Source organism: Tyto alba, unplaced genomic scaffold (genome assembly GCF_018691265.1).
Source record: "Tyto alba isolate M040663 unplaced genomic scaffold, T.alba_DEE_v4.0 Super-Scaffold_5, whole genome shotgun sequence".
In the NCBI taxonomy this organism is placed as follows: Eukaryota; Metazoa; Chordata; class Aves; order Strigiformes; family Tytonidae; genus Tyto; species Tyto alba.
The window spans coordinates 12,259,280-12,397,643 of NW_024881326.1; the positions used below are offsets into that span (position 1 = coordinate 12,259,280).

General features: G+C 53.7%; 5 protein-coding genes across 14 annotated transcripts; 4 read left to right on the forward strand and 1 right to left on the reverse strand.

Moving 5' to 3' along the window:
* The first annotated feature begins 4,275 nt into the window (after positions 1-4,275).
* FRMPD3 (FERM and PDZ domain containing 3) lies at positions 4,276-68,513 on the forward strand. Of its 4 annotated transcripts, none has more exons than XM_042807315.1 (17): positions 4,276-4,386; positions 29,498-29,616; positions 30,328-30,492; positions 36,299-36,461; positions 36,703-36,805; positions 37,187-37,232; positions 38,510-38,614; positions 39,692-39,799; positions 40,333-40,464; positions 41,008-41,127; positions 41,276-41,412; positions 42,242-42,365; positions 43,073-43,162; positions 44,706-44,885; positions 56,095-56,239; positions 62,650-63,471; positions 64,269-68,513. In XM_042807315.1, the coding sequence occupies exons 4-17, from the start codon at positions 36,311-36,313 to the stop codon at positions 67,130-67,132; spliced, it is 5,127 nt and encodes a 1,708-aa protein (XP_042663249.1). In that variant the 5' UTR covers positions 4,276-4,386; positions 29,498-29,616; positions 30,328-30,492; positions 36,299-36,310; the 3' UTR covers positions 67,133-68,513. The 4 variants fall into 4 exon arrangements, with proteins under 4 accessions (XP_042663249.1, XP_042663250.1, XP_042663251.1 ...); XM_042807316.1 differs by having other exon boundaries at positions 36,304-36,461; XM_042807317.1 differs by lacking the exons at positions 4,276-4,386; positions 29,498-29,616; positions 30,328-30,492; positions 36,299-36,461 and having other exon boundaries at positions 36,781-36,805; positions 38,533-38,614.
* An 11,025-nt stretch (positions 68,514-79,538) lies between these two features.
* On the forward strand, positions 79,539-91,930 carry PRPS1 (phosphoribosyl pyrophosphate synthetase 1). The gene is made up of 7 exons (XM_042807144.1): positions 79,539-79,829; positions 82,517-82,700; positions 83,041-83,139; positions 84,938-85,062; positions 86,795-86,968; positions 87,643-87,802; positions 89,855-91,930. Exons 1-7 carry the CDS (start codon positions 79,708-79,710, stop codon positions 89,945-89,947), a joined length of 957 nt encoding a protein of 318 aa, XP_042663078.1. The 5' UTR covers positions 79,539-79,707; the 3' UTR covers positions 89,948-91,930.
* A 4,490-nt stretch (positions 91,931-96,420) lies between these two features.
* On the forward strand, positions 96,421-97,980 carry TMSB15B (thymosin beta 15B). Its single transcript, XM_042807145.1, has 3 exons — positions 96,421-96,521; positions 96,932-97,045; positions 97,482-97,980. Exons 2-3 carry the CDS (start codon positions 96,946-96,948, stop codon positions 97,517-97,519), a joined length of 138 nt encoding a protein of 45 aa, XP_042663079.1. The 5' UTR covers positions 96,421-96,521; positions 96,932-96,945; the 3' UTR covers positions 97,520-97,980.
* A 14,938-nt stretch (positions 97,981-112,918) lies between these two features.
* Positions 112,919-118,906, forward strand: RAB9B (RAB9B, member RAS oncogene family). 6 transcript variants are annotated; one of them, XM_042807057.1, is made up of 4 exons: positions 112,919-112,982; positions 113,742-113,835; positions 114,595-114,664; positions 115,519-118,906. In XM_042807057.1, the coding sequence occupies exon 4, from the start codon at positions 115,559-115,561 to the stop codon at positions 116,162-116,164; it is 606 nt and encodes a 201-aa protein (XP_042662991.1). In that variant the 5' UTR covers positions 112,919-112,982; positions 113,742-113,835; positions 114,595-114,664; positions 115,519-115,558; the 3' UTR covers positions 116,165-118,906. The 6 variants fall into 6 exon arrangements, with proteins under 6 accessions (XP_042662991.1, XP_042662993.1, XP_042662992.1 ...); XM_042807059.1 differs by lacking the exon at positions 113,742-113,835 and having other exon boundaries at positions 112,921-112,982; XM_042807058.1 differs by lacking the exon at positions 112,919-112,982 and having other exon boundaries at positions 113,299-113,835; positions 114,595-114,966.
* A 4,407-nt stretch (positions 118,907-123,313) lies between these two features.
* On the reverse strand, positions 123,314-130,705 carry PLP1 (proteolipid protein 1). Of its 2 annotated transcripts, none has more exons than XM_032996090.2 (7): positions 130,557-130,705; positions 128,020-128,206; positions 127,373-127,529; positions 126,274-126,442; positions 125,983-126,056; positions 125,800-125,865; positions 123,314-125,343 (listed from the first exon to the last, which is right to left on the reverse strand). In XM_032996090.2, exons 1-7 carry the CDS (start codon positions 130,558-130,560, stop codon positions 125,272-125,274), a joined length of 729 nt encoding a protein of 242 aa, XP_032851981.1. In that variant the 5' UTR covers positions 130,561-130,705; the 3' UTR covers positions 123,314-125,271. The 2 variants fall into 2 exon arrangements, with proteins under 2 accessions (XP_032851981.1, XP_032851980.1); XM_032996089.2 differs by having other exon boundaries at positions 127,268-127,529.
* Between the last annotated feature and the right edge of the window lie 7,659 nt (positions 130,706-138,364).

Sequence of the window (138,364 nt, forward strand, 5' to 3'; positions counted from 1 at the left end):
CAGATGCTGATACCAAACATCCCCGTGACTCTGCAGGAGTCACTATGTCGCCCTGGGGACTCATCCCCAGCTGGTGCAGGGTGCCTGTGCCCACCTTGCAGGTCCCTTCATCCTGGCTCTGTGCGTGCCCCAGGTTCCCTGGCTGGGAAAGCTGTGGAGCCTGTGGATTGAAAGCTTCACACCCTCACTGCCTGCCTGGGCAAAGGGAAGGAGATGGGAGAAGCCTCCTCACAGCTGCAGCTTTGAAATTGCCAGTACTGGGCTGCCTGGGGCTTGCTGCTCTCCCATGCAAAAGAGCATCTCCATAGTTCCCTGAAATAATTGCAGGTGCTGGTGTGCCCTGCCCGCTGGTGACAAACCCTTTGGAGAAGGCAATGGTGTTCCCCTGTTACTAGCTCTGTTCCCTTGTGCTGCTGCTCTCCTCTCAGCTGGTAAGCCTGTTGCTTATATAAACTGCTCACTCTCAAGCACTGATAGAGCTGTTTGCTTCCCACCCCACTGGGCTCTGCAAGCTCATTTTATTTTTTCTTGGCTTAATGGGATGTTTACTCCACAGCAGCCTTCCCTCAACACCCAGCAGGAGGGACTCTGAACCATCACCCCAACAACACTCTGACTTTCCTACTGAGACAGGAGCAGACGTGAAATCCCTCCCTGCTGCAGGTCCCAGTGCTGCTGGAGTTGAATGCCGGTCGCCAAATCTCACCAAGAGGGCTTGTGCCTAGCTGACCTTATTTTTACCTGGGGACGAAGCCCGTCACTTGGTTTGGAGTCTGAGGACTCTTCAGCCTTTACCAGGTAGGGCAGGAGCTGGGACATGCACCAGAGTCTTGCCATGTCGTGACAGTGCAGCTATAACCAGGCGACAAGGATCTGGCTTGACAACTGTCACACTTGTTTCACGACAACTGCCAAACAGCCATCAGGTAGTCGTGATTTCTCCTACTCGCTCTGGCTTGGAGCGAGGGACAGAGTAGGAGGGGGCTGCTCTGCTTTTCTCATAGAAGAGAGAAAACCCAGGTATGCACAGATCCCTTTTTCATCTGTCCCCCTCACACGAGTGTGACACTTGCTGTGCTCCCCAGCTGCCGCCCTCCTCTGATCCCCGCTGTGTGCTGCTCCCGGGGCAGTGAGCATTGTACCAGGGCAAGTGTTCTTACCAGAGCAATCAGTACGACCAGCATCACCGGTCTGGTCAGTGGCTGTGCACATTGGCTCTGTGATACCTCTGCCACATGCTAGTGTCATCTCCCTTTACCCAAGCCTCCACCACTGGGGTAGCCCTGCCTGCCCGTATGCAGTTTCTTTGGAGAACAAGACCCCCTTGAAGTCTGCTTCTTGCTTTCCATGAGCTGTGGTGTACATTTGTTGTCTTGGTCTCACCTCCATTCTGCTGTTCTTTCTGAGCATCAAAACTGGCACCAGTCTCATCTGAGGTTCCTCCAATATTGACCTAGGTGGTGAAACCCCCCATCTTGTCACCACAAACAGTGAGAGTCCCGGGACGGGAGGGACACACATGACATTAAAGCAGCTAATTAACAAGAGGCTAATCCAGCACCAAGCAGATTCATGGAAGAGTGGTAAGTGTTGCAGTGCGAATCCAGCAGTCTTTGTCTCATCCTGCAGCAAGGAGCTGGGGATATGCAGGACGGGGTGCTGTGCCAGCATTGCCAGCAAGCCCACAGCACCCATGGGATGACGGGCTAAGAAATGGGTAATGTGCGTAGTGGTCACGTTGCGAGATTACGAGATGCTAGAGGAGGGTCTCTCAATTAAATGTACCTGGCGATGAGCCTGAAAACATCTGAAGAAGGCAGAGAATACCCCTGGGGCAACTATTCAGGCACCCAAGGAAGAGAAATAACTCTGTTTCACTACCAGGCGGTACGCAGGACAGGGAGTAAGTTGCATGTGTTATAGTTCCGCACCGCTTCCCAGCTCTCACCTAATACCAACGGCAGAACAGCCTTCTGGAAAATAAGCTGTGCAGAAATAAGGAAACTTGGCCAAAGAAGCAGCTGAAAGGGTAAAATTCTCACACATGATACTGCTTCTCTGAGACACTTTGCTCCTGTTTTTAGGCAGGCTCTATAGCAGCATCCAAACTGAAAGAAATAAAAAGTGGCATGTCTATATAAGCAGGTGGGTGCGAACAAACAAATCCTGATACTCTGCAATGAACAGCTTATGTTTTTTCATTGTTGTCTCCATGTACAGGCAGGCACAGAGAGGGCCATGGTTTTTAATGAAATAAATTTTGATATTAAAATCTAGAAAACCATTTGAGCTTTGTCATATCTTCTTCTCAATTTTTATTCTGGAAATATTTTTTTAAGTATATAATTGTGTAAATAAAAATACATAGCCATGTAAAGGATGCAATTAGATGTCAACAGCCAGACTTCAAAAGGTGCATGTTGTGTTCAAAGAAGGAAAACAGGAGAGGACATAATTTTGCGTGAGGTAAATGTAAACCTCTAGGATGAGACAAGTTTTAAGGTGGGACATGCTGAAAGTATAAAAATGTGTAATGAAGACTATGCCAACGTCATTAGAAGGAAGGCAATCAGTGATGTGCTGGCTTGTTGCATTTCTGGGGCTGCAAAATGCTCTGAGATAAGGGCATCACATAAAACAAAAATTAATTTCTTTACATCAGTATCTGCCATGGAGGATGTTGGAAAATTCACATACTGTGCCCTTTCCTATGGCAGATAAATCTGAAGAACTCACTCAAGCAGAAATGTCAAAAGAGGTTTTTGGAAAATACTGATGAAATGGAGAGCAGGGGATTGCCAGGATCAGGCAGGATTTCCCTAAGGACTCTGGAGGAAGAGCAGCACAGAGCTACTGAGCTACCAACGGGGCCGGGTACCCTGCTGCTGTGGTGAGCACTGGAATCATACAAACGAGAGACAGCAAGTGTGACTGCAATTTTTGTAAAAGCTTAGAGCCAGGAAACTATAGACAAGTCCAACTTCTGTACAGAGCAAATTAGTTGCTCGAAGCTCTGATAAAGAATAGAATGGGGAGATTTGGTAAATGATATCATGAAAGTCAGATTTTCAAAGGAGGAATGAATGTCTTGCAAATCTATTAACATTCTTTCCTGAGGACGTTAGCCAGCTAATAGTATACTTGAATTCCCCAAATCCATGGTAACCTCCCTTCCAGCCCTCTTTTCCCAGTCTTTTCATAAGAAATGCACACAGACCTCCTTTTATCTTTTATGCATTGATAACGTAGTTTCCTTATGAGCTTTTGTTATATTTTTTTATTTCCCCCCCCGCCCCCCTCCCCCCCCCCCAGATTGGGCGGGAGGTTGCTATGGAGTTACCTATGGATAGGCAAACAGACAATCCCATGCATTTGGAGAAGAGGATGAAGAGTAAGGTGTCAATGTATCAACAATTCAAAAAAAAAAAAAAAAAAAAAGCTAATGGAGCACTACAGAAGGGTTTCACGATATTGAGCGAGCAGATGACAGCACGGCAAGCGGCGTTCAAGGAAAAGTGCCACAGGCAGAGAGGCTTGGAGATGGAGCAGGGCAGGCACAGCGGTTGCCCTGGAACGGGCTGGTGCTCGGGGAAGGAGTCTCCGCCGCTGCAGACGGGTGCCGGGCCGGGCTGGCTCAGCACCGGGGCTGCTCGGAGGGGGAGCGGGAGCGGGAGCGGAGCGGAGGGCGGCGGTGCCTGTGCCAGGCCTGCCCGGGCTGTCTCGGGGAGACCCCGCAGGCGGGACCGGGGCGATGCTTCGGCTGGGGATGGAGCGCTCGCCGCGGGGGGCGTGAGGAGGTGGGCGAGGGGCTCCCCCCGGTGACCGCTGACGGAGCCCCGCTCCTCCGGGCCCCACCGAAGGCGACCGTCCAAGCGCGCTCGGAAAGGAGAGGAGGGGGGGCAATGCCCTGCCGGCTCCCCGGACGGGGCGAGCGGACCCCGCAGCCCCCCTTTTAGGGGTGCGGGGGGGGGGGGTCCGCCCGCCTCCGCCCGCCCCGCGCCCCGCCCCGCCCCGTGCCGCCGCCGCCGCCGCCGCCGCCCTCGTCCCGCAGAGCCGCGCACGGCGCCCGCCGCCGCCGGCCGGCCGGGGGGGAGGGGGGGGGGCGGCACGGGGAGCACCGGGCCGGGCCGGCATGGCGGGGGCGGGCGCTGCGGGGCGGGGGCAGCAGCAGCAGCAGCAGCAGCATCGGCGGCGGCGGGCGGGCCCCGGCTGAGCGCGGAGCGCGGCAGCGGCGGCGGCGGCGGCGGCGGCGGCGGCGGGCCATGGGGGCGGCGGCGGCGGGGGGCTGCGGGAGCCCTGCCCTGCCCGCCCGCCGCGCCGCGCCGCCCGCCGCGCCGCCCGCCTGAGGCACCGCGGGGCTACGGAGGGAGCGGCGGCGGAATCCAGGTGAGCCCTTCTCCCGGGGGGGGGGGGCGGGTGGCGGCCGGGGTGCCGCCGGAGCACGGGCGGCGGGGGGGACCCGTCGGGCCGGGGGGGCTGCCGTTTCGCGGGAGTTAGCTGGCTTCCCCCCGGGGATGCGCGGGCTGGAGCGAGGGGATTGCGAGGAGGCAGGAGGCCTGCCGTCCCCTCCCCAGCACCTTCTAGCGCCCCGGTGCCGGGCGGCTCTGTGCTTCCCACCCGGTGTTGGGAGGGATGCCCAGCGCCCCGGGTGCCCAGAAGCCATCGGTGGGGTGGAGAAGCTGGAGCAGGGCTCTGGCTCACCCTCCTGCGAGAGCCTGGGCCACGGGGTCAGCTAGAGACGTGCATGTGGCCTTCTGCAGGTGCCAGGATGGTTATGGGGTATCCCCCTTCCCGGCCATCCCGCTGCCCCATCTCCCTGTCACAGCCTCGGTGGCCCCTGGCCGGTGTATCTGCGGGGGGTACCCACCGTGATGCGTGGGAGGAGGAATCTGAGGGGTTTGCACGGTGTGAATCAGTCAGCGCTGCTGAGCACCGCTCTCACCTGAGATGGCTTTCCCCATCTCAGGGCCCCTGGGCAGGGCAAGGCTGCACTGAGAAAGTGGGGTGCAGGGCAGGGAGCTCCGCCGCTGCTCCCCCAGGTCACCTTGGCATGCTCCCGGGTGGCGACGTCCTCGGCATTAGGTATCGTGGCGGTTGCCGTCACAGATTGTGACTGAGCTGAAAGAACAGAGACAAATGCACTTGGCTCATGGCTTGGGGCTCATTTGGGGTTTTTTCCTCATTTCCCTGTCTAGAGCAATTTGGATGGGATAAATTTTCCTCCTTGGCAGGACTGGTAGAGAGATGTGGCTTGCTTTTGGGGAAGAGCAATTTGAAAACATTCGCATCTTTCTCTTCCCTCATGACAACCAGTGACCTGTGTGCTGCCTTCCACTTTTGCATGCCTCAGTTTCCCCATGTCTACAAGGGGAAGGGCGGAGGAAAGAAAAGCTGGTTTACACCAGAGTGGGCTGGGATGCGTGCTCTCACGCCTGGCATGAGTCTGTCTCAGGAGCAAGAACAGCTCAGGATCAGACCCGGGGGAGGCTGAGCCTGTGGCCTGTCTCTGGGTGGAGGCAGGTGCTGAGGGCAGGGGAGGGCTGGCACTGCCTCCGTTCTGGGCAGAGCCCTGGGCAGGGTGCTTCCCTCCGTTTAGCAGCCCTCCATACTCATCCCTGCCTCTGCATGAGCTGCTGGCATCCATGTCGTCCTGCAGTGAGGAGTTCATGCCGCACCTGAGCAGCAAACAGAAAAAATATTTTTTTTTATCATTTTAAGAAGGGGGTGCTCCGACCTCCCCTCTGATCATCACCTACCCAGACAGTGCCCTCTCCCTCTGCCTTTGAGCACCAACGTGCGGCTGAGCCTGCAGCTTCCCGCTCTCTGACAGCTTGCTCGCTGGGGACCTGCTGCCGTGCTCATCCCCCCCCCCCACCCCCCCGCCCCGCTGAACTTTCCTTTGCCTTTACTGACACACCGTCTTCCTCCTTCCAGAGCCGCTCTCACCAAGCAGCGGGGATGAGCTGGTGCTCCTGGCTGTAAACAGCTGCTGCCAGGAGCTGGGCTGCGACGGCGCAGGGCTGCGGCGGGGTGGGGAGCGGGCTCCAGGGGCTGCGTGCACCAAGGAGCACCCGGTGCTTGGTGAGGGCATCGGCCGAGAGCGGTTGAGCTCCTCCTCGGGCTGTGCGGTGCTGTTGCAGGAGCCCGTGGCGGGGAAAGCAGCCCCCCTCGGGGCACCCTGGCACGGCTGCTGCCCTGGTTTGGCAGTTCAGTGTGTCAACTGCCGAGCTGACTGGTGTGGCAAGAGCGACCGCTGTGCTGCAGCACCGCTTCAAAGCCCTGACTTCAGCATCGCTGCGGGCAGTCGTTGCAGGACCCACGCATGAAGGGGGCACGGGGTGCTGCTGGCTGGGTGCTCCAGTTTGGGTCGCACCAAACTGCTGGCGCCCCATGGTCGGAGGGTGCCGACCTCTTCCCCGGGCTTTGGCACCGCTGACACCAAGGGCTGTCCCTGCAGCAGCACTGGCTGTCGTGGCCCGTCCCGGTGTGAAGTCCCCGATCCCGTCCCAGGAGCCAGTGCCACTGGCTGCCAGCAGCTGACTCAGCTTCCTGGGAGGGTATCCCAGTGCGGGGGAATTGGGATTGCTTGTTAAGGAGCACACTGGGGATGCAACTGAAACGGGCTCAGGCTTGGTCCCTCTCGCTGTAAGCCGAGGAGCAGGGTGCTGGAGATAAGGCTGGCAAAGGGAAGAGGTGCCACCCGATGAGTTAGCATGGACAGGGACCAGTCAGCCTCAAGCTTCCTGAGTCAGGAGGGCAGCCTCGTGCTTGCAATGAAAAACGGTGTGCTTCTAGCAAGCTCTGGAAAGCTTGAAGTAATCTAGTTCAGGCTTTGAACTGAAGCCTAAAAGCATAAAGCCCAGTCTAGCACAGAAGTCCCCGAGCAGGAAGCAGTCAGGAGATAAGGCGTTGTTTGCACCAGCCGCCTTCGTGTTTTGCTTCACCGCCTGAGCTCGTGGGAGCTGACCTGCACGCCAGGGGTGAGTGGGAAGCAGGGCTCTGGGACATGCCCGTGGGTCTGCAGAGCTAGGATTTTGCCTCCAATCACAGCCCAGTGATACCGGGAAGATGCTTTTATGGTTTGCTTGGCAGCTGCTCCCTGGCACTGAAGAACAAAGGCTCAAGTCCTCCGTTCTGCCTTAGCGCCGGTCCTTCCCCTCTACTGCTGAAATCAGCAGCAAGCATCTCTCCTGATTCGTACCTGTGAGTTCAGTGTCATTCGCCAGGGCAGCTCCAGCCCACAAGCACTGCATTTCTGTAGTGAAAAAGGTGTTTATATAATGATCAAGTTGGCTGCTGCCTCGAGGAGTCTCCAGTCTGGCTGCAACAAGGCTCAGGTCATCCGGGGGTCTTCCACCAAATGAGCCCCCCACCATCTCTGGAGGTGGGGCAGCAGGACTGCTCCCATCTCTCCTGCCGTGAGGGCAGAAAGCAGCCTGAATCTCCCAGGGCTGAGATGCTTTTCAATGCTGCCTTCTCCTCCCAGGGCTCAGCTGTGGCATCACCAGGTGATGTCTTGGAGCCTGTGACAGGGGTGGGGGGATGAGCTGATACAAAGGGGCCTTTTGCTCCCTGGCAGAGCAGGGCTTGTTCTGACATGCTTCCTCCCATCCAGCACCCATCTGCAGCACCGGTGCTTGTGGGGTTGCTCGGCCTTTGAAATTAGGGGACGGAGACATGGATCCACATCAGCTGGGGAGAAATGCTTGGGAACATGGAAGGAAATGTGGTACCATGAATCTTCAAATTGTGCAGCTCGGGGAAGTGGTGGCCTTGGACACTACAGGCTGTAAGATGCCCCTGAGTTGTTGAAGGATACATCTTTTTCCAGTTGATCCAGCCTACCTAAACCAGAGTCTTTCTTCTTCTGTGGCTCCTGCTGGGAGTGTGTTCAGATCCTTGCAGCTTGGAGGGCTGGAAATCTCTGATCTGTCTGAATATTATCTCTGGGCAGTGCAATGGCGGTCTGTTGGCAGGGCAGTACTGTCCTTAGGGTTCAGCAGTGCTTTCCATTCTGTCGTTCTTCCTCAAATGGTTGTAAGGGGATGGTTCCTTCACAGCCTTCTGGGATGGGCTGGGTGAGCTCCACTCATTCCCTGCTCTGACCTGTTCTGGTGGGAGTTGCCCTCTCCTGAAATGGAGGGCTGGAGGTGGGTTGGGGAAAGCCCTACATGCACCAACAGCAGAGACTTCTGCAGTCAGGACAGACATGGTGTCCAGGAGCCACCTTTGAGGGCTTGGCAGCCAACAAGCCCTTCAACCCTCTCCAAGTGATGATCAAAACACCAAGGCTGGGTGTGGGGTGGGAGAGAAGCCTCAAATCTGGCACAGCCACAGTTGGACTCAGGGAACACAATGTCCGGTTTTATTTTGTGCACGGCACAGCGAGTGCTCGCACGCGTTCACAGATGGGTCTTTTCTTCCCCAAGGGTGCACAGTTCCTCAGCTGTGTAAAAATCAGCCTAGCCATACCCTGTGGTCCCTGCTGGGTTTAAAGAGACTCGAGGCTCTGGTCTCAGGTCACGGGGGTGTTTGGCGGTGGTGTTGCATCCCCCTCAGAAGATGGGTCCCAGCACAGCCTTGTCTTGTTGTAACCTGGAAATAGATGGCCCAATCCATCCCCATGTGCACAGCCTGAGCACGCAGGACTGATGCCCAGTGATGTTAGGAACATTTCTGAGCTCCCTTGCTGTTCATTCTCTCTCTTTTAAATTAATCAGGAGCTGGCCTCAGCAGCCAGTCAATAGTGAGATTTATCTCTTAAATAGCATTATTGATTGCCTAGGAAGCCTGGTTTTGTATTGATAGATACGTACACATGCAGACAAGCCCTGTGCCAGGTCTCAGTGGTGAAAGGCACAGTGTAAAGTGTGGAGATGGCTTGTCAGAGGTGGGGACATGCGTGTGTGTCCACGCCACGGAGATGCAGCTCCCTGTCAGAGAGCAAGGTGAGGCACCCCAGGGTCTTTGTGTATGAACCCTTTCGCAACTGTCCAGCGTTATTGTGCTGCCTCAAACATTCCTGAGCTTCTACTCCTTTCTCCCTAATATATGCCGTTGCAATGCAAACACCTCTGTCAGCTTGCACTGGCTCTTCATTTGCAGGTGGGATGCTGTATCCTTCCTTAGGAGAAGACATGCAGGTGTCTGCCCACAGATTGTGTGGTCTCCTCAAAGGTCACCGACCGCGCAGGGATTCTTCATGTGGAAGACTTGGGATAGATGTGCAAAACGAAGTCTGCTGTAGCATTGCACAGAGGGGCTGGTTGGAGAGGAGGATGGAGGAGACAGGCTGGACCTGTCCTGCCAGGGAGGTTTTTTCTGCGTGCCGCTCCCCGGGCTGGCGGTGTGGGCTGCGAGCCGACGCATGCGGGAATCGCGGTGGGACCTGGCTCAGCTCCGAGCAGGTGGAGCCGTGGGAGTGTGACGGGAGACGGCTCACTGCCGTGTCTGCTTGAGGAAAGGCAAAGTGTGCTGCCACTCTCGAGCTGTCTCCCTGCAGGTAACGGGGAGTGGGGTGGAGGAGGGCTCCCGTGGGCTGTGGGGGCTTTGCCGGCTCTGTCTCATCGGGGGTCAGAGTGGCTCTTGTCCCTCAAAGGGGGCAGAGTGCTTCAGCAGCAGCTGGAGCCGTGGCACTCTGCTCAAGGCCCCCGTTGCCTAGCTGCCTGCACTGCCTGCGCCGTGGCAGCACAGGGAAGCACGGTGTGGAGGCAGCCCCAAAGGCGGGGGGGAGCAGGTGTGGGTAGCACCGTAGGAGAGGGAGCAGGCGCCGGAGCGGGGTGTGAACCAAGCTGTTGTCCTTTTAGTTTTGGGCAGTGCCGCTCGACTCTCCCTGAAGCAGCACCGCGTGCTGGGGAGCCTGGCTGCTCTGTCCTCCAGGGTCGTGGAGCGTGGCCAAGGTGCGGTGATGCTCGTGAGAGGAATTGCAAAACCTCTGGCCAGGTTTGCCATAGCAAAGTTCAGGCTGTGGCTATTTTGCACTGATGCTGCGGAGCCTTGCCCGGGGCTGGGAGCCTTACGGCTGCCACAGCAGCGAGCCTTGCCTCGCCACGTGCACTCACGCTCGCGCTGCGCTGCACAGCAGAGCGCGGCCCCACGTCCCATACCTTGCGTCCAGCCTTGCTTCAGACCATGCTGTCTGGTGCTCCGCTCTCTCCCAGGATTAGCTGAGGCTGAGAAGAGGGTCAGCTGCGTTGGCACAGGCGGCTGACGTGGCACAGATGAGCCATAGGGTCGGAGATCGCTGAAGCCCGGCAGATAAGGGCTTGGAAGACCTGCGTGAGTGTGTCACTGTTTAGCGAATCAACGGGCATGGGAAGTTCTTAGGTGCTGTCATGCCTATGTGTACGTGCATATATATGTGTGTGTGTGTGTATACATATATGTAGCACTACAGCATCCTGCTACTGTTTGGACCCCATAAGCGTTTTTCTAGACAACGCCTGCCCGCAGTGAGCACCCGGTCGCCTGATCTTAGCAAGCCAATCTATGCAGGGATCTCAAGAAAGAACAGTTGGGGTTTTATGAAGCTGGCATAATTTACAGCTAAAATAGCACACCAGAAATATGTCCAATCCAATCTCCTTTGTAATCTTGTTTTCATTTAAGCCTCCAGGGTGGTGATGGGAGGAGTAAGGAAAGCAAGCTGTGAAGGGAGTTTATTACCCGTGCCACGGAGATTTGCGTGATGCCCTGTGCTGAATGACCTCAATTTGCAGAGGTTAAAGCTGGCTGTGGTGCTCCCCGGCTTGAAGGAGTATCTCCTGCCTGTGCTGGGGGCCTTGGCTGCAAATCCTTTTGCAGATGGCTGTGTGATGTGCTCAGGACCATCCACACCGTGGAGCCGTCCCAATGCCTGCTCCCGCGACCGGGCAGAAAGAGCGATGGTGATGCATCAGTGACCATCGTATTTGTGTCGGCCTGGCTTGCTCACCAGGAAAAGGAATGAAATTATCTCTGCCTCTGCCATTGCGGGTTGTGTTTCTCTTTAGTTTTCAAACCACATATTGTCCCAGATCTCCTGCCAATAGCAGGGAGTGAACTGATAATGCAGCTGCTATTAATAAAGCAGCGTTGTTACATATTCATATCAATCAGACTTCTGATTCCACAATATTTAAAAAAAAAAAAAAAAAAAAAAAGCAGTGCTTCACTGGGGCGATGGTGGAAGGTGTCAGGTGGGATGGTGTTGGAGATGCATTTCACCAGCGTTGGCAGAATCTGCTCCCCTCACATTTCTTCTCTTGGGGATTCCCGTGCTGAGCTGGCCCTGGGGTCCTCACCCACCTTCCCCCTGGCCTTCCTTCTCCCTGGCAGCACTGAGCTAAAAAGTGGGATCCCAAAGGCACTTGTGGGATCCCAGAACACTGGCACTGTGGGGAAACGGGACCGGTGCGAGACGAGGGAGCACTGAATTCAGGCGGGTGGGTTGGCAGGAACGGCTCAGTGCTCTTCTCCATTTTATATAGAAATTTTCACATATTATGTAAATTAAAAAGCAAAGTATGGAAAATCTGGTTATAAATCTGGGATGTATATATGTTTATACAGCCATTAAAGAGGAAAGTATACCACAAAATCCTGGCCAATGGATAAATATACTTACACTGCCATTCCTGCAATAAAATACGCTTTTTGTCATTGCTACAGTATGAAAAAAAGTACTGTCTCCAAAACTGTAGCAGAATTTTATGGCAAGTCATAAATTGGAAGAGATACCTAATTATTCATAGAGTATTACAGAGGTATTGGTAAATGACTTCACCATTAAGGCTGCACCGAGACTTGCCCATAAAGCAAACCCCTCTCTCTTCTTGATGATCGAATTCAATGTCCAGATTTGGCCAAATAAATCTTGTGAAGCCGAGCACATTTTCTGTGAACACTGGCCTGGAAGCTCGCCCTTACCCTCTGGCCAGGAACATTTTGAAAAGCAGCCGTGGGATCTCCGAGTCCTCTGAGAGGCCCTGCGGTCCCTGAGCCTTTCCTGGCTCTCTCATCCCCAGTACGTGTCCGAGCGGCTCCCATCTCATCCCTGCTTCCTCTGGCTCCCGGTGCAGGGAGGCCGGTGGTTCTGCTGGGTCCCAGTGCTGGCAGCCCCAGGAATCGGGCTGGCGTCGAGCCCTCCCGACAGTGGCTTTCGGTTGCTGCAGCAAACAGTTTCCAAGCAACTCGGAGGCTGCTGGTCTAAAAGGACTCTTGATAGAGGCATGTAATATTAACTGGAGTTATTAAAAGGAGCAATGCTAAAAAGGATGCGAGGAGGGCAGCCGATGTGGTGTAGCCAATATCCTTCTGCCATCGCTCATAAGTGGTTTAACAAATCTGGAGGCATGTCTTGGCTGAAATGCCTATAGAGGCCCAGAAAGACCGCGGGCGGCTCTGGTTCCCAGCCTGCTCCTACCAGTGCTGCGGGCGGGCTGGGTACCGGCTGGCCTGCCAGCTCTTCAGCTGGGCTCTGGGACAGATGCAGAGGATGCGAACGACGTGGTCCCTGCCTCAAAGAACTTGTGTCTTGGGCCTTCATCCGGATTTGGGACCTTTTTTGAGCGGATCGGTTGCCTGGCTGTGGCACAGCCCACAGCGAGTGCTCTGCTCATCTGGGAACAGGCGGGAGAAGGCCACTGGGGGATCAGGGGTGCCCATCTCCCTGTGCGGATATCCAGCCTCTGTCCCTGCCCTGTCATGCGTTTCCCCTCTGGAGTCTTAAGTACTCCTTTCCAGTCACATTTCCTTGCTCTGCTTCTCTTTATTTCCACTGTTTTGATGCTTCCTTGTATGCTGTGCCCACTTCAATCACTGTCCGCAGCCACCTTTGAGCATCCATCCCACTCTCTTCATCTTTGTTGTTGCTTCCTCCCATTGGCTTTGGGCTGCAGTGGGGGGTCTTGCCCGTGCAAAGACCGTGGACTGGTCAGCAGTGAGAATTACCACGCAGTGCTGCGTTCGGGTGGAGAGAGCAGCAGGAAGGCACTGCCAGCAGGCACCTTAAGCAATCTGTCCCTCCACGGGGAGCAGTTTGAAGGTTGCTCCCTCCATTCCTTTACCAGCACAAGCTGGAAATAAATGCTCCTTCTGCTGCTGCCTGTGGTCCCGGGAGGCTGACGTGGTGCTGGTGGGAGGTGGGCCAGGAGGTCAGCAGGAGCGTGCAGCCCTCAGTGTGTGCAACCAGCTCGCCCTGGCTGTCACATCCCTCCTCCCAGCTGCTGGGGCTGGACCCAGGTCTCTCTGGGGAAGACTTGAGATGGTGTCTGGGTGGTATCTACCAGGTCTGGCTGCTTTCCAGCCCCGTGCAAGCCTCCCCTATCCCAGGGGCAAACAGAGATCCCAGTGTTGTGCTCTGGCTGGGGACCGGGAGTGATTTTTAGCAGCTCTTTGTCATATGAGTCTGGATATCCACACAGGGAGACAGACATGCTTGATCCACCCAGCGGCCTTCTCCCTCCTGTTCCCAGATGAGCAGGTGGGTGTCTCTAAGTGGGTTGGCAGCAAAAATCCCCAGACATTTCCAGAGGACCATGATGGTGCCTGGAGAAGTTCAGATACAGCCCAGGGGGATCTTACTGCCTGGATCCCTGAGCTGTTTTTCTTGAGGACAGCAAAAACACAGGCTGCAGCTTGTTGACCTGGGAGACGGGTGGTATGTGGGCAGCTGAGGGGTTTTGGTGTCTTCAGAAAGCCCCTGGAACATTGCTATATGCTCATAGGAGGAGGCACAGCAGGATTTCTGCCTTCATCTCCATCAGCATGGGGAGGAGTGCCAGTATGCTTCCCTGTGGCCAGCTGGTGTCAGTGGGAGAGGCCGGCAGCATCAGCAGGACTCCTTCCAGGTCTTCTGAGTTCCCAAGAGCCTGAGCCCAAGGGAGCAGAGATCTCATGTCAGTGCTTACTAAGATACAAGCTCTGATCCCTAAAGCTAAGCCCTTTCTTTGGCAGAGTGAGTGAATGTGACTGAGAGGTGACAGGCAGCCGGGAACACATTCACCTTGTCCACACTGGAGGCTGGAGCTCCAGTCCCACCAGACAGACCTCCACACTCCTCCATAAGCCATCTCTGGTGTGAAGCCACGCAGTGCCAGCATGCTGGAGCAGCGTCCTGCTCTCACAGCACCAGCAATGCTGCGAGTGGATCTGCCACCCTCCCTCCCTCCAGCCGCCCACAGTTGATGTGTAAATGCTCTGTTTTAAGATAGAGGCTCAGCAAGTCCTCAAACCCATCCCTTGGTTTGGATGCAGAGATACCACATCAGTGGGGCTGAGGTGGCCTAGCAGGGTTGCTGGGGGGAGGAAGATGGTAGAGCAGCCTGTGGGATGCTGAAGCAGGCAGGAGCGAGGTGCTGGATTGGAGGGAGGAGAGATGAGGTGCTGTGACTCTGTCACTTGGTCCCCAGAATTCTGTAGCAGTTGAGGCCAGGCTTGTTCCACCTGAAACGGGTAGAAACCGAGGTTAGTCCTGCTGGGCAGACTGGCACCTCCAGCAAGTCCTTTGCTCCCCCAGAAGAGCACAGGATGCTTGGTTTTGGGAAAGAGTAAGAAACTTAGAGCTAATTGAGAGAAGTCAGGAGCTGAATCAGTAGCAGGTGGGATTACTGGTGTCACAGGGGATCTGCACAAGTGCCTGCACTGTTTGCTGTGGTTATGCATAGCAGGAGGCATCTGGCTTTTCTCACCTTGTCCATGAATTTAACTTTCTGTCTCTCTTGTGGTGATGCAAGCTCAGGATGGGGGGTAATAAGGAGGAGGGTTTTTTTGCTGATCAAAAGCAAATCCAACACACATGTTCTTGTGAGCAAACACTGGCATTGCAGGAGTGCTGAGAGGCCAAACAGGGCTTTCTGTGGTGGAGACCTGTCTGAGGACAAGGCAGGGTTGGGAAGGGGCTCGGCAGCCAGAGAGGGGCTTTCAGAGCAGCTGAGCATGAGATCCATCCCTCCCTGGTGCGTGGGAAGAAACTCCTGGATTCTGGAAATACCGTTTGGACACTCAAATCTAGAGATGGATTTGAAGAGGCAGCTGCTGTCATGGTCCAAGTGGGCAAAGTCCATGTCCTCGGGCAGGCATTTCACCATGGAAATAGAAAAGGCTCATCTGACTTTGCAGCTCTTCCCGATGCTGGCTTGGGCTGGGCTCTGTGCTGCTGCCTGAGCCCCTGGGGCAGCCACCTGCACCCGGCCAGCAGCCGGAGGAGCCATACACCTCCTGGGCGAGCGATGCCACTGGTCTGCATGTGGCATCACCTACATGTGCGATAGCTGCACCGGGCTGCTTGCAAACAGGCTGTGCTGGAAAGGTGCCCAAAGAGGCCTGTGACAAGAGGAGGGAGGGCAGGGTCTTCCCACGGGACTGGAAGCATGAAGGGCCGTCTTGTAGCACGGGGTCCCACGTGCTGGGGACAACCAGGCTACTGGGAGCAGCTGGGGGGGGGGCTGGCTGGCTGGTTGCTGCTGTCCAGCATCTCCTCCAGTGTTCCAGGGTGGGTGGGGACCCAGACTTTGCAAAGTCCACTACATGGCAGTGGGCTGGCAGCGGGAGGGCGTCACCAGTGGTGCCCACGGAGACACTGGCACCGAGGACTTGCTCCTGCACCTGGCTGCAGGAAGGGATGCTGGGCTGCAGGACCAGCACAGCAGTGCCTGCGCTGCTACCATAAATCTGCCTGGCATTGGTGCATGGGGATGATGCAAAGAGCGTTCCAGCTGATTTATGGCTTCTCTGCTCCATGGGGTAGGAAATAGCATCACACAGCTACCTCTGCTGGCATTTACTGCGTCATGAGTTGTCCTTCCTCCTCATGCAACATCGGTGGGACTCAGCAAGTGACTACTGCCAGACAGGCGAGTGTGCACAGGGCAGGGACTGGTGTGCCAGGAGCCCAGACCTGTGTGAGGGTCTGGTGGCTCCAGTGATGTTGCAAGAAGCAGTTGTTCCCACTCAGGGATGCTGTGTGGTTACGCCACAGCAATATCATATCAGCTGTCCTTGTTAGACTCACCTTGCACCAGGGGAAATGTGGTGGCCAAGTGTGAAATGGGCTTGGGGTTGCAAATCTGACCCACTGTGGTGGTGGACGAGGCTGGAAGAAACCTGGAGCAGAGGAGCACGGCCAGGCCTGTGCAGCGGTGGGTGGCACGCTGAGCCCCACTCCTCCTGAGCCAGTAATGTCAGGCCTCGGGAACACCATTGCCTCCGTGCCAGGAGCATGTGCCACGGCAGGGCAGTCCCTGCCTGTTGAATCAAGACTCACAGGTCCCCCCTTCACCCTCCCCTAACCAGCCTCCTGCCTGCCATGGGGACTGCTGCCATCCCAACCCATCCCGAGTAGCCCATGTTTTTTTTGCCCCCCATTCCCATGCTCTCGTTGCCTCTCTCAACACCTCCACTCCACGCGAAGCCGATTCCAGCAAGTCCAACCCATCACACCACGGCAGCAAACGCCGGCTGCCCGGGAGTGCTCCCAGGGGAATGGGAAGCAGCAGGGTGCCCCTCTCCGTGCCCATCTTGGGGCATCCCAGCAGCAGCACCTTAACCTCTTCTCTGTCTCCACACACAGGGTCTCAATGGCCAAGTGCCTTCTCCTTCTATGCCTCAGTTTCCTCATTCTTCCAAGGGGAGCAATAGCAACAGCTCTGAAGTGCTTTGGGAGGAAAGGGAAACAGCAAGTGCCACCTGTCCCTGGTGTGACAGTCAGTGGGCTGTGGTGGCTTCCTAAAGCCCCTCTGACCAAGGAGGCCCCTCTATACCTCTTGGTGATTTGAAGAGACTTGATGCAGCTCTTGGCTAAACAAATTTTCATTCTCCACGGCTTTTTTCTTTCCTACTCAGCATTCAGGGAGCATCATTTTGGTAACCAAGGTATTTGCATAATCTCTATTCTGTGGTAATTGCTCCCTTTCAGAAGAGGTTCTTATCATCCCATCTGTTTTTGGGGAGCTTCTGCTGTCTTTGAGGCCAGGTAAGGAGATGGTCCCCAAAGCGAGGTAGCTAGGCTGCTGCCCTATGTCTTGGGGGATGCCTCCCCTGGGGCGAAGAGGCTGAGGGGAGCCTTTTGCTTATGGGCTTCTGCACGATCAGTGCTCTCCTGCTGCAAGTCCCGTCCTTGCCCCGTGCCTCAGTTTCCCCTTAGCCCCAGAGCCTTTTGAGCTGGGCAGGGAAGGATTTTCTCATGCTGCATGCCTCCGTGCAGTGGGACACGGGTTCTCTGTCTCTGCAGGAGCTGCCTTCCCAGGGTTGCTCCCTCTTTCCCTGATGCTGTGGCATGGAAAAGCAGCCGCTGGGAAATGCTTCATGGTGCTTTAGCAGCTACCGGAGCAGCAGAGCTGGGTGGGAGGTTTGGAGCTGTCACCCAGCCACGGGAGATGCTGCTTCATGGGGATACCCTGGCTTTCTGCCCCGTGCCATTGTGACACGGCACCCAGGGGAGCAGGGGGTCCCGGGGGGCGAGCAGTGGCCAGTGCCTGGCATGCCCGCGTGCCACCCTCGCCCGCCCAGCAGCGTGACTCACTCCCTGAGCAGCAGCTCCCACGCAGCAGCGTTTCCAAGAGACCGAGGAGATGTCTCTGAATGGCGATGGCTGGAAGGGGAGCCCTGGTCCTTGTCCCCAGGGCCTGGGCAGGGGCTGTGTGCTCCCCCCCCCAGCCCCGCCAAGGAGAGCCGGGAAGCGGCCAGCTGTGGGGCAGGACCCTTGCGCCTGGGGTGTCAAACCGGGCAGCCTGCATTGGAGCAGAAAGCAGCAATGCCTGGTCTTGCCCAGTGTTGGCAAAGGTTGGAAGGGCCGTGAGGAGGTGGCTGCTTGCCGGATGGGATGTGGTGGTGAGCAAGGGAAATGCCCAGCTTCGAGGGCCCCACCACCCACAGCCCCAGAGAAGGAGAGGCAGGCAGCCAGCTCTCGGCAGGCTTGCAAACTGGCTCTCGGATTTGCTGCCCATTAAGCATGGGGAAGCAGAGCCTGTTCTGGTCTTGAATTATTTCTGTGCCTTGCTCGCGCAAAGCTCACGTGTGCTGTCCACAGGTCCTGGGATGCCTCTGGGTCTGGGACAGGCAGCAATGCAGAAACCAGCCTGACCCACGGTGCAGAGGTTAAACCATCCCTGTGCTCTCTGACTGCAAGAGAAAAAACAGCGCGTCCTCTTCCAGGCGCCCGGGTGGCGTTGGTGCTGCCTGACCTGACTGCTAAGCAGGGGCTGAGGTTTCTCACAGCACAGATCTCGGTGCATGCAGAGCCGCGCCATCCCCCCATCCTTCTCTGGGCGGGAGCAGGGCACTGCGTCTGTCCCTGCTCGCCTGTGCCGGCATCGCTCCCAGTGTGGCTCTGCCATGCAAACTCAGCTCCTCTTTATTGCCCGCTCTACCCTCCAGGCCTTGCTTCTGTGCTGCCATCAGCCAGATAGCAGAGGCTGCTCCTGCTCCGGCACCAATCATCTCCTTGGCTGTATTAAGTCTTGGTTTAGCTGTATAAAATCTCATGTCATTTATCTTCCTAAAGGCTGGCAGGTAATTCTGTAATCACCATCCCTCCTACGGTGCTGGCCTCTTCTCTCTCCCTGCTAGTTTGATATCCTCTTCAGGTTTAATCCCCCAGGAGTTTACATTGTCTTTGCAATACCCAAGGAATGATGCTGCCAAATCTGGATCCCAGTGTCATTCTCCCTGAGAAGCCCTTTAATTCCCTTTCCCATTAGCAGGATGCCCAGTTCACAACCCCTCGTGGCTCCTCTCCTGGTCCTTCTCCCTGCAGAAGTGCTCTGGCTGCATGGGGTGCAGGGGCTTGGCTGTGGTGGGGTCCCTGCCCTCTCCTCCCAGCAGCTCTCACCTGGCCCCAGTGCCTGGCTCTGACAAAGACCCCCCCACCACGGCCAGGCAGCCAAACCCAGGGTTTGGCAGTGTTTGTCCCACACCCTGCAAACCCCCCCATACTTTGATTCCTCCCGGGGGGAGGCAGGGGATACTTCCCCCGTGAGGTAGGACTTCAGAGCACTTTGCACCCAACGCCTTGCCTCAGAGACCCCATGGAGGTTTTTCTCTGCAACCCCCCTGGGAGACAGCTCGATACCATCTCACGAGCAGGGTAGGTGGTGGGACGCAGGGTGGGGGAGCATCTCCCAGGCTGTGGGCTCTTGCTGGCAGAGGATCCTTTCTTCAGGTTAGACAGAGGACACTTTGAAGTGGTTCAGTGCTCAGTTGGTTTTTGTGCTTTGCCTTTTTTTTTTTCCCCCCCTCCCTTTAATCGGAATTGTATTCTGTGCGTGGAGCAGCTGGTAATTCTCCTCCTGACTGCTGCCGCGTCACCTCCAAGCAGCTCTTGTGAGACTTCTCTTTTTACTGGCTGTACAGAGAACTTGAGCAGAAGAGCCTTGGGTCTGCTTCTGCTGTATCCCTGCTGATGAGAGACATTTCTGAGAAGGTGTTAGATACCTGGTCCTGCCTGGGGTGGGGTCACAGAGAAGAGACCTTGAGAGCAGCATCCCCAGCCTGTTAGCTGTGGTCATCAACCTGGGGGCCTGTGCGATTACAGACAACACAGCACAGCGTGTGCCTCACTGATGCTTAATGGCGATAAAATGCTGATTTTTTTCTTGAAAAAAAGTGCTTTCCTCAGTCATAATCCTCTGGTCCCAGAGGGAACCCAGGCCTGAGCTGAGCAAGGGAAGGGACTGTTCCCTTGGAGAGTTGGGGCCCTCCTGGAGCTGTGGGTTCCTGCACAGAGGGAGAAAGACCCTGTGACTGTGGGAGAGAAGCTGGATGCTCTGGTCTTAGCCCCCCATCCCTTGGCTCTGTAAGAGGAGGATGCCAGGGCTTGCTTTGTCTGAGCTCTTCAGCAGAGATCTCTTTATGACAGTGCCTGCCTTTGCTACCTGTTCATGCAGGATGAGATCCAAGTTAGATAGTCTCTGCTAACCTGATACTAATAACTTGCCTGTGTTTACCTGCCCCCAGCAATATTCTTGCAAATGAGGTGTCAGCAGGGATGCTGGCATGCGCGAGCTGCTGTGTGTGGGTTTTACAGGACCAATAAAGCAAGGCTGGGGCGTGCGGTCAGGAGGAATCGCACTGGCATCCAGCTGGAGAGGCAGTGGAGTGTGGCAAGGTCCGTCTCCCAGGTCAGTTTGAGATGACAGCATCTCATGACTTGCTCCTTCACCTGGCGCTTGTTCAACAGAGGGTCCTTGTGGAAACGTCTTGAATTAACGTGTGCTAGCCACAGCTCCTGCAGGCTCCTCTGCTGAGAAGGTGGCGGTTTGTTATCCAAACTTCATTGCAGGCTGCTTCCTCGGGCATCGCTCTGCTTGGCATGAAGAGCAGAGGCCAGGTATAACACCTGTGGGTCTTCCAGCCCCTGTGTGATCTGGCTGCAGAGCCCTGCTCCAGCCTGTCTGTGAAGGAGCTGGGCCAAAAAAGTCCACAGTCTCCCAGTCCCACACAGGGTGTAAGCGGTGTCCCCAGCCACAGCTCCGAGGAGACTGGGAAGCACGTCTCAGTCAACAACATTGCGTTTCTGCCTCGGTGGCCCTTAACGTTATTTGGAAACTGCCCCTAGACCTTGAGCCTCTTACTGTGTGTAACCTCCGATATACCTCAACCACCACATGTGCAGCTGCAGGACTGGTGAGGCTGTAAGAAGGTGACCAAAGACTCGGGAGCATCTCATCTCTGTCCTACAAATTTGTGGTACCACTTGTCATTACCAAAAGCGCTGCTGCATAATCCATCCCCAGTGTGTGAACGGGCTGGCAGGGAGCCATGCTTCTGGGAGATTTGCTCCTCCTCTCTCTGCCCTGGCCGCTGGCTCCAGGATTTGCAGATGCTCAGGGGCAGAGGGTTTTGTTTCTCCTCCTTTTTAATTGCAAAGAAGATAATTGGTTTTGTGGTTGAGCTGAAGCACAGGAAGCCCATGAGCTCTCCTTCCTCCCCGGCACCCATACAGCTCTCTGCCAGCAGTCAGGCGTGACTGGAGGCTCCTATCCCCCCCGTGCCTCGGGGGAGCTGGCTAGCTGAGTGCCAAGAGTGTGCCAGAGCATCCCAGAATGTTCAGTGAGGGGTCTGTGCTAGCCGCCTTCCCCTGGAGCCAAGCAGGCTGCCTGCTCTCCTCCAGCTTCACTGCAGCCCCTTCCCATGCTTGCAGAGCCTATTATCATGCCTAGTTAACAGGCAGGGGGAGAGGCTGGATTGCATGGATTTAGCACCAGGATGGTGGGCCTCGAGCCCAGCTCCTCTTTCCTGAAGTCTTTCACACACCTCCCTTGCAGGGTGCCTCTGCCCATTGGGTGGCTTTATGAGTCAGAAGAGTTTGGGGGGCTGAGGCTGACCTTCTCACAGCGTGCTCTTTGGAGTGGTGGCCTTCCTTCCACTCATCCTGGTGGCCTTCCATCCTTCATTCTTCACTGCATAAGGCTATTATGAAAAACATTTCCTTCCCAGGAGGGCTAGGCTACTGCTGCAGTCATCACTGAACCCCAGGGCTCGAGCTGAACAGGCCAACCTGTCTTTTCCCACTCCTTGCGCTGGGAGCCCCTCAGCTTTCCCAGATGGATGTCTGTCCTAGCACCAGGGCAGAGCTCATAGCTCCCATCTCCTGTGACAACGAGCTGCTGGCAGCCAGGAGGTATTAAGAACCAACTGGTTCATCTGCTGAGAGTGTTTGATTGTTGTTGTTATCATTTTGATTACCTTTTTTATAGGCTAGCAGAAGGATTTTAATCTGGACAGTGAAGTAGGAAATGGGAGAAGCTGTGCCCAGATCTCACCAGTGAGGCAGTGAGGGCTGCTGGCTCCTTGTCCCTATCTCTTGGAGGTGATTTTGACGCTCTCGGCCAAACTGGGAGTGTCAGGGAGAGGCGTTCCTGGCCCAGCCTTGCGGGACTGCAGCTGCCCCTTGTGTTCTCCACGGCACAGCAGGTGCCCAAACAGCCAGTGATGCTTAACCCTGGCCTCACAGCTGCCTGGAGCCGGTCACTGCCTCAAAGCATCGATCCGAGCAGGCAGAGGAAGGGGTGGCAAGCTCTCAAGGCCAAGCTTCAGCTCTCCCTCCCGCTTCTTGTGGTTCAGGACAGACGAAGTCATCTGATGTGTTCCCGCCAGCGGGTGTGAATTGTCATTCACCAAAAGCGCCAAGGTGACAGCTGTGAAGACCACGGGCAGTGGTTTCACTTGCAGATGAGGAGGAGCGTAGATGCAGGCTCTGTGATGCTCCCCTGTCACTAACGTGGCCAGTGTGAATGGATGTGGTGGTTTAGGGAGCTGCTGCTGCTGTGCCGAGCTGTGCCACCTCCCCTCTGAGGCTCAGCCACTGCCCGGCAGCGGGTTCGACCTGCTGCAAAATGTGTTTCTTTCAGTCCCCCCTTGGTGAAAGCAAAGTAACAGTGCTGTAGGTGGCCCGGGGCTGTCACACAGGACCTCCATCACTCCCCCTGCCATACCCATAACCTCAGCCCCCTGTGCCAGCTCCAGGCGCTCCAGTGGAAGGCAGTTGGTTGTTTCAGCCTGATCCCATCGGTCCGTCATGGTCTGTAAAGCCCATGGGCAGCAGACAGTGGGCATCCTGCTGCAGGAGAAGAGATGCAAGGAGCCAGGTGACAAAAACAGTGGCCAGCATCCCTTGGCTTGGGGGTTGCCCAGAGAGGTAACGGAGGGGAGGCAGCGCTCCCACACCCTGGCTGCTGTGGCATAGCAGGGGTGCCACAGCCCCGTGGCGGTGTGGGTTGCAGGGCGCCGTGCAGTCGTGTGTTGCAGTTAATGCTGTGTGACAGTTTGACAAGTCCTCCTGGGACAGCCGGAGCTGACATGCCATCTTCAGAGCTGTCACTCTTTCGCTTCCGCACTATGGTGTTTATCGTAAACAGGCAGCGTGGGTAAATATTTCCCCCAGTGTTTAAGGAGTGAGAAGCGCCGTGGTTTTATTTGCATGTCCTCAGGAAGATGCTCAGCCCCATGTTAACCGGCACTGGGCTGTATCCTCCAGACCATAGAGCTGGCTTGGAGGGGGGGTGTGAGGAAGGGGGGGATCTAGCGTCCCTCTGGTCTGAAGGGCCTGATCCTTAGAAGATTCAGGGCTCTGGCAGGAACCGAGCATCGCTCTGCCCTGCTCCGGGGCTCGCCTCCTTCCAGCCCCAGGGAGGGGTTTTGCACCCACTTGGGCAAACTGTGGCTGCCGCAGCATACGGTACCCCCAGTGCCCTGGCTGGGGAGCGGGTGCGGATGGCATCGGCTCCTTGGGGCCGGGGTAGCCACTGACCCCTTCCAGGCTCAAGGAGCCATTTTAGGAAGGAAGGGGCTAGAGATGCTCATGTGGCCCTCACCCAGAGAAGGTTCTTGAGGCAGCTCCTGCCCAACCCCACAGTTAACCCCGGAGCTGGATGTGAAGTTTCACATGTAAAATTCAGGAGCAGAAGCTGCTTTCCCCAGACCCCTGAACTCGACCCAAGATGAGAGCAGTGTCCCGTACAGACCACCACCTCCCTGGCAGGAGCTCTGGGGCATGAGGTGACATCATGGGCCATCCCGGGGTAATGCTTGCAGTCCTGTGCTCTCCGTTTCTCTGCTCCGCCCAGTGCTCTCCAAGAGCAGTGAGGCTCGGGGTGCTCAAACCCTTTCACTTGCATAGAGAAACAAACCAGTAACATGCACGGCGAAGCAGAATTACCAGCGTGTCTGGAGAGGCAGGGAGGTGGAACTAGACAGGCTCTGACAGCTCCTTTCAGGAGGGCTGTGAGAGACCAAGCAACATGTCAGCCACGCACAGCTCGGCCTGCAGAGCATCAACCCCCTTTTTGCCTGGCTGCCTTTTGGCATGCACAGCCTGTCCACATCTCGGGAGCTGCCTGGCTCTACCTGTCCTGGCCATGAAATGCATTTGGGGTGGGCACTGGGGCGGCAGCCATGGGCTGCTCCCTCGTGGGACAGTTGGCTGAGGGATGGGGATGCACTGGTCCTGACGGTGGGGCTGGGAAGCAGCACGTGTTTCCAGGCTGAGTCATGCTAAGGATTGTGTCTTGTTCCTTGTTAAGAGTCCAGATACAATATTCGCTCAGCAGAAATCAGCTCATTATCCACCCATCCCCACCTGTCTGTCTGTCTGTCCATCCCTCCCAGATCTTTCATGTAGCATTAGAGTAGCATTTGTAGGGAAAAAAAAAAAAAAAAAAAACACCCAAACCTCTGCCTGGAAGATTTGGGTTGCTCTGCTGGGCTGTAAGGTCAGGAAAGCAAAAGCTGGTGCTTGCTATGCAGAGCACGGAGCCGCCGTGCTGGGCAAGCAGGGACTTACTTAGCTGCTGCTGCGAGGGTCAGCTTTGCACTGGGGTTGGGGCTTGCGTCCATGGTGGGGGGAAATGATGCTACCAGCGCCAGAAGGGGATGGCAGGCGAGCAGGGAAGAACAAGAAAACAAGACACACTGAGCCCCTGGGTGATACTCACTGTCCCCCATGCCAGCCAGCCAGGCAATTGGAGCTGCAGAGGGGGACAGGGCACCTGTGCTGCTCTGTCCACCCTTGCTGAGTTGTCTTTGCTCAGCTGGTCTGTGCCTAGGTTATTTTAGCTTTGATTCAGCTCTGAAATTGCCTTGGCTGAAACTCTGTCTCTATTGTTTTCAGTCTGTAGAAGCATCATCGAATGTGTCAAAAAGATAAATTGGAGAAAAAGAGAGGGGGAAAAAAAAAAGAGATAAAAGAGAGCAGTGCGATTGGTGGGGAGGAGAGCTGTGCTGGTTGTGGTCTCCCAGGGCAGTTGGCTGCTTCAAGCAGACGTTCCCTTCCCAGAAGCAGCTCCTTGCCTTGCTGCCCAGCTCCCTCCCCGCAGCCCTACCCCCTTCTCTGCAGGGCTGAGACACCCTTCCAGACATGCCGCTTCCCTTCTGCTGAAGGGGTTTTTCCCGTCAGCAGAGCTCATTTAGGCTTAACATCTGCCATGCACAACCCTGGTCTGGGAGCACTGGGAGCACAGCTTCTAAGACCCGTTCTCTGTACCTACCCTGGCTGGGGTTGAGGCACCGAGTCCAGCCTGGTAAATGGTGAGCTAAAGCCCCTGCAGATCAGCCAGGAGCACCATAGCAGGGCCCTGGAGACGAACAGAAAAGAGGTAGGAGGGACTGAGACAAACCCAAGCAGGACAGAAGCAAGAGGGGTCCTCGGCGGGATTGGAGCAGACCTGTGTGCATCCCCAGGGGTTTCACTGCCTGGTGGGTTTGTGCACATCTTGGGGTACAGCACACCCAAATGCCTGGTCCATGAAGCTGGGGAAGGTCTGTGCAGCGTAGACCCAGTCTGCATGGGTTGGCTTGGGCTCCAGCCCAGGCTCTCAGGGGGCCTCCGTCCTAATGGTTCAAAGAGGGTTCAGGCTTCTGCATCCCTGGAAAAATCAGGCCTGAGGGATGAGGTTTGGGGGTTATCTGTCCATTTGGGGCTATCAGTCGGTGCTGGAAGACATGGCTCTGTCCAAGGGCTCCTGGCAGCAGTGCTGGGGATGCAGCATAGAACAGCTCAGGGCAGGTTGCTGTTGTAACACCTTCACCAGTGCTGCTAAAATCAGCCTCCTCCAGGACACAGTGTTGTGGTTTAACCCCAGCCAGCAACTCAGCACCATGCAGCCACTCACTCACTCCCCCCACCCAGTGGGATGGGGGATAGAATTGAAAAAAAAAGTAAAACTCATGGGTTGAGGTAAAGACAGTTTAATAAATAAAGCAAAAGCCATGCATGCTAGCAAAGCAAAACAAAGAATTCATTCACCCCTTCCCATCGGCAGGCAGGAGCTCAGCCAACTCCAGGAAAGCCGGGCTCCATCACGCATAACAGTGACTTGGGAAGACAAATGACATCACTCTGAATATCTCCACCACCTCCTTCTTCTTTCTCCAGCTTCATATGCTGAGCGTGATGCCATATGGTATGGATATCCCTTTGATTAGTTGGGCTCAGCTGTCCCAGCTGTGTCCCCTCCCAACAAGTTCTGCACCCCCAGCCCACTCACTGGTGGGGTGGGGTGAGCAGCAGAAGAGGCCCTGGCGCTGTGTAAGCACTGCTCAGCAACAACAGCAACATCCCAGTGTTTCAGCACAAATCTAAAACACAACCCCATGGTAGTTATTATGAATAAAATTAACTCCACTCCAGCCAAAACCAGCACACAGGGGAGCCCTCCCATGTGGGCTCATTAACTGCCAGGCAGAGAATAAGCATGCTCCCGGGGGGATTGAGAGGGTTAAATCCTCTGAGGTGCCCAGACTCCTGGTTTGGCTCCCGGGTAAGGTGCTCATGGTGAGTTATGGGAGGTTGAAGAGGCGGTTGTTACTGCTGCTGGGGATGCTGGGTCAAATGAATAGCCTATTAAATAAAATGTCAGCCAGAAATGGATGAGAACTGGCATTGCTTTTTCAGCTTGCACTTTACAAAATGAATCTCCTTGTGTGTAGTTGATTTGCATATTCAAAATACGCCACTATGGAGGGGCTCTCCTTCTGAACCCACTGACACCAAGGGTTAGAGTGTGTAAATTCAGTTGTCCAAATGCTTCTCTAAATGAACAGAACGATCTAATGACATAATCCATTGCCAGAGGAGATGGGTTTTCCAAGCCTAAGCCCCTTTGTTTCTGGAAACGACGTCAACTTGCATGGGAGAAATGAAGCCAAGAAATTGCCGGCAAGCACCAAGTGCCAGGCTGGGTGCCATGCTGGGGCAGGTGAAAAGCATTCCCTGGCCCAGTTGCTTTTCACACCTGAAATGGGGAAGACTGATCTGTGTGAAAACTTCAGGAGGCAAATACTGAGCGGATCCCATTAGATAAGGCTGGTTTCAAATAGAAACTGATTTGCATGGGCTGATCAAGCTAATTACTACAGCAGGAACTTGTAAAATCATCAGATTGTTCTGCAGCAGGAGTGCTGAGGTCTGCTGCTATGAAGCTGGGTGTGTAGATGCCTGTCAGCGTTACCGTGTCGGGAGCCGAGCGCGGGATGCGGCCGGCGTGCCAGCTCCCTGTGAGGTGGTCGTTGCTCGCCTGCCAGCAGCAGCCTGAGCTGCTGCTCCCCCCTCACCTGGCAGCGGGAGGCGAACTCATGACATCCAGAATTTATGAATCATTTTGTCCGGTTTAGAAACCTGTCAGGGTGTTTCTCTGCGTGACCGATGCTTTCCGAACACCGTGGTGTGTGTGGAGCACGATGGCCCCGCGGAGCAGCGCTTGCTGGGAGCCGGGCTGCCGGTGGCGGGGGGCACCCACACAGCACGTGGGCAATGAGCTCCTCGCTCTTGCTGGTAATTTGGTCCCATCTGGGACACCAGGGACCAAAAGGCTGCGCTGGCATCTGTGCTCCTTCTTTTGCCGCAGCTGGGTGAGTGTGAACTCGGGTGCTGCCTGGAGCCCTGGCAGAGCGTGCGGGGGCCCCGTGTCAGTGGGCAAGCAGCCTGGTGGGTCGCTGGCAGGGATTTGTGCCTTGGGCAGGCGGTAGCTCTCGGGTGGTATTTGGCCTTGTGGAAGGGAGGCCGCTTGGGCGTTCCCAGCACCCCTGCCTGTGTCCCCCAGGGACCCCAGATGCCTTCATCCCACGGGGAACCGTGTGTGCCTGCATCCCACGGGGACCCCAGGTTCCTGCATCCCACAAAGAAGCATGCTTGCATGCATCCCCCGGGGACCCTGAGGCATGCGTGTGAGGCCATGCCACTGCAGGAGCAGCCCCGGGTCCCCGTGCCCGCGCCGTTTCCCCAGGCGAGTGCCTGCAGGTGATTTGTGGGCGAGGAGGCAGGCAGCTGGTGAGACGCGTGAGTCTCCAGTCGACAAACAGACGCCGTCTCCCAAGGCTGCTGGTTCAGTGCAACATTTGTACACACATGTGTAGAAAACAGAGTACGCGTGGGCAGGTGTGCCTCTAAATATAGGCCTGGCTACCTGGGAAGCACGCTCCAGCTTGCAGAGTCCCCCTCCTTGCCCTGCGCCCCCAGGAGCACACTGGCACAGGCAGCAGAGCTCAGAGCAGGATATAAAGAGATTATAAAGAAGTATAAATTAAGTCTCTCTGCTAGAAATGCCAGCAGCCCCAGGCTCCCCCTACTCCTTTGCTTTTTTTCTCTTTTTAATGGTTTTGCCTTTATCTGGCATCAGCTCAAGAGCTTTATTGAGCCTTAGAGCATGAAAAGGGGTCCCAGAAAAGGCAGGGGTAGAGGGGGACCCAGTGTTTCTGTGTTTGTCACCTCGCATTAGTGGGTTCCTGCGTAGCTCTGTTCAAGGCTGGTGACAGTATCAGGGGCTTGGTGGGACAATCCCCACTGCCACCCACGCAAGCTCATGGGCCAGCTCTGGTGTGGCCTGTGGAACCTTCTCACCAGTGTTGTGCTGCCAGAAATGCTCCAGGGTTTGCCACCTCTATGTCAAGGCGAGCTTTTGCCCTAGATGGACTGGCAAAGCTGAGCTGTGAGTTGCTGGACCACACTGGGAGGTGCTGGGTGAGTTCACTGGGTCCAAATCACACTCCCCCTGCACCCAGGGGCTGTCACGCAGCCGTCTGGGCTGGAGCTGTTGCTGTCTCTTCTGTCTCCTGCCTCCTCCGTTGGCATCCTTTCCCCCCAGGTCCCTTCCCTGCTCTGCTCTGTGCTGTGCTGAGTGGAGATAGCAGTCCCGAAAACCTCCAGCAAGTCATCAGCTGAGCAAATTGCTCTCTGTAAATCCAGAGTGAAAGTTCTGGGATCATGAGGGCCCAAAGGGAAAGCACTTGATTGGATTTTCAAACCTCTTTCTGTGGCGCTGGGAGAGAGGGGCTGACAGCCTCCCTGAATCTTCCTCACTGCCACCTGGGAGTGAATGCAGGCTGTGCCCTCTCGCTAATGGGAAGTAAAGAATCCATAACTCTCCCCGCTTTATTTAACTCCCCTCTGGACTTCGTACGCAGCAATAACTTTCCCCTCCTGCAAATCCGTTGGAGCAAGGTGGGCAGCTACAGCGTCCCTCACCTGATACCTGGGCGGGCATGGACAGAGCCGTGCTCCTGCTGCCTCGCTGCCAGAGAGGAGCTGCCATGCCATGCCACAGCCAGAGCCTGTCCCCGAGGAGCGCGAGGCTCAGGGGACACGCGGTGTGCATTTGGGGTCTCTTGCAGGAAAGGCTCAGTTTGGGTTCAAGCTGCCTGTGCCAGCACAAGAGGGGCAGGAGTGCCTGGGGCTGGCACCCATCGCTCGCTGTAAGCCCCCTCCTCCCCATGGGGCCGAGGGTGTTTGTCTCCAGTGCTGCCAGAAAGAAAAGTTAACGCAACACGAAGGTCTCCAGGGTTAAAATCAGGGAATGCAGGGGCTGAGTGGTTCAATCAGCAGCAGTAACTGAGCAGCAGAGAATGGCCAGGCTGCAGTGGGGAATTAGCATCACTCCAAGGCCCCATCATGCAGCTGAAGTGTCATGCAAATAAGGGAGGAAGTGCTGCAAATTTTATTCCATCGCTCCTTATCTCTGATTAATCCTCTTATGTGTTCATTTCATTTTAGCCCAGTGTTGACTGTCTGTTTACTGTATTCCTATAGTCCTTGCAGAGATAATAATCCTTCCGAGTCTGTAACGTCTTCCCCACCCCTGCCCTGGCTGGACGAGGGGGGCTCCTGCCCACTGACACCGGTGGAGCACCGCAGAGGAGAGGACCAAGGTAATGTGCCCAGGGTCACTGCGGCAGACAATAGCAGAGGAGGGGCTGGAAACCAGTTTCTCCCAGGCCCTAGATTAGCTCCCAGTCACTTGGGCATCCCCAAAGGGAAAGAAAAATACCTTAAATAATGTCCCATGGGGTGGCTTTGCAGCCCGTGCTCAGGGCATGTGCTCAGTGCACTAGAGAGGAGACAGGCTTTCCTCTCACCATCCCTCTCTCATTGCAGGCAGATTTGTTAGACCCCTGAAAGGGAAGCTCTGCCTGTCCCAAGTTCCTCTCCTCCAGCCCAGGCTCTCCAGCTCAGTTTTTCCAGAAGCCCTGGGGTAGTGGGTCCCCTGCCTGCTGCTGTGTGAGGCAGGAACACGAATCTTCTGGGCCTGACACTGTTGCTAAAGGATTTTGCTTTGATCGTGATCTCAGCAAGGTGCTTCTCCAGCTGGGGAGAACAAAAGTCCCTTAAACTGCCAAAAATTGTAGGGAAAATTGGAGGAGAAAATGATGGGAGCCCCCAGATAAGAACAACTCGCATTTATAGGAGAACAGTGTCTGTAACAGCATGGAAACCTGCACAGATGAGGCAACCTGCTGTCTCTGGGGGTCTCTGCACAGCACCCCAGCTTGTCCCCAGTTTGTGCGTGCACGGCCAGACCGTGTGTGCGGACACCCTGGATGTCTGCATCGTCTCACGCTCAGCATCCTTCACTCCCCCAGGTACCCGATGTCCCACGGCCTGGCTGCTGAGCACCTGCCCTGGAGCCCCGCTGCCTCCTGAAGGCACCCAGCAGCACGCCCAGGCGTGTGCAAGCAGATCTGTCCCACCTCTGCCACACTCACACACGCCTCGGGGAGCCCGTGCCAGTGGCCTGACACACACAGGTGGGTACGCACCCCATCAGTGTGCCAGAGAGGTGGGCTCAGGTCCTCTCTCCTGCTGCGTATTGGGGGAGAGGGCTCATCCCAATCAGACTCATCCTGGTGTAAGTTCTCCCAGGATTTGGCAAGCTCTAACATGGGAATCTTGGAGGCCGCTTGCTTCAGTAGCTGGAAATTGCTTTTCAAAGCTGGATGAATTTACAGCCTCCCCAGCGTTCTGTGGCAGCAAGGTCCAGGGATTAATTGGCTCTTGGATGGAAAAGTTCTGCCTTTTCCATGTGTTAAACCTCCTTCCACAGGTGCCCTCCACTTCTCATGCAGTGCTGGCTCCCTGCCCCATATCAGGCTGGTTTTAGGGGCCCCACCACGGTACCTCTTCCTCTTCTTTCCAGGCTGGAGAGCCCAAGTCTTAGATGGGGAAGACTATGTTTGTGAGTGTTTGCCTGTGGAAGGTGTGGTCCAGGCTGGGCTTTAGATTCTTAGTGATAATTCTGGCTGTGTCTCGCAGGGCTTGTTTCAGGACAGTCTCTCCCTGCACAAAAACTGTTTCTTCTGCTGATCTGAGTGTGTCTGAAGGTTGTGGCGCAGGATCTTTGTTAGCCACGCTCACACTGTATTTTCTTTAATAAGCAGCATTACTTTGGGAATGGCCCCTCTCATCCTCCAAGTTGCAGCTCTGAGCACCGGGTCAGTCTGGTCCCATGCCCTGCTGTCAGGGCTGAGCCCCCCCTCCATCCCCCTCTGCCACCCCCGGGGTGTCACAGGTACTGGGATTTCCACCTGGCCCCCATCCTTCCCTGCCCCTCTGCCTGTGTTTATGTCTAGCTGAGACGGCAGGACTGTTTAAAAAGCTGCAGGCTGAGCAACAGAGAGCTGCGGCTGCTGCCTGGAGCCAGGCTGCGGCTGCTGCTTCATTATTTACAGCTGCCTTTGGCTGCTTGCTGGCTTCTCCAGCAGCTCAGCACTGGCTGTGCTGGGGGACGCTGCTCGCCGTCTGCTTCTTCCTGCGCTGAAAGCCTGGAGTATTTTTGCCCTTGAACGGTTGCCAGCTGGCACTCAGACTCTGTACCGGCAGCGTACCTGGCATACCTGCCAGCTCAGGACAGACCCAGCACCAGCAGTAAACCTAAACCTTGCTAACACTTTTGGAGAGCTCTACTGATTTTAAATTGCTTCCTAATATTGACAGCAAATCTGAGCTGAATCACAGGGGATAAAGTCCTGGGCCATATGGCAGAGCCATACACAGGCTGCAATTGTCCAGGCTGGGTCCATGAAGAACTTCAGCCACGAAGGCCTGAGTCATTCTTCTGCCTTTAACATTGGTCTCAGCCAGGCTAGCACCCTTCGGTCCAGGCCTCCTTGCTTCATCCAGCCGTTAGCTGCTGCAGAAGCAAGGCCAGGCGTTACCGGGCCATCGAACGACGCCTCCATAAGCACTGTGTGTCTGAGCAGCTTCACGATGGTCTGGAAGTACAGCATCTGTTTGCCCTTGCTGGGAATGACTGACATGTTAATGTGGTCCAAATAGCATCTTCCAAGGTGACCAAATGCTTGCTGGGTGCAGATGTGCAGGGATGATGGAGCAGAGATGCATGTCACGGAGCAAGCATCCCGTGCTGGCCAGCTCTGTCCGCTCTGCTCTTGTCGCCATCATCGGTCCCCACGTGCCCTGGCAGCCCTGCGGGCTCCATCTGAGATATAGACCAGCGTGTGAGGCTGGAGCTGCCATATGCTCCCCATAAAAACATTTCTTGGCCCGTTCCCCGGCATTTCCTGCCGCTGCCACACGTGCTCAGGATCCCACATGCCTCACAAGCCGTTCACCAACTGCAGCCCAGCAGATGGAGGATCCGGGCATGGCTTTGCAGCAGAAGAGACAGGAATCCACAGGCTCTGTTTGTTCTCAGGGTGTTCACGGCAGCAGAGGAAGGGGGAGGAGAGCTGGCACTCACCCCTGCAGTGCCGTCTGTGCAAATTGCCCCTCTGCAAAAGGCTCGAGACCTTTCCATACCTAGTCCCTGTCCCGAGGCTCAGCCATAAGCCCTTCTTCAGCTGCAGAAAGTGTCTCTACCTGGTGCTGTCCTGCTTAACTGTGGTTAGAAATGGTGCAAGTGTCCTGGGCAGATGGATACCATTGCTCCTCCCAGGCAGGTGATACTGGTTTGTTCTGGTGGCTTTTTCCGCTAGCAGAGATGGTCAGTCAGCACTAAAAGAAAAGCAAGAAAACCAGTCCTTGGAGGGAGCACAGATTTATTGCAGTAGGAAATTAAAAATGTACATGTCAGCTTTTGGAGTAACTCTTGCTCTGCCTTTATCTGTCTGGAGGGGAGTGAGGGCTCTGGATTCAGCCCTGCTCTGTAGCACAGAGGTCTGAAGGTGCTCAGGAAGCTGAAGGCACATCCTTGGTGGCATATCGTGGTGGAGAGTGGCCGGACAGAGCTGATGTCTCTCTTACCTTGGGCAGCAGAGCATGACCGGGTTGGTGTCTGAGCTCTGAGCAGAGAAAATAAGTGTCCAAGCCCCAAGAGAGGGGATATCTTCATGCTGTGTCAGTCAAGATGGGTGAGGAGCAGACATCCTCCCACAGGGGCATGTCTGTGATGGGCTCCTGCTGCTGATAGGCACAGGGAGAGTTTCTCCTGGTGAGTCCTTTTACCATGTGCTGGGCCATTTTCCAGCGACCTCGTGTCTCAGTGGCATTGTGCCACGATGCTCCCCGGGGACGCGGTGCAGCCTCTCGGGCTGGGGGTGAGCAGCTGGCAGCGTGGGGACATGGACATGAATGGCCTCTGCTCGCTGCGGTGCGATGGGGTCAGCACGGGTCTGTGCCACCAAGGCGGGTGGTGAGTGTTTTCCAAGCAGCGTGGCCTGGAGCATCGGCCACTGAGCCTGGGGTGGGACTGGGTTTGGTGCTGCTGACAGGGCAGAGCTGCTGAGCTCCAGGCCTTTTTACAGCCCCAGTTCCCTGATGCGAGAGTGAGGCTGAGAGATATGCAGCCCAGCACACTTCTCTGCCTGGGAATTAGTAGAAGAAACACAAAAAACAAGCTTCAGGGAAGCGATGGCTCCTGTGGTCCTGGGGTGGAGCCAAGCTTTAATTACCAGTGTTAAGGAGAGTGTTGTTTGCTGTTGCTGGTGGTCTCCTCTGACCTCTTGTTCTGGTCTAGTGTGAGCACACGTTGTGCCCCAAGCCCAGTGTGGGAGAGCTGCCCCAACAAGAAGGATGTTCGGAGCTGCAACCCAGAGAAGGCATGCCGTACCTGCTGCTGAGCACATTACTGCTTCTCCAGCAGTGGATAAGTCCTGCTTACGAGGACACTGGTCCTCTTTTATTTAATTTCCTGGTAATGCTTCTGCAGCATTGAAGTCTTATCAGGAGAGGAGCAGCTTAAGAGCATGGTAAAGCAGTTTTATTGTCAGTATCCAGCTGTTTATTCCCCCTTTCCCTTTAAGGCTGGATATCAGACTGGTTGTGGCTGAAAAGAGGTGTGCTTTCTTTTCCTTTTGTCGATTTAAGCTGCAGAGATTTCCCCACTAACCTTTTCTGATGGCAATTCAACTGCGTGAGAGGCTGCTGTTCCTGGGCAGTCATCAGAAGGAGGCAGCTCTGACGGCCTCCGTGGGGAGGAGGGAGGGCGAGACCCGCTCCCAAACTGCACACAAAAGGACAGATCTGGGGATACAACAGCTTTAACTGGGCAGCTGTAGTCCAGGACTTGTCATCTGCTTGACTGTGACTTGGTGAGAAAACCCCTGCCTCGGTTTCCCCAGACCAATGGCACTCAGCTCAGCCTCATCTCTGAGGCATCCCAGTGCTCTGAGCCCCGCAGTTCATCCTCATGTTCTTGCGCTGCAGGGGCTTGTCGGATGGGGGTGATGGAGTTGCTGTGGGCAGTTTGGAGGGGGACAAAATGGGGAGGTCTCCCCTGGGAAGCCAGCAGCTCAGTGGCTCTGCTGTCTCTCGGCAGCCGGCTCCATTTCTGCAAACAGCAGGCGTTCTCCCTGGCCATGCCAGGCATGCAGAGACTCAGCGCTACGTTCAGTCCCCTTTTCAGCTGCAGACAATGGCTTTGGATAACGTTCATTTGAGAAAATTGTTTGAATTGTGTGATTTTTTTGTTGTTGTTGTTGCTGTTGTTCTTTTAAATGCTCACGGGAGTAGCGGAGCAGCTAATGAGGCAGCGCGTAGCCAGTCGCAGGGGAGACGGTCTCGCCTGTGCTTCCCTGCAGCTGCACTCTCCTGGCGATGGAGCTGGCCCTGCACCCTGGTTGGGACTGCTGATGGGTGTGGGACTCCTCCCTACCCCTGGAGATGCCTACACCCTTCTGTTCCTCAGCAGTTCCCTTCCTTGGGTCACACTGTTTCGCTTCTCCAGCCATGTGCTGCTGCATGATGGAGGGGAGAGCCACAGGTACCCATCCAGCTGGGCACTGGGGATGGCTCAGGGTGGACCCAGCAGCGGTGGCATCCCATCACCACAGCTCACAGCTCATCCACAGCCAACGCGGTTATCCCTGACTCTGGGTGGAGGCACCCACTGCTCAGAGCCCTCCTGGCTCCCGTGGGAGACAAGGCAGCAGGGACAGGGCCAGACCCTGCTCCCTTAAAAGACGTTGGGACAGGTCACCTGGGGATCAGGGCTGGCACAGGGCTGTCTTCCCTGGCAGCGATGTGCTCAAGCCCGAAGCTGTGTGTGTGCTGGTGCAGAGCTGCAAAAAGCTCCCATCCTTTTTCAGCACCCCCCCCCCCATGCCATCCTTCCTCACTCTGTAGCAGGTGCCAACACACGGCGCAGGGAGCGGGCAGGGGGTGTCGGAAATGCAGACAGATTGCACTAGATAGATGATGCGTCAAATCCTAAACTGATAAGAGACAGAACAATTGATGTGTTGCCAAAAGGCCAGGAAAGATCTTTTTTAAGCAGGCTAAATAGTCTGGACAGGAACAAGCAATGAGCAGTACTGAAACAACAGTGCGTTCATCACTTTATTTTTCTGGTTGTGGCCGTGCACATTGCCATCTGTCTGTGCTGTGCTCCACCACCATCCTGATGGTGCTAGGATGGCTCCCCAGTAGCAGGCTTGCAGCCCTGCCGAGCAGCCCCGAGCCAAGGCTGGCATTGCTCTGGGATGCCAAGGGCAGGTTTGGTGTGACCTTACCCTGCGCTGGGTCTCCCTGTCTTCTGGCCATCAGTGCTTCGAGGAGTCTCAGGTCTGGCAGTGGAGACTCAGTCGTAGTGCCAGCAGCCATGGCTGAGCCTGTCTTAATCACAGTTTTTAGACTGGCTGAACTTGATTCCACTTACTCATACTGTACAGCCATGTTACATGGTGTGAAAAAGCCAACCCCTGAGTTTGCTCTGAAACCTTCACAGAATGGGCAGAGAGACGGCACTCTGGCTGTGCCAGGGCTGCTCTCTCCTCTGACCCCCATGGTGGTGGCATCCCTCAGGTAATGGCCGGAATCACATCACCAAGAGTTTATCCTACACAGGTCTCCCATCCAATGGAGTGAGATCCTAGGAGAGGGTGGCATGACTTACTCTTGGGGGGTATCTCCGTGAATGTCCCCCTGCCCAAGCTGCTGGTGCTGTGGCAAGGACAGGGACTGAGCAGCACTGCTGTGCAAGGGAGGACGAGGCGGGGGGGACTGTGGGTGTCCCAGCACGGTGCTGGGAGCTGCAGTGCCGGCAGCGATGCAGGAGGCAGGCGGAATGTGGCTGCCCTCCAGGTCCCAGGGGGCTCGGGGTGAGCGGGGAGGGCTGCCGTGGTGGGGTGCCTTACAGCCTGCCCCTCCGCTCTGCAGCGCAGCCATGTGATGCCGGAGGAGCGCGGTGGCGATGATATGGAATGTGGGCAGCTGCCTTCGGACACGCTCCGACAGGTGACGGTCCAGCGCCACCCCCACTACGGATTCGGCTTCGTGGCCGGCAGCGAGAGGCCAGTGGTGGTGCGCTCGGTGGCAGCAGGTAGGGTGTGTGGTGGGGGGGGTCCCTGGACAGGGTGCCAGGAACCACAGCGGCACCTTCACCTGGTGGGACCCCTTCCTTGGGCTCCTGTCCTCTCCTGTCCCCTCTAGTGGGCCTGCGGGGTCCCCTCCACAGACACATACGCAGGCAAACGCTTTGGGGGTGCTTGGGACCCTCCTGCTTCCCCCTCACCCCACAGCCCCAGGATGCCCGGGCTGGCCCTGACCGTCTCTCCTGGCAGGCGGCCCCTCTGAGGACAAACTCCTTCCAGGAGACCAGATCTTGGCCATCAATGATGAAGATGTGAGTGAAGCCCCCAGAGAGAGATTCATCGAGCTTGTCAGGTGAGGACAACACTCATCCCTCATCGCCTCTGAGGAGCAGGTTCGTGCCAGGCTGCTGTGCCCTGACCAGAGCCTTGGGGTGTTGATGCACATCCACAGGCTCTGCTGTCACCAGTGGTCACTACTGGTGTGGGGAAGCCTCAACCTGAGCAGAGGGAGTACCTTGGAGCAAGTGCCATAGCCGTTCCTGGCTGGCCGAGGGGTGGGCATCACTGGGAGAGCACCAACAGCCATATTGCCAAGTACCCCAAGAAGCCCACGAAGGTCTCAGCCACCATTGGGCTGGGGAGGGTGGGATGTGCTCTCTCAATAGCCAAATGCACATACTGAGTTCCACCACTGTGAGATCCCATCCACCTTCACTTGTCCTTTCTGTCACAGGAAAGCCAAGGACTTCATCATCCTCACGGTCCTGCATACCCACCAGGTGAGACCAGCGGGGCCATGGCCAGCCCTGGGGGAGCCAGGATTGGGGTTAAAAGCCCTTTGGGAGACTGAGGTGGGGTCCCTGGAGGTCCCAGGAGACAACTCAAGCAGCTCTGCTGAGATGTTGGACTGGTGTCCCACCACCCCAAAGCTCTTCCAAGCTGTCAGGCTGAGAGCAGCCGCAGCCCCGCAGGGTCAGTGTGGGCACCCAGCCATCTCCCTGTCCTTGTCACTACCTCTTTGCAGGACAGAGGGAGGAAAAATATCCCCAAACCCATAGGATTTGTTGAGGGCATCAGGCATGTCTGATGAAGTGACCCATCATGCCAGAGGTGGCAGGGAGGGACGTGCCATTGCTGTTCCCGGCAGGCCTGGCCAGGGGGTCCCTGGGCAGATGGGAGTGCCAGGCTGTGAGCCCCGAGCAGCGCGGCTGGCAGTGGTGCTGGCATTGGGTGGTGATGGTGCACTGGGGCTCAGCGCCCGTGGTGCTTGAGCAGATTGAACCGTCATGATGGCAGCAGTGGCGGCAGGGCATAATTTCTGCTTTACTGAGCCCTTTGGTGTACGTGAAGGAGATAAATGTGAGAGCTCCCCAGTGCTCCCCTCCTCTCCAGGAAGGACGTGCCACCACCCAGTGCTGCTCCACCAGGAGCAGGGCGTGTGACAGGCTCCAAAAAAGTTTTTTTGTTCCCCTGGCCCTGGATGGCTACCAGCCAGGACATGCTGCTCAACTGATGCCAGCGCCCTCAGCCACACGCAGCTCTGCAGCGTGACCATCTCCGTGGCAGTGTGTGTACAGGCAGAGGCTCCCCAGCACCCAGCACTGCCACCAGAACGTCCCGCAGGGCTGCCCAGGGTCCTGCCATCTCCCAGTCACCCAGCTCCTCTCCACAGCTACAGACCCACATCCAAGGGACTTGTCTCTCTCGTGGAACCAGTGCCGGTGCCTCCGAGCGAGCGCTGGCTCATGTCTGCTAGAGCTCAGCTTGCACAGAGGGTGCTGGGCACATGTGCCTTCTGGAGGTGCAACCTCCCCCATCGTGCTAAGGGTGCTGGTGTGATTTCAGGGGCTGCTGCTCATCGTTCTGGCCCTGCCTGCTGCACTGTATAACCAGAGCAAAGGGGAATTTTTTTTCCAACCCCACATTTCATGGTTTGCTGCCCACTCCCCATTGTCGTGCTGGCTTCAGAGAGGTTTTCTCTGGGCCCTGTGTCTGGCTTTCCCCACACCACAGCTCCAAGGGCAGGCAGGTGATTTACCCGGTGCTCTCTTTCCAGTCTCCCAAATCTGCTTTCATCAGCGCAGCCAAGAAGGCGAAGCTAAGGTCCAACCCGGCGAAGGTCCGATTTTCAGAGCAGGTGACAATCGGCGAGACAGACCCAGTAAGTCCTGCCCTGCCTTCCTCCGTGATTCACCTTGAGGCATCCCCAGGGCCATGGGGCACGAGGTGGCCAGGGGCCACAGGGCTCCTCTCCCCTGATTTGGGTGAACGCAGCCCTCTGACCTGGGGAGACCCATGGGGCTGATGTCCTCGGGCACACTCAAGGTGTTGGGTCAGTGCTGGGGGGGGGACATACCATGGTCCTCCCCTGTCCCACTGCATGGATGGAGCCTCAGGATCTGTCCTTGGAAACCTGGTCCCACCTGAGTCCCCCTGGACACCCAAGGGTGACATCTGGGCAGCACCAGCACCTGCCCTAAGGAAGGTCTGTGGCTTCCAACTCAGTGGCAAAGACTTTGCAGGAGGGCCCGTGTGTAGGGCAGGGTGACCAGGGCACTGCTGTGTGGCAGTGGAAGCTGTTACGCTGCAGTAGTGTTCCAGCCCAGTGCCATTATTGCTTAATTGCAGAAAGGTTATATTAAGCAGCATACAAAAAAAAAAAAAAAAAAAAAAACCACAAAAAAAAACCCAAAAAACCTCTGTAAAGTGCTTCTAGAAAATTCTATTTTTAAGCAAAATCAATTAAGTAATTATCTGATCTAAACGTTTCTTGCTAAATAAAATCAGCCTTTGCCCAGCTTCCTGCACAGGGCATGTGCAGGGTTGGGGAGGGCTAGGCTTCGGTTAAGGGTCAGGAAAAGGGGATTGGCTCAGAGTCACCCCAGCCATTGCCTCCCCTCTGGGACACCAGCTGGGGAGTGGGACAGGCTGCCAGGCACGGGCACGGCTCTGGGACATGCTGGGCAGAGTGGGATGCTCCGTTCCCACTGCAGCTGCCGGGAGCTGGGGAGGTGAATCTGTCAGGCGGCTCTGAATTGCTCCAGCTCTGCACTTCTTGATGGCTCAGCTGAGATGCTGGATTTTCAAGGGAAATGTGCCTCTTAGTGCATAAGCCCAGAGAAGCGGAGGATGCCATAACCACTTCATCACTGACATTCATTCTCTCTCCCCACTCTCCCTCTGTCTCTCCGTGCCCGCCATCCTCCTCGCCTCCCCTGCTGCCGGCCCCGTGCGCCAGGACATGTTCAAGAAAGAAGCTCTCCTCCTCATTCCCAACGTGCTGAAGGTTTTCCTGGAGAACGGGCAGATCAAATCCTTCACGTTTGATGGCCGAACCACCGTGAAGGTGGGCCCCTCTGCTCCCCCCACGGCACTGTGACACTTCTCCCGCCTGCCCGATCTATTTTCCCTTGTCTCCCGCTCCCTTGCACAAGCACCGCAGCGGCGCTTGGCTGGCTGCGAACTGTCACCACATGATAGATAGCCCCTCCGCCTCCCCAGGCGACACGCTTTGCAGCTGGCAGGGATGGGGTTTTGCCGTCTTTCTCCCACTCCTAACTTCTCTCTCTGCTGTGAGCCTGCCCTCCAGCCAGGATGGATGCTCCTGCGAGTCCTCGCTGCCAGGAGCCAGCTCCCTGCAGCCCCCCTCCAAAACACTGCAGTGTTACCTGAGGTGCTGGGGGTCTGACTGCTGGTCACCTCCTGCTGCGAGGTCACTTTGCCTGGCGGTGGCTGGGTACCATCCCACTCTCGGCACTGCAGGGCCTCATCCTGCACTGGCATGACCTCAGATGCCGGGGAGGAGCGGGAGGGGGTGTCAGCTCCCACCCTGGGAAGGAGCCAGTGCCTGACACCCAAGCCTGTCCATGGCATTTGCAGGACGTGATGGTGACGTTGCAGGACCGCCTGTCCCTGAGGCACATCGAGCACTTTGCCCTGGTCCTGGAGTATTCCAGCCCGGAGCAGAGCCACCGGTTCCTGCTGCTCCAGGACAAGCAGCCACTGGCCCACGTAAGCTGCTGGGTGTGGGAGGGCACTGGGACGGCTGTGGCCAGGCACAGGGACACTTTTCCCGCCAGCGTGGGGCTTGGCCAGGGTTGTGCCATAGGGTGGTGTAACCTCTCCTTGCCTCTGGCACGGTCCTGTGGGCTCAGGGGTGAAAAGGGTGGACAAAGAGGGAAATGATCAAGGTTTTACCCCTCCCAACCTGACAGCACTGTGGAGGTGCTCTGTGCTCCAACCTGGGCAGCTGCAGACAGCGTTCATGAACATCCTCGGCCTACCCAGGAGAGCCAGGAATCTGGTGCTGCATGGGACCGGGGATAAAATGGGTTTTGTGGAGGAAGAAATAGCCTTGGTGGCATAAACCCCTGCAGCACCAGGCAAACTCGTCACATCAAGGAAGGCTGGACTGTTCACAGGGTGGAAGGATCAGGTGGTGCACGGAGGAGAGAAATCAAATCCCTGCCCAGGGGAGAGGAGAGGGGGTCTCTTGCCCTGCTGGCAAATATACGTGGCTCCTGGGCTCACTGCTCCCCTCTGCTCCTACAACAGGTTGTGCAGAGGACACACTACCACGGCATGAGATGCCTCTTCCGTGTGAGCTTCTTCCCCAAGGATCCGGTGGAGCTGCTGCGCCGGGATCCTGCAGCATTTGAGTACTTGTACATCCAGGTAGGGGACTCACCCCTAGGAGCTGGGTGCTGACGGTGCTCGTGGCCCGTGCATCTGCCCAGGCCGGGCCCTGTGGAGGCAGCTCTTGGTGGTGGGTGCCCTGTCCCCATGTCCGTCTGCGGTGTGACACCTCTCCTTCCTCCTGCAGAGCCGCAACGATGTGATCAGGGAGCGCTTCGGCACAGACCCCAAGCCAGAGATGCTGCTGGGGCTGGCTGCCCTCCACATCTACATCACCGTCTCAGCCACCCGCCCTAGCCAGAAGGTCTCCCTCAAGAATGTGGAGTGAGTCCTCCTCTCTCTCCCCATGCAACTGCACAGTCCTCTTGTATGTCTCCTCCCTGTGCTCCTGCTCACAGCCCCTGTGTAACAGGGGTGCTTTGAGCAACTTTTTGGGGTGCTGAGTGTGAGATGCCCTGGAAGCCCCCCTGGAGCTGGCCAGTGGCTCACGGGTTTGGCAGCAGTGACACACAGCCCCTGGTCCCACCACAGGGCCGTGTAAGACCCCGCACACTGGCATCCAGCCACGTACAGCAGCCTTGCCAGGGCTGGCGGGGATATTTGCTGTGAGCCCAGGATCATTTCCATGGGAACACAGGCTGATTTTCCACCTGGCATCCAAAGCAAGGAGAAGGCACTGTGGCTGCATAATCTCAGCCCGTCACCAAGCTGTGCAGCCCTGGCTCAACCCTCCTGCGGCTCCTGGTGGTCTTAAATCTATATGGAGTCCTTCTGTGCAGGCTGGCCTTGCCTAGTGTGCCTGGGGAGGAAGGGGGGAGATGGCACCCCAGGAGGACCCCAAAAAAAGTTTGGGGATTTGCCCTGCATCCCTTAACCTTACATGAAGGTGAATGGGAGCTGGACTTGGCTGCAGAGCCTGGCACCGCTGTGTTCCCCAGCCCTGTGCTAGTGGCTGCAACACCAGCCGGGGTCCCATCCCCTTGGGGAACCAGGCTGGGGGCTGCCACTGCTCCAGCTGCGACACCAAAGAAGTGCTGGTGCTGCTCCAGCTCCCTCTGATGGCAAGAGGATGTTCTCGGGCAGCATTTGTGGTTTCTCTGCCCATCGGTGGGGTCTCTGGCCTGACGGCTCAAGCAGGCTTCCCTCCCCGCAGGAAGGAGTGGGGCCTGGAGCCCTTCCTGCCCCCCTCGCTCCTGCAGCTCATCAAAGAGAAGAGCCTCCGGAAAGCCCTCTCGCAGCAGCTCAAAGCCCACCAGAACCAGCCTGGCGGCACCAAGGTGAGCCCAACCCGCACAGCCACGGCTCAGGGCTGGTGGGGTGGCAGCGTGCCCTCTGCCCCAGCCAGCCTGTTGTCCCCAGCTGCTCAGGGACTCCTCTTGTTGCTGCTTAAGTCCGTTTGCATGGGAGATAAATCCTGGAGTGACAGCCAGGCAGCCGTGCTCTCTCCTGAATCCACTTCTGAGACTTGATCTGGATTTCAGGGACTGCAGCAAGGATCAGTGGGGTGAGATCAGCCGAGAACTGGCTCTCAGCTTGGCTGAAGCAGCACACATCAGTTAAGCCTGTGTTTATCGTTATCTCTGCTTCTGGGCTTGGAAAGCTCTGGAGGAGGCTGCTGAGCCACTACCTCGGTCCTTGCAGCTGTCAGAGCTCCCCGGGAGGGTTATATATCCCCCAGGAGGGTTATACATCTCTGGGAGGATTATACATCCCCCAGCAGGGGTTATACATTAAGCATCTGGGCTCCTCCCTGGCTGTGCCTCTGCTCTGAGTTACCTCCCAGCATCTGCCCAGGACAGCAGGGGAGCAGAGACCCCCTCCTCCCCATGGCAAGCCCCCAGTCTTGCTGCTAGCACAGCCCATGCCCTGAGCTGGCTGTCAGCACGTTGCACACCCCTGCTTGGGAGCTCCAGGTTTGCGCCAGCCTCTTGCATTTCTTCTCCCTTGTGCTGGTGGTGATCACCCGTGTAATGTGTTTTGTCAGGTCTCCACGGCCCAGGCGAAGCTGCAGTACCTAAGGATCCTGAATGAGCTGCCCACCTTTGCTGGGGTCCTCTTCAACACAGTGGGACTGGTACGGTAATTCAGGATGGGCTGGGAGGTGCTTGGCACTGACTCTGAGTGTGTGCTGTAGGGGAAAGCCAGGGAAGATGTGGCTCCCACAGAAATGACTTCTCTTGGTCTCTTGCTCTGTCCTGCTGGGGTCCAAGCCCATCCAGAAAAGCCTTCAGAGCATCTGCTGACAGTAGCTGAGATCTTCAGCGCTGCAGGGTCAGGGTCGGCTCTGTTCTTGCCAGCCTTCTGGGCAACAAGATGACCTGCTCAATGAATTTGGAGTAGTTTCAGACACATGCTTATAGCTCGGTCCTGCCCTGGCAGCATCCTGTCATCCGCCTCGGAGAAGGGCCAACCTTGGCAAAGGCCACCACGTTCCCTGCTTGTCCACGCAGGGAATAGCCCAGCTGGCCTTACTGTCTCTGTCAGCAGCGGTCCAGCCCAACTGCTGCATGGCAGCTCTCAGGAAGCTGCCACCGCCACGGCCCACTCCTCCCTCATCTCCATCAGAGGCATTTCCACCCCTCACCCAACCCACCTCACTTTCTCCACGGCAGGAGGAAAGCCACCAAGCCAAACAGGAGAGTGGTAGACCCGCTAAGGCTCCCTGCTGCCTGGCTCACCTCTCCATCCCTCTCGCTCCACCTCCCATCCAGGGGACTCCATGTAAGTGTCACCTCTCTGCCATCCTTCCCTTTACCCCTACCCGAGGTCTCAGTGCTTCCCTGGCTTCCCTTGCTTTGCCTCCTGGGTTCCATCCATCTCTTGCAGCCTTTGATCTGCTCTGTTTCCAACATGCCTCGGAGCTCCTCACCTCGCAACCCAGGGGGCTGCCTGTAGGAAATCGGTGCAGGCAGAACCGCGCGGTGTCCGGTCGGTGCTGTAGCTGAGCGGTCGGAGCCTGCTGCCGACACTGCCTGGATGTGCAGCATTGGGCAGCTCGCCTCCGGTGTGGGTGCCCTCCCTTTTTTTTCATCTCTGACACCAAAGCAATGACTCTGAGCCAGCCTAGGAGTTGAACCACCTCTAAGTGGTAAAAGGTATTCCTTTATTCTCTTCTGCACTGGTCTGCCCGGCTCCTCTTCAACTCCAGGTCTGGCTTGAAGCATCCTTCCTGGGCAGACCAGAGCAAGAAGGATCTCTCTTTTCAGTCAAGGCTTTAGTCTTTCTTCTTTTCTAAAATGCACTCACTCCCTCTTCTGCTTCCTTCTCTCAGAGGCAATGTCAGATCAGGCAGATTTGTAACATGCTCTTACTTTTCTGTAGTGACACCAGCAGGCCTGAATATTTCATGTGGACAGTCAGTTCAATGCTTTATTTTTAAATAGCCTTGGCATCCTGCCTACCAGGATGCATTCCCAGCTCTGCAGAGATGCTCGGGGAGGGGGGCTCATGGCACCAGCTTCACCTGCTGCTCTGCAAAAGCCATCTGGGACCCGGCCTAACCTCTGACACTGAGGCTTGGCTCCACAGAGAGCGCCAGGTGCAGCCTGTGCACCCCAGTATATATTTATTCACCCCTGTCCATCTGTCTCTCTTTCTCCATATGCTCGTGCTACCAGGATGAGAAGCAGCCAGCCACCACGCTTCTGGTGGGACCCCGGCACGGCATCAGCCATGTCATTGACCTGAAGACCAACCTCACCACGGTGCTGTCAGAGTTCAGCAAGGTCAGCAAGATCCAGTTGTTCAGGGAGAACCAGGGGGTGGCCCGGGTGGAGACCAGCATCTTGGATGCCAAGGTAGGCACGGGTGCCGTGGAGGAGGACACCAGGGAGAGGGGCTTATGCAGAGGCTGTGGTTGGGTGTTTGGTGCTTGTCTTTGAGGGGGTTCAGGACACGAGTGCAAGTTGAAGCATCTGTCTGGAGATCTCTAGGGACTCAAAAGCCCCTTTCACATTGTGGTCACAGGGCGCGTGGTTTGTGGCATCTCCCCTGCCCGTCTGGCTCCTTGTGCTGTAGAGGCAGGGACTGACACCAAGGGTGCGTGGTACAGGCACAGTGGTGTTCTGGCCATGACCCAAACACCTACCCAATGGTTCAAGTAGAGTCCTTAGGGCAGACAGGGGTGACACAGGCCAGGCAGGTAGCGGGGCCCTTTGGAGGCAGGAGAGTGCCTTGCCTCTGCTTAGGGCTGGAGAAGAGTGGTCCATGGCCATACCTGGGCTGGATGCAGCTACTGGAGGGGACTGGTGGTGTTCCGTGTGTTAGCAGAGCTTGTGGAACTTGTCAAGCCATGCAGGACCATTGCATGAGCTGGAAATAATGGGACAAGGGGGTGTCAAGCTCAGAGTGCAAGAAGGGATCGCTGGACATCCCTGGTTATGGGTGTCCTGGCTCCAGTAAACCATGCCCTGCCAGCTGCCTCCATTATCCTCCCCTTCAGCCCATGGAGCAGTCTTTCCACTCCACAGCATACATGCCCTCCTGGGCCCTGTGTGTTATCATCCTGCCATCCCCTGCTAGTTGTTGCGTGGCTCAGTGCTGGTTCTGGCCACTGATCTCCATGGTAAGGCCCCACCACCCCTCCTCCCTCTGCACAGTCTCCACTCTGTCCTGGGTCCCAAGCCCTTCAGCAATACAGTAAGGGCTTTACTGCTTTCTTTGGTGTCTGGTCCAACAGCCACAAGATGATAAGGACATCTTCCATTGGCCTTTGGTCAAGTTTTTAATAAGCTAGGACATACCTCCAGCAGACTCACAGGAGGTAGCTCCGTGCCTGCTCCAGGGCGTCCTTGGTTTCACTGCCTCCCTGCGCCCAGCGCTTCCCTGCCCCATGGGGGAGGACAGAGGTGAGAGGCAGCGATCTGACAGATAAATGCCACGCCTCATCCTCTCCTCTCCTCCCACCTTGAATTTAGAATTCAACAGGATAGAGTTAATATGGAGTTTGGGCTAAATTCGACAGGAGCAGTGCTTGGCAGAGGCTGTCTTATGCCTTGACATCTGGCACAGTGGAGTCATAACCACTGTGGGTCGTGGAGATGCTGCTGCACAGCAGACACAGTGTATCTGTACAAGTCCTCCAAGCCTTTGGCTGTAGGTCAGTTTTGCTGCTCCCACACTGATCCTTTTTCCCCCTGAGGCTGATGAAGCTGAGCTGCTTTGCTGGCTGCCTCCACGTTTCTTCATCTGCAAGATCTCTAAGCCTCAGCCCTCCCTGCAGCCTTTTCCTTGCGCTATTTCAGCCATAGCCTCACAGATGTCATCATGGTGGATTTGCTTAGGATTCTCCTGCTGCCTCGTCTCCTTGTGGATTTTAGCACTTCCTCCCACCAGGCTCATTAATTCCTCCAAGTCTGTTTTCTTGCTGCTGTTATGCCTGGTCCAGTAGCTCTGCTGAACTGCAGCAACACCCCAGTAGCCTCTGCCAGAGCTGCGCTCATCTTCATGCCCTCTGCTTCAGTTGTCCTCTCCAACAACCTCATCAGTGAAGCCCTTTTAATGCATTTGTAATTCAGTGGGAATTTGGTCATCTGTAATATCTGTTAATATTCCCTCTTCTGCATCCCACTGAGCTCAGTCATTGGCCAGGTGAAGTGCTAGTGTCCTGCTGTCCTTCAAAACCCTCAAACCCCCCCCCCCTGCAGCCTGGGCATGTGGAAGCCCTCCTTGTGCAGCCCCTCAGGCTGCCTGGGCTGGGCAGGACCCCACCGAGTCTCCTCCTTCCTGCTTATGGAGCAGGTATGACCAAAAGATATTGTCTGCATCATGAGTAGCCCTTCTGGCTCCTCCTGGTGCCCATGCCCCCCAGATATGTGTTTATAAATCATGATATTAATGCGTTAATAATAAGCTGGTCACGATGCTGTGGTTGACTGCTCCTGGCTCACTGCGAGCACTCGGAGCACGGCGTGTTCCCACTGTCACGTAGCTCCACGGCCGCCTTGCCGGCTGCGAGGACTGTGCGGGGAGATGTGCGGTGTTAGCTCTGCTCCGTGCAGCACTGCTTAGCCCCAGGACCTCATCGAGCTCACGGGGGGTGCACAGGCCCCTCTGGTGCCACCGTCCCCTCCCCAGCGTGGGAGAGGGCAGCTGTCCCCCCCCAGCACAGTCCAGTGCACGGCTGAGACCAGCCACGGGAGCGGCAGATGTGCTGGAGGCTGAGGTGATGCTGACATCCATCTGCTATAAATTAGGTGGCAATTCCCACGCGGCTTCTCCACAGATCCTGCAGTGCTTCTCCCCTCAGCCATGCTCTGCAGCAGTAATTAACTCTGTAACACCACCAGCCCTTCCCCGCTGTAAGAGTAGACTTTCTCCCGTGTCCCCTAGATCCAGCCTCCAAATTTCTGGAGAAAAGGCAGCTCACATACAACTTCCACAAGCACGTATGCATGCACAGCAGCTTTATCTCTCTGAGAAATTCCAGGCAACTGCCTACAGCCACCAAAAGCCCTTCTGCCTGCCTGCCCATTTGTGAATCTCAGCAGGCTCAACAGCACCCCGCCAGTGCAGAGGCTGCTGTTATCTGTCTTCATTTAACCGTTATCCAAAGGGCTGGCTTTTGAAGCCAGAATGGCTGCTCCAAAATGAGGCATGTGCTAATCCTATGCAGGACAACGATGGATGATGAGGCAGGCTAAGAAAAGCAGGCAAAAAAGATCATAGTGGTAGTCTGCTTTCTGCAATTACTCTATTGCACTGAACATGTCGCTGGCTAAAGCCCTGGGTTGCAAATAAATCTGTTTCCGTTGCGAGTCGTGAACCATTAGAGGGTTGTGCTCAAAGTAGTGTCCCGACTGCTCTGGGGACCTGTGCTCAAATCCGTGTCACCCCTAGAAGCCTGTTGGAGCCCTGCGGATGGCAGAGCAGGTGGGGGTGTCCCCCCGGGGCCGTTGCACTGTGATGCCCGGTGCTGCGCTGCGGGATGCTGGTGCCGGGGCAGCTGTGGTGCATCCCCCAGGTAACGGCAGGGATGCGGGCGAGCCAGCCCGAATTGGATGGGGTGGTGGTGGCCTGTGACAGCTGCTTGCTGGGTTACTGTGGAAACGGCGGATGGTCAGTGATGGTTAAGGGATTTGTGCAGAAAGGACATTTTGAATTTCTAAGCGCCAGGTTTACTGATGTTGTATAGTTGATCCTAAGGGTTAACAAAAGGGGTCAGGTCACAGAGCAGCCATCAGCTGAGAGGTCTGTAACCCCTGCCCACACCAGCCAGCACCACCCAAACATCCTTATCCACTGCTTGCCTGCAACTGCAGCCCAGACGTGCTTGCTGGGAAGGAGCTGGGGAAGATTTTCAGGTAACAAGCAGGCTTGAGGAGATCACAAACCATTTGCATTTACTTCAGGAGAAAAAGAAATGGTGTTTGTCTTATAAATTATTCACTGAGTGGGTAATTGGTTTGGTTTGGAGCTTTTCCATCCTGGGCTTCAGTTTCTGTTTAAAACAGCCCATGTGGGATACAAACCCAGGGCTGGTGCCTCTGCTTTGCTTTCTTTAGCTGTTTGCCACTGCAAGGGTGGCAAGTGGGGGACAAATGCTGGCAGGACCCCTTGTAGAGGAGCTGTTCAACCTCAGGACAGAGAAATAAAAGCCTCTAGGCCTCTGCTACTGGTTCCAAGAAGGATTTTTATTCCCTGCAATGTCCAAGGGAGCTGCTGGGAGGAGAGCAGCAGGTTTTGCCTCAACAACCACGGAGAGAGTGGGGCAGGTTTGCTTGGAAACGCTGAGAAAATTCATAGCACACGGCTGGGGGCAGGATGGTGCTTCCCCAGCTGCGCTGCAGCGGTGCTGGCATTTTGCAGGATCGTGTGGTCATTCCCCCTGGTGAAGATCCCTCTCTGCCAGGGATGTCACTTCTCCGTTCTTCCTCCTGCGCTCCAGACTTGCTGGTGTTTCTGGAATCACTTGCTGGTGATTCTGGAGCTCGTAGATTCGCTGGGGACAGAGTGGTGGCACATGGTGTCTCCTGTGATCTTTATGCATTAAGTGCAGCTTGTCTTGGCTGTCTGTGGGCCCTGAAGGCCTGCATCTCCTGGGGGCTTCCCCCTCCAGCTGCCCAGCATTGTTGGGACCAGTGTCTGAGAGCAACCAATGTTTCTGAGCCAGCTCAGATTTGGGCTTCCAGACATGCATCTCCACTCCTCCCCAGCGCAGGACTGCAAAGTCCTCTTCTACCTCCCAGCATCCCAGGAAGGGCAGCGTCAGCATCCCCTGCCTGGTGTCTGGACAAGCCCGACGGCGCTGATGGGGTGCAGAGGAGGCAGAGGGGCTGCCGCTCGCTGCGCTCACCCGAGCTCCCTGGTGCAGGAGGCACGGGGAGCACTGCTCAGCTCCCTGGGCATGCCAGAGCCAGTTCCTGACGTTCAGCTGGGTGGCTCCACCACGTCACACCCTTGGCTGTGTGGCTCTGCAGCTGCCGCAGAAGCAAAGGTTTTGTTCTTACTAAGACGCCTTTTCAAATGCAGCATTTCTCCTGATTTACACAGCTACACGCCGCTGGGATTTTTATTATTAAGGCTTGACATTGGCAAAAAAGCTGCTGAAGCCGTCTGCGTGGGAATGAAAGAGGAACACTCGGGGGGCAGCCAGATTGCCTGAGCCCAAACAAGCATCCACAATTTAACGGAGGAGCTGTCCCAGGCTGCGCCTTGTCCCCGCGCCGGGCTGCAGGGCAGGACCCCACAGCAGCTGGCTGCTTACCAAACACAATTCAATCAAAGGCGTCGGGGTAATTGACTTCGTGTCTCCCAGCAGGGCCTGCAGCCAGCCAGCTCTTTAGCCAAGATCAAGACTCAACAGAGGAAAACAAAGGAAAAATTAATTCAGAAAGATCCCCAGCTGCTGCTGTGCCTGGAATCTGGCTACTGATGTTGGTGTCCCAGGGGCCCTGCATGCTTCCAGCCTGCCATGGAAATAAAAAACTGCCGTGCACGGCTGGGGTGCAGCCTTCTCCTCTCCCTGGAAGGAGCCAAGTCCTGTCTGCCGGCCACCCCTCCCTCTCACCGGCACTGGGGTGGTGACCCCCCTGCCTCCCAGTCTTTCTCTCTGGACCCAGCAGCAGCAGGTGCTGGTGGGGCTGCAGCCGGCCCCCAAGCCCAGCATTGCCTCCCCCAGCCAAGCATGGCAGGGACGTGCTGTGGGTGCTGAAGCCGGTGCCGTACGTGCATTTACCAAATTGTAGTCTGAGAAGGGTGAGGAGCCCCATCAAGCCGGCAAGGGCAGGTGAGGCCAGCATTATTCCCACTCATGCAAGCAGTGACTGAAACCCATTGGATTTCTCCTACATGAAGAGTGAGGCTTTGGAGTGAGGATGGACTTAAAGGCTCTGCTTCCCTGAGCTGAATTCATCTTTATTTGCATTAAGCCATTCTGAAACACTGTCATCTCATGGGAGAGAGGGAGGAAGTGAGATTTCCTTTGGCTCGGTACCTGGGGTGGGAGGGGTGGATGCAGTTTCCTCGCAGAGCCTTTCTAGCGGGATATAAAGCAAAGCACATAGCAGTGTGTGGTGCCAGCCCCAGTGCCACCCATAGCGCTGCCCACGGGCACCCAGGACAGGAGCCAGCCAGAAACACGGGAGCCTGCCAGAAACAGAAGAGTCAGACAACATGTGGAGAGGATGAGTTTCCAAGCCTGCAAAGCCAAATTTGATTTCTTTTTTTTTTTTTTTAAAAAAAAAAAAAGAAGAGGAAAAGAAAAAAAAACCACCGAACTAGCAGACCTCGGGCATCCAGTGCTGTGGGCATGAGCGCAGCCCCACGATGCTCCATCTTGGCAGTCCTGAGAACTTGCTTCAACAAATAGGAAATGTGGTGGGTGTCAAAAGTGGTTATTAGAAATTCCACGGGGAAGAGCATGAGCCCTCCAAGTAGCTGCGGGGGAGATGAAATCCGGGCAGGGTGGCAGCTGCAGCAGGATGGGAGGGTGTGGGCTGGACCTGCACCTTCCTCAGGACACAGCAGCACCGTCGAAGTGGAGAGGAGGAGGCACCTATGAGTTTGCAGTCCACAGAGGTACCTCTCCATCCACTGTGATGTTCTGCGGGACCATGCAGGGAACGAGGAGGGCGTTCATCTGGCAGAGGTGGCGGCTGCTCAGACCCTAAGGAAGGAGATGCTGCTGCAGAAACCTGAAAGTCTGCTGCTAACGAAGGAAGGAGCTTTATTGATCAACAAATGGGAGATAATAGTCCTAATCACAAGCAGCCTGGTATCTATAGAGCTGACTTAATAATGCTTAAAGGGAGGGAAGGAAAGGTCAATGTACAAGTGAAAAATTGACTGCTGTCTCGTTAGGCCCAGACACCTATATTATTAAATATAAACTTGGCAGTGCACTACAAGTAAACCAGGGTACATAAATTATGTAAATTCATCCCCCACATTTCTACTGTGCTACATTAAAGGGAGCAGGGTAAGACCCAAAGTACATGATAAAGCGAGGAGATTAAAAGGAAATGCATGTAACCTTAAGGGTTATAGCATGCATGGATCAGGTCATAAATTAATTTAAATATGGGGACTGTTAAGATCCTCTAGCATAACCCTGGCCATGAAATTTCCTCCAGACGTTCTTCTATGAAATGTTGACCTTTGTCTGAAAAAGAGAATATCCTCCAGAAAGACATCAAGGTTTGATTTAAAGGCAGGGCATAATAGAAAAAGTACTATATTCTTAATAAGCTAATGGAAAACTTATCTCTTATATCCAGTATAAATACATTTTGGTTTACTTTCCAGAGAAACTGATTGCCAAGCAGGAAACTTTAAGTGAAAAATGTGTTTTTTCTCATTAGAACTAGAAAATCTAGAAAAGCAGTATGAATGAAAGATGAAAACATCAGTAATTTCAGGCTGGTATTATGCATTTAGATGTAGAAAGAGCACTCCCTTTAAAGTTTGCTTCTTTTCATGTTGGCATATTACAAGTCAGAGATGAACCTTTACCTGTGCCTCCCGCTAGGAATCTGATATTTGGCATTTTTAGAGCATTAGGATTATCCCAGTAAGTTTGCTTCTGTGTAAAACCAGCTTTCATCCTCAAGGTGCTGCTGCCCTGACAAAAATCAGGCAGGCATTTCTGCTCTGGCATCCCAGGGAAGCAGAGCCCTCAGGGACCCTGAGGTATGAGCCCCCCACCTCTGTCACAGCGAGAACGTGGCAGTGAGGAGGAGGAAGAAGATGGACTGGTTGGCATGAGACACACCATCGGTGCATGGCAGGAGGATAATCAGAGGGTTACGCTAGTTAATAACTTGTTCCCCACTGGTGATTAAAACCATCTCCTGATTAACAGCTGGGAAAGAGGTACTGCATTTTGTGGCCACTTCCAAAAAAAATGAGTTCAAATGGGGCAGGGAGCGGGTCTTAGATGAACGACACCGGTTTTGCTCCTGCTGCGTCCTGCCCTGCCTTTCAGCTGCTCACAGAAGTCTCGCTGCTCTAATGCACCACTGGGTTTAGAAAACTTATGAAGATTTATGCTCTTTCAGGTTACTGCCTTTTTGTCAGATCTAGTTGAGATTGAGCAGCAAGTTAAAAAAATTGCAGGGAGAGGCAGGGATGTTACATGAACCCCAGCCCCTTGGGGACCAGGCCAATACTGACCACAGGCACGAGTCCTCACTGCTCCTTGCAGGATGTTTCCAAAGGAAAGGTCAATCTCATTTACTGTAAGACACGGGTATCACAAGGGTGCCCAAAGCACAGACCACAGTCCTGCATTGTTACTCAGAGCTGCTCCCTGCAAAGCTGCCCTGGATTTACCATCTAACACTCTTAGCAACATTAGTTGGAAATTTTTCATGCAACTGTTCAGAAAGTCAATGTTTGCTCAGCTCGCCTGTGCCTCACTGTCTTCGCGAGATCTCATTTGCCTTGCCTGTGTAGAACAGGGTGATCAAAGGTGCCAGAGTCTAAAATAACATCTCTGTTAGCTGCCATCCCTGACACCTCCTCTTTGTAGCCTGATTGCCCAAGGAAACAAGGCTGCTGGGATCATGTTACCTCTTTGCCTCTTGACCCCACAAATCACTTTCAGATCTGTTGGCCACTTTCAGGGAGATGTGGCAGCAGGGTGGAACTTTTGAAGGCAGCTAGCTGAGCTGCTGCAATTTTGACAAAATTACTTAGGTGGGTGGAAGAGAGAGATTCAGTCTTGTAACCCCACGTGGAAAAGGGTTACAGCCAGACCTCTGTTAGTGAGCGTCAGAGAAGCCCCTGAGGCCAGGGAAGATGCACAGCCCGACTGCAGCGGCTTTGCTCACATTTGATATCTTTATAAAGAGCCAATAATCCATCAGCAGGACACAGAGCCCCTACAGCCTGGGCTCCCGGGTCATGGGGAGCTCGCTGGAGCGCTGCCAGCAGTGCGGGTGGATGGCTTCAAGCTGCCCCTGAAGTGATTTAATCCCTAATAACAATATTTGAATGCTTAGCAACTAGAGAACTCTCATGCCACTTGCTTGCCAGGATCTGAGAGTAATCGTTTTTAAGACCCTTCACTAAGCTGTAATGCTAATCAGTATTAAGATTCCTCTTTTTCAGAGCACAGTGCTACAATTAACCCTAGAATGCTGTGCACTGATTGCTGGAAGCCAGTCTGGAGGCTGGGCTGGCTCAGAGACCTGGCAGGGAGCTCACGGCATCTCGGTGTGTTACATGTGTTTTATTTGTAGGCAAGAAACACCAGTTGGGGTGGTTGTGTCTCAGTCCTGTCTCCCTTCAGGAAGACTGATCCAGGGGCTGCTTCTTGCCAGCAAGAGCCTACAGTCCATCTCTGGATGGGTGGGAGCACCCTGAAGCAGAGGTATCTGAGCACAGATGTAATTAGGGCCGGGTCTCAGAGGTACTGGTACCCAGCTGGGGTACCAGAACCACACTGCAGGCTGAATGGTGGGGGCTGACAGGGAGGCAACGAAGGTCTGTGACTCTGTGCCACTCAGCCTTGGTGTTCCCCAGAGCTAGCTGTGAATCTCTGCCATATAACTCGCACGTGGTAGAAACTATTCCCCTAGTTTTCTTTTTGAAAGGGAATTCTTAACCCACCTTGGCCTCTTCATTTAATCTCCCAGTAGTGGATACTCACCAGCCATTGCTTCTCTCTCCTTTCTTGTTGCCAGCACTCAAACCCTCACTGCTGCATAACAGAGCGGGGAAAATGCACAAATGTCTCTTTATTCAACAGATGGCTTGAAAAACCCAAGAAGGCTTAGCCCTATGTAGAAGACACTTGTTTTAAGGATGCTTCATATGGCAGAACTGGAACACATGGTTTCCTTTCATCACTTGAGTCAAGACTGGAGCTGGGCTAAGAGGTGTCACCCCCCCCCTCCCTACTGCATGCCTGCCTCCTTCAAGCTACGTGGAGAATCTCTTCTCACCTTTCTCTCTATCTTGATACTTTCCCTTTGATCTGTGTCATCCCAGGTTTATTGTTCCATGATGCAGAAAGAGCCTCATCAAGCAGACAGGGGCAGAGCCTCTCAGCAGAGCGCGTTCACTCGTCAAGTTATTTCTTTCCCACATCGGGCTATTTATTTTCCTTTCTCTTCCTGCACAGCAGCCAAGGAGGGAACTTCTTTACTCTGTCCCTAGGAGGAATCAGCCCCTGCCAGGGGATAACACACGGCTCTGAGGCCCAGGGCTGATGGCTTCATACCCAGGTTTACTAAGCTGTATGGTCCAGAGTGGGATGTGCTATATGGCCAGGTCTGCCAGAGTTGGCTTGGTAGCTTAAAAAAGCAAGTGTTGAGCAGAGCACTGAACTGGCCAGTGGGTACCAGGAACCTCCTGTGGTTATAAAACAAGAAAGCCAAAATAACTTTAACACTTTTCACACTGTAGCTAAAACAGTCTTGGTTTGCCCTGGATGTGGTAAATGAGTTCTTCTGAGTCCTGGAGGGCTGTCAGTGGGCAAGAGATCGAACAGGGCAGGACGGGCAGCCTGAGCCACAGCAGTAGCTAAACATCCCCCATTTGCCTCAGATAAGCCCTGTACCTGGGTACAAAGGTCTTTTAAGTAGGGCTGCTTTGTATGAGGGGTAGGTGAGGACTAGAGCTGCCATGCAATAACTTTACTGAAGACACTGTCAATTTTTTTTCCATCTCACCGGTCCAGTGCTGTCAGGGCTCAGACCGAGTGTGGACAGCTTGACTGAGCTGTGCTGGTGCAGGCTGCTCTGCCCAGCCAGGTCCCAGCAGTGTGTGGGACCTCACTGGGCAGGTAGGAGTGGATTCCACCTCGACAGCTTCCCCAGGCCCACTAACCTTCTCCTTGGGACAAGCTGGGAGTCAGGGAGTCACGGTGTCTGCCACTAGATTATTGTGCAGTGAGATTATATGTGACACACAGATCGCGTCTGATTTGTACTTCTCTTTAAAGCAAAGACCTTTTTTAGTGTTCAAATAAATGCTCTCCTAAAAGAGAAGACACCATCTGTTCTTAAGCACAAATTTAATTTTCCAGAGGGTTAGATTTAAATAAGATCTGCAGGCTCGGAGTGGTGGCTGGGGGAGCCTATAATGGGTTTTTACCCCTTCCGCATCTTGCTGGAAGCAGATGTCTTAGTTTGTGGGAGGGCAACATGGTGCCTGCAATGAAACAGGTTCTGGCAGCTGGAGACTCCACAAACGCCCTGAGCTCCCCAGGGCCTGATGGTGAAACTGGCGCTTGCAGGTAGGCTCAGAGCATTGACACGCAGACAAACAATCAGGAGCCAGTTGTGTGGGGGTCCTGTCACGCACAGCCTGTGCCCTGTGGGGCTCCACCTCTTTCATCATCCTCAGGGGAGTCAGCAAGTGGGAATTACAGATGCAGCGAGGTGCTTGTGCATCGTGATTTGAGGGGTGATCTGGAGTGTGCACTTTGCTGTTTTTTCCTATATGGGTGCTAAAAGTGCTAGCCAGCTCACCAGTCACACCAGTGCAGGGCCCTTTGGAGCACTGGTCTTGTGTCAGATGAGCTGTGTGGCCCTCATGCACTTTGCCTCTCTTGCCTTCCAGCCACTGGTGTTGCTGATGGAGTGGCCCGAAGCCACCAACTTTGCCTGCCTCATCGCAGGCTACTGCCGTCTCCTGGTGGACTTCAAGAAGATGATATTCTCCAGGGCCCCCAGTCAGCCGCCTCCACCTCAGATTATCAAGGCAGGTATGTTTCAGCCTCTGCTTTCTGTGCGAGCCCCTTCCCCAGCCTCCACCTTTTCCCTCTCCCTCCGCCCAGAGCTCTGCAGCATTAGAAAGGAGAGGGGTTTTTCTGGCATGTCCCCTCTACTCCCATTGCCCCTGCAGAACCAGCAGAGCCCCTTTCAACCAGAAAACAAAGAGCAGGGAGACAGGCCCTCATTTTGGATAAGCTCTGACTTGTGGTGTCAGCTTGGGCCCTGAAGACTCACTGCAAGTGCTGTTCTGGCAGCTCCTAGAGCAGATCTAGGAGGTGCCTTTTGAAAAGACCTGTAATGCTGCCAGCTAAATGCTGGGTCCCTGCAGAACAGTCTGTGCATTGCCACAGGGATGCAGCACACACTCCTTGGCCAGCATCCCGGCTCCAGAGGCCAATGTGAGTGTATGCACTCAGGCAGGCACTGCACTCCTGCTGCCTTTGGACACTGCTGCCTTCATCAGTGGAGGTATGGGCTGCATAAGCAGCTCTGCAAGCATGATTGCTCAGCTGATTAACTGAATCGGGAAGGAAACTTTGGTGTCCCAGCTTTTCAGGTGCCCAGCCTGATACAGGGAGCAGAGGACTGGTCTGGGCACAGCAGGAGGCCAGAACAGCTAAAGATAGGCTCTGTTGCACCAGGCACTGATGCTCTGTTCCTTGAGGATGGATTGTAGGTGTGAGGCACCCCCAAATCATGATGACTCTCAAGAGCGATTACAAACAAGCCGCCCAGGAGCTACAGGCTGTTGTTCCATGCAGGTGTTCACATCGAGTATATTTCATATAGGGAAATATAAAATACAGGATCGGTGGCTGGAGATGGGGAGGTACCAACCCAGGTGACTCAGGAAGATTGTCCCCAAACCTCCTGAGTGACACTGCAACTCCGGAGAGCTGTGACAAGTCTTTAGTTTAGCTGCAGAGTGTCAAAACTGCCTCTCAAGATGGGACTAGCTGGAGGAGGTGGGAGGAGTGCTGAGAGCTAGCAGGGTCCGTGGGAAAGGACTCGGTGCCTCTGAGGTCTGAGGAAGGCACCGGGACATGGACTTAGCACATGTGGGAGGACACACTCACAAAAGGCATCAGAAAAGCATCTGCAGCAACCTCAGGTGAATCCAGGGACAGACCTGGCAGGTGATGTTGGTGTAAGTATATGCACATGGTTTCCTTTTGCTCCTTCACCTGCATCTTACTGACAGCTGTCATTGTGCTCTCTCCTCTGGGTGCCCCACAGAAACACATTTAGTCACATTTTGCTGCGAGTGCAGGGTGTTTCCAACTTAACTGGCTATCATCAGAGTGGTCCTTCCCTGGCTCATGTCACCCTGAGATGGGCTACAGGGACACATGGCTGTCGGGAGTCAGAGGAATGCACTAAGAAGCAAAGAGCATTCCAGAACATCCCCAAGGGCTTGGAGGGAGGCTGGCAGCATCCACAGTTACTGGTCACTATGGGAATGTATCAGCATGTGCAAGTGGTGCTTTTCCACACTGCAGCAACAGTGATAATAGCCAACATTTTTCCCCGGGGAGATTTTGATTCATGGCCACGGTCCAAACCTATGCCAAAAGGTATAGTAGATCTTGCCCTTTTCTTGACAGTCTCAAGAAACCAATGTCACTCTGCAGGGGGCTGGAGTGAGTGAGGGGAAGTCACAGTGTGGGTAGAACAGCAATGGAGCAATAGATCCATGGTCTTCACACCAAAGAGCTAGCCCCTCTCTGGATGGTCTGGTCTGTCCTCAGGGGTGCAATGAAAACCCCTCTGAGCAGTGGAGTGGAACAGTTTCCCTGCAGACCCAGTACACTCAGCCCAGCTGCTCAGGCATCCTTCAGGAGCGAATTTAGTGTGTATTGAGAAAACAAAGTCTGCTCACAGTTCTGGTCTCACTATGACTGCAGGCTGATCTGTCAAGAGCTAGGCAGATCACAAGGAGCAGGGACTGCTGATCATTAGCACATCTCTGCTGGAATGATAAGAAAGCCCCACTGAGATGAGTCAAGTTAGCCCAGGCTTTGACTTTCCAGGCTGCAGGCAGGCTGTGCCAGAATCTTAAATGTAAAATCAAGCCCTGGCCCATGCTTTTTGCCTAGAGAAGGAGCACATCCATCTTTTCTGAGGCCCATTAAAACATCCTGCTGAACCGCAGACATTTTTAGAAATGCACACTCTGTCCGGATGCTGTCAGTTAGATCCATGTCTCTGCATTTCCCTGCGGAGCCATATGCCAGATCCTTGCCCTCCGCAGGAAAGGTTGTGCTGTGCTGGAGCCGCACAGGCGATTCACCTCCCTGCCCCTTCCTCTCCCTGCTCCCACCAGCAACCAGCGTCAGCCAGGCAGCTCCATGCCCTTGGTTGCTCTCTCAGCTTTTTGTGAGGACCTTCTCCAAAGCATCCAGCAGTTGGATTATGGATTTTAGAGTTTTGCCCCTATTCAGCAACAGGCCCTGGCTCAGCATGGGCAGCCAGCAAGCCTGTCCAAGCAGGGCAGGCTGCTAGCATGAGGTGTCTGGCTTTGGGAGAGACTCTGCTTCGGTCCATGCTGCCCCACCGCAGCCCAGTGCTGAACACACGTCCCCAGCTGTGGCAACCTTGTATTGACTCACACAGCTGTCATTTCTGAGTACCAGCGTGTCCATAAATGAGAGAGATTGTTTTGATTGGGATTTTAGCATTGCAGGTGATGAACGGTATAATACAAACATGTGCTTGGGGAGACAATTTGTCCATTTTTTCGAGCTAATGAATTTAATTAGGATTTATTTGATTTAATTTATACTTGGTAAGACAGAGCCTGCATCCCCCTGGCAGCCGTTCAACAGCATAGCTGCACAATTCAACCTGGAATGCAGACAGATACCCCTCCTGAGGGCTGGACCACTAGCCAGAAGTTCAGGCAATATTTCAGCCACTTGCCTCTCACAAAGGAGCAGGAGGAGGCTGTCACAGGGAAATGGTTAACAGCAGGAGGAAAGGACTCTTTCGGAGCTAGCCTGATCCGATAGCTGTCAGCCAGACAGAAACAATGCATGGCCCATGGGCAGCAAGGGGCAAGGGACTGGGGGGTGTCTGTCACTTAAAGTCAGCCAAGCTACGTTGGATGTGTCTCTGAAAGGCAATATTGCACCACATTTAGCAGTCTCCTGAGAAAATCTGCTTGGTCTGGCCAACATTATGCAAAAATGGTGACAACAATTCCTTCTTGCCATGTCACGTGAAGTGGAAGACTGAGGCTGAAGCTCCTCATTCATACATGCAGCCAGGCTGCTCCCGTTGCCCTCTGAATATGGCTGGTGACTTGGTGATGCAGCACTCACATCCGTGTCTCGGTGCTGGCCAGCCCTCCTCTGGTTCTGCCCAGCTCTGCCTCCCAGCAAGCTACTGGGATCTTGCTTCCTCTGCCTGCTGCTGTCACGCAGCACAGAAACAAGGCATTTTTCCAGGTAGCCGATGTGGATGGAGTCCAGCCCAGAGCAGTAAGAAAGCTGAGACGTTTATGAAACAGACCTGTCGGGAAAGGTTAAAGGAATTTGCTGTGGTTAGTCTAGAAAAGAAACAGGTGGGGAGATGGAGAGGGAGGAACAGGACATTTCTGATATCTAAAGGTTGTTTGTAAAAGGGCACTGATTAGCTGTGCTGCTGGTGTATGTCGTCATTGATCTAATTCCTCACTGAAAACAGCTTTAGGGTCAATACTTTCTTATCATAAATGTCATAATTTTAAAATTTATAAGATTAAACTCTATAGCATGTAATCCTTTTGAAGACAATGGAGCAAACCACATGAGGAGGTGGCCTGCTCCATCAGTGTGTCACAGGGCTTTTGCTGGCTGGAACTCAACTGCTCCTTGGTGGGAATCCAGATTTTATTGATGTAGAAAAAAAAGGCATGTCAGCCTCTTCGATACCACACGGGCTTTTTTTGAGCTGGCAGTCTCCCACATCCACCATGTAAATCTTTGTACATTCCTCTTCCTTCTGCCTCCTCTCGGTCATCCCTTCTCTCATCATTGCAGGAAGGGGTTGATTCTCTCGGAGCCAGAAGTCAGTGTCAGCAGACCCTCCCACTCTTGGTGGCAATACCCGTGGTATCCCTCAGGGCTTAACCCTTTCCTCTAGAGACCCACACACTCAGGTGGGGAGGCCAAGGCAAGCATGGCACATACAAAGCTGCCCATGGGAATGTGCCCCCCACCATCACACATGCTTTTATGAAGGTTGCTTTAGTTATGGTTTTCCTGCCTCAGAGGTGGGGTATAGGCAAGCTGATCACCTGAAATCCCTTCCATCCCATGATCTGTTCAACGAGTTAGTCAATAAGACCTCCTGGAAAACTCCCCTCAGGGACAAGGGAAGAGAACAGAGCTGGCAGGTTTTTAAGGGCACTGTTCCGATGAACACGACTGGCAAACTGGTAACCACAGACAAGGAGAAGGCTGAGGTACTCAACAACTGAGGCAAAAAAACCTCAGTCTTTACTGACAACTTCTGTTCCCACACCTCTTGAGTGGATGGACCACAAGACAGGGACTAGGGGAGCAAAGTCCCTCCCACTGTAAGAGAAGATCAGGTTCATGACCACCTGAGGAACCACCTGAACATATGTAAGACAATGGGACCTGATGAGATACATCCCAGAGTCCTGAGGGAACTGGCTGAGGTAGTTGCCAAGTCACTCACCATGATATTTGAAGAGTCATGGCAGTCAGGTGAAGTCCCCAATGACTGGAAAAAGGGAAACATTGCACTCATTTTTAAGAAGGCTAGAAAGGAGGACCCTGAGAACTACTGACCTGTCAGCCTCACCTCTGCCTGGGAACATCATGGAACAGATCCTCCTGGAAGCTATGCTAAGGCACATGGAGGACAGGGAGGTGATTCGAGACAGCCAGCATGGCTTCACCAAGGGCAAGGCTTGCCTGACCAACCTAGTGGCCTTCTATGATGGAGTGACTACCTCAGTGGACAAGGGAAGAGCTACACGTCATCTATCTGGACTTCTATAAGGTCTTTGACATGGTCTCCCACAACATCCTTCTCTCTAAATTGGAGAGAAATGGATTTGATGGATGAGGAATTGGCTGGATGGTCGCACCCAGAGAGTAGTGATCAACGGCTCAATTTCCAGATGGAGATCAGTGACGAGTGGTATCCCTCAGGGGTCTGTACTGGGACCAGTACTGTTTAATATCTTCATCAACGACATAGGCAGTGGGATAGAGTGCACCCTCAGCAAGTTTGCAGATGACACCAAGCTGAGTGGTGCGGTTGACACGCCTGAGGGACAGGATGCCATCCAGAGGGACCTGGACAAGCTCAAGAAGCGGGCCCATGTGAACCTCGTGAGGTTCAACAAGGCCAAGCACAAGATCCTGCACCTGGGTCAGAGCAACCCCTGGTATCAGTGTAGGCTGAGGGAGGAAGGGATTGAGACCAGCCCTGTGGAAAGGGACTTGGGGGTACTGGTGGATGAAGAGCTGAACACGAGGCAGCAATGGGCGTTCGCAGCCCAGAAAGTCGACCGTATTCTGGGCTGCATCAAGAGAAGTGTGGCCAGCAGGTCGAGGGAGGGGATTCTCCTCCTCTGCTCCGCTCTGGTGAGACCCCACCTGCAGTGCTGTGTCCAGCTCTGGAGTCCTCAGTATGGGAAAGACATGGACCTGTTGGAGCAGATCCAGAGGAGGGCCACAAAAATTATCAGAGGGATGGAACACCTCTCCTATGAGGAGAGGCTGAGAGAGTTGGGGGTTTTAGCCTGGAGAAGAAAAGAGTCCAGGGAGACCTTGTTGGGGCCTTTCAATACTTAAAGGGGGCTTGTAAGAAAGATGAGGACAGAATTTTTAGTAGTGCCTGTAGTGATAAGACAAGCGGTAGTGGTTTTAAATTAGAACAGGGTAGATTCAGCCTAGATATAAGGAAGAAATCTTTTACAATGAGGGTGGTCGAACACTGGAACAGGTTGCCCAGGGAGGTGGTAGATGCCCCATCCCCGGAAACGTTCATGATCAGGTTGGCTGGGGTCTGAGCAACCTGATCTAGTTGAAGACGTCCCTGCTTATTGCAGCAGGGTTGGACTAGATGGCCTTTAAACGTCCCTTCCAACCCAAGCTATTCTGTGATTCTTTGACTCTACGATCTGCATGTGCAGGACATTTCGTCCTGCACTCATTACTGGCAGATTGTCCCAGTGAGTTGCAGAAGATGTTTTTTCAAAAGCCCAGCCAGGTGGCTTGGCTGTGCTGCAGGGAACACACGTGTCCCACTACAGTCCAGCATGGTGAGGGCTGCAGGGCAGGGAGCATGGGGATGCTTCTCCAGGGTAAGCAGGAGCTTCCCCATACCATTTTCCCTTCTCCCGGGTGCTGCTGCTAACACGTCTGTTGTGGTTTTGGTTTAGATTACATCAACGCACACAACCTCCACCGGCCTGCTGCGGCGGGGCACACAGGAAAAAAAGAGAGCGGGTTGGTGGGTGGCTCTGCCACCAGCTCCGGAGCAGCCAGGGCTCCAGCAACCAGGGCTTCGGACTCGGAGCTCATCAGCTTTTGCTACCTGCACATGCGAGAGCAGAGGAAGGAAAGAGAGAGCAGGACGGATATCAATGAAAACCTGATTTTTTTTGAGGAAACTCGTCCCAGGACCAAATCCGACCCCACTTCCAAAAGCTCCAGCCAAGGCTACAACGGGGCATCTAACGAGTACAACCCAGATGGCCTTGACCAAGACAGGCACGCGAGCAGGGCCAGGGCACACACCATAGACACCCACCTGCGGAGCGACACCTCGCAATTCTACTGTGAGTCCTGCCAAGCCAAAATCAAGAGCCGGCTGGCCTCATGCAAGGGGGGCAAGCCTGGCAGTGTCCGGGACAACATGGTGGACTTGATGTCGCTTCCCCCTCCCGGGAGCGATGAGGAAGAAGATGAGACAACGTCCCTGCTCCCTGCCATCGCTGCCCCCCCTCCCGGCTTCCGAGACAACAGCTCGGACGAGGACGACCCCAAGCGCCGGGCAGCTGCCCAGAGCCAGGAGCAGGGCCGGCACCTCTGTGGCATCCTCTACGACGAGATCCCTGTCACGCTGATAGACAACGTGCAACCGCGGACAGTCCGAGACCATGCCCAAGAGCTGGATGATGCCCTGGTGTCCACTCTGCAGGCACTGGAAGCCCTGGCTGCTTCAGAGGATTGTCCGCATCCCCCACCACAGCAGACAGCAGGTATTTCAGCAGCTGTGACTTTCTTTTTCCCTATAGCCTTTCTTTCCTCTGGTACATCCTTCCCCTTAATCTCCTTATCCCATCCTACACGTGACTGTGGAGCCGCTTCTAGTAGAAACTAAGTTGTGGCAACAGGCTCTAACAGGAGCAGCCAAGCTGCTGCTTAGATTTCTAAGAAGCTACGGTGGGACTTCTGTCCCTGACACTGGCTGCGGGAGTCTCTCATCCTCTATCTGCCACAGTCCACATGCCACAATGCTGGGGTGAGGCACTAGCTAGTACTGTGAGCATGAATTCCTCCCTGCTGTGACCCCACTCAGCTGGTACTTTCGGCCCTCCGTCTTCGCAGGTTCCTGCCCAGGTTTTGCAGTGTGTGAGCCCTTCACAGGGCAAACCTGCTGTCAGATGGGTGTCTCTGGGACCAGACTGCTGGCAGCACAGTCCTTTGTCCCTCTCCCTGCCTTGGTTGCCCTACTCACTATGGCAGAGTAGCTGTTACCTGATTTTCCTTCTTGCTCCAGACAAGTCCCTGTAGTTCTGCTATCACTAACACTGGAAAGTTTCCCAGGACCTTTTCCTGGGCCAAGAGCTCTTGCTGAATTGAGCCAGATCAGTGCTGACAAGTGATCTGTCTTAAAAGCATTAACTCTTAGCTGCAGGAAGTCACTGAAGTTTCTCCAGTGGGATGCTGTGTCCTGCATTCCTAGGATCCTCCTGCCACATGGAGTTCCCCTCTCCTCTATGTAGCACTCTAAGTGTGAGTGTTGTCTTGGGGTTTTCTTTCTGTCCCTCCTCAGGTCTTATTGTCCTAGCTGCCATCACTCCTGAGTCATCCTTGGATTCTGGCCACGAAACGAACTCTTCAGAGCTAACTGATGTCTCAGAGATGGTCTCTGCTATGAAGCAGCATCAGAATGCAGCCTACTTTCTCGCTCAACACATCAACAAAGAAAACCTTCTGGCCAGAAAGGACTTGCCTTTTCGAATCCAGAGCTGCGCTGCCCAGGCTGTTCTCACCTCACCCTACCCCCTCAGCTGCCAGGAGCCGAGCCCTTCACTGAAGCCAGCTTTCTCTCACCAAAGTCCCAACCTTACCAATTGCAAGAGCAAACAGGAGCAGCAGCATGCTGAGCAGAGCTACACCTTGGCTGTCCAGCCGGTGATGAACCCCCAGCTTAATGAGCAGAACAGGGGGGCTCCAGTGCTAGGCTCTGAATGCAAAGGTGCAGGCCACACAAAAGCTGCCTTTGAGGTATCTCTGCATGCCACAGCAACCCCAAGCAGGGAGCAGGCACAGGATCTACAGGAAAAGATGCCCAAAGAAGTCCAGCCAAGCTCTAAGCTCCTCCTGGATCAAAAAAGTGGTGTAAATCCAGCCATCATTTCAGCTGCTCTGCAGCAAGTTGCAAATGCAAAAGGCTTGGCTTCCCAAGTGGTAGCAGCCTCGAAAGAAGACAAGAACATGAATGGTACCAGTAGCTGTGCATCAGCCAGCAGCAAGCCTTTGAAACTTAAAGGAGGTCCACAAACTGCAGAGACATTATGCAACTGTCAGCAGCAGCAGCAACTCTCTCCGCAGCAGCACTGTGAAGTTTCTCCAAGTCCTAAAGAAACTCATGGCAGTAAGGATGAAGTTTTCCACTTTGCCTCAGCAGGTGAGGAAATGCTGCCCAGTAAGACTTTTGCCTCTAAAAGTTACCAGCAAAAAGTGAGTAGAGATGCTCCGGGAAAAGCCACAGGTGGAGAGCCAGGTCAGAAGGCAGGTGGGGAGGCTACAGGCCACGTCTTTCAGAAACAGACAGCTCCTTCAAACCAAGGACAGAAAATGCAACAGGAAAGTTCAGCCAAAAGCTTAAAAGCTGAGAGTAGCAATCTGCACTCTCCATTATCTGGTAGCACTTTCAGGAGCACCAGTGAGGAACCCAAAGGGCCAATCCAGCTGGTGCCCAGATCTGAGAGCCTGCAGATCAGCACTGTGCCTTCCAAAAAAGTAGAGAAAGTCCTGGAGGTGACCCAACAAGATGCTGATGTCCCAGCTAAACCCAAAGCTCCAAAAGCTCCCTTCAGGTTGAGGAACCTGTTCTCTGCAACATTTCCAACACGGCTGAAGAAGGAGACAGACGAGCGGCAAGCCCAGCTGCAGAAGGTGAAGCAGTATGAGCTGGAATTCCTTGAAGAGCTACTCAAGCCAAAGAGCAAAGGTGACCTCCCACCACAGGAGTATCTGCACCCTCCTGCCCCTGGGCGCTGTAGTTGCCAGCTAAGGAGTAGTCCTGTGCAAAAAGTCCCAGGGATGTCCAGGGAGCAAAGGCGCAGCTGTGACTGCAAGCGGATTTGCAGGGGGGTAAGGCCACCCCCTAACCAGTTGGTGATGCCAGAAGTGGAGAGGCGAGGGAGGGATAAAGTTACTGATGACCAGAAGCAGGCAGAAGCCATTAGGTTGACAAGCATGAGCAGCCCTTCCAGAGGCAAGCGGATACGATCCACAAGTTTAGAGTCCAGAGACTACCGGTCAGATCCAGAGAACAGCGTGTCCTGTTTGACAACATGCACTTCCCCGGGGGAGTGCATGGGTGCTCCACACTACAGGAAGCTTTTGCGCCGCTACAGTGTCAGTGAAATAGATAAGACTGATAGGACATCCCTGTCCTCTGACATCTACCAGAACATCTATACAACCAAGCAGAAAGGCCCCCAGAAAGAGCCTGAGCCCAGCATCCTTTGTCCTGTTCTGAAGAGCAAAATCCAGGAAGCCTCTGGAGTAGCTGACCCCTCCTATGTCCAGATAGCACAGGAGAAAAAGAACCAGAAAGGTTCAGCAGTGTTCTCTGTCCAGGAGGAGATGTATCCAAGTCCTACTGAGCTACGGGATGAAGACATGGAGGATGAGAAGTGCTGCTCTATCCGGTACTGCTTCTACTACAGGAAATGTGATGTTGCAGATGATGGGAGCGAGAAGGATGAGCTGTCCTATTCCATCCCTATGCAGATACTCCCAGGAATGAAGCTGGACAATCAGATGGTCCCAGTCATGAGCAGGACTCTTCAGGTCCTAGATGCAACATCCTGCAGCAGTCCCCATGAAAGTCAGACCCAGGAAATAGATTTAAGGACCTCTAGTTTTGAGGGAAGCTTGGCAAAGATCAACACCCTTAGAGGCCATGCCTACAGCTTTCCCAATGGGTTTCTGCAAGTGCAGCTGGACACAAATGAGCTCCTGACTATCCTGAGGCAGTGTGTGGTGAGCCCTGACATCCGGGACTCCAAACCCTACATCTCCCAGCTGGCTGAGTACAAGCAAGAGCTCGCCCTCAAGTTCAAGGAGTTTCGGGCATCTTGCCGCCGCGTGGCAGCTGTTGACAAGAGTCCTACCCATATGCTCTCCGCTATCACGAGCAGCTTCCAGGTGCTAAGCAGCCTCATAGAGACGTTTGTGAGGCTAGTGTATGTCGTGCGCTCAGAGTCCCAGCGCCAAGAGCTGCTGACAAAGGTAGAGGAAGTAGTCAGAAACTACACCTTCCTCCTGAAGGCTGCGGAGGAGTCCACGGCCAGAACGCTGAGCCACCAGCAGACGGTAGAGCAGCTTGCTCGCCAGTCAGCCACAGTTGCCACTGTCATGAGCACGCTCACACGCTCCCTAAAGACACTGATCAATAAGTAAGCCAGCTATGAAAACCAACAAGCCAGTGTGTGCTGGGCCATGTGCTAGTGGTTCTCAAATCGCATAGATCTGGTGAGGATGCGCGTCTACAAGCCCACATCTCCTGGGGTTTGCGGTAGCCAAGACGCTCTTTTATCTCTGCAGAATGGATGGTTGTGTTGGTGGTGTTTTCAAAGGGTAAATTCATGCCCTGTCACAAGCTGTGCAACCAGCTCGGCAGGGATCTCAAGCTCTGCTTGCTCTCCCATGCTGGCTTGACAGTGATGGTACTTGAGGGGCACAGCCACCCCATCTCGACGCTAGTTTGGTTTCATGGGGGTTTAGGCCTTACTTGTGCAAAGACCTCTGTCATGGTGTGTGGTGGGCCAGTGAGTTAGCAGGAACTGCGCTGAGATCTCCTGGCTTCACTTGGGCAGTCTGGAGCCAAACCAGTGTCTTGCCACGTAAACAGCTCTTCTGCTTCCAGGATCTTCCTGGCCCACAAATGCAACATAATTAGCAGCAGAAGCGATCTCTGGGGGTGCAAGTCCCTGCTGCTATAGGGCTTGGGAAGTAGTCCTAGCATGGGCAGGATGCCATAATCCTGAGGCAGAGCTAGTTCACCCTAGCAGGCTCTACTTTCACAGCTTAATAAGCATCAATGCCCTAGTCCTGAACACAGGTACTGCCTGTGCAAAAGGCGAGGAGGGAGGATCCAGGGAACTACAGGCCTGTCAGTCTGGCCTCAGTGCCAGGGAAGGGTTATGGAGAAGATCATTTTGAGTGCCATCATATGGCACATGAAGGACAACCAGGTGATCAGACCCAGTCAGCATGGGTTTATGAAAGGCAGGTCCTGCTTGGCTAACCTGATCTCCTTCTACAACAAGATCACCCGCTGAGTGGATGAGGGAAAGGCTGTGGATGTTGTCTACCTAGACTTTAGTAAAGCCTTTGACACCGTTTCCCACAGCATTCTCCTAGAGAAACTGCTCATGGCTGGGACAGGTGTACTCTTTTCTGGGTAAAAAACTGGCTGGGTGGTCGGGCCCAGAGACCTGTGGTGAATGGATTTAAATCCAGTTGGTGACAGGTCACAAGTGGTGCTCCGCAGGGCTCAGTATTGGGGCCAGTTCTATTTAATACCTTTATTGATGATCTGGACAGGGGGATTGATGCACCCTCGGTAAGTTTGCAGATGACACCAAGTTGTGTGGGAGTGTTGACCAGCTGGAGGGCAGGAAGGCTCCACAGAGGGATCTGGACAGGCGGGATCGATGGGCTGAGGTCAGTTGTATGAGGTTCAACAAGGCTCAGTGCTGGGTCCTGCACTTGGGTCACAGCAACCCCACCCAACGCTACAGGCTGGGGGGGGGCGGTGGCTGTAAAGCTGCCTGGTGGAAAAGACCCTGGGGGTGCTGGTCGGCAGCCAGCTGAATATGAACCGGCAGCGTGTCCAGGTGGCCAAGAAGGCCAACGGCATCCTGGCTTGTGTCAGAAATAGCGTGGCCAGCAGGACCAGGGAGTACCCCCCGTACTCAGCACCGGTGAGGCCGCACCTCGGATCCTGTGTTCAGTTTTGGGCCCCTCACTACGAGAAAGACACTGAGGTGCTGGAGTGTGTCCAGAGAAGGGCACTGGAGCTGGTGAAGGGCCCAGAGCACAAGTCTTATGATTAGAAGCTGAGGGAACTGGGGTTGTTTAGCCTGGAGAAAAGGAGACTGAGGGGAGACCTTGTCACTCTCTACAACTACCTGAAAGGAGGCTGTAGCAAGGTGAGTGTCAGTCTCTTCTCCCAAGTAACAAGCAAGAGGATGAGAGGAAATGGCCTCAAGTTATACCAGGGGAGGTTTAGATTGGGTATTGGGAAAAAATTACTCACTGAAAGGGTTATCAAGCACTGGAACAGGCTGCCCAGGGAAGTGTTTGAGTCACCATCCCTGGAGGTATTTAAAAGACATAAAGACATGGTGCTTAGGGATGTGGTTTAGTGGTGGACTTGGCAGTGTTAGTTAACAGTTGGACTTGATGATCTTAACGGTCTTTTAGAACCTAAATGATTCTATGATTCTATGTTCCCTTTCCTCTGCTGGATGGCTGTGTCCACCCTAAAGACCCTGCAAGGAACCCAGATTGATCTTTAACCATTGCAATCCAGAACCTGGGCTAGCAGCTGAGAGGAGTCCTCTTTCACACCATTCTCCAGAGGTCAGGTCCGTGCCTCCAAGGCTCAGCCCAAACCCTCTCCTATTTCCTTTCACTGTGCCCATTAGAGATGAACCCCAAATCAGCTTTGTAAGCCACGGCTTGCCCCCAACCCAGGCAGTGCTACTGCCATTGGCCAAAGGAGCTGCCCTCCTTGCCAGGGCATTGGGGTCCTTTTCCTGTCTCCACCCGACTGACTGCCATAAGAAGCATCCTTTAGTACTGTGTGGTGGTTATTTATGTGGAGCTGGGGTTTTTGGATTCTTTTTTTTCACTTCCAGGTGAATAGTAAAATGATTTGTAGTTGCTTTCCTTTGCACCCCAAGGTTTCCCTCCTCCTCCCAGTCTAGCTTCTAGACCTAATCAATCAGACCGCCTTAATTGGTGCTTCACTGCAGTCACCCACCCTCCAAAACAGAGCGAGGAGAAAAATGCAAGGTTACACATTGCGTTGCCCTTACGCTGCCACCACTGCACTTCACGCGTGCCCGGGGAGAGCAGGTCCTGCCGGCGTCCCAGTGCCTCTCCCCATCGCACCCACCTCTGGCTGGAAAGGGAGATCGTGGCAGCGGCCTCATGGCGCCAGGAGTGAGACCGGTTGTCAAAGCCAGCCAGCTTGCCCCAGCGCTTGGGGATGATCAGGGATCTCCGTACGATCAATCGCTTCCCATCTCTATTATTTTTTTATAAATACGAACATTTGAAATCTCTCGTTCTTCCATAAGAGTTATGGAAATGCACAATGTGCTTTTATCACGCGCATCCTCTACCAGGTGCAATAACCTCCCCTAGCCCATGGTTGTCCCGGGCTTTGGCCATTGCTGTCAGCAAGTCAGAGAGGATCCTGCTGTGGGGACAGCCTCCTGCTTTCAAGAACCGTGTAGCAAATATACAGTGGAAGAGCCAATTCAGATTTCAGTCCATGGTAAGCAAAGCCTGTTATAATGCTGAAGGCCGACAGGGAGCTGTGTTTTATTTTTCCCCGTGAATTATCTATTACAAAACTCTGACTTTCTTCAAGCTCCCCATTATGCCTATATCATTCCTCCATAAATCTCTCAGTCTAATACAGAGGAAAATTTTTTATTGTCTGTATATAGTATATATAAATAAAAATATATAAATTATATATATACACAAATTTATGTCTTGTTTTACAAACAAGAAAGATTAAATATATTAATCTTAATATCCAACCTAGCATTTTTGTCTTTTTTAAAGAACTTTGTGGAAATGTGGCTATTCTTAGCTGTACGAAACAGTTCACAAGCAAAACCCCCTATTTTTGTTGCTATAGAAATGCACGTATCTCCGTACTGGAAGGTCACAGCTTAAGGACTCCACAACATTGCTGGACTCCACAGCAGCTAAGTGCCAGGCTATGAAGGTTTGAATAATAGAGGAATAATAGAGGTTTGAAATTAACTGTTTGACTTGGCACAGTTTTATGTTGTTAGTGGGCATTTTGGTTTAATTCCTCTCCGGGAGGGGAACACCTCCAGCAGCACTCAGCCCATCGCTGCTGGCACTGGGTACTGCAGCTATGCTGGGGAAAGGGTCATCCTCCTGGTGCCTGCAGGACACTCTCCTGCCCCTAAAGCAGGGGAGAACCAAGACATGCTTTAACGCCAGCTCTGTTAGTAAACTCCTGCCTGATCCCTTTCAGATGAGCCGAGTTGGGCACCCACTGACCAGCTCCAGTGCGTGTTTTCAGCCAAGCCACAGCCTCTGCCTGGGAAGAGGTGACGGCATGGGACCTGCCAGCCCTGGCCTGATGGTTCTGCTGCCCGGGAGGACTGCTCTGGTGTGTCTCCAGGGAAAAGCCCGGCAAAAGCATAATGCCAGACCTGGGGAGAAATCTAAGCGAGGCAAACAGTTTCCTAGCTACAGGTGATGTGTTCAATATCCCGTTCCCTCTGGGGACCTTTTGCCTGGCACAATGAACTGCTCTCTTTATCAGGGAGGAATGCATTGATGTGTGCCCTCTACATGCCCCAAAGCCTCCAGGAACTATAAAAGCCAAGTCTGATAAAGATCCAACACAAAAAACTTAGGAACTGGGTCATTCTTTGTATGGGGGCTGAATGTGTTGTCTAAAGCTAAAACAGCAGCAGTCGAGACTCACAGACGTTCTCTGTGCCTCCAGGCTTGTTATTTTAATCTGCATCACACCATTTCCCGTGGTGAACTAACTAACGATGACACTGAATGGGACAAACCCTACCTATTTATAAAGCTGGGTATGGATCAAAAAAAACGGAAAAGCCAAGAGGTTTTCTAACAACCCCCAGAGCCTGAAAATATTATTGTCAGCAGGCAGTTTAATCAGCAGTTTCAGAGTCAATGCTTAGTACCATCTAGTGGGCAATCAGCACCTCGTCAGTAAGGAATTATTTCTCCACACCATGCTGTTATTATTTGTACAGTGGCAATAGGTGCTCCAGGATCAGTCAAATGTCCCTGTGTGAAGGGAGGAGCTATATTAACATACTCGAGAACGATGATGAAGCCCTGCCTTTACTATTGTTGTTGTACTCATCTTTTACGTGCTGTCCCTGCGACCTCACTCTGTTGGGCACTTGTAAACACTCTTAAAGAAATGATCCAGGTAAAATGTTGTTGTTAATACTTTTGAATCACAGATTTTTCCAAAAAAATGCATCTCAGTTACACAGCATCGAGAACTAAAAGTAGGTATTTTTCTTTTTCCAAATATAGTTCCCCCTTCACTGTCCATCTGGTTTGTCTACCTGCAGACTGCCTTGTTCTCACTTAGCATCAGCATTTCTTCAGATCGAAGCCATTGTCCCCAAGCAAGTTAAAGCAAAGTATACCATTCTCGAAAAAGCACAATATTGTTTTGCAGGTGTGTGTGCATAAAGATAAATCAATTTTTCTCCATCCTCTGCCACCAGAGCAATCTGCCCGAGCATGGCAGGTTGTGTTCGCCTGCCCTTTAGCACCCTCTCAGAGCAACACCAGCTGTAACTGCCCTTCTCATACTGGTTTCACCCTGAATTTTTTTGCTGTAGTGTTACAGCTGACACAGATTTCCTCCATGGCCTTCACAGCTCCCATGAGGATTGCTCAGCCACAACATGCATTTGTGACCATCCGATGTCATTACACTCCCATTGTCTGCTCCCTCCTTTAATCTTCTCTAAATTATGTCCACTCCCAAGGAGTCCTCATTAGGGCTCTATCCATATGGATAGAAAAGGAACAAAAATTGGGTAATCGCTTGTCCCTCTAATACAAGTGAGAAAAACATAAGACCTGACTTTCAGGGGTTAAAGTATCAAAAGCAGGAGCTGGAAAATTAGCAGATCTCAAGCAGTAGTCCCAAGATGGGTTTGGATAAAATTGCTTGTGTCTCTGTGGACTTTGCCGATCATTGTCAGCTGGAGAAAACAACTGGGAACCATGGTTTAAAGCACTTTGAACACTAATCCCCATAGTGTAGCAGCTGCATTCTCCTGTCCAGATTTCCATCCTCTCCAAGGTCCTGGCAACACTACACAGGAACTGCAGCAGCCCCAGATACAACAGCAGGATGAGCTGAATAGCTGGGACCCACTGCTGCTTTCATCACGCTCAAGGGAGCTGACAGTCAAATAGAAATGAGTAATGTCTAAATTTTATCCTCATTTACAGCACAGTGTCTGGATTCCTGTGTAAAACATCCTAACAAATTCCTCACGCAGGCAGACACAGTGGAGCTGGCTGGGACATCCACGGCTTTAAGTGGACACGAGAGAAGTCTGCTAGGGAAGGCAGGTATATCAGCTTATTTACGTCGCCCAGCCTTATTTAGTATATATGAAAACAGTCCATACACATGATAGGAAACTTTTCCAAAGGTTTTTGTGCCAGGCTATGTAATTCCATGTCAAGGCATGAGCAGATGAGGAACCTGCCCATGTCTCATCCCACTGCAGCTGCCACACAATCTTCCAGCCCAGCCGAGATGGTGCCCCTTGCTGTTACCTGCCCCCCGGATAAAGAGTGAACAGGAAGGGTGCTTTTGCAGCTGGACTATAAAGACATTAAAAAGATAGCATGCTGTGTTCAAAGTGGCAGAAATCCCAGTGCTGCCTCTCTGAGGTTAGCTGCACATGCCAAGGGCTGGGGAGAGACGAAAGGGCTGGGGACATGCACCAGGTCTATACGCAGGGTCCAGTACACTTTTTAACACCACTAAATCCCACTTTTGAAAAACACCTTGGAAATACTCCTGAATCTAATGAATATTCACCGCTTCCTAGAGCAACAGGACTCCATCCTCATACTTTTAATTGCTCCTTAGAAAGGCACAATAAAAATGCTGAGTAGAAAGATCAGAAACACAAAGGGACCAGTCAGGATCCTTTAAAGAGCTCTTCATCCCTAAATCTGTATTGTTTCTAGTGGAGACTTGAAAACACCATTTATTTCCTTTTCCTGACAAATGGTGTGCTTTTTCCTGGTGGGTATGCTCTGGTTCAGCTACATCCTGTGTAACTGGGGGAGCATTTACAGTGCTGTGGGTGAGCTTCATTCCTAAACACAGCCCGTCCGACCCAGTGAGACATCTGTGATAAAGTGATCTTCTCTACAATGGAAAGAGTAAGGGGTTCTTGTAGACTGTAAAAATTCAAACCGAGATGGTTCTTACTCCATCCAAGTGGCTTTGAGTAGCACAGAAATTATCTAAAAATAATCCCTGCAAAACAAATGACGGTGGCAGAGAAGCGGACAGAAAGCGAACGGCTGGTAGAGCTGCTCCCACAAGCGACTGCTGTTTTTTCCACTCCCACACAGAAAAGCCTCGGGTCTCTGAAGTGTGCAGTGAGAGTCCAGGGGGAGCAAAATCCAGAGTCCGAGCCCTGGAGATGCAGCCCTTCCTCACCTCCCACCCCTCCTACACTCTGAATTTGTTTGAGCCTCTGCTTCCCTGTTGGCCTACCACTCCTTGTTGTCCTCACACCATTTTGAGGCCTCCCACGCCTCTTTATCACACACTTCTCTTTCTGCTTCCTTCCCCTTTTCAGCCTTTCGGCCTCCCAACCCTTCCCGGCCTCTACTTTTCTTCTGGCCTCCGCGGCCGCTCTGACCAATCGCAGGCCAGGCGGTCAGGCAACCACCAACCGCAGGCCTACCCCTGCCCTTCGCCCCACCCCCTGGCGGGGCCCGCGAGCAGCCGGACACGCCTCCATTGCCGAGGCTCTCGGCGGGGCGGGAGGGCGGCACCTCCTGGACACGCCCACCGCCCTTCGCGCCACAGCGGGGGGCGGGCAGGGCCCCGCCCCCTGGCCGCCGCGCAACCAATGGGACGCGCGAGGAGGCGTGTCTGTGGGCGCGGGGAGCCTATAAAGGGCCGGGGGGGGGGGGGGCGGGAAGGGGTAAGATGGCGGGGGCGGGGGCGTGCTGGTTGTTCACGCTTGTCGCCGCCATCACGGCCACCATGGAGGTTTGCGGCGGGAGCTCGCACCGGCGCCTGTCCCAGAAGATCACCGGCCGCCTCGGCCCGGAGCTGGGCAAGGTGGCCCTCGCACTGGAGATGCGCCCTTTCGCAACCCGGCCCCCACCCTGGCCTCTTTCAGTTCTACTTTTCTTTTGGCCTACCACCCCTTTTCGGGCTTAACTTTTTCTTAGCCTCTACTTTCCTATTCATCCTCCCACCCCTTCTCCACCAACACTTCTCTTTATGCCTTCCCACCACTTTTTAGCCTCCACTTGTTTTCTAGCTTCTGCTTTTCTTCCACCAAGGCAAAGGGCAGAGCCTTGTGTTACTCTATCAAATGCCATTCATTAACAGAACCGGCTAAGAGGCAATGATGCAGTCACAGAAAGGAAAAAAAAAAAAAGGCAGCCCTCAGCTTGTAACCTTTCCTGTGGAAATGTACTCTTGATTTAGTGGCTGGTGGTAATTGAGTGACAATTGTATGCAGGAAGGTGCCAACAGAGGGACAAGGGCTACTTGTATTGATTGACATCACCATGAAATTTGATGGCTTAAAACTTCCTGAAAAATATATTCTCAGGCCATGAAATACAAAGGTATTTCTGGTTAAATGCATCTCCATAGAACCAAGTAAATAGGATTTCTTGCCATTCATGTGGTTTCAGGTTCTCCTAAGTTGGACAGTTACTTACTTCAAAGTTTCCAAAACATGAGGGAACACTGCAGCTCAGGCTATGAGCTTGTTCTTTCTGCTACCATGAGCCAACTCCTGCTTGTCTGCATTGTAAACCACAAGAAAATTAAATAAAATTCTTCAGATTGGAAGTTGATATTTTATTATATTTTGCTTTCATAATGAAGCAAGCCAACTGGAATTAAGTGCTTTAATTCTGAATAAGAGTGTCTACCTAAGAGTTAAGACACTCCAGTGCACTTTCACATCCAAACTTCATTTAGGTTGTGATAATTTTCCTGAGCATCCTTTGACAGACAATCTGAGTTGCAGGCTAATGGTTTTCAACCATGCTGTCTCTCCCATTTAGGCAAAGAACCAGATAAACATTTTCTTCTTCAAAGCTGGTTCTCCTTGTCCTTTCTTCAGTTAATGGCAATGCAAGCTGCTAGGAGACAAGCTATGGCTGTGGAACCTCATGAGCAAGCTTTTTGGCTTTGTTTAACTAAGACTTTGGTGCATTAAGAGCTTCTTAATCAAATCTCTAAGATTATCCTGTTCTAAGAGCTTGGCTAGTGATAGTGATAAATCATTAAGGTCAGTGGACTTTTGTCCTCATACCCAAAGTGCTGTCTAACCTACAAAGACATTGTGGTAGCTGAAACACTGAAAGGTAGCAGGGACTTTTCTCAGGTGGCACTCGTGGCCATTAAATGCTGCTGTGAGGAGTGCAAGGCAGCAAGATGACACTGAGCTGGAGAGACTGCAAGCAGCCACAGCACCCAGCCCCTGCCTCTGTTTGCCTTGGAGGAAAAGAAGGTGTCATCCACCTCTGCAAAATCATTCCTCCTGGGGGGCAGCTTCTGCCAGCTCCCTGGGGCTCCTGAATGATGCGTGGCCTCTAGATCAGAAAGTCAAAAAAAAAAGTCTTTGATTTTACACATGAAAGGTTGCCAGTCCCTGGTTTACAGGATTAGGGATCTTCGGTCAGATTTTTCACTCCTGCAAATCCCATCTCTGTGACCCCAGGAGGAAACTGATAGGCATGCTACTTCAGAAGTCCTGTGTAGGGGAAACTCATACATAGTTTGTCAGTGAGAGGCATAATTCACATGTTTTAATGTACCTTCTGCTGCCTTCAGCCTCAGGTTCCTAGTGCCTGGTTCATGAATAAACTAGGAGGGGACAGGATGTTGGGGCACAGAAGTCACTCATTCTGCATGCAAGAGAAGGGAGAAAACTGAATTCAAACCAAGGCTGAAGCAAGTGTTTCAAAACCAGAAACAAGTATTTGGGGGACTGGAAAGAAATTATCCACCTTCCAAATTCTTCAATAGAAGCAACAAACCTTCTGTAGTTTGTGTTTTGCAAGGAGGAGAGGCCCTGGAGTTCTTTTTAGTTATTTTTAGACTACGTAGCTTTATCACTGAAAAGTATGTACAGAACAGCCATTGCAAACTTCCAGTTATCCTGGACTATCATTTGAAAAAAATGCTGTGAACTCTGAAAGGCCCATATAAGAATGCCAACAGAATTGCTAGATTTTTTTAGGTGTCCTCCAGACAAAAGTACGGGAGTCATTAGTAGGGAATGGTTACAATGATGTGAATTTTGTTCAAGAATATGGCCGCTAGCAATTCGGGAGGTATCCACAAATTCCATCACTTGAATCACCGGGTAGCCATCTGACAGTGAAGTTTTTTTTGGTGTTATTAAGATGAGCAATGTTTAGCAACAAATTAGAAGCAAAGGGCTGTATTCTTCCTTTTCCATTCCTTGGATTTGCTGTATGTCACAGCATTTCACAAGCTGCTACAGTTACATCAAAAAAAATCAAAATTACCATATATTGATATTCCAGTTCCCATCAATTGTAAGTATGAGAATAAATATCTATTTTAATCCAGATGAATTCCAAGTTTAATGTCACCCTACAAAGAGTTTCTAGAAAACCTCCTCCAAGTATAATGTTGTAATCAACAGTTTACTGGCGTTTGGGGATAGTGACAGCAGCATTTTGGGCCAGGATAATTGCAAGATGAAATAAAATGTGCCCAGACTCTGTGAATTGTGAACTATTTCTTCTGGTTGAATTCTCAAGAACTCAAAGCAATAACATCAATGCTAAGTTCATTGCAGAAGTTTGTTATCCATGAGACAGTCAAGTAAAACGAGTAGGAATTACATGACTGCAAATTTTGAATAACCTGTTTGTGGCTTATTTTGTATATTTAAAAACCTTTAAACACAATGTTTATTTTTGCAAAAGCTAAATTAATCTGTGTAATGTAATCACATACAGGCTGAAAGTTCACAGGAGGCTAATTACAGAATTAGGTATAAAACTCTGACTATAAATGCAAAAAAACCCTCAGAAATTAAACTAAATGGCTGGTTAAAATAGTACCCAAACGGGTTTTAACAATGATCCAGAAGACAGAAAAAACCACCTCTGTATTTGCAATTCAGAGCGTCCACCACAATTATGATTTTTTTTTTTTAATCTCAAAACATGGCCAAAGGCTATTTACAACATAAAAATAAATAGCAGAAAGTGTTGCTGCAAATTCCGAGGCCAAGTGCAGAAAATGTTGATTGCAGCTATCATGGCATTTTTTCTCAATGGGTTTGCAGTCATACTGGCTATATATGTGAGAAGTCAATGCCTCTTTGCACATAAAGCCCACTACCATCATTTCACTTTTGAAATGGGATCAGCTCACAGATCAGGCAAAGAGACTGAGCACAGCGTACATGAAGAAAAGAGCAAAGAAAATCAATTATTAGTGTTTTTGTAGACTAGAAGTTTGCAAGACAAAAAAGCAAAAAGTTTATCTTCACGTGAAGAAGATAAGCACTATCCTTCAAAAATTCTAAACTTGCTCCAACTGGATAATGTTGACACATCATCCCACCCCAGCCTTGTGAGCTCATGGCCAGGGACCAGTTGCAGCCGCCGGGCGCGGCGCGGCCAGCCTGGGCACGGCCGATCAGGCAGCAGAGCGCCTGTTTGCCCTGCTGTCCTTGACTCTGCGCAGCCTTCATCCGGGGCGCCTGGGCTTCTGTTTGCACTGGAAAAGCTGCCATTTCTCTTAATGAGAACCTCTTTGCTGTGAAAATCTGAGAGAAGTGTGAAATGGTGTGAGCCCTGCCCGCTGCAGGGCATCACCACGGCGGGTGCTCTGCAGGCCGTCACCTCACAGCTCAGGGTGTTGCGGGCAGGTAGCGATGGCACGGCCTGAGCTGGGGGGGAACCCCACAGCCCGTGACCGTAGGCACAACGCCGCAAGACACCGAGTCAGTGGCGGCCGTGGGAGAGGCAGCGGGTGGTGGGATGGCGAGGCGACAGCTGCGTGGCGGGACGGCAAGGTGATGGCTGTGTGGTGCTGCCCGCCGTGCAGCGGGCTGACGCCTGTGCAGTGTGACACAGCGGTACAGCAGCCGGGCAAGGTGACACCATACTGCGTTACGCCGGGGTACTGCAGCCCGGCGAGGTGACGCCGGCTTGGCGCACGGCAGGCCCCGGCAGCCCGCGGCGGCAGAGGAGGGAGGCAGCGGGTGCAGGCACGCCGGCATGCTGAGGTAACCCCGGCCCGCTGCCGCGGGGCTCCGCACCCAGCGGGGCCGGAGACTGGCGGGGCGGGCGGACACCGCGCCCTGTAGCGAGAGCGGGGCCATTTTCTCTCCCGGGGCCTCCTCTGAGGGAGGGGAGCCATCATGGCCGCCGGGAGGGGGCCGAGTGCCAATCACGGGACCGACAAACCCCGTCCATTCCCCCCCCCCCCCCCAGGGCCACGTGGGGCAGGGCCGCCGGCCAGGTCCGGGTGCAGCCGCTCTGACCAATCGCAGGCCAGGCCTTCAGTCAACCACCAATCGCAGGCCTCTCCCTGCCCTTCGCCCCACCCCCTGGCGGGGCCCGCGAGCAGCCGGACACGCCTCTATTGCCAAGGCTCTCGGCGGGGCGGGAGGGCGGCACCTCCTAGCCACGCCCACCGCCCTTCGCGCCATTGCGGGGGGCGGGCAGGGCCCCCCCTCCCTGGCCGCCGCGCAGCCAATGGGACGTGCAAGGAGGCGTGTCTGTGGGCGCGGGGAGCCTATAAAGGGCCGGGGCGGCGGGCGGGAAGGGGTAAGATGGCGGAGTAGGCGCGGGGCGGCGTGGCGCGTGCTCGCTGTGCCGCGTCCCCGCGCAGGAGGCGGGCGGGTCCCCGCGCGGCAGCCGGTTGCGGTGCGAGGCGGAGCGGGGCGGACGGCGAGGAGAGCGGCGGCGCCGCCATCATGCCCAACATCAAGATCTTCAGCGGGAGCTCGCACCAGGACCTGTCCCAGAAGATCGCCGACCGCCTCGGCCTGGAGCTGGGCAAGGTGGTCACGAAGAAGTTCAGCAATCAGGAGACATGGTGAGGCGGGGGCGGGGCCGCACTACAGCTCCCGGCGGGCCGCGGGGCTCTGTGGCGATGGGGGTACCCCCCGGCCGCCACGCAGGGGCTGCTGGGATTTGTAGTGCGGGGCACGGGGTGGGCCCTGCGGCCGGGCTCAGCCCTGCGGGAGCAGCGGCGCGGCGTGGGGCCGCGCTCCGAGACCTCCGCCGAGCGTGGGCCACTGCTGGGCCGCGGATCTCCAGCGCATTCCGCCCTGCCGCCGCGGCCGGGTCTCCCCCCCGGGCGCCCTTCAGCCAAGGGGCCGCCATGCAGCGCCGCCGACTCCGCTTGAGCATCTCCCCGCCCGCAGCCCGTTTTTATGGGGCAGCGCGGTGATCGTGGCGCCGGGCCGGGGTTTACCGAGCGCTGGGTGAGAGGGAACGTAAATAACGGGCCCGGTAAAGCGTGACACCTCTGGGTAGCGGTGGAACCCCGGGGAGGGCCAGTGGTGGGCTTCCGGCCGGGGAGAGGCCGGGGCTGCGGTGCAATCCGGTGGGCTCCCGGCGGTGCTGAGCCGTGTACCGGCGGCTGAACGGCCCCGGCGTTGCCTCCAGCGGCCTCCGCTGCCAAGCGTCGGGCTCCCGTGCGGGATGTGCCACGGCGCGCCGGGCTTCGGACCCCCGGGTTTGGGATTTCCACCTCCCCTCGGGGGGTGCGGGGCTCCTACAGCTGCGGGAACGGGTTTGTGCTCCCCCACCGCTGTGGCAGAGCTTGGAGCAGCAGAATTCACCGGCTGGACCTTGCCCCCGCCACCCCAAAAGGTAGGAGTGGGTGGGAATGCACCTTCTGGGGCTTCACCCTCATTGATTAGCTTCTTCCTCACTTCATCTAGATTGTGAGGCTTGACAGTGCTTAGCATGTAGCTGGTGTCTTTAAACTACTCTGAAGAGCATCTGAGACTTAATGGTATAGCTAAAATTATTCAGGAAAGATAAAAGGCTGACACCACCGTGCAGCCCATGATGCAGTTACTGTCTGTGTTCCCTCCAAGCTCTGAAACTTACGATTCATCTTGTTTTCTGTCTCTATGCTTTACAAGTCTTGCTGCCATCCTATTTGAAGAAGCTAAAAGAAAGGAGAGGCTGAAAAGTATTCAGAGCTCTTAAAGTTTGATTTAGAGAAGTACACTGAGCATGTATACACCACACAGTAGAATACAAAGAACCTTGAAGGATTGCTCCAACCCATTTATTTCTTTTGGCAAGAGTAATTTTTTTCAGGAGAATCCAGGATGTACATGTGACATAGAATATTATGTTTCGATTGCAGGGGTATTGATTGTAAATGAAAACTTCAGAGGTAGTACAAAGAGTGGTAGAGGAGAGTTGTAAAAATAATCTATTTGATTTACAGCCATTGCCATAGTGCTGTTCTCATTGCTCTCTTAACTGCTCTTATCCATCCAGTTGTTAGCCAGCAGGTTATGTCGGCAGGTAATGTGACTTTAAGACCTAACAGACATCTTATTTACCCTAATAAACTGATAACAGATGCTTCCCAGAAGAAGTAAGATTGTTTTAGCAGAATAGTTAATTGATCCTTTTGTACAATAGATGTCTTGAATCAGTTTAATACTAGACTGTTAGTAAGTACAGCTGGAGATGACACTAACTACTGTTAATTTAGACCCCTAGCAGAAAGTTTTCATGCTGGCTGAAATTCTTCATGAGAGATTGGTGTATGCTGTAAGTCAGTGTGCAATAAAGATGACAGCAGCTTGCTGATGGATATTGAGCAGTAAGAGTATGAATACCTAGGGGTCATCAAAAACATGTTGAGGAGAATCAGAGAATGAAATGCTAAAGTTACCCTAAGGTGCTTTATAAATTAAGCCATTAGGAGTGGGTTGAGTGATTGTCTGTCTGCTTGTTGCTAGAGTTTGGTGTGACAGCAGTCTGCAGAGGGGGTGAGCATCTCCAGTGCAAGAAGAAACTGGAGCTTTGTTTTGAAATAGACTGACTTCTGGTTCCTTCAAAATCTGTGGCAGACTTCTCTACACTGAAATATTGAAAGTATTTAGTAGTTAATCCATTCCTACAAAAGGCCTTATGCACGACTGTCCTGTGTGAAACCTCAAATCTAAGACCACTGCTTGCTTTCTTTCCAGCTCTGCCTCTAGTGCAGGTACCTGTCTTGATACATGTGCTGAAGCTGGCAGTTTGCTGCTGGCAAACAGGACCTTTGGCTTGTATTCAGTCTCTTCATCAGCAGGGATTAGTGTGCATTACATCCAGGAAGAAATTAACCCCAAAAACCTTTCCAAAGTGAAGTGCTGGAGGGCTTCTCTGTTAGAGCCAGTGAATATGCTGCAGCTGACAGCTACCTTCTGGTAGCAGTTTGTTTCCTTTGTACACTGGTTGTACTTCTGATTCAGAGGGAACGAGCCCTGTTTCTGGGTTGTTAACATGCTTGGCTTGTGTTGAGATTGAGAGTGCATGCTGAATGCTTTTAGCATTACTGACTGAACCATTAAATTTGATCAGTGAGCGATGTGAAATAGTTACTGTGCAAATAAGCAGCGGTGTTCCTGGTCAGCACCCTTGATTATATGACAGTTACCCACAGACCCTTGGGAGTGCAATCCCTTGGTTGCTCTGCAGGCGCATGTAATGGCTGTGTTTAAAACTGTATTTGAATACAACTCTCCTGTCCTCATCTGTTCCCAGTGTGGAAATAGGCGAGAGTGTACGTGGGGAGGATGTCTACATTGTACAGAGTGGCTGTGGTGAAATCAATGACAATCTGATGGAGCTCCTTATCATGATAAATGCCTGTAAGATTGCCTCAGCCAGCAGAGTCACAGCTGTCATACCCTGCTTTCCTTATGCTCGGCAGGACAAAAAGGACAAGGTAAGGGATGTGGTAAAGGTTTCTGTTGGGAAGATGAATGCACGCCTTGAAAGTCCTGACTGCTGGATAGGGATTAGATGAAGTTGAATATGTAAAGGAGGAGGTAGAATTTATTTTAATTTCTTTAAACCCCAGGGCAGTGGACTGCATATTTATCTTTTCATAAAGATCTAGTTCTTCTTGAAAATACTCTAAGCTGTAATCACCAGTTGATGAAAAGATGCAATGTTAATGAGTACTTCTTTTAGTAACTGCTTGTGAATCATTGCCTAAAAGTGGAAGACTGATGTCTTGATGAAGGAGTTGAACTTGTCTTAAATAGTGTTTTTTCCTGTACCAGAGTCGAGCTCCCATCTCTGCCAAGCTGGTTGCAAACATGCTGTCTGTGGCAGGTGCAGATCATATAATTACCATGGACTTGCATGCATCTCAGATTCAGGTAGGAGCTAAAATTGGGGAAGTACTTACCTGTTCCAATCTGGGCCTCTTTACTGCCTTACAGGCTTTCCAGCAATTTGCTTTTTTTTTTTAGCAACAGCAGTGATCAGGACTTGGGAACGTGGGACTGGAAGGGGCTTGTAGAATCAGTTCAGAAGAGGGTGGGTAACAAGCTTATCTGTAAATGAAATTATAGCTGTTCTTGATCAGACTAAGCACATTGAGTCCTGTGTAAGTGGATGTTGGGCTAGTAAATGATCTGTGCAACTGCATTGCCACACGGTGACACTGTGTTCTTAACTGGTCCTTCAAGGAATTTGAGCTGGAGAATGACTTTATCAAGAGTGTTCTTAAATATTGAGCAGAACTTTCTGATATTCATTGAATTGTTAGGGAGAAGTGAGCAGTGCTGTGTTTGACATGATGGTTGATAATGCTGCCCTGAGGTCAGCTCTGCGTCAGGGTGTACCAGTGCAGCAACTTGTGAGGATTTGGTTGACCAAGACAGTGATCTGATAGCTTGATGCTGACAAGATGGGCAATCCCACTTGTATCCATTTATTGCCAGCCTTCCACATCTGTTGGCTTTGGTTCTGTCCCAAGTTGCTGGTGAATTGAAAGCTATTCGTGGGTTTTGCTGTCTTAGTGAACAGAATAGTCTTGCAGAACAATTGAAATCTTGACCAGAGCTGTGTCAGAGAAGTAGCAAGAGCATATACAAGGGAGAGGAGGAACAGCAAGCTGTTAAATTCAGTCTTGTTTCTTTCTGCCTTGAGTGAGTGCTCTGAGAAACCAACTCGGTGCAACTGAGATGTGTAGAAGAGGGGAGGTTACCTATTGTATTGTTGCAAACACTGAGTCCAGAAGAGTAAGATATCTACTGCCTGGTGAAGTAGGTGGACTGGCTGTCATTTTAACAGTTGAAAATTCAGCCTTTAACACTTCATATAATTACTACCAGTATAATTTGCCCCAAAATACTTGTCAGATGAAAAAAATCTAGGGGGGTACAACTGACAATACTTACAGAAAGATCATGAAATAGAAGAACAGAGCCCATGGGGTATGCCTCTTCCTTAAGAGGCTTGGAGCTGTGATGTGTGCCATAGGGTTGACCCTTTACCAGCAGCAATGGCCAAGATTTGATTGAACAGTTGGGTTTGTGTATATAAGCTTTTGGCATCTGGCTCATTTCACCCTGGCTCTTGTTGCTGAGTGCAGAAGGAATGATGGTAGGAAGGATCTGTTACCCCTATACCTTGAAGTATTCTTCTAGAGTAGTTGCCCCCACTCACCTGCCTGTTACTGCCTGCCACGATTAACTTCTGGCCTTTGAGGTTTACCTGGAGGAGTCTGCTGGGTCAGTGTAAAGCTGTGGAACCAGCTGCATTAGTTTAAAAACAGATGTTATTCAAGCCTTTTTCATAGGTTTCCTGTAGATGCAAACATTGTAGGAAATGAGCTTTAAAGGTTGACTTTGTAAACAGACAGCTAGCTGCTCTGAAAATTAGTACATTTGGTTTTCTGTACCCCCTTAGGATAGAACTAGTTCCATGTTGTGAAGGTGTCGGATGTGAAGTGTTGTTTATGCTGCTAAACTATTTCGGACTCTAAAGACTTATTACATTACTATTCTGTGTATCCCAAAGGCTACTTACTGCCCTTGCATTAAGGGAAGTAGAAAAGAAAGTTGAAAGCAGTGGAAAGGCGGTGGCTGCATGTCTGATCATATTGAAGCCTTCTTCCAGCTGTTTTTGGAATGTGACCTTCAGCTACATCTGTTCCTGTCTTCCTTGCAGGGTTTTTTTGATATCCCTGTTGATAACTTGTATGCTGAGCCTGCTGTACTGAAATGGATCAAAGAGAATATTGCAGAGTGGAAGAACTGCACCATTGTTTCACCAGATGCTGGTGGAGCCAAGAGGTAAGCTGTCAGACAGCTAGCTTGAGGTAGTGCTTCTGTAGCTACTTGAATTCCTGAGACTTTTGACCTTACTCTTAAGACATGTTTCCCCTGCCTGTCTTCTGTAAGACAGTCCGTGGCAACTAGTGAAGAGTGGTCAGATATTCTTCCTAGGGAATGTTTAGAAGGTTTCTTGGGCTACAGGGAGAATTAAATAGCTTCTAGAATTACAGCTGCATAGGTACGAATTGCACAATTGCTAAATTCCTTGGACTAGAACAAGTTTTTGTAGAAGGGTAATTATGCAGCTCATACCCCTTTGCCAAGACAAGGTTACTGCTGCTGGTTAATGATACATTTTATCCAGACTGTTTTCTTTGCAGTATTAAGCTTAGTCTATTGTGGCATTTGCTTACTCTGTTACTCTTGGTTTTAATATCTAGCTGGGACTTAAGCCTGCTGCTACTCTCTCTTCCCTGTGAGCAAGGAAGATAAATGGTTTCTTTCCAAAATGCAGCAGCACATGTTATAGCACATTTCTACTTTGATAGCCTGACAATCTCCCATCTTTCAGCAGATAAACATGCCAGTTTGTGGGCAGTTCAGAATGTTCTCAGGTGCTTATTAGGAGAAACTAGGCTGTTCCTTGATGCTTCTGTATAAGGGCTACAAGAGAACAGCAAAGGGATGCAGTTGTATTCTTTAATCCAGGACTGTCGTGCCAGAATGCTGGTACATGTTGACCTGATTCACATCACACTTTAGCATGTTTAAGCTGTTACAAACAGCCAATAGATATGACTGCTTCAGGTTGCTGTATGTCTTCCTGTAGCTTTGTTGGGGTCCATGTATTGGACAAGACATTTTGTATATTCAGGTACTTCTGTAGCTTGTTGCATAATGCAGTATATAAAATGGCAAGGCAGCCAGGTATAATCTGACTCTTGGAGAAAAAAACCTCTTCAAAAGCCACTTAAACTGAAACATGATGATCTTAACTGGTACAGTATTTTATGGAGATATTGCAAAACTAAATACTTTAGTAAACAGCTTAGTTTAACAATCGTATGTAGGACTCCCAGGGTGATGCATCTGGTCTACTAGGAGGCTAGGAGTCTACTTGTCTCAAGCACAGAATTTTAGGGGAATGTGAGTTTTGTTCCTTCTCAGTCTTAATGCTTTTAAACTCTTTACTATTCGGCAATATCAATATATAAAGTTTAGGTCCCCCTGGTAAGGTTGTTCTGTGGTCACTTAAAGTAGATGTGAGGTGGTGGGCTTACATTTCTTGGATGTATACTCCTGCTACTGTCCTTGTGCCAGAACTTGTATGCATGACAATTGAATGCTTATATGAGTGCCAGTAGATCCCTGTCGTAGCATAACTTAAACCTTTCCAGTGTAGTAGTTTACAACCTCCCAAGCATTCTGATCGCTTCAAGTTTGCCAAACTTGCTGGTTAAGGTTTGTTTTGAGCTTTAAATGCAAATTAATTTACAGTGGTCAGGATGAAAGCCTGTTTTGTCTTAATCAAGTTGCTGTCATCAGGAGAGATTAGATCAGAGATTGCAGTTTAACTGCTTGAAAGGAAACTAAGGTGGCAGGGTGTCTTCTATTAATTGCTTGGGAGCAGTAACAGATACGGTGACAGCTTCTCTTACTGCAGTGGCAGTCTGTGCTTAGTGGTTTTAAGATATTTGAGTGAAGCTGTTGTGTGGAGTTAAGTGTTGTTTGGAAACTGTTCTCTCTTCAGAGTGACCTCCATTGCAGATCGATTGAATGTAGACTTCGCCCTCATTCACAAGGAGCGCAAGAAGGCCAACGAAGTGGATCGCATGGTGCTGGTGGGTGATGTGAAAGACAGAGTGGCCATTCTGGTAGATGATATGGCAGACACATGTGGTACCATCTGTCATGCTGCAGACAAGTGAGTAGGGCTGACTGATTCTTTCCTAAATCAGAAACCTATTGTTAGTGAGCACTATGTAATAAGTTAATCAGACTTATTTGCATGTCAGGTTTCAAAGTAACATACAGTTTCTTGATTATCTATCTCATGTCATACAAAATAAGTAAAAAGCCTAGTTAAAGTTCTCACAGTGGGAATAGCTAGAAGACAATAGTGTCTTTTTTATTTGAAAAATATTTGTGTTGAAAGTATGTCTTTCACTAGACCATCACTGACTATGCTAGGTAGAACTAAATGCTCTCTGGTCATACATCTGAATGTCTATTAGAAGTAAGCTTTTCAAGCCTTCTGCGCTAGAAACCACCAGCATATACAACACTCGGTATTAAATATCTGCTTCCTTGTGTTGGCAGAAGTCACAGAAGGTGATTTGTACGATCTGGTCCAAATGTCCCAGGGCTAAGAACATTATTTTTTTATATAGTGTACTTCGCTTGTGGTGGATTTTGTGGTACTTGTTAAACTGTTTTCTTCCCCCAAATCAATAGTGGGCTGGAGGAGGGGAATCAAAGGTAGCCTGTCCCCTAAGCAGATGGTATTGTCTCCTTTCATGCTTACCATATGCCCTCCACTAATGCCATTTTAATACTTGCTAAGAAATTCTCATTCTTCTCCTTTTTACCCACTTGTAGGCTTGTGTCAGCTGGAGCCACCAAAGTTTATGCCATCTTAACTCATGGGATCTTTTCTGGGCCAGCAATTTCTCGGATCAATAATGCCTGTTTTGAGGCAGTTGTAGTCACAAACACAATACCCCAGGAGGATAAGATGAAGCAGTGCCCTAAAATACAGGTGAGCATCTACTTTGTCTTCTGTCACTCCTGTGGGGTGCTAACACTTGTCTGTCTTGGTGGGAAAACCCCATAATGTTGTCTAGTGTTTACAACGGTTTCATTGGTACTGAAATCAGTGTCCATATTGACTAATCCTTTTGTTCCTGTTGCTGTGGGATAACTGACCTGTTACACTGATAAAGTGAAGCTTCTAATCCAGTTCATATTAACCAGTTAATTTCAGTACATTTTTTTTAGGGCTTGTGTTACCTAGATCAGATCACTGGCCTGATGGGGCCATGATGTAAGCAACCAGTTGTATCTGTACACGTTGGAGGAGTGGTATGCTGATGACATGTAATACTGAAGCAGAAGTAAATAGGAACTTCTGAAGTTGGTAATCCCAGCTTCAGTTATGTATCTATCTCCTAATGCCCGGCCCTTTAAGCAGAGTGTCTCTTCCTTTTGTGAAGCAAAGTAGGCCTGGTCTGGTGAAGGTGAGTGCTTTCTGTCTGGTCATAATAGCAGCACAGGTGAGCTGGAGAGGGAGTGCAGTCTTGTCCCACAGACATGTCTTGCTGGTTTGACTAAGAGCAGTTGACACAGCTCCACAGTACAATGTTCAGATATTTGCAAAAGATAAGTAAACCCCCTTTGCCATCCATATGAAAGCTAAAAGCTGGTCTTTTAATGCTTCTATTTCTTGGGTTTTGTGTTTAGGAAAAGCACTGTGGCATTTTGTTTCCCAAGCTGAGGCTGACTTTCCAGGAATAAAAAAAATTGGCTCTATAACTTGAGCTAGGCAGCACTTGAGGATTTCCTGTGTTAATGGATAGCTGTAAGTTGCAGCTTTACCTGAGCATTCAGGTATAATAGATTCATCAGAAGCTTCAGCTATTGCTATAACATACACACAGCCAAGGACATCCTAAATACTAGCTTCACAGCATAGGTATATACAACACAGGCATTTGGAGAAGTTCTGGAAAGTGAGTGGCATTGCTAAGACTCAGCTAGTACTGTTGTGTGTGTAGCAGGTTACCCAGTACTAGGGTTCTGGTGAAAAGGAAGCTCAACTGGTTGAAGCTGCACTTAATTTTAAGCTGCTTTTGGAAGTAAGTCAAGCTGATTGCAAACTGCTGTTGGGTTGCATTTTTTTTCAACAATAACTTCTGGATGATATTCCTGCAACTGAGCACATCTGAAAGATGTCTGATGCTTCCAAGTTCTTTCCGAGCTCCACACTACAGTTAATGTAGGCAAAATGTTAAACTGGTAATCAGTATGTAAATATCTGTAGCCAAAAATTACAGTAGAGTAGTTTTTCAGGCTGTCACTTTACACCTCATTCTTTTATACTAACATCTGATGTTCAGTGTTGATAAATACAGAATTAAAGGATTTGTCATAAGTCTCATGCCGCATCTGCTCTGCAGCTCTTAAGTTTATCTTTCCTTGCTTAGGAAGCAAACTATCCAGAAAGAAAATGTTAAATATGAATTTCACTTAGTTTCCTTAATGCACCATGAACATGGTGCTTCTTATTGAGATGACATATATCAAAATGCTTTAGCTGCTGGGGTTCAGAGCTAGAGTTTTGAGACTTGATTTTTCCCTTCTGTTAACTGGATTATCCCACCAGGTGGAGCCAGCACTGACTGGGAGCTGAGCTGCAGCACAGTAGCTTCATCTTTCTTAAACTGCTGGTAGTGATGTTAAAGCTTCGTGACTCAAGGGGAAGTGATCTGATCTTGATTTAGACTCCCCTAACTTCTCTGCAACCTACACAAAGTGAATAAGATAGTCCTAGGGTAAACAGACTGAGCTTAGGGAGTCTCAGCAAAGAAGGGTGACAGTAGAACTGTCATCCTAACAAAGATCATCAGTGAAATAATTTTTGCAGTGCTATATGTAGAATATCTTCATAATAGGGAATTAAATCCCAATCCTGTGTAGAAGTCATTTGTCTGCATCTGGCATGTTACAAATTTGAGTGATGAGTTTACTTTTTCAGTTCTCCAGGCTTGATGTCTCTTGTCAGTGACGCTGATGCATCTCTCTTCCCCTCCAGGTGATTGACATCTCAATGATCCTTGCAGAGGCCATCAGGAGGACTCATAATGGGGAATCTGTCTCCTACCTATTCAGCCATGTCCCTTTATAACAGATGCCAGCTGCTGCTTGTATGGCTTTTTTTTTAAAACCAAAAGTTGTTCAGCTTGTTGTAAAGTTCAGTAGAAGACTCTGCTTGTTCCAGTGCAGTTCTCCACAGCTCCTCCTGCTTAAGTCAGGCTTACTGGCTCTGATCCCAACACTGGGAGGCTGGCGGGGGAAGTTCATCTCTAACACTCCAACTCCACCAGCAACTCTGTGCATTGGGGCTCATCAGTAGTATTGACTCAGTTCTGCAGATCTGTGGAGAGCAGGACTGACACATGGCTAATTGCCACAATTATTTTGATGGGGAGGGGGGTGGGGAAGGGAGAGGGAGAGGGTTTGCCTGTGAGCAGGGTTAGATGATCTGGCATGTGCACCCTAAATTGTTTGGGAAGTAGAGCTCCTAGGACATGTTGGTCTGGATCTGCAGCAAGAGCCTAAGAGACTGCTGTCTGTCTGTCTTACCACTCTAGACATGACAAGCCCTTGAAGAGCAATGGGGAAGGCTTGTATCTTGGCCAAGCTTGACCCTCAGTGAAGCCCTGTGGGACACCTGGGAGGTGGTTCTGCTACAGCTTCCTCCCATGAAAGGAGATCAGTGTAGCTTGCAAACTTGAATTCATCTTAATTATTGATGAAATTAAATGCCCTTTAGCATGCTACACAGCAAAGTGAAGGTGAGAGCATAGTCTGTGCAGTACTGCCTTGCTGTGTTAACTTGCAAGTGTTAAGGTGCATCCTGGACAAGCATTCTTCTCCCTCTTATGTGAGGACTCATGGTGGTTATGTGCTTTAGTTTCTAGTGTATGCTAAAACCAGTTCCTCAGTTTCACAGCTTACTGTTAGCCTTGCTAGTGATTAGAGGACTGCTGTCATGTACTATAGCTGCACCTTGACTTGCTGTGCAAATCCCTGATCCTTTTTTATCGGTACACTAGTACTAGTAAACTGAGCCTCTTATCCTGTAGGAGCTTGGTTGTTGCACCTAGCAAGTGCCTGCTCAGACGCTGGGGTGACCTAATACATAACAGCTTTGTGCCCAGCTGTCTTAGCCTCTTGTTGCCTGCAATCCTGTTGTCCTTTAAGATACTGACACATTCTGGTTGCTTGTCCTGGTCAGTGTCTTGAAAGTGTTGCTCCTTGCAAAAGATCTTAAACCAAGGAGCATATAGGAGGTTGCAGGACTAAAAATCTGAAGAAGCCATTGGAGTGGGTCTGATGCTGCTAATGTGTGCTTATGGCAGTGGGTTAAAGAGGCTGGTGTTACATAGTACTGGGAAAACTGTAGATCTAACATCAACCTGACAGGCAACAAAGTGCCTGTAAGAAAAATACCAAAACTAGAGCTGGCTGAGGCTCCTGGATGTAATAAGTATCATCTGAAACTTGAATACTTAGTAACTGTACCAGACAATCATAAGGTAAACTGTTAAGTCTCTCCTGGACTCTTATGGGATTATAGACCAAGCTGGTTTATGCTCTGGTTTTTATAAGCACTCCTCTTTTATTTGTGTTTTGAGCTGGAGGAAAGGAAAAGGGGAAAAGAAGGAACTTGAAATTACTTACTAGAGTAACCAGCATGTCTTTGAGAGGCTAGGGGCTGGGGTATAAGCAAAATTACTTGCAAGACTTGATTAAGACCTAGGGAAGTACTTCTTTAGTTGTGCCTTTTACTGAAGACTTCTCTCCCTTCCTAGAACTCCTGTCCTGTGGCAATGTTAACACTTCTATTACAGTGTAGTTCTTTTCTTTTTTTATAAGAATTGGTGTTTGTCTGGAAAGTGTGTGTCTCTTGCTTCTTTGCTTTGCATCCTGCACTGAGCTCTACCAAGAGTCTGATTCCTGCCTCCTGTATTGGCGTCCCTGCTGCTGCCTTGCCAATGCCCTGAAAGCCAAGAGCCAGGACATCGGAGCAGCGGTGTGAGGATTTTCAGCAGCATTTGTGTTTAAACTTAAGACCTGATGAAGGAATTAAACTTTTATTTAAAAACCATGGCCTCTGCCTATAAATGCTTCTAAAAACCTTACAAAGGTGATGTGCATCTTCGGAGTTAAGTCACTTGCAAGGTAGATCATGAAGTAATGGTATTTGGAAGTGACCTTGGAAGGTCATGTGGTTTTAACCCTCTTGCAGCAGGGCTGACCAAGGTTCAGCTTGGCTGGGCTCACATTGCATGGAAGAAAAAGCTTGGCACCAAGCTACTTCTCTTGGTGAGTAGTGGCTTTTGTCTGTATCTCTTTTCCAGGACTTAATTGTTAGAGCTGGTAGTGCAGTTTCTCTTGTATGGTTCAATTATGTATCTGAGCAGATCTACTCAGGTAGGGGAAAACCTCAATAGTTTAGCAAGCATGAGTGAATTACTAAGTATCCTGCACAAAGCTAATGATCATAGGAAGCAGGATTATCTCCTGAGAAGCACTTGCTCTAACTAAACCATGATCGTTTCCTGTTGCATAATGTAGACTGAGAAAGAAGTTAGAAGGATGAGATGGCAGGTCTAGAGAAAGGTCTTTGGCCTTACAATAGACTTCCAGGCCTAGATCAAGCATTGCTTGAGGAAACACAACCATGGCCTCGGGTAGATTTTTTGCTGAGGATCAGTACTGTCATTCATCTGTTTAAAATGCATTTCAGTACTGGTCAATGAATAAGTGAACTGTGTAATTTTTTTTTTCTTCAAATAGCAGGGAATGTGATGTGGTAATGACTGAACCTATTTGTAGGCAGATTGTGACTGACTGACTGGAAGTGACTGTTGTGCTATTAGAGTAAGTGTGGCTGCATTTAATACCTGCATGTAGTAGAATTAAAGCACTTCTCCCTGTCCCAGACAGCCATGGATGTAGTACCAGGCAGCTGTGGGAAGAGTCCCTTCACTGCAGTGTAGGCTGGGAAGAAACCAGCACCTGAGGTGTGAATGGCAGGAAGCCAAGTTCCTCTAATGTCCTCCCAAGTTTGGGAGTGATAGGGGGATGCTCATCCGTTAGCCCAGATGAGTTCTGCTCCAGCAGCATCAGCCATGCTGTTGTGCTACCCTGAGCTACCTGCTGTAGTGGATGTGGTTCTCCAGCCTGTCCTGGAGAGCTGCTGGAGTGAGTACAAAGCATGCAGGGTGCTCTGGAGGTGAATTGTGTGGTGTCTTCTTAGGCTCTCTTCACAGCTGCTGAAGAAAGACCATAAAATACAAGTCATTACTTTCCCAGGAGAAAATCCCAAGTGAGTAATTTGCGGTGCTTTTATAGTTGGTGAGCTGGAAGAGCAGGACAGCTACAGCAGCTCACTGCCACAGACAGCTGGAGCATGGCTGCAGGTGTGCTGGCACTGGTGGCAGTAGGTATCTCATGTCTGCCTGATGCAGAAGGGAACACATCAATAAAAAATCCTGTGTCAACCCAGCTTACCAGCCTGGGTAGCTGAAGCTAATGTGCAGGGTTGGCATGTGTTAAGCCAGTGTGAAAGCTGGGCTTACCATTTGTGTCTTGCAGGCAGCAGGACATCTGTTTGGAGCAAGAGACACATCTCAGATTGCTCTCACCATCAGCTTCCTCCTGCTGCTTCTCTTGGTGCCTTACTACAGGTGATTTCTTATCTCTTAGAGTCAGTATTTCTGATAGGGAGAAGGCAGCATCTTGCCTTCATGCTGTTTGGCAATGGGAAAACAGCAAGGGTTAATAGCCCTTCTCTAAACTGCAAGGAGCAGCAAAATCTGGAGGAATGAGCCCTGGTGTAAGATGCAACAGCTTCAGTGTGCTGGCTGCCTTCCTGGGGTGCTCTGCTCTTGCACTGGAAGAAAAAGGGTTGTGGTAGGTGGCTGGGGTTAAAAATGGGCAGGAAAGTGTAAACTGTGGCCTTGTGGAGTAGAGGAACTGGCTCATGGGTAGCAGTGGCTGAAGGGGGCTCAGGTCCCAGCTGGCTGTGGTGGTGCCCTGCCTGTCCCTGTAGGCAGGAGGATGTAAAAAACTGATCAGATGGAGAAAACCTGCCTCCTTCCCGTAGAAGTGAATAAAATGTTCCTGGAAATTGCCATCAGCAAGGCTGTATTTGAGCCCTGACAGCCTTGTTCTGTGGGAGATTTAAAACTCATCTAAAATGGCTGGCAGTCATTCTTTTCTATTTCAGGTCAGGGCTGTTTTCACTTTCCCCCTATCTGTCTGTCTCAGTTCTTTTGTTATAAATTATTGAAAGCAGAAATACAAAAACATATGAGAAATAAGCAGGCTGTGTGGTTATGGGAGGCTTTGCAAATTTGTTGGGGGGGGAAAAAGAGCTCTTGCTGGGATATAAGCTTGCTTCTTGTTCTTTGTGCAAGATGGGTTTTAAAAGCTCCCCAGCAGCAGCCCCAGGCCGTGCCTGCTGGAAATGCAGAGGGTTGGCTTTAAAGCTGCTCTGGTCATGGTTTGTAAGAGCGTGGCGGTGCCTGCATGGCCACTGCTGGCTTGGGGAAGCGGGAGCTCGCCTTCCCCTGCCTGCACAGCCACTGCGATGGCTTTGTGCTCAGACAAAGACCCTGGGGTTTACACAGTGCTGCAGCGTTGAGGAGATGCAACACATCGCCCAAGGACTGCACCTTGGCTGGGGTGGGTGTAGCCAGTGCTGCTGAGGGGCTGGGCACGGGGAGGACGGGGACCAGGTGCTTTTGCACTCGCTGGCTGCTGAGGACAAAAGCTACAGCAGACTCTGCAGCATCCGCAAAGGAGAAGTGTGTGGAGAGCAGTCAGGGAAAGGAGGAGAAGCTGGGGGGAAGGCAGACACAGCTGGAGAGTAAACACGCGGTAAAACACTTGTCTGACTATTTGCATAAAGGCAAAAAGGATTTCATGGTTTCATTTTGAAACTGGGTGGGGTTTTGGTTTTCTTGTGGCTGCTCAGGAAAAAAAATGAGCCTTTTCTCCGCTCGGGGTGGGCTTTGTGCTGCAGGCTCAGCAGGGTGGGTTTGAAGGATACTCCTGAAGGCAGCTCTGACTGTGCTCACTCTTCCTGGCTCTGTGGCACCCTCCAGACTAGGCCCTGCTGGGGGGCTGCAGCACCAAATCAAAGCTGCTCTGGGAGCAGGCTGGCCTGGGGCTTCCCCTGCAGCCGCCTCCTCTCTCCCACTGGCAGATGGGGACTGGAGCCTGTTTGCCATCCAGGCTTCTCTGAGTAGCAATTACATCTTAGGACCTGGCCTTAGATCTTGACACCAACCATTGACGTTTAATTAACTCTGAGCCTACTTGCTGGCAGGAGCAGGAAGGTGTGTGTGTCCTCAGGGCTTGCTGCAATGGGCTACCTCCCATCAAGACCTGCTGTTGCTGGAGAACACCAAGCCTCCCTCCCAAGACAGCAGTCTTCTAGCTAAAACACAATTGTTTCTGCTGGTTTGCTGGGGATTTTGTCTGCAAAATCTCCAACACATCTGAAGAGAAACCCCGAATCTGGCAGACCAGGAGGAGGTGAGTGTGAGAGTTGCTGCAGCGCAGCTCCAACCCCTGGCACTCTACAGCACGTTCCCGCTTGCTGTGGCACCGGGGTCTCTCGCAAAGTGTTTCGGCAAGCTGGCCACTGGGGCCAGGATGCTTTTTCCCCACCCCACCCCCCTTCTTCATTCCCTTCAGTACCTCCAGGGCCCTGCTGCAAGGCCTCCAACCACTCCCCATCCCGGGGGCCAGCGTGCAGGTGCCCCCTGGACCACCACCCCCCTGCTCCCCAGCCCAGCTGGGAACAGGCAGGCTGCCTGAACTCCCCACCCCAAATATATTTTTTTCCACATGTACCCCAGCATATCTGGTCTGTGCTTTCTGCACCCTATTGCCTTGCTAGGGCCAAGCAAGAGCCCAACCTGTGTGTGATCTGCTCCTTGTACACCCACGCTACTGCTTTAGTGACCGGATCTCCACAGGAAGCGCTGCGGCTGGAGCGAGTGTGGCTGTGGGTTGGGTGCAGCGCGAAGCATCTCACGCAGCTGTGAAAACACGGTGCTGGTTTTGTCCCAAGGTCTTGCTCTCTTAAGCAAGTCCTGCTTCAGCGGGGTGGGGGTGGGGGTGAGTGGCCGGGGGTGGGTGCAGCTGCCCCCAGGGCTGCAGGGCACCTGCTGCTGGGGAGGTTCCCCCACTCCCACGGGGCCCCCCTCGCTACTGGCACCCAGGGGCGCTGGGGGGGGGGGGGGGGTGCTGCTGCGGTGTTTGTGCCCGGACGGGTGCGCGTTTGTGAGCGCGTGGAGCTGCGTGGGGCCGTGGGCATGCAAAGGGGCGCGTGTGCAGGGCCGTGGGGGCAGCGGGAACGGTGTCCGTGTATCCCGCTCCCCCCCCGCCAAATACCGGGTGACACATCCGCGCCCCTCGGGTCCTCGCCACCCCCGCGGGCGCGCAGCGGCGGGCCCCCCGCCCCGCAGCGGGGCACCTCGGGAGCAGTAGTTCTTCCGGGGCCCGCGCCGCCGCCGCTGCTAGCGGGCAGACTACAGTTCCCAGCAGGCTCAGCGGGCGGCGGGCAGCCAATGGGCGCGCGGGCTGGGCGGCGGCCGGGGTATATAAGGCGCCGCCCCACGCCGCCAGCACCAGCCTCACCTGGAGCGCAGCGGGACGGGACGGGGCAGCGGCATCAGGTGCGGGGACGGCGCTCCCGGCCGCGGGGGTGGGCGCTGCCGGCGGGTGCGGGATGTGCCGGGGGGGGGGGGTTCTGCACGCAGGGCTGGTGCAATGAGGGGCTCCCCCGCGGCGCCCAGGGGCGGGGCGGGTGCGGGGAGTCCCGGGGGGCAGCTCGGCTGGTGAGGGCGGGGAGGTCTCCCCCGGTGGATGCGGGCACCGGGGTGGGTGTCCCGCACCCCCCTCCCGCCGCCCCAGGGGCTGCCCGGAGCCGGGGAGCGGCGCGGTGCCTGGGGCGGCGGCGCGCCCCGCCCTGCGCTATTGTCCGCGGCGGGGGCCGGGGGGGGGGGGGGGGGGGCGCCTTTGTCTGCCCATTCCCGGGGACCTCGGCTGACCTCGGGGTTTGGGGGACGGGGGGGGGACACACCAGGTCTCGCAGGCAAAATGTGCGACAAGCCAGACCTCTCGGAGGTGGAGAAATTCGACAAGAAGAAGCTGAAGAAAACCAACACGGAGGAGAAGAACACGCTGCCCTCCAAGGAGAGTGAGTACAGCAGGCGGCAGAGGGGCTGGGGGGACCAGGGTGGGGCCCCGGGGTTTGGCTGTGCGGGAGGCACACAGCCACGGTCAGTGGAGTGGGTGTCCTCGGGTGCTGATCTCACAGCTGAGGCATCCGATGAAGACAGGCAGTTTGGGGCAGTTAGCCTCGGATCCGGAGAAAACGGTGGTGGTACGGCCCTCTGGGGCCGCGGGCAGGGTCTCAGGGCATGGCTTCCCTGAGGAGAGTTGAAGGCAGGTGCCCAACTTGCTGTCGCCCATGTGTGTGTCTCATCACCCTCTGACTTGAAGCATTTGCCTGCCCCACTTGGGGTCAAACAATAAAACTGGGCGCCAGGGCCTGAGTGATTGCTCTGCAACCTTCTCCAGTGGGTGTTTCCACAAAAAAGCACCGGAGACTAATGGACTTTCTTCTCTTGCAGCTATTGAACAGGAGAAGGAATGTGTGAAGTCTTCCTAGAGCAAGATGGCCTGACAGGAAGAGCTACCATTTGATTTTTTTGCTTTGAATCAAATAATTTTTTTTTTATTATTTACATCATGTACATGTATAGAAAACAGCTGCATCACTTAACCCACTGTCCCACCTTGCTGGCAGCTTTGGCCAGTGGGGGGAACAAAGCGTGGCCCTCTCAGTCCCTCAGTAGCCTGACCCAACCCCATCTCTGCTGCTCAGCTGACTCCTCTTGACAGCACTGATCTTGCTCAAATGCAGTGGGGGGATGAGCAAGGGCTATGGAGGCTCCTGGGCATGGACCCCTTCTTCCTGGGGGAGTGGGGATCCTTTCTGGCCTGGCCCGTGGCCTGGGTCTGTCTCACATACTCTTCACTGACAGTGTTCTGTAGCCTCACTCACAGTTTTTTGTCTTCCTTGGGGGAAAAATGAGAAGTTTATTATAAAATAAAAAATGTAATAACCTACTTATGACTTGTGGCTTCTTCCCTGGCAAAGGTTCGGGTTGTATCCTGGCTTGCCCTGGGGGGTGGGAAGGTCTCTGGTGCTAGAGCAGTGCTGGTGGTTTGGTGTTGCTCAGAGGGGCTGCATGGGATGGTTTGAGGGGGAGTCCAGCTTGGTGTTTCTGTAGATCTTCATTCCTGGGGGAGACCAGATCTGGAAGCGTTGTTGGTGTGGCACTGGGGGCTCAGTTGGCTGAGGCCACTGCTCCGCCAGTAATCCCACCACCATAGTGGTTTCTTGGTGCATCTTCAAGTAGAGGCTAACCTGTCTTCCTGCTCACCTAAACACTGAGCCTCCTGCCTCAAAGAGGTTGGTGTCCCCTGCCTAAAACACCACTGGTGGAGCTGGGCTGGCTCCTCACCTGCATGGCTGGAGGTGCCTGTGCTGGCAACCTGGACGCTGGCCCGGGTCCCACTGGCACTTGCTGGGCTGGCTCTGTCCACCCGGTTCTTAGCGCAGAGCTCTCCTCGCTGCCTGGCACAGCCCTTCTCTTCACCTTGGGCCAACCTCTGCCCCTGCCCTTGGTTGAAGGAGGTTTTTGCAGCCTTGTAAGGATGGATTAATGCAGTAGGACCCCTTGGGCACCCTCTAGGCTGATCCCAGCCCTTGCAGGAGTGGAAATCCCTGTGTCCTGCAGTCAGCCTCCAGCACGGTGTGGGTGAGGGGGAGCTGAGGTCTGACAGTGCCTCCAGGTCTGTGCTGAGGCTTCCTGGGTGCTGCCAGGATTTTCTCACCTCCACGCATCCCGCAGGGTCACTGAATGGGCTGGTTACAGAGGAGGTGGAGGCAGACTTGCCAACTAAGTTTTGGTGAGAGTCCCTAGTGAGCCTGGTCAGCTGGAGACAAACACTGGGCTGTTGTGCCTGCCCGGACATGGTGCCTATCTGCTTTGTACCTCCACCCACACTGCCTGCCACGGGCTGAAAATAACACTGCGTGTGTGCCTACAACTGCCTTTACCCCTTAAAAAGCAGAATCGAAAGAGCTGAAGGTAAGAGGTTGGTGTTTGTGTGTTGTCAGGGCAGTGTGTGGGGTTTTCCATGGGGTGAGGGCAGTGGGGAGTGATGGTGAGGCCCAGCTGGGTTCTGCTGCTACACTGGGCAGAGCATTGGGAAGCTCAGCACATGCCAGGATGGCTGTGCCCCCTCAGCACCCTAATGTCCCCAGGACAACACCCTATCCTGAACATGGGAATCCTTTTCCCAGTGTCAACTACCGGGGTGCCAGGGTGGCAGCAGCTGCTCATCACCCCAACAGGGCTTGTCCCTTCTTAGGGGTGGTTTCTCTCACCAGGCAAGGGCAGGCTCAGCCTTGTGCTGGGGCGGGGACAGGGCCCCCTTCAGACTCTTCTGTGGAAGCAGAAAATAGAAAAGGTCACATCAGCAAGAGCTGAGCTTGGGAGTGGTGGGCAGGGCTCACAGACCACTAAAGGTTAAGCATAAGCACCTTCTCGCTGCTTCAGCATTTCCCCCTCCTGCAGAGAGGCTTTGCAATCCCTTGGACGCTTCATGTGCCCAGGCTGTGAGTGGGGTCAAACCCAGAGGTAAAGCCAGCCTGAGCCCTTTCCCCATCCCCGAAAGCCAGAGCATGAGCTGAACCAAGTGAAGCTTTTGAGATGGAAACACAAAGTGTCAGAGTTGACCCCGCTCTCCTCAGTGGGGCTTTTGGGGATAGGGAGGTCTCAGTGGCTGCCCGCAGCACCCTGGCTGCTCCCGACACTGTCCCAGTGCCTCTCCCTCCTGCACACTCTTAGTTATGCTGCAGTGGCCCACATGGAAAACCACTTGTCGACTTATCTCTCCGTGAGTCACTCAGACCTCTGCAAGGTCACGGTAGGACTGTCCCGTCCCCAGCACCACCATGCTCACAAAATCCTCCCCCTCGCCCTGTGTTGCACACGCAGGCAGCACAGGCTTTGCCCAGGGGTGCCTGGCACCCCATGTGCCCGCCAACACCCCCATGCTACAGGGCCAACTCATTCACCAGCTGGGGTGAAGGCTGGGGGTCCCCAGCTGCTGCCCCAAAGGGCAGGGTTGCTGGTGCCAGGAGCCAGCAGGGCTCCAGCGTTCTCTCGCAGCCTGTGGAACCAGCCCATGGGACCACCTTGCTGCATCCCAGGGAGCTGCAGGGTGAGGCCAGGGGTGTCGATGCACCTGGGTTTGGGTTGCTTTTTCAAGGTGGCCACCCTGGGGACGCAGTGATGCAGGTTTAGATAGGGGGTTAAGTGCTGGCACAGCTGGATCTGTGCCCCAAGGAAGGTACTGCAGGGGCTGGCAGCCCCAGCCCCACTCCGGGGACATCAGTTGGAGCCGGGCGCAGCTCCCCAGCCCCAGAAAACCCATCTCAGTGGGTCATATGGCCGATGCAGCTGTGTCCACCCAAAATAAGGGCAGCCCAGGAACTTCTTCCACTCACATCCCTGCCAGAATGGTGCACAGGGAAGTACTGGACACATTGGCCAAACCCTGTATCCTCAGGGCTGAGGATAAAGAGAAAGACATTTTGCAACCGAGTGCTCAAAATGTCCCTGTTGCCAGCAGAGGGTTATCCAGTAAGGGGGGAACCCTTACAGAAAAGCCCTTAATATGAACATGTTCCCTCCTCTCCTTGTCCTGAACCTTCCCTTTTCCATGCCAGTGGTGTGGGAGGCCAGGATGCCTGCCAGGCTGACCTCCCCTAGAAACAGGGACGGCTTCAGCAGCATGGGCTGCCCCAGCAGCCACCCACGCGTGGAAGATGCCATCCTGGGAGCTGGGTCTTCCTGGCAGGGCTCAACGTTGCCTTCCCTCGTCAGGCGTCAGGTAAGTTATACACACCACCTCCTCTTATATCCATACCTCTCCCCAGCCAGGGCCACCCTGCTGCTCCTGAGCCAGTTTCCTTCCACTGCTGGACCCAGCGGTGAGCTGTGGCCAGCACTGCAGGAGGGAGGAGGAGGCTGAGTCACGGGCAGAAGGAATTTGGGCAAATACCCGGTGATCAGCAGCACAGGGTGAATTCAGATCAGGGCTTGCAGCTGGGATGGGCGTCTGCCCACGCCACTGCCCCATCCCCTCTGACTCAGCCCAGAGAAGATTTGTCCCCATACACACTTGTACGGAGGATCATAATCCCATCTCTTTGCAGGAGGTGCCTGAGACAGCTTGTGCATGGCCCCGCACCGGGCATCCCAGTGTCCCCCTCCTCCTGGCTGTGCACCCACCCTGTCAGGCTGTGGCCCCCTCCACACTTCCCGCAGCACCAGGCTGGTTTGCAGCGCAGATCACCCAGTGCAAGGGAGGCTGTTGCACACCAGCAGCCGGGGTTTTCCCTTGGCCGCTCTCCATCTGGCAGCCCCCGGATCTGCTGCAGAAAGTGGTGAGAGCTAAGAGGTGGCAGTGACCAGGGCCTGGGGCAGCTCCCAGGTTTGGATGGCAAGAAATCACCAGCCCCAGCTTACCCCACAGTTGGTTCAAGCAAACACCCCCTTGGAAGGTGCAGGTTTATCACCAGAGCGAACAGAAGGCGAAGCCAGGCTGCGCGTCTGGGCATCTGCATCTGTGTGCGGATCCTCCCTGACCCACCACTCCCCACTCCCATTCCCGGGGAAAATGCGTCACTACCACTCGGGTCAGCCTTTCCCTGGCAGGTCTCCCCTTCCTGGGTGGACACACTGTCAAGAGCAGAGCTCAAACCCTGTGGTGGCAGTGGTGGAGAGGAGAGGCGAGGACACGGCGGGCACAAGCTGCCAGGTCAGACCTCTGCCGGGAGTTGTTGGGGAGAATACATGTGTGCATGCGTGAACTGGGATAGTTATATGTCTGGCTGTAAAAGGGGAAAGCAGAAAAGACCGAATAGTAATGGGGAAATGAAAGTGGTGTGTGAGCTGGCAACCATGGTCCCTTGGGAATGGAGCTGATGGGAGGCCACCACGGGGTGGGAGAGTGTGTGTTGTGTGGCACTGTAGGTCAGACCATACCCTGGGGACACTGAGTGGCGGGGGGGGGGGGGGGGGGGGGGGGGGGGGGCGGGGGGGGGGGGGGGAGGTGGGTAGGGAAGGATTAGCAGACAAGCTGTCCCCATCCTGTGGTGGGGAGCCGCAGAGCCCCCATGGCCATGGGGCAGGAAAGCCACGGTCCCTGAGCAGCGGGTGCAAAGGCACCAGCACAGCGAGCCAGGCGCCTCCAGGCACCCACACTGGTAAACAAGCCTGCAGACTGCGGGGTGACCGGCAGAGCCGCACTCAGCGCACCCCAACACCTTCCCCAGCAGCAGAGGAGTTACTGCTGCTCTCAACATAATGCCCGGGAGGTCAGGTTTACCAGCAGGAGCTTACTCATCCCCTGACAGCAAGGGCTCAGCCTTTGAGGAACCAGGAGCACTCAGAGCTTCCTGCCCTCTCCTCCAGAGCCCCAGCAAGAACCAGGCTCCTGCCAGCACCCAGATCTAAATAAAGCTGGGGAGTTATACACTGAGCCACCCCACAAAACACTGCTCCTCGCACTTGCTCACGTTGTTGCTGGCACAGGGTGCAGATGGGAGCAGCTTTGCCACGTGCCTTTGCCAAGCAGCATGCATGTTGCTGGTGCCTGGGGCTACACTGATGTCTCTGGTGGCTCGCAGCCTGCTCCTGAGAGTGGCCAGAATTAATTGCTCATTTCTGTGTCCCCCCCCACCCCCAGCTGCATTCTGCAAATTCCCGTGGGCTCGTGGGGCCCTTCAGGGAGCTGCAGGAGCACATGCTGCTGTGGGGGATGCAGCTCTGGTGTCGTGTGGCAATGTCCACACTTGTGCCTGAGCCGGGGCAGCTGATGGCAGAGAGGAGCGCTTTATTTTAGGAAGCAGCTGGTTCACACAGGAGACATTGTTTATTGGCTTTCTTCCCCCTGGTGCTTTATTACAAAGGATTATGGCATGAAAAGCCATCTTGTTCCCCGGCTCCCAAAGCATAGCCCCCATTCTGTGATTTATTCCTCTCCGCGGGCAGCAGCTGGAGTACAGCACCCTGAGGAGCTGGGGGGAGACAAGGTTGGGGCTCAGACCATGGCAGTGGTGGCAGCAGGGATGCATCCAGCACCCAAGCCGCAGCACAGTCAGCCACGGTTTGCCAGGGGTGCCCAAGACTGCTATCAACTGGGCTATCAACTATGATGTGAGAAAACCTTGAGGGGCAGAAAAACAAAATTGAAGCCTTTCCATGGTGGGTGTCACCCGTGAGGCGATGTTGCCTTGTTTTGTCTGGACAAGGGAGAGATCGGTGTCCTCTCCCCAGCATCACTGCTGTCCCCAAGCCCGAGGGGCCCCTACACCATGTGGTGCCACAGCTCCAGACCTGCCTGGCTGAGTCTGTGGGGGAACGTCCCGCTGACCACGGGGAACCAGGGCGAGACTGGATGTGGAGAGCGTGGTGCAGGGTACGAGCTGGGCACAAAGGGTGCGGCGCAGGGTATAAGCTGAGGATCGGCATGGGAATATCACCTTTTGCTGCTTCCCCCCAAATCACCCATGGGCAGGGCAGAGACACTTCCAAAGCACCAGCAGCAGGAGCAGCTTCCCTCCGGCCCTCTGCCCCGGCACTTTCCTTGCCAACAGGCAGCTGGAATGCCACGTGTCCCTCTGTCCCTTTCTTCTGTCCCTGCCACCACAAATCCTGCTCTGCCACTGAGCATCTTTGCTGTGAGTCCCGGAGCAGAGCTCACTGCAGCAGGGGCCAAGTCTCGCCTGCAAGGCCACAAGCCGGTGCCTGCCATCCGCCCCCGCGGCTTTCCAGGAATCAGCGCGGGAGCGATGGGCACCAGATAAGTGTGTGTTGCAACAGATGCCTTGTGCTGCCTCCCAAAGCCCCAGCCTGCCTGCGCATCTACATCAGGGTAAACTTACAGCTAGTGCTTCCTCCTGTGGCGATACCTGCTCCACCACCCTATCACCCAGCAAGTCCCTGATAACCAGCCAAGAGGCTCTGGGGAAAAGCTGGGGATGGGCAAGGAGGCAAGGGCAGAGGTTGCCACGGTGGCATGCAGCTCAGCCACTGCCAGCCCTGGGGCTGCGGTGGAGCTGGGACAAGCCCCTGCTTGCAGCACTGTATCTCGGAGAGGTGGCTCGGCAGCCCAGGCACGTTCCTCTCCCCGCTGCCTCTCCCACACCACTCCCAGATCAGCCACAGGCCTGCAGCTTTTGAAAGGAAGGCTCCAGCAGCACCTCTGGCACCCCAGTACCATGGTGGGGAGGAGACAAGGAGGAGGCAGCACCCATCCCTGCTGACATGGTCCCAGTTCCCTTGCAGCATTGGCAGCTCCTCCATTTCCAGATGTCCACCAGCTATCTGGTCTTGCCACCATGGATGATACTGTTCAGGGATGCTGCTACACCTCTGAGCTGCTGCTGCCTGCATGGTGGCTGGCGAGTGTCAAGGTTGCAAGGCCTCAGCCCAGCTCACAAAAACCTTGCAGGGCACTTCTTTGGGGCAGCTTGAGCTGTGTGGGTTAGAGGGGGATGGGGGGGGGGGGGCTTCCCCAGCTTTGTTCCATCTGTGTTCACCCTGGAGGGGGAAATAGGCGCTGGGGTGTCTGGCAGCCACTGCTCAAAGCCATGGGCTTGGGGGAAATGGGGATGGCCAAGGCTAGCGGTGGCAGGGCTGCTCAGGGGAAATGTGCTGGAGGGAGTTTCAGTGCAGATGCCGTGGGCTGGAGCTGCTGCCGTGTAATGAGCTTTGGAGAAGCAGCTGCAGAGCTGGGCACCAAGACTGGAACAAAGGAAGAAGCCCAAGCCCCAGCTGCAGCACGGGACGTGTGATGAGTTCATCGGGGCACGAGCTGGCAGCGTGTTGCATGGCCACAGGCTGGCAGTGGGGACTAAGCTGTATCAGGGCTCCTTACCTTGGCAGAGGCTTCTCTTTGTTTGCTGTAACACCCAGAGCCAGGAGCAAGAGCCAGGCAGCAGGTATGTGTTTCGCAGCAGCCTCCCTGGGTAGGGAAGCCACCGAGCCCAGGTAAGTAAAACCTCTTGTGCTCTAGGAGCCTGGTGCCCTGCAGAATCCCTGACCCACTGCCCTGGTGATTCCCCCACTGCCTCGGCACTCCTTGCCCAGCACATGGCTCCTGGGCAACATCTCCAGGCACATCCCCCTGCAATAACCAGTGGAGGTCATGCCCAAATAAGCCCATTTCTCCTCCACCCTTGAGCCCAGGGCTTGGGTTCTCAGGCACCCTGGGAAGCACCAGCCCTCCCAGCAGCTCCATCCAGCTCCCTCCTGCTCCTCTCGTCCAGGGCCTCACCAGGGAGCCCTGCTTCTGCATTTTGCCTCCTATTTAATTCTCATCTTGTCCCTGCCAGACCCCCCCTGGAGAGTGTCCTCCCTCCCCGCTGTATGTCCAAACAAGCCATTCTGGGTTGTGCCACCAGGCTGTGTCACCACACCAGGGTGGCAGAGCCATGGGGAAGTGGCTGTGATGCTGTTTGCAACCCATCAAGCCATGGTTAGCCTCCTCGGAGGTCTCCTTTCACTTATAAAATACATTTTTACCCAAGATGCTGCATTTGGTTTGGCTGAGATGGAGTTAATTTTCCCCACAGGAGCCCTCGAAGCTCTGTGCTGTATATTGGTAGATAGAGAGGTGTTGGTTACACACCAGCATCTTGGCTACTCCTGAGCAGTGCTCCCACAGCATCAAGGCTGTCTCTCCAACATTCCTCCCACAACAACCAAAGGCCAGCAGACTGGGGGTGGGCAAGACCTTGTGAGGGGACATGGCCAGGACAGGTGACCCAAGCTGACCAAAGGGATATTCCATACCATATGTCTGCTCAGCAAAAAAAGCTAAGAGAAATGAGGGAGGGGGCATTTGTTATTACGATGTTTGTCTTCCGGAGCAACCACTACACCTACTGAAGCCCTGCTTCCCGGGGAAGTGGCTGGACATCACCTGCTGATGAGAAGTAGACAATAAGTCTTTTGTTTTCCTTTGCTTCCACACATAGCCTTGCTTTTGCTTTATTAAACTGCCTTTATCCTGACTCACAAGTTCTTTTCCATCCTATTTTCTCCCCCCCATCCTGCTGAGGAGAGGAGTGATAGAGCAGCTTGATGGACACGTGGCATCCAGCCAAAGTCAACCCATTACAGTCCTTTTCAGCACCCAACTCGGGTCATGAGACAACAGCAGTTTTGCATTAAGCATGTGATAGCTATAGTAGTTAATGCAGTTTTGCATTAAGCATACTATAGCTATAGTAATTATTAAGTAGCAAGCTTCTGTGCGGGTCACAGTTTTTTGGTTGCACTGCTTATCTCTTTATTTTGCTGAGCTTGGGAACATGTTATTACAAACAGTGGCTATGTGCTTTTCCCTGACATTGATGGCCTTGCTGTGCTGGGGAGCTATCTTGTGTAGAGGATGAGGGAATACATCTCCCTCTTCCTATCCAGGATTGACGTGGGTGGTTTTACTATGCAGGCTCCCGAGGTCCTTGTTCACCCTTACGTGAGCTGTTTAATACTACTAATTAACACTGCTGGCATATTATGGGGTTTGTGGAATCTGTTGTCACCCTGGTATAAGAGAAGCCAACTTCTGGGTGAGGCGATACTGAAATGTGCCCCGAGGCAGCTGGTCCCTGGGTGGCAGGGTGTGTGGAAGGATTAGGGTGGTTATCACCTCCCATAGCCCAGGACTTTATCCCTGAACAAGGAAATAGCCCTGGCAAACTGATGCTCCGCCTGATAGAAGGGTGCCTTGCCAACCCCAGTGAAAACCAGCAGCTTCTAGCACTGTACTGGGGCTTGGCCAGTGCCTATCAAGCCACAGGTCAGTACTATCAGAGGACTGTGGTTAAGGCTGGGACCCAGACCACATCTGAGAATACCTTGACTGAGACTGAGGTGCAAACTACATCTGAGGACATGATAGTAGTGACAGGGACCCCAACCTGCATCTGAGGACACCATGGCTGAGACAGGGACCCAAAAAACAACTACAGTAATTGTCCCATTAGTGAAAAAGAAACAGTGGACAAGGAAGTCAACAGGTCCATATCATTGATTGGTAAGGGAGGAGGAAGAAGAGGAAGGGTGTGACCAAGAAGATGGTCCTTCTTGATGATCATTCTTGAATATTACAGCCACCAGCCAGGTGAGTGGATTGCTGCCTGGCTGCTCCAATGCTGGGATAGCAGGGCCAACAGTCAGCAACTGGAAGGTAGAGAAGCCCAGTAGCTGTGATCCCTTGCTAGGAACTGGGGAATTGAGAGAAAAACTGAAAAAGTCAGCAATTTGCAGTCTCTGGAGATGGCTTCTCTCAAGTGTGAGGGCAAGATACACATTCAAGGAAGACCTTGTGAACTATTCAGGAAAGTGGACTACTACAGATGAAGACATCCAGTATCTGAGAGAATTAGCAGTGCTGGAAGTCATCTATAGTGATCTAGACAATGATGAGGTCTCCAAAGATCCAGAGGATGTCCTGTGCACATGAGGCATGTGGAGAAAGGTGATTCAAAGTGCCCCAGCATCATATTCTAACAGCTTGGGAACAATGTTTTGCCTGGATACAGATATACCAGCTGTGGAGAGAGTGTCTTATTGGCTCCAGAGCTTTGAAGAAAATCTCTGTCCCTCCTCAACCTTCAGGCCAGTGCCTTGGCTGTCAGGGGCACTCCAAGAAGTCAGTCCCTTCCTGCCTCAACCAGAGGGAAAGGGGCCATGTGGTGTACTCTTGTTCTTCCTGCGTGACCAAGAGGAGGACAGTAGGGAGTAGGATGGGGAACCCAACTTTAAACTGGAAGCTCATATATGCAAACTGAGAGGGAAGACAGCTGTTAAGAACGGGCGACCCAATAAGGCTGTCAGCTTTGTTGCTGTAGAGACACAAGAAGGCAATCAGCAGTCTCCCAAACATAGGACTGAGATAACCTCTATGATCCTGGTGACCCGACTTCTGGTCTGGCACTAAAAGGGTCAATCAGTGAATACTCTGGCCAGGAATAGGAATAGAGGGTCCCTGCCTTTGGTCAGAAGGAGGAAAGGGACGACCAGGTATACTGGACTGTGTGGATTCGATGGCCTGGCACGCCTGACCCACAGAAGTGTAAGGCTTTGGTAGACACTGGTGCACATTGTACACTGGTGCACATTGTACACTAGTGCCATCAGGGTATAGGGGCACTGAACCCATCTGGATCTCTGGAGTGACAGAGGAATGCCAAGAATTGTCTGTATTGGAGTCTGAAATGAGCTTAACAGGGGACAAGTGGCAAAAGCACCCCACTGTGACTGGCCCAGAGGCCCCTTGTATCCTTGGCGTAGACTACCTCAGGAGAGCATACTTCAAGGACCCAAAAGGGTACCACTGGGCTTTTGGTGTAGCCAGTATGAACACAGAGATCAAACAGCTATCTATCCTGCCTGACCTGTCAGAAGGTCCCTTTGTTGCGGGAAGGTTTTGAGTTGAAGAACAGCAGGTGCCAATTGCTACCAGGACGATGCACGGGTGGCAATATCGCACAAACCAAGACTCCCTGGCTCCTGTCCATAAGCTGATGCATCAACTGGAGATCCAAGGAGTGATCAGCAAGTCTCACTCACCTCTTAATAGTCCGATATGACCAGTGCAGAAGTCTGACAGAGGGTGGAGGTTAACAGCCTCCTGTGTCCTGAATGAAGTCATGCCACCACTGAGTGCTGCTGTACCAGACTTGCTAGAGCTCCAATATGAACTGGAGTCAAAGGCAGCTGAGTGGTATGCTACAACTGACATTGCCAATGTGGTTTTTTTTAATTCCTTTGGCAGCAGAATGCAGACCACAGTTTGATTTCAGGTGGAGGGGTGTCCGATACACATGGAAACAACTGCCCCAGGGGTGGAAGCACAGCCCCACCATTTGCCATGGACTAATCCAAACTGTACTGGAAAACGGTGACACCCCTGGACATCTACAGTACATCGATGACACCATTGTGTCACGCAACAAGGCAGAAATGTTTGAGAAGGGAAAAAGAGTAATTCTGTTTAACATCTTTGTTGGAGATGTGGACAGCGGGACTGAGTGCACCCTCAGCAAGTATGCCGACGACACCAAGTCGTGTGGTGTGGTGACACGCTGGAGGGAAGGGATGCCATCCAGAGGGACCTGGACAGGCTGGAGAGGTGGGCCTGTGCAAACCTTATGAAATTCAACAAAACCAAGTGCAAGGTCCTGCACATGGGTATGCCAGCCATATTCCGGGATGCATCAGAAGTGTGGCCAGAAGTTCAGAGGGGATTCTCCCCCTCTACTCCACTCTCCTGAGACCCCACCTGCAGTGCTGTGTCCAGCTTTGGGATCCCCAACATCAAAAGGACACAGACCTGCTCAAGTGCTTCCAGAGGAGGCCACGAATTTGATCGGGGGCTGACGTGCCTCCTTCATGAGGACAAGCTGAGAGAGTCGGGGTTGTTCAGCCTGAAGAAGAGAAGGCTCCAGGGGGTCCGTATAGTGCCCTTCCAGTACTTAGAAAGGGCCTACAGGAAAGGTGGGTAGGGACTCTTTTTCAGTCACTATATGGATGGGAGGAGGGTAATGGTTTTAAACTGAAAGAGGGCAGATTTAGGTTAGAAATAAGGAAGAAATTATCTCATGTGAGGATGATGAGACACTGGAAGAGGTTGTCCAAAGAAGCTGTGGCTGCCCCCTCCTTGGTAGGGTTCAAGGCCAAGTTGGACAGGGCTTAGAGCAGCCTGGTCTAGTGGAAGGTGTCCCTGCCCATGGCAGGGGGGTTGGACTGTATGATCTCTGAGGTCCCTTCCAACCCAAACCATTCTGTGATTCTATGATTCTATGATTCTTCTGAAAGCTGATTTCACCATAAAAAGAAGCAAGGTCAAGAGAGCTGCACAAGAGATTCAGTTCTTGGAAATAAAATGGCAGGATGGACACTGGCACGTCACTGTGGATGTGATAAACAAGATTGCAACTATTTTTCCACCAGCTAACAAGAAGGAAACACTAGCTTTCCTAGGCCTTGTAGGAGCATGCATATTCCAGGTTATACTCAGTTTGTGAGACCTCCTACTGAGTAATCTGAAAGAACTGTTTTAGTGGGGCCTTGAACAACAACAAGCCTTTGAGCATATCAAAGAGGAGATAGCTCATGCAGTAGCCCTCGGGCCTGTCTGGACAAGACCAGCTGTGCAAAATGTACTCTACATGGCAGCTGGGGAGAATGGTCTCACCTGGAGCTTCTGGCAGAAAACATGAGGAGAAATACGAGGTCAGCCATTAGGGTTTTGGAACCGTGGATATTGAGCATCAGAAGCCCACTACACCCCAACTGAAAAAGAGATACTAGCAGCATATGAGAGGGTTCGAGCCACTTCAGAAGTTCTTGGTACAGAATAATATCTCCTCTTGATACCATGATTGCCCACGCTACACTGGATGTTCAAATGAAACATCTCCTCTACACATCATGCAACCAGCAATACATGGAGTAAGTGGGTGGCGTTGATCACGCAATGAGCTCAACTGTGGACACCCTCTCACTCAGAAATCCTGGAAGAGATCATGGACTGGGCAGAAGGCAGAGATTTTGGAACATTGCCTTAGGAGGTGGCTCACACCCAAGAGGCATCACATATAATGAGTTCTCAGAAGATGAAAGGCATTGTGCTTTGTTTACTGATGGATCTTGTCATGTTGTAGGAAACCATCAGAAGTGGAAAGCTGCTGTGCAGTCCCACATGACAAGCTGTTGAAGACACTAAAGGAGAAGGTGAGTCAAATCAGTTTGCAGAATTGAAAGCCATCCAACTAGCCCTAGAGGCTGCTGAGTGAGAAAAGAGGCCAGTACTTTATCTCTATACTGACATAGCTGGCTGATGGAAAACACAGAATAAATCTTTTGTTTTCCTTTGCTTCTACATGCGACCTTTGGTTTTGCTTTATTAAACTGCCTTTATCTTGACCTATGAGTTCTTTTCCATCTTATTTTCTCCCCTCCCTGTCCTGCTGAGGAGGTGAGTGATAGAGCAGCTTGGTGGTCACCTGGTGTCCAGGCAAGGCCAACCTGCTACAGGTGCCAAACAGGTTGTCACCCAGCTCAGCAAGGCAGCCAAGCTGCCCAGGCACATCCCTGCTCAGACGGGTAGGTGACTCTCCAACAGCTCCCAGTGCCAGTGGCTCAGCCTGGGGGAACATGTCAGCCTCTTGGGCACCAGCATGATCAGGGCTGCCCTCCCTAAGCCCTGGGAACAGCACCCCCTGAGACTTTGGTGTTTGGCAGCCCTGCCCGAGGTGGACCAGGGCATTGGGGTACAGCACAGTGCTGCTGCAGAGCCCTGTGCCCCTCTTGCCTTAGAAGGATCTGTCCTGGCAGCTCCACATTGCTCAGGAGGTGACTTGCCCCTCCTAGCCTTGTTGTTCCTACATGTTAAATTAGATCTCCAATAAATAAATAATGACAACTAATGGGATTAAATGGCTGTCAGACAAAGGGAGCTGACAGGAGGAGGTGTGCTGTGCTCAGAGGCTTGCCCCACCAGCGTGTGGCCCTGGCAGGGCTGGTGTGGAGACCCAGACTGGTTCTGAGTGAGCCCCAGCTGGTGGTGCGGGCTGGGTCTGCCACCTGTACCAGCAGCACCCCGCGCTTCTGGCCCTGGTGCTGACGTGTACATTGGTGCCCCAAATACACGCCCAAGGAGCACCCCCTTATGTCCTGGGCTCCCCTGGTCCCAGACTGCCAACACCCTGCACCCTCGAGCCCTCACCCTGCCACCCCTTCCTCACCCCGCTATGCTTCTCTTGTTCCCCATCTCTTCCGATAGATCACTGAGGCTGGTATTACTATAATCCCTGGCTTAATTTAAATCCTCCTCCCATCTCATGTTTTTACAGGGGGGAGGAGGGAATCGATGCACTGTCATGGCACCCGCTTGGCCCTGGGGCTGGTGCTGGATTTGGACAGCCAAAAAGCCCTGGGCATCCATGCAAGGGGTCCTTGCTCTACCCCCCTCAGGAAATGTGCCTGGGGTGTCTTGCAGCCCCCAGCGAGAGGAGTCCCCAAGTTTTGGAGCTGTCTCTGAGTGGGCACCAGGCATTGGCAGGAAGAAGAGATGATGATGCTGAGGGGGGTGGGTGGGTCCTGCTCCCCAAACCATCCCTGTAGCCACAGAGTGTTGTGGTCTCCCCTTCCCTCTCCTCTCACTGTCTGCCGCAGGCTGGACTGACCTTGCTGCTATTTTTCCTTTCAGCCATCTGAAATGTGTGTATTTGCTGCTCTTGCCCAGGAACCTCCTTCTTTAAGACATTCTCCCTCCTGGTCCCATGGGTGCTGGTGAGGCTCGGGGGGAGTCACACTCCTTCGCGCAGCTGCCAGCCATTTGCCTGCCTCAGTACTAAATGGGTAATCAGGGAGAAGCCATTTGGGGTATTTGTCCATTTATTTCTGTGCATCCCCCTCGTGCAGCTGCTGGGCTCCTGCCGGCAGGGTGAAGGACAGGTCTCGCAGCGCAGCGGAACGGGCGTGGGGGGATGCATGGGGCTGGGGACGGCCACCGCCGCTGGCCTGTGTGACATCGTGCAGGGGACTGTGTTGTGCCGGCGGCTGAAGGGCTTTTAGCGGCGAGGGCGCCACGGCCTCGCACAAGCGCCGCGGGGGCCCCAGCACTGCAGCGGGGAAACCCCCCGGTACGGTTTGCCGGAGCCGGGGCAAGGGTCCCACCGCGCCTGCCCCGCCGGCAGTGGGGCAGCGGGGAGGCGGCGTGGGGACAGCGGGGGTGGCAGGAGGCTGTAATGAAGTGACAAAAGAGGGACACGAGGGGACTGAAGGGACGGGAACGAGGCGGGGGGGGGGGAGAACAGCGTGGGAGCAGCGAAGGGCGGGGCGATCCCTGGCCCCGCCCCCTGCCCTGCGCGGCCGCCGCCGGCGGGGCGCGTGCGCTGCGCAGGCGCGGTGTGAGCCGGCACCTGCGCCCGGCGGGTCGGGTGGGCGGCGGCGGCGGCGGCGCGGCGGGAGGTAAGGGCGGGTGGGGGGTGCACGGCGCCATTGCCCCCGGGACACGGGGATATCCTCGGGGCTGGCCCTTCTCCCTGGCCCCTTCCGGGGGGCTCCGTTCCTCGGCGGCTTCCCCCCCTCCCTGCGCCTCTCCCCGGCCTGGCAGCCAGGCCAGGGCCCGCCGGAGGGTCTCGCCTCACGCCGCGCTAGGAGCCGGGAGGGTGGGGGGCGCGCATCGTGCAGCTCCCGCGCACGCAGCCCGCTGGTTTTATCTGCAAACAGGTGCCGGCGTCCGGGGGGCGGGGGGGGGTGGTGTTTGGTCGTGCTGCAGGTGGAGGTTAGCCGCCGAAATGGCTCGCTAAGAGCTCATGGGGGGATGCAGGTTGCAAACGGCGTTGCTAATGTCGGTGTCGTGGGTGGCAGCGTGCCCGGCGGTGTCACGGCGGTGTCATGTCTGCTGACCTGCCAGGCTCCGGAGTAGCCCGGTATAAGCCATTAGTCATTTTTAAAACGTCTGCTAGTCACTTCCTAACAAACTGTTTCTAAACGGAAACTCTTGTTGGCACCGATGGCGTGTGTCAGGAAGGGCCTTCGTGACAGGGGGCAGGGACCGGCTTAAACCCCACTCAGCAAGGGTTTGGAAAAGGAAGAGCAAGGGTTTTGAACAGCTCACCTGATCAGGGGAGGGTTTCCCAAAGCCCTCAGCCCAAGGCAGCTATGCTGCAATTCCTGTTTGTCTCTTCTGACATTTGCATTTTGTTCTTTGCTTTAAAACCACAGGGTTGCACAGGCTCTTCTTGGATGTCCCATGGCCCTTCAAGTTAGTTCAAGCATGCTTGATTTGGGGTGTTTCTGTGCAGGGGAAGTAAAATTGGTGAGTCTTTAGTTAGTTTATGCACTTTCCACAGAAACTAACTTGAAGCAGAAGTTTCCGATTTTGGCTTTGTGGTAAGCACTGGTTGAAAAAACAACAGAAAGAGCAGAAACAAAGTTGAACAGGGCCCCCTGCGATTAATGCAGAAAGCGGGGTTTGACCTGGAAGGAATAGGAACACTGATGTGCGCAGTGCTGAATGCTCCTGTTTCAGTGGGTTGGAGGCTGGTCTGGTGGTGTCATCACTAAACAGCACTATGTGTCCACACCCTTCCCAGGAATGCTGGTAGCAGGTGTAAGCAAGCCAGGTCTTTTCATACCAGGCTTTTGCCAACAGACTCACTCTTCTGGTTAGCAGATTCAGGTACATGTTCAGTCCTCAGATCAGATTCCCCAGTGTGTGAGTAGGCAGGCCAAGCAGATCAAAGCTATTGACATCCCCTGGATTGAGGGGAGACTTGGCCTACACAGCCTGTGCACTCATGACAGAGCTCCTTCAATTTATTCTTATTTGGGTGTAGCATCCCTAATGTACTGGCTCTGCCCTGGTCAGAAATGGGCTGTGTTCCATTTTACTCAGGGCAAGGGAAACTGTCTGCAATGGTTTGTTCTTACCTGTTTAACTCCAGCCATCAGTGCTGTACTTTCAGCTTCCTAGAGCTCTGCTGTTGTTCTTCCAGCCTTGATCAACATTACGAATTGAAAGGCAGTGCACCAAGCACAGCTCTGGCAAACTCACTGACTGATATTTGTTTTTTAGTGACTGTTATGCTGGAGGAAGGTGTTCCGTGGACAGTCCTGGAGACAGAAGTGCTGTATTTCTAGAGCAGGTACAGTACAGACAGCAGTGAAACAAACCTTTTTTCTGTGTCAGGCCTTTACCTTCACTTTCAGAATGTCCATGGAAGGGGGAGGACTGGTTGGCACTTGGCCTTTCTCTTGCTACTGCTGACTAAGGAACCCGTGGTGTTGGGGTTGTTGCAATGTGAACTTGCGCCTGTGCCCCAGCAAACTGGCCTGCAAAGAGCATTGCCAGAAAAGAGCGGCAGAGGAACCGGGCCTCTGTGCCTGGAAAACCCCTTCTGAGCTGTAGAGATCACACACAGAAAACAAGCACAGCTCCACTTATAAGGTGAGTCAGCATTCTTGGGGTGGTTAAGAACTGGTTTGCCAGACGATTTGTATTGATGTTAGGCCTGTACATCTTTTACATCCTTCCAGTAGAGCAAGTCAGATAGGAGAAATTATTTAGCTAGTGATTGTACAGTGGAAAGGAAGGCCTGATGAAGATCCCTGATCACTTTGCTGTTTCTGTGATAGCCTGAGGACCCAGGCCAGAAGAAGTGTTGAACTAGTGACGGTATGTCTGGAAAAACTAGACAGGCTTTCAGATACAAAGTTTTCACCAAAAGTGGTATAATTGATACTAAACTCTCAACAGTTGTTCTCACCTTGAACTTACAATGGTGACCAGCTGCTTCTATTTTGGACCTGACGGAGGACTTGTGTGCCTGAAAGCTTGTCCAATTCCCAGCTCTAACTTCTCTAATAAGAGAGATTACCTCCTATATACAAAACTTGTTCAGAAATGGGGATGGAGATGCCGTATTCTGTTCTTCTGTGTGCAACTTTCTGCGGAATCCACAAGTCAAATAGCCATTTTTACTATTTCTGAACCCTGCAGATCGTGTCGGTCGATACTGCGCCCCCTCCATCCTGCTGCAATGAGTGGGAAGTCCTTGCTCTTAAAGGTCATTCTCCTTGGTGATGGTGGAGTTGGCAAAAGTTCTCTCATGAACCGGTATGTCACCAACAAGTTTGACTCACAGGCTTTCCACACGATTGGTGTGGAGTTCTTAAACCGGGACCTGGAGGTGGATGGACGTTTTGTGACCCTCCAGATTTGGGACACTGCAGGACAGGAGAGATTCAAGAGCCTGCGAACCCCCTTTTACAGGGGAGCAGACTGCTGCCTGCTGACCTTCAGTGTGGACGACCGGCAGAGCTTTGAGAACCTCAGTAACTGGCAGAAGGAGTTTGTCTATTATGCGGATGTGAAGGACCCTGAACACTTCCCATTTGTAGTCCTGGGCAACAAGGTAGACAAACTTGAGAGACAAGTGAGCACAGAGGAGGCCCAGGCCTGGTGCATGGAAAACGGTAACTATCCATACCTGGAGACTAGTGCCAAGGATGACACCAATGTGGCAGTGGCCTTCGAGGAGGCTGTGCGGCAGGTGCTGGCGGTGGAGGAGCAGCTGGAGCACTGCATGCTGGGCCACACCATTGACTTGCACTCCAGCTCCAAATCAGGGTCTTCCTGTTGTTAAGAGTGGCTGCTGCGTTGGGAACGTCGCTCGAGCCAGCGGCTGGATCGGAATAAGCACGGGCAGCTCTCGGGCATTCTGAGGAGAGTGGCCACAAGGACAATAGGTGTTTTGCTCACTAGGGAGTTGCAGCCTCACCATCTGAATTGTGGCTGGAATTTTCAGGCACAGAGCATGTATCTGCAGGAGGGAGCTGTTAAAAGAGCGTGTGAGTGTAGTCCTGCTTCCATCTCTGCCTGTTGTAGCAGGTTTAAAGGACTGGGTTAAAGTCCTTTAAATTCACTAAAGACAGTAGTGATCTGATCTGTACCAAGAACTGCCTGTAGAACAAATCTGAGAGTGCTCTAGACACTCTTTGAAGTGTTTTAGTCCTGAACTCAAAAAAAATACTAGACCAACTAAACTCATGACCTTACTGCCAAAGGAAAGTCTGCTCAACATACTGAACAAAACCTGTTGTAGAGACTCTAGCCCATGCGACTGTGAGAATGCCAAATACTAGAGTGGCTGATATGTGTGTATTTGTTGTTTGGGTTAAGTGCATTGTGTCCTGAGACTGAATTGTGCTGAAAATTGTTAGAGTTCTGATCTGAAGCAACGTACAAAGGAGAGATGGACCTGTGTTTGAACGTGGCAGCATTGTTTCTTCGTAGCTGCCTATTTCTGGTTTGGTTTTCCTCACCTCTGACTTTGTCTTGTGTGAGTGTTGTTTTGTGGAGAGACTGTCTCCTTGTTTAATATGTGTTTCCTTGTCTCTTCTGGAGGCTTGACACCAGATCTCGCTTCTCATACCTTGAAGCCCTGGATGAAAAATACAGATGTCGATGCTTGCTGGCTCATGTCAAAGAGTTTAGAGTTACTCAGGAGATCTGGAGGGTGAAACTTCAGCTGGTTTCTGTCACAAGTAATCGCCACATCCAGATGATATGCTCTAGCAGACCGGACGGTAGGTGGGTGGGATGTCTCAGGTGTGCAGGTGGCTGGAGGAGTCATGCGTGGTTAGCTGTTAAATCCACTAACTCGGGTGACCACTGTGCTTCATTAGCTGGTGGATCAGCATCTTCAGTTGCTTTAGCACGGGTGTTCCCATCTGGGTGCTGCAACATGGAACCATTCACTTAATTACCTGTTGTGTAAGGTGCAGTGCTGCTGAACACAGTTAACTCATGCCATTGGCCTGGCCCTTACTCCCTAACGGGGAATCCAGTATGTTTTATTTGTAATTCATATGACAAACTTTACTGGTAGAGGATGTCCGTTCTCTTAACTGGCCTTTGTCAATGACTGCTGTGTTCAGTCCACTGGGGAGAGAGCTGTACTGCTTCCACCTCTTCAAGGTGGCTGAAAAATGGTAAGTGAAGGTGGGGGGCAAGGAACCTTCTAGAAAAGTACACCAGGCTTTGCTGATTCCAGCTCCTGCCCCCTGCTAGGTGTTAGTCCTAAGCTGTCTGTGTAGCAAAGAGATGAGTGCTTGCTGACTGCTGTCTTTACCATTGTAACCTCATGTCATGCAACTTCTCGTGCAAGCGTTTGTCCAAAACTGTGACTTTGCCCATAAGCACACAGGAGCCTGCCATGGGCAGAGCTTCCCTGAGTATGTATCCGCTAGCTGCTGAATGCGATTCCCACTGTGATGTATCTCAAATCAAGAGGCCTCACTTACGCTGTGCTTTAGAGCAGGGCGATCTCTGCCCTCATGCTGGCTGGTGGCAGCTAATCCCTATCGCCGAGCAGTCTCAGAGCATGTAGGGAGTCTCCTCTGGGGGAACTCAGGGTGATCCTGCCCTTCTCTGCAGGGCAGCCACGTGTGGAAGGGACTGGAGCTTTAATGCAAAGTGCTTTAGAGGGATCTGATTTCTAAACAGGGCTGAACACTCATATTCACAAGGATAGATAGGAAGTGCTTTCAGTCTCTGGAAAACCAGGTCCCCTGAGGTATAAGAGAAGGCTCTGCTTCTGTAGGTGCAGCAGATTTTTACAGGATATTAAAGTTATTGTTACTGTTTATTTACCACTGTCTGACCTCCCCAGGCCTCTAGATTTTTCTTCAGTTTAACACTGCTTGATATTTCCTGATTCAAGATCCCAGACTCTGTGACCTGTGGTTCTGATTTACATCTCTGAACAGACACGTTCCCCCAGAGCTGGTTTGCACTGGGGCCCAGGGTTGGAACAGGCTCAGGCCCTTGTGTGCTGCCTGGCCCTGCTGAGGGAGCTCCCTGCCAGTGGAACTGCCGCTCTCCCAGAGCGGATCTCACGTGGGATTGGGCAGAGGCTGAACACGCCACTGTGTAGAAGGCAAGGGTGCAGCACGCTGTTTGCAGTACCCTGGGTGCGTGTTGATGCTGATAGCTGAAGGTCAAGAGCCTCATTGTGCACAGGCTGTGCAGGTGGTATGTATTGCTGGAAGGTGTTACACAGCATCTTTTATTCCTAACAGACATTGGATCATTGACTTTTTTAAAAAAAAAAACATATATTTTATTAGGTTTATGTGTTTTAAAAATCCATTTTAAAAGTATAGTATAATATATTTAAATTGTTTAATTTATTTTAAATGATACGCACAATTTCCATAGGAGACAGGATTTTGAACTCTTTGTTGCAAAGTTCAGTGCCAACAGCCATTCCCTCCCTGTGTCCACTCATGCTGCTGCGGTTGTTGCTATTGCTACAGAACTGGAATTGTAAAACTGAGATTCTGCCTTTATTTAAGCAAATAAAACATGGATGTATTCAAGTGAACTCAGGAAGTAGCTGCCTTCTTGGTTTATCAAAGTTCAAGTCTGCTCCTGTTCTCCTGAGGGATGTGGAACTGGGTTGATTATAGCATCTGGCAGAGAGAAGTCACTAAGGGATCAAAGGGGTTTGTTATTCCTGAATGTACATAGCTAGACCAGTAGTTATATTCCTTTACCTTTATTTATCAGCTGAATCCAGTGACCAATTTTGTCTTTTCAAGAGTGTATGAGAAAACACTTTCATAATAGAAATACTCCACATTGCTTTCTTCTGTCACCAGATTGTAATTTTCAGCTTGGGCTATCAGCAGCAAACCGGTACTTTCCTTTGATTTCTTCCTATGATCTTGGAACTGCTTGCTGGGCTCCAGGGGGTTATAACCAGGCATGATTTCCATAGGATGCTGAAACAGAAATCAGCATATGGGGACTGTTCTCTTCCGCTGCCAGGATGGTTGCTTATTTTGGGATGCTTTCTCTGTGTTTGCGCAGTCTGTGCCTGCTGTTTCTGTTGGCAGAACCTTTTAGTTCATCTTTCTCCCGTGTCTGCTTTCCTATCCACGCTTCCAGAGGCAGCATAGGGTTTCAAGTCCTTGGAAATCCTGCTTTTTAATGTGGGCTGGAGTACCTGGGATCCTCCAGCATCTTAATTCAACCATTTCAAAACACAGCTGAAAGCAGACAACTAACATGGCCTGGTGGAGATGGTCCCAACCTTGGAGGAGTCATGTGGGTTGGGTGAGGTTGTCTCATGTCAGCGAGGGTCTGTCTAAAACCATCAGATCCACTGACTTCCCTGATGTGAGATGTTTGTAAGAAAATGTGGGGCAGAGGCAGGAGCAAGGCTGCTCCCTTATTCCCCACTTTGTTGCTGCAAGCAATAGCAGAGGGCTCTGGGTTTTGTCATGGGATGGGGAGAGGATGGATCCCTGGAGGGCAAAGGAGTGTCTCCAAGGGAAAGCAGAGTTGCTTCTGGGTGGAACAGATGCTGTAGGATATCCCAGTGTGCTTGCAAAGGAGGAGGAGTGGTGGCGAGGCTGCTGGTCCCATCCGTCCCTTTCTACCACAACCCTCTTGAGGATTTTACTGCTCTGGGCCAGGTAGTGCAGCTGTAAGGCCATGCAGCTCCTGGGTGGGCTGAGGAAACTGAAATCTTATCTAGAACAGCTAGCTGAGGCGCCCCAGATGGCTGCAGATGCCCTGGGGTTGCTCTCAGCGTGATGGAGGCTGCTCACACGTTGTGTGTTTCCTGAGTGCAGCTCTTCCCTAGCTCTGGAGGCTGGCTCCTAGCAGCAGTACAGCTGTAAGGAGGTTTGTGGGAACATGATCTATGGGGACCACGTGTTCTTGCATGTATTTGAGGATGAGCAAAAAGATAGTCTAAAAATGCCCTTTCTTGAGCCCCTGAATCCCCCTCCAGTTCTTAACAGGGGAGTTTGTTGCAGCTCTGGTGCCAGGGGCACTGGCATGCTCTGCTCTGGAGTAAGGAGCACTCCCCGCTCTGCTGAGGTGGGGGGCGATGGCAGCTCCAACAGTGGTTGCCTGAAGAAGGGCTCAGGTGAGTCAGAGTCCCTTGACTGGGAGACTGGGGCCTGGGACAGTCCAAGTCAGTGACATAGTGGTTACCTGCTGAGGCGATTGCTTGGGCAAAAGCAATTGGGGATGGACAGAGATACCCCTTGACTTCAGGGCTTGCACGGCTGGTGGAGCAGCTCCTTCTTCCCTGGTGGCTTCAAGGGGTCCTTTAGGGGCTGGTGCACATGGCCACATGCAGACGCAGGACTCCTGTCTTCATGAGCAGCCAAGGGCAGCATCTGCCTGTGCTATTGTCAGTCCTTTCCATGAGAACTTCCCACATGCTGTTCCCTCCTCATCCCTGGGCATCTCCCTGCCAGAGCCAAACTGTGCACACGAATGGAGAGAAACCAGGTGGGCGCCTGAGAGGTGGCAGGTGAGACCTTCCTCCGGGGTAGATGGACAGCAGTACCATGCTGTGGCCCTGCCAGCCAGGGCTGCTCACGGCTACCACCCCTGCCAGGGCATCGCTCGCCTCTCGCAGCCCTTTTCCTGCGCTAACAAGCCAGGACAGGGCTGGGGGAGCTGCTGGTGGGGAGCAGCACGAGCATGGTGTGCCCGCTGTCCGCTCTGCTGAGTGTCGGTGCAGGCGGAGGGATGGAGGGCTGAGCCGGGGCAGCCGTTGGGTTTGCCTCTAGCACTGCCTCCGCTCCTTGAGCCCTCTTGCTCATCCTGCACAGCCTTTCCCAAGGCCTGGCAGAGAGAGCAACGTAGGGGAATCTGCCTGCTGGTGTGGCTTCTGAGGAATTTGCTGTGTAGTTAAGAGGCTTGCACCTGGGCTTTGCATGGCAGCATCTGGATGTTTATGGTAGCTTTTATTTGCTATTCCCTTGCTGGACTATGGCAGGAGTGAGCCCCGTGTAACTGAAGGCTCTAGTTATTTTTTCTGATGCGTGGCCGGTGGGCTGGCTTTGGGGGGCTCCCAGCGCACCCCTAGCGGAAGGCAAGCCTTTGCAGGGAAGGCTTTCCCGGGGAAGCCCGGGCAGAGCCCCGGCAGCAGCCGCTGCTGCCGGCGGCCGCGGGGAGGAGTCGCAGGACCGGGGATGGGGGAGCCCGGCCTGCCCCGGGCGGGAGCAGCACCAGCCGAATGGGGCATGGGACGAAACAGGGGGAGTTGCTCTGCCTGCTCGCTGGCAGGTCAGCCCGTGGGACATGCTCCAGGGTCCCTTTTCTCTGGTCCAGCCTCTGTGGGAGCAAACTGCAGCCACTAGACATGGGGAAAGTGTTTGATTGCACTGGCTCCCCTCCTTGGAGCCTTTGTGATGGGCCAGTTTAGAGAGAAGTGGTTTGATACGAGATAGGGCTTATTCCCTGTCTTTTCTCAGCCAGTTCCTGGAGGGCATGGGGTGCCCAGGGATTGAGCTGTGAGGGCAAGTCCCATATCCCCAGGTGGAATGGCAGCAGGACACAGCCAAGGGCACGCTTGATAAGAGGCTGCATGTGTCCTTCAGCCCTTGGACTTGCCCAATGTCCTGGCCATGCTGGCTGCTTTCACACACTACCTCACACTGCTGTCCCCAACCCTCACCCCGGCCGGGGGGCACCAGCCTCTGCCAGGGGAAAGAGATGGTGTTTTGTTCCCCGGCTTGCTCCTACCCAGGGGCTGATCGTGTACACACAGGGCCCTTTCAGCACGGGGAGAGGAGGGTGATGGCATCTGGGAACGCAGGGAACAAAGGCTCCCATTGATGCTGGCTGCAGCCCCACGGGTTTCTGTGAGCAGGGGCAAGGCCGGGGTGCGGGCACAGCTGTGTACTGAGCTGGGCCAGCAGCAATGCGTGAGCTAAACCTCCCTTGGCCGGACTGCACAGGAAGCCTTGCGGTCTGCCTGGAGGGGGCTGAAGCTGGGGGAGAGAGGAGAGAGTGGGATTGGGGCTAGAGTCCCGTTTAGGAAGAGCAGCGGGGGTCCTGGCAGTGGGTAGGTAACAGCCTGCTGCCTCTCAGCCCACCCTGCCGCTCGTGGGCACCTAGCCATGCCCAAAATCCGCCTCTCAGGCAGATCTGCCGTGTGTGGGAGCGGTGCCAGGGTTTGAGTGTGGGGCTGGAAGCATCCCTCCTTGGTCTTGCTCCCCAGAGGGTCCTGAGCACAGTTCCTGGGGGGAATTTCCAAGAGAAGCAACATTTGAATCAATAGTTTTTTAGTAGCTGCTGTGGAAACGTGCATCTAAGGGCAGTGTTCATCTGATCAGGGGCAGAAAGACACCAGCTGATGACCTCCCCACAAACCAGCACTGTGCAAACTGTTAATGACCCTGGGGCAAATGGCATGTAGCCACCCACAGAGCACGTGGAGAGGACATGTGGAGTCCTGCAGTAGTCGAGTCCGCCCTCGTGCCTAAACAAGACCATCCTATTTCACACAGGGCACTCTGCAAGCGAGAGAATCACACGTCCCGCCTGGCTCTGGATGTGCTCGTACCACGTGCATTGCCTGATGCGAACTGCTGCTCTTTGCTCGAGTTGTGCCCCTTAGTTTTGCAGTGGTCGCGCTGCAGGTGCTACATTAGGAAATGTGTATTAAAGGGCAGCAGCACATCACCGAGCACGAGCAAGCAGCTCCTACAAGACCCCAGCTTTCCTCTGAACAGCTGGAGGAGAAATAGAAGTTTAAAGGGTTCCCCAGCTGGGAATAAAGATTTTGAAGTCTGGGCTCATGAACCTCATGGCTGGGGTGGGCAGAGTCCTGCAGGGACTGCTAGCTCACGCATGGGGCTGGTGAGTGCTGCTCCTCCGGGACCTCCTCCTCTGTCCTTGCTTTTTTTTTTTTTTTGGCTGGGTGGGGGGTGGTGAAGTGCTGTGGGAAAGCCAGGACAACAAATGGACAGATAGACATATATCTTGTTCAGAATGTTCTTAATTTTAATTTATTTTCTTTAATTTTTATAAAATACATCTTGTAAGATAAGTCTCTAAAAACTTGCTCCTTTTTATTGCTTGTTAACAAGTTGAAATTCTAGATCAGAAATGAAGGAAACACTTTCAGTTGTGTGTGTGTGTGTGTGTGCGTGCACACATGTGCGTGTGTGTGTGTGTTTGGGGTCTGGGGACAAGGGTGGGGAGGAGGATCTGGTTATTTTTTGTTAAATGGATACCAAAAAACCCCAGCAAACCCCCAAGAGAGATAGCGTTGATGTGAATTTCAAAATCTTGACTGGTTTCTCCTCACCCTGCTGTCCCTCCTGGCATCTCCCCACTCCCCAGCCCATGTGCGTTGGTAGCCTGGCCAACCTATTTCAGCATTGCTGGCAGCAAGGATCCTTCGAATGCTCTGCTCAGCAGATCTGCTCCTTTATCCTTGCCCCTGCTGAAACTGGCACTTAAAAAAATATAATAGTAATACAGACAAAAAAAAAAATCCATGCAAGATGGAGCTACAGTCTGCCACTGAAAGTAGTTTCTCCAATAAATAAACACAAAGATTAGCATTAAGGAGAGTCAGGGAAGAGCAAAACAAAATACCAGTTGGTGAGGAGGACTGGAAACGGCATTTTGGTGGGTCTGGCTGGGCCCATGCTACCCAGCCAGAAGGCTTTCCTCCAGCTGCTGTGGAGAGCAATCATGGGGGAGAGGTCATCTCCACCAAACCCCTTGCCCCACTACCCCCTTCCATGGGAAAAGACTGAAATGGCACTAGAAAGGATCTTGTTTGCAGAGACGGGCTGTGTTTCTACCCTGTGACCCCCAAACCGCTGCCTTTCCTTCCCTCCTCAACTCCTTCATGGGTTTTGGCTGGAAATGAGATGCTGCCTGTCCCTCCCGCCCTGGCAGACACCAGACAGTTGTCCTGACTTGCAGGAAACATGGAGAAAAAAAGTGAGGGGAAGAGGGGGACAGAAGGAGGGAAAGTTATGTTTGACACGGGTGAGAAACAAATCAAGCTCTCCGATGCAGCGGAGGTTAGAGAAGCAGACGTCACCCCAGAGAAGAGCACCATTGTGAAGGGACGAGAGCGGCGAGCGCGGCGCTTGCAGGGCAGGGCAGGCGAAGCCGTGCAGTCCATAGAATCCTCCCCTGCCTACGGAGGGACAGCTCGGGCTTTATGCTCCTGGGGCACGGCGCAGAGATGTCCCAAATTAGTCAAACCTATCTGCCGCCTCTCTGCTGCCTGAAGGGTAAAGCCAAGAGTCCCCCTTGTCTACAGAGACACCAAACTCCTTTAGGCTTTAATAGGGACAGCTGGGTTAGGGCTTTATCAGCATTGGGGTCAGCACTCTCTTCTCCGCAATGGGAAGATCCTTGCCCTGAACTCCCTTTGCCTTGGCTGCAGCAGGCAATTTGGGGTAAATTAATCTTTCTTTGCTAAGGGAAAAAAAAATCCTTCTCTTATTCTCCATCCATGGGTGGTGACAGCAGACAGCTCCAGGAGAGTCTCTAGCAATGGTACCAGGACTGGGCCAACTTCCTTTTCTCTCTAGGTAGCCTCTTGCTACTCATGGAGCAATCTACATGGATTTCCTCCTCCCAGGAGCATGAAGGCCTCTGCTCATCCCTAAGCAACATCGGGACACTGGAGTAAGTCCCTCCTCTTCTCTGACTGGTTTTGATGGGCTTGGCCCTAGAGCGAACCGGTTATGGATGAGCAAAGAGAGAAAAGTGCATGAAGAGGTGTCCATTGGTGGGAAGCTCTCCTTCCTGGTCACGCTCAGCACGATGGATGCGAGGGAGGAAGAGGAGGGGAGTCAGCGGCAAAGGCAGAGTTAACGCAGGAGACCTGGTGTCGGGTGGCTGCAGTGTTAAAGCCTCGGGGTTAGAGAAAAGAAGGGCTTTTGGTCTGTCTGGGCTCCACAGAGCGGGCTAGAACTTGGTGCCTCGGCCCATCAGCTTGAGGACAGCAAAGTTGTAGGTGGCGGCGATCATGAAGGTGAGCTGTGGGTGAGAAGAGAGTGAGCAAGAGAGGAGGAGAAATTGGGCTCCCATGGGAACGGAGGGCAAGCAGGGTGGGACTCCTCACTGGCGTACACCCAAGGTGGCATCCCCCGGCCCAGCACCCCAACAGGGCAGAGCCCCGAGGCCCCACTGCACCAGCAGGACACCACAGTGTCTTATGGCTGGTGTAAAGCAAGAGTGGAGCCAGGGAAAGGCAGGGGACTCAGTGCATGGGCAGCAGGACCCCTCCCAGATGGTCTCCTAAAGCCTCTTCAGATCCCCTCCAGCAGACACCTCTACCTTCTTATGGCCTGAATTCACCATCTGCACTTATGTGTCAGAAAATGATGCAAGCACAGGCTCCATCACTTCCGTGCCCACCACCTCCATTGTCCTCTGCACCCAGACCCTCGCCAGGTGGAGGAGAACAACTGGGTAGGGGGAACACCAACTCACCAGTGAGACCAGTGTGGCAGCCGCCCCCACGAAGGCTGCAATGAAGAGGTGGAAAGTCATCTGGAACTGCAAGGGAAGAGGGGTGTGAGGTCCCGGGGTCCCGCAGGCTGGCTGGGGAGGCCAGTGCTGAGGCCACCCCCTGAGGGGGGAAAGCACGTGGGGTGATGGACAGGAGGTGCTCACCTCGCTGGTTTTGCAGATGGAGAGCAGGTTGGAGCCGCACACCTTGCCAGGGAAAGCATTCCAGGGCAGGACGCCTGGTGAGATGCGGGGAGCCGAGTGAGCCAGGCACAGCAGCCAGCCAGCTGCCTTGCTCAGCCTCCCGCAGCCACATTCATCACGCACAGCCCAGCATTTCAGGGCTCTTCAGCACTTGCCCCTGCTCTATCGCAGGCTTATCGGCCTGGGCCCACTCCTCCATCCCCTCTCCTCTGCCCTGAGCCCTGGCTCCTGGACGGTGAGCCTGGCACTCACCGTACATCCTGGCATCCGCACACAGGGTGCCGATGCTGGCCGAGGTCTTGCTGGGGTTGGCAATGGACTGGCAGGTGGTCCAAGTGTTAAAGTAGATGTAGACAGGCACCGCGGAGCAGGCGAAGACCAGGAGCCAGATGATGGTCAGGACGTAGGTAATGCCCACAAACTGCAAGGGGCAGGACAAGCCGGAGCAGAGCCGTGGTTACTGAGCGGCCAGGGACACAGACAGCAACGCAGGAGGGGCCCCAGGCAGGAGAGGGTGTGGGTCAGGCCAGGACTGAGATGCTGCCTGCATCTGGCTCTGCACCGCCCGCCAAACCCGGTGTATCCCCAGGCAGCCAGTACGGAGCAGCAGCCCAAGCTGGGCACCCCTGCAGCCCACAGCCAGGGCCACTGTCTGCCCCAGACTCGCGGCCGGCTACGCCTGCGTGGGGGTGACCGGCGGTGGCAGCAGGATGGCTGCCATGTCCCGTGTGGGGGGGATAGCCGTGGCCACGGCCAAGCACGGTTTGGCCTCTGCGGGAGGGCAGCTGCAAAACCCACCTTGGCGTGCAAACGCGGCTCTCCTGCCCTCCCTCCGCGGTGCCACCCCGAGCAGCCCCCCCCAAGGAACCGCAGCCATCCCCTTCTGCTCCTCCAGGCCATGGGCTCCCCTTGCCAGCGCTTTGTCATTGTCCCCAAGCACAGCGGAGAGGACAACCCCAGGGGCACCGGATGCCAGAGACCCTCAGGCTGCTGGCGCTGCAGGGGTGCTCGTGGCTCTCCCCGCTGATGCTTAAACATGAAGCAGTTTCTTAAATGTGGCCATTTGGGCTGCTTTGGTCCCCAGGGGCCACGGCAGGCCTGGGGGAGAGTGGCCAGGCTGCGCTTCCCTTTGGGATACCCCAAAACCCGGACCCGGACGGCCGCAGTCTCCTGCCCTTCGGCCACCCCGAGCGTGGTGAACCCGCTGCGGGCGCGCGAAGGGGTGCCAAACCCCGGTTAAGATCACCTTGTCAGGATGTCCTAGCCACTTTCCCAAACACTGACACACCCGCTGCAATGAGTGAGCTCGCTGGGGGCCTCGCGCTCCCCTCCCTTTCGGGCCCCCAGTTACCGTTGCGCTGAGGCCCTTGCCGCAGATGGTGGTCTTGTAGTCCCCGAAGATTTGCCGGACGGCGCCGGTGGTGTAGAAGCCTTCGGCCAGCAGCAGGGCTCCGTAGAGGAAGAAGAAGGAGGCCGTGCCATAGATGACGTACTGAAAAGCGTGGATGCTGCCGGGGAGAGGAGCGGGAAGGGACGCTCAGGTGCCGGGGCGGTGCTGGGGAGCTCAGCCCTGTATGAGGCATGGCCGGGGCAGCCTGGCCACCACGACTTACCCTCCCCACACCACCCAGAGGGACCAAAACAGAGGGTGAAGCCACGAGAGGAGCAAGCTGGGGCAAAGCTGTAGCCAGCAAGGCTGTGGGCCATTGCTGGCTCCCCCCATGCCCTCCATACCTACCCGGTGCAGAGGTCCAGCTCTAGCCAGGGCACCTAGCGAGGGTCAGGTAAAAGCTGGCATGAAATGGAAACGAGTGGCCACTGGACCCTGCCGTGCAGCCGCGGCACCAGCACATGGCAAACGCAGCCTGGGCTCTTCGTGGTACCTGGGTGACAGCATCGCCCCGGCCAGCCCAGGCAGACACCTCCTCCGGGCACAGAGCGAGACGGAGACATGAGGGGTCCCTGCGCGAGGGCGAGGCACTGCACCTGGGTACTTACACGTCGATGAGATACTCGTAGTCCTGGTAGTTTTTGGAAAAGTAGGTCTCAATGAGCTGCTCGGTGCCTGTGAGGGCTTCATGCCCACAGCCACAAAACAGCGCTACCCCGAAGAAGCACAAGCCGGTGGCAACCAGAGAAGCAAAGGGTGCCCCGATGAGACATCTGGCACAGCACTCGAGCAAACCTAGGGAGAAGAGAGGTGAGGTGGGACGGGACTGCTGGGATGGGGAGCGCTCAGAGCCCGCAGCTCTAGAGCAAGCGCAGCGGGAGGAAGGTGCCTGGTGGGAGGAGGGAAGCAGGTTGAAGGAAAACCCAGAAATTATTCATTGCAGTGCTGAAGAGCCAAACCCAGGAGCTTCCCTGAGAGCTCTCTAAGCAGCCATGCAGGATCACACCCAAGCATGCCCAGGGATGGGCGGTGACAACTGTGGGGCACCGGGGCTGCAAAGCAGCCCCTGGATGTGAGGTGGAGAGGGAGCTGAGGCCAGACCGTGCAAAACAGGATGGAAATACAAGGTGATGTAGAGTAATGCCAGCAGGACCTGGCAAACAAGCTCCTAACGGGCTCCCTGCTGCCAGAACAGCCCCACTGCAAGCAACAGCGACGCCAGCTGCCCTGTATTTTTCTTTTGCCATTGAAGATGGAGGGGAACCCAATACCTTCAAAGAGACAAACCCCAATGGAGACCCAGCGATGTGGCCTGGCCTTGGGGCAGCACGGGAGGAGCCGGCACACACCCTGAGCACCCTGGGCAGCACATTGGGGTGCACTCGTCCCCTCCCCTGGCACCCTGCGGGCAGCTTGGGCTGCAGCAGCCCTGTTACATGGGCAAACGTGCTTATGGAAAGGAGCTGTGTTTGTTCCCCAAACATCAGCACTTGTGTAATAGATTTAGTCCTCCAGAACAGATACTTGGCAAGAGGGCACAGGTACCTGTGGGTGGGTGGGGAAAGCATGGGCACGTGACGGTGCTGCTCAGATTGCCTAAATGCTGGATTCTTTTCAGCAGTGGTGCCATGGGCACCTGCTCCTTCTGCATGGCTGGGCTCTAATGTGCAGGATCCTTAGCTCAGGTTCTCGATGGGTTGTGTTTGGAGGTGCTCCACCAACCACTCTTCTGCCCTGTTTGGGGGTGGGCAGCCAGGTGAGATTGCACCCACCAGCATCCGGGTCCAGAGCATCAGTTTGGCTCCAGCTAAGCTGCAATAACCTGCTGTCCTGGCTGTGCAACACCTCTGCGCAGGGAAGCTGCTCCCCTTCCCTGGGATGTGGGCTCCAACACCCCACTGTCCCGGGCACAGCGGCTGCCTGGGCACATCATGCCTGGACATAGCATTTGTGCTTTGAATGCCAAAACGGCACCCGTGGGAGGCATGCCCAAACCCATGCTCCCTCCATGGATCCCACAGTGCTTATCTCCTCCCTCAGAGGACAAGAAAGCCGTGGGGTCCTGGCCAGCAGTGCCTTCCCCTCCCCACTGGGAGCAAGGTTGTGCAGTGGCACCAAGGACAATGGGGGATTGTCCTGGCACTGCCACCCCGGCCGCTGCCCTGTGCCGAGAGCAAACAGGGAACAAAGGCAGTGCTATGGGGGAGCACTAGGACCCCTCCCTCTTGTTTGGCTTGGATGCGGCGGGTCCGGGGGGGGGGTCCCACTCCTCCTGGCCAGCACTGCTCCCCAAACCTTGGTGGGACCCATAGGGATGGCCCTGAGCACCCAGCGGTGTGCTGGGCCAAACACCTTTGTTATTTTTACTTTTGGCCACCTGGGAGGTGGCGTGGCAGGTGTCTGTGCCTGGGGCACGGTGAATGGCTCCGTTCTGGGGGGGCTGTGGGTCCTGGGAAGCAGAAGGGCCTGGCAGGCTCCCTGCTACAGCTCCGGCCCCTTAGGCTTTGGGAAGCCTCGCTGGGGAAGCCTGGGAAGGGGAAGGGAGGAGAGAAAGAGCCCTTGTACCACACAATCCCAGGCCTTGTACCCAGGCTCAGCTGCTGCTGGATCCAAACAATACACTGCAGACAGGAGGAGGAGGAGGAGGAGGCAGGGTGCCAGCAGCCCATGGCACCCCTGGGAACAAAGCATCCCTGGTTCCCTGGGGGGGTATGCCAGTAAGTGTTAGCTGTGATGTATCGCTAGGGAAACTGAGGCAGAAGGAGCACCTCTGTTTTCGCAAGGCTGCCAGCATACAAGTGGCATGAGCTGTGACAGGTCTCAGCGCCCTGCAGGGACCTCCTAGCTCCCACTAGCCCCAGGCAGGAACTCTCATCTCTCCCGCCAGTGTGGCGAGGGCTTGGGTGAGAAGGTGTCTGTCCCCACAGACAGCACATGAGCACGTGGAGACAGAAAACCACTTTGGGGAAAAAGATCGCCGTCCCAGCCGTGCCAAGGCATCCTCCCCCAGCAGCTGGTGTGCCAGCACGGCCGCACAGGTGCCACCAGAACCTGACCAGTTTTAGGGGGCCCTGCTCTGGGACAGGGTCCCCAGAGCCACCAGCAACAGCTCTCCAGGTGTCCGCCGCCCTCGCCCCATACTCACCCATGGCGCTGGACTTGGTCAACTCCCCTGACCGCCCGCTCGGCTGCTTTGCTGCTGTCTGCAGAAGCCCTCGCCTGCCTGGCAGTCCCTCGCCCTGTATTTCCCCCTTCTGGGTGCCCGTCCCGCTCTCCAGCAAAGAAAAGGGCTCTCTGAGTGACAGCCACCCCCCTTAAAGGGACAGGACCCCGCCCCTCCCCCCCGGCCCCCCCCAGCCGCACCCCTTGGCTGCCAGCTCCTGGGTGCCTGGTGGCTGCGTGGGCAGAGCCGCCCCACAGCCCCGCCTCGGGGCTTTGGCGGGGAAAAGGCTTTTGCAAAAGAAAGAACAGCTTGGGGGGGTGGGTGGGTGGGGGTTCATGGGGTGTTCCATTTGTCGGTGGCTCTGGGGACACCCCCCCCCCCCCGGACTGCCTGCTGTGGCAGTGTGGGAGACTGACCCCATGGGACAGCAGTGATGCTCCCCTATTACCTCCCCGATCCCTCAGCACCTACCAGCGGGGAATGGGGGTCCCCTCTCCCAGGGGGCTTGGGGGCTCCAAACTGGGAGTTTTCCCCCCTTTTGATGGGAATCCTGCAGTCGCTTTCCCCAGCCCCTCGGCCCCCACGGGGGAGCGGCGCTCGGGTGGGCACAGCCACGGGGTCCCCAACTCCAGGGCTGATAGCAGATGGAGCCAGCAACTCTGTCTGGGTGCTCCCGCTCCCATGGGTACCCCAGATCCCTGGGGTGCCCCATAGCCCACGGATGCCCACAGCTCCTCTGGGTGCTGCGGAGCCAGCACAGGGCCAGGGAAGCCTGCAGAGGGCAACTGGCCCCTTCGCGGCGGGCATGGGGTGGACAAAGCCCTGCTGTGTCCCTCAATGCCCCGCTTTGTGCCAGGCAGTGAGGTGGCAGGGCCTGGCTGTCCCTGGGGCTGGGGGTGCTGATGGGCTGGGGGGTCCCTGGGCTACAGCAGGCCCCTGCCCCCTCCTCACCCACCCAAACAGCCACCCTTTGGCTTGCCCACAGGTATGCTGGGGGGAAACACCACCTGGGCAGTGGTGTAAATGCTGCCAGGGCTTCATGGCAGCCACCTGCACCCCACATCGGTGGGACCCAGCTCTTGGCCCCCCAGCACCACTCCCTGTCTCAGTTTCCCAGGGTAGCAGGGGGCTGCCTGGTGTCCCCAACCAGCCGTGGGATGGGAAGGGCTGGGGAGGGACAACAGAGCAGGGGGAGCCTCTGCCACTGCTGTGAGCAGCATCCTTGGGCACCTCTCTTAGCCCTCTAGGTGGCACCCAGGTGGCCTGGCAGCGATGTCAGCCGGCCACGGTCACCTTGTAATGGCCATGGGAGGGTGACAGCCCTGCAACATCCCTTTGGAAATAACCTGCGAGCCTTATGGGCCACTGGAAACCGGCAGGTTTTTGCCTGCACCCCAGGGCACTGCAGGGGGACCCCTGGTCACCAGGAGGAAAATATATTACATTAAACCCTCCCCAAAATATAACATTTAAAATATAACATTTTACATATATATAAAAATGACATTGGGGAAATAAACATAAGCCCTTTTTAAACTTTCCATGGAAATTCTGATCTTGCTGATTCTGCAATTTCTGAACACCCTGGGGAGAAGAGGCAGCTTTACCCCATGGGGGAAGAAGGTGTGCAGCTAAGACGGACTGTGGTTTCTACACAAAGTGGCTTCAAATTCTTTGTGATCAGGCACTGTTTGTCAGCAAACCTTTCCCTCCTGAGATGGAAACCCCTCGACGCTGCTGCTAGCGTTGCTCACCAGCAGTAGGGACCAGCCCATCTCCCAGCAGTGCTCCTGCGGGTGCTCCAGAGCGGAGCTGCAAAACAGGGAGGCAGGAAAAAGGGGGAAATGCCCTCGCTGGATTTCTAAGGCTTGAGGGAGAAGAAAGTGTGCAGGAAAGTGGCTGGGGCTGCCTTTCCTCTGCCAGCGCAGTGGGTACCCTGCACCGAGCAGCTGGGTGGGCTGCCAACAGCGCACCCCAAACACTGCACCCTCTGCCCACACTGGGGGGGTCACAGAGCCCCGGGGGTACATGTGGCCACGAGGATGCTGAAAAGGCCTTCTTGCATCCCTCTTCCTTTGCATTTCAGTTGGAGAGGTTGTAAGAACCTCTACTGAAAATCCTCAACGCGGAACTGCTCTCTTGGAGAAATCCTGCATCTCAGCCCCTTCCTGGATGAGGCCCCGAGGGCAGCGTGTGGCTGCAGGGAGCCTGCCAGCCTGAATAAAAGTTTCCTTGTTGGAGCATCCCTGCCAGAGAAAATGTTGCTATTTCTCAGGCAGGGAAGAGGAGACACATCCCTGTTTGCCAGCCAGGAGAGGGCCATCACAGGCTGGTAAAAATAAACATGCTTATAAATCAATTCACATCACCTTACAATTTGTTCTGACCCTTGGGCAGTAGCCAGTTATGTCCAAAACCACCCCCCCAACAGGACGATTAATGGCTTAGCTCCCTGCACTTATTATAGAGCCCAGGAACTGCCACGCTGCCCCTTGCCAGGTATGCCGAGGGCTAGACATGGAGAAGGCTTTCCTTCTGCAGCCACTGGCAATCTGCACTAAGACACCGGAATGGGCAGCACTAAAATGAAGTATTTGGAGGAAATGATGCACATACATCTCTAAATACACCCCCTCCATGGTAAGGCCTCTGTGGGATGTTTGTGGGTTTTTCTCTTCTGTCCCCAGCACCTCACGGCTGCAGCTCAGACTCAGGCTTTCCCTGGGCCATAGGGAAGGCAAGTTCGGGGCTGGGGGAACAAGCAAGTGACAGCAATGGCAAAGGAAGAGCCACAGGGGCACCGCTGATCTGCACCGCTCCACCACGTTAGCACAAAGCAGCAAGATGGGAAAGCGAGCAGGAGCATATGGGGGAGAGGACCAAAGCATCCTCTCTGTCCCTGTCCCCATAGGCAGCCGCCTCACCCATGATCACTGCAGACAGCCTGTCACACTCGCTCCCATCACGCCGATGGCACGGGACAGCCTCCTGCTTGTCCTGGTCCCCTGGCCCACACTGGGCACACGGGCAGCCCTCCCCGGGGAGAGCCAGGAGGCAGCGGGGAGGCCAGTTGCAGCGGGGGCCACCTGGGAGAAGAAGGTCTCCTATTTGCTCACGGCTGCCACAGCCCCACAGTTTCAGTAAGGATTCCCACACCCACCCACCACCCACCCCCAACTGATTTCTTTGCTTACGTCCCTGCGGGCTCATTTTCTGCACTGCCCTGGGCACGGGGCTGGATTTTCAAAGATGTACAGTGTAGGAATCGCTAGCTTCAGTAGGTGCTAACCCTACAAAACACAGAAAACCCCTCCAATCTGCACCCCCAAAATGCAGGCACAGCCCTGGTATATGCGAGAGGAACCAGCAACAGCATGTGCAACACCCTTATCCATTATACATGGGGCAGTGGGAGAAATCCCAGTGTATCTTGTCACAGCTGAGAACCTTGTTGCTATTTTTAGACAGTTGTTTCCCTGGCCAGGCTGAATTTCTCATTATCTGCTGCTGATTTTAACTCTTCTTCTTCACCCACCTCACTGCCTGGGTTCACCCAGCAGCAGGGTAAAAACACCCCAGCCGGGGAGCCCAAGACATGTCCCACTATCGAGTGCCCCAGGGGAGCGCTGCGGCCAGGGCGAGCCAGGCAGCTGCCCACAGCAGCCAGGGATGCCCAGGGATTTTCTCGGAGTGCAAGATCTCCTGCTCTCCTCGGCAGCCCCATCCAAGCAGAGAGGAGATGGTGACTGCGGGAAGGTCGCGGCGGCACCGTCAGCATCTGCCCAGCTGCCTCCTCCTGGCAGTGCCAAGGGTGCCCGCCGAAGCCAGCCCTGCTCACCGCTGCTCGGGCCTGACTGCACTCGCTGTCCTATTTGTACTCCTGGGTTGCTGCAAGACTGCAAAATGTGCTAATAAAAATTAAATTTAAAAAAAAAAAATAAAAAAAAATAAGCTGGCTGATGCTGTCAGAGGACAGGGGAGGCATGCTGAAGGACAGACAGACAGGCCAGTGTTGCAGGATAACAGAGGAAGGACAGGGGCTGTTCGGGAGAGGCACAGGCTAAAACCCTCACCAGCCTCAATGGCTATCAGTCTGGGGTGTGAGCATCAGCAGCAGTGGAATCCCATATCCTGAGCCCCCCAGGGATGCTCCAAGGCTCTCAGGACCCCCCAGCAAGTAGGGCTGCAGGCAGCACACAAAGCCCTGCCAGATAACCCGGGGGCAGAGCCCTCCTCCCCGGCACCAGCGCCTGTCTCCTGCCTGCATCAGCTGCTGGACTTTATCTGGGTACCCAGAGCAGCAGCCACTGAGGTGCTGAGCAGCTGAGATTACACCCGAGCTGAGTTCACCTTCCCACCCAGCCACCCTTCAGAGAAGATGAGTAGATGCCCACACCTCCTTTTGAGTGTGTCTGATATTTTCCCCTGCAGGAGCCTGTTTTTTTAAAAGATACCAAGTTTTAAAATTTAGAAGGTCTTCTCATCCAGCTCAGTGCCTGGGCTCAGTAGTGTAGCAGGATCCATGAGCCTGGGGGGCAGAGGGGGCCACCAGCCCCCAGCTGTGCTTGGGACAGGGCGTCTGGCATCCCAGAGGTGATGTGTGCAGGAGCCCCACTGCTGCCGTGGTTTCCCCACATCTTTCACAGGCTGTGAAGCCCAGGGTGGTGGGGCCACACGGCACAGATGTGTGGGCATGGTTGCCCCCACCTTGAAGGGAATCAGGGGCACAGCTGGCAGCACGACCCGAGGCTCAGCTGATGTGAGAGGCAGCCCAGGCACTGGAGGGCTTGCTGGCTGCTTGCTGCTCTGTTTACCCACCAAATAGCCCTGTTATTTACTACAGAAATCAGGGATAATATGCTGTTCCAAATTGCTTTCTTGTTCCAGCTTCTAATTTTCCCCCCAAATTCTCAACAAGCTCCTCACCCAGTACAGCAAGTCCACCGGGTTAATTATAGGTTTGGGGAGAAGGTGATTTTTTTTTCCCTTGGATGATTTTCCAACAGATTTGCCTTTCATGTCCACTGCCTTTCTCCTTGATTTTCTTCCTAAAGGAGGGTAAACAGACGCCTCACACTGGTGTTCTCTGGACTGTTCATTACTCTCTTGTTCTGCCTTTCGTGGGGTCATATTCTTGAACTGCTCTCATTTACCTTTCAGAAAATCCTGGAAGCGAAAGACAAATGTTGTTCTGCCTCCCTGGAGACAATGGTGTCTGAGAAGAGCAAATACAGTCCAGAATCCCTCCTTTTCTATTTGTCCTGTGACACCGTAGCGGGCTCTGTTTAAAGGGAGGGTGCAGGCAGTGCTGAAGCCAGTCTTAGCTCTGGGGCACCCCCATTTATTTCTTGCTGCCCATGGGACACATTTTGAAAGGCTTGGGTGAATTTGTGTGCCTCCAAACAGCCAAGGAGGCGTTAACTTGTTCCAGTCTTTCCCTGAGCACAGAGGAGGGAGAGTGCTGCTGTGGGAGGTCCTGGGTTAGCCAGGACAGTCCTTGAGCAGCAGAGGTTGTGCCCGTGGTGTTTTGACTTGGATTTCTACCCAGAGAGGGAGCTTTTCCCTGTATTTCCCTTCAGAGCCCAGGAAGATGCTTCCCCTCCTGCCTGCCCCCATGCCAGCCTCAGCCCCAACTCACCCACGCATGCCAGGGGTGATGCTGCTCCCAGGGACCAGGGGACAGAGTCTGACCCAGACATTCCGAGCCCTGTCCCTGGCCTGGCAGGACCCTTCCCATGGCCAGTGGGTGCCAGCCACAGTGGGGCTCTCCCGGGGGACGAGCAAGTGGGCACTGAGGAGGCGATGGCAAAAGGACAGCAGTGAGAGCCCCCGGGGTGGCAGTACTGCCACAGCACCTTGTGCCCGAGCCACACAGAGCATGCTGCGGCGTTTCCTAGACAGCAAACCCAAGGGTAGGACCAAGAGGTGGGTGTGAGCAATGCAGACATTTCCTATCGGCACCCACCGTCTCTCCCCGGCATCGCAGGCGCAGGCAGCTTTCAGAGAGTCGGCTGGACAGCAGCAGCCACACAACCCTCCTGCGTCGCCCCTGCAGCTGAGCCAGCCAGAAACAACCCACAATCGCCACGCAGGGGCCTCTCCCAGGACGGCTCTGGGGCTGGGGGGACTCACCGGCAGCTCAGGATGTTACATTTACTTAAGTGATGCCGCTGTGCAGCCCCTGCGTGATGGCAGCTGCGCAGGGAGAATCAGCCTCGTTCCCTGGAGGTGGCAAAAGGATGACATGGGGATGGATGAGATGACTGCCAGGATGCCACTCGCAGCAGGGACCCCGCGACAGCCACCCCCGGAGCCCATAACAGCATGGGAGGCAGAGCACAGAGCGGGGCAGCGAGCCCACTGTCACACTAAGTCCCTCATGGCACCATCTTCTGCAGCCACATGACCACCACAGCCAGGGTGGCACCCAGCACGCTGTCACCCCCCAGCCACGGTTTCGCTGGCACCGTGACACCCACCAGCTCTGTGGGATGCAGATGTCACCGTAGCAGCCTTGCACCCCAACTCCTTCAGCCAAGATTCCCCCAGGAAGCAGCTGCTGCCTGAGCTGCTGTTTGCATCTGTGCAGCAGCGGGATGATTCGCCATCTAATTAAACAAATATTTCATCTCCACTGTGGTGGCAGTGCTGGAGGGGAAGTGGCGGGGGGGGCGGGGTGCACAGGGCAGAGGGGGATAGTTTCTTACTCCTTCTTCCCCCCTGGTTTGTTGCCTGATGCCACAGATGTGTAACGTTTCAGTTTTCAAACTTGTTCCTCCTGGGGGTCTCCAGTGGAAAAAAAAAAAATCCCATCCAATTAGGCCGAGGCAGGCAGCCTGTGGTTAACACCACACAGCGCTACCGCGTGTTTTGCTCCCAGTGATCTCCTTCCACTTTCATGCTTAGAGACCACTGGGGCCGAGGGCAGGAGAGCCGCGGAGGCAAGAACAGCAAACAGAGCTCATCAAACCCCGCAAGCGCTCCTGCTGCAGTGAGGGATGCACATCGCCATGGCAACCGTGGCCAAGGATGCACAGAGCCGGGAACCCCAAAGCAAGGAGGAGACTGGGAGTCCACACTGACCCTGTCCCACATCCCCCACCTGCCTTTGCTGATGCAACACCCCTTAGCCCAGCACTGGCCGAGGCGTTGATTTTGCACAGCAGCTCCTCTCCTTCCCAGGTTCAGGCAGGGCGAAGAGCTGCAGGGCAGGGGGGGATAGGGGAGGCAGAGTTTAGGGACTGGGGGGTTTTTGCAGTGTCAAAATGGAGTAGATTTTCCCCACAGTAACTAGAAATGCTGGAGGCAACCAGAGCAGGGGGGAGGCCGGTGCTGTCACCCCCAGCACCGCTCCCCATAGCCCATTGGCAGAATCCAACCCCATCCAGTCACCGTCCTCACCAAGCAGGGCCATTTCTGGGAGCAGAGATGGGAGCATCCTCAGCCAAGAGAGAGCTCGGCCTCAGTCCAAGCTTCTTCCCTGTAATTCCCCTCCCACACCCCCAGCCTCAGGAGGGAACCAGCTCGCACCGCAGGGTGATTTGGGGACAAGGTAGGAAGCAAAGGGGTGACCCATGGAAAAAGAGAAGGGACATGAAGATGGGAAAGGGCCAGGTCACTCTGAGGGAGCGAAGTGACCACTGAGGATTTTGGAATCTGTGCCAGGCTTTGCTGCTGGACCCAAAAGTCTCCCTTGACACTTATCTAAATTAAACCTCTCCGTTCAGCGTGCTTGGCTTGCCAAGGTCACGGGAACAGCCGGTACCGTTGCTCCAGCCTTCCCTCTGTCT

What these genes read in the sequence shown, in the direction of transcription:
- FRMPD3 (XM_042807315.1), top strand. Translation starts at nt 36,311, where the DNA reads ATGCCGGAGGAGCGCGGTGGCGATGATATGGAATGTGGGCAGCTGCCT. An exon ending in CGGTCCTGCATACCCACCAG is followed by an intron (nt 37,233 to 38,509) that starts GTGAGACCAGCG and finishes CTCTCTTTCCAG; the next exon opens with TCTCCCAAATCTGCTTTCAT. An exon ending in GTCTCCCTCAAGAATGTGGA is followed by an intron (nt 41,413 to 42,241) that starts GTGAGTCCTCCT and finishes CCCTCCCCGCAG; the next exon opens with GAAGGAGTGGGGCCTGGAGC.
- PRPS1 (XM_042807144.1), top strand. Translation starts at nt 79,708, where the DNA reads ATGCCCAACATCAAGATCTTCAGCGGGAGCTCGCACCAGGACCTGTCC. An exon ending in GATGCTGGTGGAGCCAAGAG is followed by an intron (nt 85,063 to 86,794) that starts GTAAGCTGTCAG and finishes TTCTCTCTTCAG; the next exon opens with AGTGACCTCCATTGCAGATC. An exon ending in ATCTGTCATGCTGCAGACAA is followed by an intron (nt 86,969 to 87,642) that starts GTGAGTAGGGCT and finishes ACCCACTTGTAG; the next exon opens with GCTTGTGTCAGCTGGAGCCA.
- TMSB15B (XM_042807145.1), top strand. Translation starts at nt 96,946, where the DNA reads ATGTGCGACAAGCCAGACCTCTCGGAGGTGGAGAAATTCGACAAGAAG. An exon ending in CACGCTGCCCTCCAAGGAGA is followed by an intron (nt 97,046 to 97,481) that starts GTGAGTACAGCA and finishes CTTCTCTTGCAG; the next exon opens with CTATTGAACAGGAGAAGGAA.
- RAB9B (XM_042807057.1), top strand. Translation starts at nt 115,559, where the DNA reads ATGAGTGGGAAGTCCTTGCTCTTAAAGGTCATTCTCCTTGGTGATGGT.
- PLP1 (XM_032996089.2), bottom strand. An exon ending in GGCTAGGACATCCTGACAAG is followed by an intron (nt 126,443 to 127,267) that starts GTGATCTTAACC and finishes TGCCCCTTGCAG; the next exon opens with TTTGTGGGCATTACCTACGT. An exon ending in CCATCTGCAAAACCAGCGAG is followed by an intron (nt 125,866 to 125,982) that starts GTGAGCACCTCC and finishes CTTCCCTTGCAG; the next exon opens with TTCCAGATGACTTTCCACCT.